The 144,179-nt window shown below is 45.1% G+C and overlaps 1 pseudogene; it reads left to right on the top strand.

Moving 5' to 3' along the window:
• Positions 1-45,594: 45,594 nt before the first annotated feature.
• Positions 45,595-45,712, top strand: LOC126238346 (5S ribosomal RNA; annotated as a pseudogene).
• Positions 45,713-144,179: the final 98,467 nt, after the last annotated feature.

The following is a 144,179-nucleotide window of genomic DNA, read 5'->3' as shown; positions in this document are numbered from 1 at the left end:
TTGACCACCTCTTGTTCGCACTGACGGCACTTTGGACAGTGGACGTTACATTTCAGATGTGTTACGACCCGTGGCTCTACCCTTCATTCGATCCCTGCGAAACCCTACATTTCAGCAGGATAATGCACGACCGCTTGTTGCAGGTCCTGTACCGGCCTTTGTGGATACATAGAATGTTCGACTGCTGCTCTGGCCAGCACATACTCCTCTCACCAATTGAAAACGTCTGGTCAATGGTGGCCGAGCAACTGGCTCGTCATAATTCGCCAGTCACTACCCTTGGTGAACTGTGGTATCGTGTTGAAGTTTCATGGACAGCTGTACCTGTACACGCCATCCAAGCTCTGTTTGACTCAATGCCCAGGCGTATCAAGGCCGTCGTTACGGCCAGAGGTGGTTGCTCTGGGTACTGGTTTCTCAGGTCTATGCACCCAAATTGCATGAAAATGTAATCACATGTCAGTTCTAGTATAATATATTTGTCCCATGAATACCCGGTTATCACGTGCATTTCTTCTTGGTATAGCGATTTTAATGGCCAGTGGTGTAGATGTACTCATTAGTCACTGAAATCCTGTCAGCACTGGAATGTGAAGTGTGTGTGTGTGCGAGACGAAGGGGAAACGTCTTTTTTTGTCGAAAGCGTTTAATTATATAGCTCAGTTAAATTTTTAGTGACCCTCACTCAACCTCCGAACTCTAGAGAAGAGTGGCTGGATGTGGCGCGAGATTTTGAATTGTGTAATTTTCACCTATATTTCAATTCTGTGGACGGCAAACATTTGGCTCTGCAGTGTCCATACAACAGTGGAAGCACTGTTTTAATATAAGTATCACTTTAGGGCTCTTTTTGCTCTGGCTGAAGCCAACTATTTAAGAATCAGAGAGTCTCGTAGAGGAACCAGCAGACCTTGTGTACATCAAGGGGCCCATAATCAATCTTCTTCAATATGTATTCGTCGCAAGTAGGAACGAATGTTTCTTGTTTTGTTCAGGTTTGCTATTGTTGTTTGCAGGCTGTATTTATTTTTGAAAAACTATAGATACTAATGTAATCAGCCGAATTCACCAACCACAGGAAAGAAATTGCACGCTAATGATCTTCATATGTCATAAAGACTCCATAAAATAAAAGCCCGGGATAAGTCCATTTACTTAAGAAATGAGTTTATTCCATGTTCTGATGGCCAGTCGTCGATACTAGAAGACAGTTAAAATGACTTTCAAATAATGTAGTAAATCATCGAGATACGACGGGTTTTACTTTTAGTGGTAACAGAAAGATGAAGCTAAGTCGTTCTTCTCACAGAAAGAATGGAACAGGTCTAAGGTTTTATTCCACTGTTAACATCACACCTGTTACGTCAGTTGGTTGGAAAAGCTATCAAAATGACCTACCATTACGCAATATCAGCGCTAATGATGTTTGTTAAAAGCATCAATTACTGCTTTACTCTTTCAACATTCATCGAATGTCCACCAGCGATGCAATACTTTACACTTGTACTGAATATGTAGGGAATAAAGGAGCGAATGTATTTTGAAAAAGTCTTACAAACCGAACTGTTGTTTAAAGGCACTACTGCTCAGGAAAGCTCTGGTTGTAAAGGAAGATATACTGTCCAGATAAGGGTTACTTACGATGGAGCCTGAACGCCAGTAGGTTTGGAACGTTCTGATGGTCTGCAAGTAGATGCCGTGCCTGAGAATTAACCTCAGGGACCTCACGAATTCTTAAGGCCTCGTTGAGCAAATAATGGTAAGTGTTTCGTAATATGAAACTTTTCGTGAGGTAAATCCACATTGTTTTGCAAATAACTGTTTCTCGGGGCATATTTGCAGAGCTCCTGCAGTATCTAACGAAAAATGTGTAGATCTTTAAGAGATTAACGTTTTGCGGTCAGGCGCAAGAAATTTCTAAATTCAAAATTGGTTCAAATGGCTCTGAGCACTATGGGACTTAACATCTGAGGCCATCAGTCCCCTAGAACTTAGAACTACTTAAACCTAACTAACCTAAGGACATCACACACATCCATGCCCAAGGCAGAAATTTCTATTCCAGCCTAGCACGTAACGAACCAAAACCCAAGACCAGCAAAAAGAAACTTGCATAGCTACACAGCACAAAGAAGGGACGAAAGCCTGCCGAACGTGATGGAGTTACCACGGTCTTTTCGTGGCAAATATGTACTTTCTTCGTCTTTTTTATTTCTGCTATTTTTTCTAACGTGTTACCTCTAAAATCATTAATTTTGGCGCCATAATTGCGTTGTTTACACTCGACTGAAGTGTTTAAAGTATTTTTCTTTGATCTTAAAAGTTTAAATTTCCTCTCCTGAAAAACGAACAAAATATGGCTTACCCCGTTTTTTCCGTGGGCTCTTCCTCCATGTGTTTCTCGTTATAAAACTCGACGAACGCAAAGGCAAATTTGAAAACGTGAGAAAAACTGCACCTTTGAACAGAGAGGCGCTGTAAAACGAAGCACCGAATACAGAGAACCGCGGACAAGCGCTTGACTCGTGGACATTTCGTCCCGTCTGGAGTGGGGGACTCTTGCGTCTGCTCAGAGGTACGCGTGCCTTTGTACAGTTGCAAGCGAACTCTTGCTTCTTCGTGCAACGGCCGCATGTACCTAGTGCGCACGAAAGTTGCACAGGTGTAAACCCACCGTCGCTTCTACTGATGGAAACACCGCCTAAGCGACGACAGAAAACCACATAATGGGAATAAATACTCAACGCTGAGTATCAAACGACTAATGCAATATTCTATTTACACGGACCGTCGTGTACTGAAGTAGGTCGTCTGAGAGATGCTGGAAATAGTGCAGTACAAGTCAGTACTCTATGGCGGAATAGTTGAGAATCCCTGAAGTCCTTAGTTCGATTTACAGTGGAGTTTTCAGATCTTTCTGTTCTAGGAGAGTTTGGAATTGCAGGTATTCGTCATTACATGACACAGTTGGAAAACTGCCAACATATCCTGCCGAAATGTAGGGTTTCGCAGGGATCGAATTAAGGGTAGAGCCACGGGTCGTAACACATCTGAAATGTAGCGTTCACTGTTCAAAGTGCCGTCAATGCGAACAAGAGGTGACCGAGACGTGTAACCAATGGCACCCCATACCATCACGCTGGGTGCTACGCCAGTATGGCGATGACGAATACACGCTTCCCATGTGCGTTCACCGCGATGTCGCCAAACACGGATGCGACCATCGTGATGCTGTAAACAGAACCTGGATTCATCAGAAAACATGACGTTTCGCCATTCGTGCACCCAGGTTCGTGGTTGAGTGCACCATCGGAGGCACTCCTGTCTGTGATGCAGCGTCAAGGGTAACGGCAGCCATGGTCTCCGAGCTGATAGTCTATGCTGCTGCAAACGTCGTCGAACTGTACGTGCAGAGGGTTGTTGTCTTGCGAACGTCCCCATCTGTTGACCCAGGGATCGAGACGTGGCTCTACGATCCGTTACAGCCATGCGGATAAGATGCTTGGCCGGCCACTGTGTCCGAGCGGTTCTAGGAGCTACAGTCTGGAACCGCGCGACGGCTACGGTCGCAGGTTCGAATCCTGCCTCGGACATGGATGTGTGTGATGTCCTTAGGTTAGTTAGGTTTAAGTAGTTCTAAGTTCTAGGGGACCGATGACCTCAGATGTTGAGTCCTATAGTGCTCAGAGCCATAAGATGCCTGTCATCTCGACTGCTAGTGATACGAGGCCGTTGGGATCCAGCACGGCGTTACGTATTACCCTCCTGAACCCACCGATTGCATATTATGCTAACAGTCATTGGATCTTGGCCAACGCGAGCAGCAATGTCGCGATACGATAAACCGCAGTCGCGATAGGCTACAATCCGACCTTTATCAAAGTCGGAAACGTGATGGTACGCATTTCTCTTCCTTACACGAGGTATCACAACGACGTTTCACCAGGCAACGCCGGTCAACTGCTGTTTGTGTATGAGAAATCGGTTGCAAACGTTCCTCATGTCAACACGTTGTAGGTGTCGCCACCGGCGCCCACCTTGTGTGAATGCTCTGAAAAGCCAATCATTTGCGTATCACAGCATCTTCTTCGTGTCGGTTAAATTTCGCGTCTGTAGCACGTCGTATTCGTGGTGTAGCAATCTTAATGGCCAGTAGTGTATATGATTCATCTAGAAGTATACTTCGCAAGACATGTTTGGTGTGTAGCCAAGTGCACTGTCATTTACCGCCTTCCCGACTCCAATAGTGAATAGTCCACGAGAAGAATGATTGTTGGTAAGCCCCTGCGTGCGTTCGGATCCCCGTAATTTTACCTTTATGATCTTATCAGGAGTATACGTAGGAATGAGCAATATATTGGCTGACTCCTCCAGTAACGTACGCTCTCGGAATTTTAACAGTTGAAAGTTACCTTTTGGATTTGATAACTTCCAATTTCTTATGTTTTTCGCGTCTGCTAAGTGGTAATCAGTGTCCAGTAGTCGATATTTCTTATGTAGTCAGTTGTTGTTCAGTTGTGATGGTTCGTTTTAACGATGCTCTTTGGAGAACAACATAAACATGGTCTGTGTGTGAATGGGGGACAAAAGATTCTGTTCTACTCTGTTCTGTGGTGTGTTCGATGCAAGGTGGAAGTATGACTGCTCTGAGAGACACAGAGTGCTTACAATTTGGGTTTGTGCCCGAAATTTTATAATGAGAATTGCAATTGGTCATGAGATTTCGAGTGACAAGGTAATATATACTGTAATGCGCTGCTTGGCATGCCGTATTGATTCACATTTGCACTGAAACTTCTGCAATGTTACCGTGGGACATCCAGTTTCGATTAATGCGGACCAGAATTCCTTTTCTTTATGCTCTGCAGTTTATTCATAGGCGAGCTATGTAAATCCCTTTTCCATTCATCTAGTGTTTCTTCGTATTTTCGTATAATTGATGAGTACTTTGTGAGCGAAGTCAACGTCACGCAGTGTTACAGATGTCACGTACTTCAGGTAGCGTCATTCTACAATTTCTCCAGGCGTATTTTATGACGAAATAAATCTCTAAACAGCCTGGTATGAGTGTGAATAGGACACAATATTTCGGCAATCGACCACGTTGCCATCATCAGGTGCGCTGATGTGCTGACAGGCGGTGGGCCGGCGCCAGGTATATATAGGACAATCCGCCTCCCTCTCCTCCATCAGGCGCTTCCTATGAGTCGGTGCGGTCCGCGCCCTCTCGCGGTCCAGGTACAGCGTCCGTTCTCCCACCGTATGGCCTCTGCGTCCTAGGTCTTCTCGTTCAGGAGGGTCTGCCGGCACAGCTCTCGTTATTCTTCCCTCCTCCCCCGAAGTCGGAACACTCCGGCAAATATCCTTTTTCTTCTCAATCTGGGTGATCGCGGGTTCCCACGCCTTGCAAAGGATGTAACCGCTGTCACGATTTAGTTGTGGCTCCTTTACTCTAATCTCTATGGCTTCTTTGATGTCACAGTCCCAGTATTTAGAAGGAAGGGCAAATTCGGAAGGCTCTACATCCCACACCTGCAGCACCGGCGGAAACTGAGGATGAACATCAGGAGGAGGCGGCCTTGGCTATTATTCCGTTTTGTGGGGCCTTATCCGGAAAAATTGGACGCATTTTACGTAAACACCAAGTGAATACCATCTTCCGTCCTCTAAGCAAAACCAACAGCCTTCTTGGTAGTGTCAAGGACAACCTTGGTCTACGTAAATCAGGGGTTTATCAGATGCCTTGCCAATGCGGGAGTGTATACATAGGTCAGACCATTCGTACCATTGAGGACCGATGCCGAGAACATCAACGGCACACTAGACTGCAACAGCCCAGTAAGTCGGCAACCGCTGAGCATTGCCTGTCGGAACTCCATAGCATGGATTATGACCAAACCAAAGTCCTGACACAGACTTCCAAATACTGGGACTGAGTCATCAAAGAAGCTATAGAGATTAAAGTAAGGGAGCCACAACTAAATCGTGACCGACCCTCCTGAACGAGAAGACCTAGGACGCAGTGCCCAGACGGCGGGAGAACGGACGCTGTACCTGGACCGCACCGACTCATAGGAAGCGCCTGAGGGAGGAGGGGGATTGTCCTATATATACTTGGCGCCGGCCCACCGCCGGTCAGTCCAACCTTCCGCGCCGCAACGGAGGAAGGCGACGTTATCGAGCCGATAACGGAGGAGGAAGTTGCTGTGCAGCTTCGCTCGCTGAACCCGAAGAAGGCTAGAGGCAGCGATGGCGTCAGAAACCTCCTGCTGAAGAACCTTCCGCCGGGCTTACACCGGCAACTTCCGGAACCGCGGGACTGCTACGGTCGCAGGTTCGAATCCTGCCTCGGGCATGGGTGTGTGTGATGTCCTTAGGTTAGTTAGGTTTAAGTAGTTCTAAGTTCTAGGGGACTTATGACCTAAGATGTTGAGTCCCATAGTGCTGAGAGCCATTTGAACCATTTTTGAACACCGGCAACTTGCCGATGTTTTCAACGAGATTCTCCGATCAGATGTCTACCCCTCTGCGTGGAAACACACGGAGGTCGTGGCCAGTCTGAAATCCGGCAAGGACCCACGCCTGGCATCAAGCTACCGACCCATCAGCCTGTCCCGTCCCCACCAGCTCCTGCGGGTGGTAGAACCGACGATGAGGGCACTGGAAACAAGGGGAATACTTTGGGGCTGTGTTCCTCGACGTCTCCCGAGCGTTTGGCTCGGTGTGGCACGACGGTCTCGAGTTCAAACGCTTTGAACAAGGGATACCGACGGCCCACATGACGCTGCTGCGGTACTTCGCCATCGCTTGTCACGGTAATGATGCATGATACCTATACTAACAAATCCAACCTTGCATGAGCTATCGCAGCTAGTAAGCCACTACTGCTCTTACTACCCATCCCACTGTCGCAGAGGTTTTTTTCCTACGGCACGAGCCATGGCACTTTTTTCCCTCTGCTCTTCAAATCGCTACCCTCACTCGCGTTTCGTCCACTATCTATCACCTGATGGACCGTGTTAATGCGTAGCCTTACCCAGACGCACGGACAACATCACAGCCCAGCATCCTGTGATCCACTTACTAGATAACTAACATGTTTACGGAGGTGACAGTAGAACTTTTGGTTTGGTCACCACGTTGGTGCGGGCGTGGAGGGGCCCCATCTCTATTTAAACTACCTGTCTGAACGAACCTTCCACATGAGGGCTGAAGACGGTACGTCCACAGACCGGCAGATACGTGCAGGGGTGCCGCAGGCGTCGGTTCTCGGCCCCTCGCTGTACTCCCTGTACACTGCCGACGCACCGAAAGTGGCAGGAGTCGAACTGGCGCTGTAAGCTGATGACGGTACGTCCACAGACCGGCAGATACGTGCAGGGGTGCCGCAGGCGTCGGTTCTCGGCCCCTCGCTGTACTCCCTGTACACTGCCGACGCACCGAAAGTGGCAGCAGGCGACGCCTTGGGCTCATGGGCAACAAAGTGACGGCTGAAATTCAACGCCACAAAGAGCCAGGCAGTCGTCTTCACCCGAAGACTTCTGCCGCCAGGGCTTACGCCAGTCGAAACCCTGGGAGAATCTACGCCATGGAGTGGGACGGCGAAATACCTAGGGGTTACCCTAGACCGCAGGCTCACCTGGAAGCATCACATCCGTGATGTGAAAGGGAGATCAATAGCACGCCTTCGCGCCTTGTATCCACTGCTAAACCCGCAGTCGTCTTTGCCACCGCAACACTGCATCACGCTTTACCTAACATTGGTCCGCCCACTGTTAGAGTATGCGGCCGTGGTCTGGGGGAAAGCCGCAGATGCTCACATTGTGACTCTGCAGCGGATACAGAACCGCGCCCTGAAGACCGCTATGCATCTTCCTAGGCGCTTCTCGACGCGCCAACTCCACGAGGACACCGGTATCCCGCCTCTCCGAGACAGGTTTCGCGCCATCGCCCGGAAGTTCTACGAGAAGACAGGACGCGCCCGCAACCAGCTCATCCGTGGACTGGGCCAACAACCTCATCACAGGCCAACCCGCGTCGGCCTGACCTGCTAAGTTTTACTAATCCCTCACCAGAGTGTGTCTTTCTATTTTTCATGTTACACCAGCTAGGACCAATCAACAAGAGTGGTAATATATCTTTCTCTCTTTTACAGGAACCGCAGGGATGACAAATTGTTATCTGAACTGCACCACCTCGAGCCAAGAATAGGCTCGTCTTTTCAGCGTCAGTACATCAGCGCACCTGATGATGGCAGCACCGTGGTCGATTGCCGAAATATTGTGTCCCATGCACACTCATACCAGGCTGTTCACCCGAGATTTATTTCGTCTTACTGCAGGTAGCTTTGACTATGTTCCTCATGTAAAATGATCATTTCTATGCTCCACAATACACTGGGGTGTCAAAACCGATGGGACGCCCCATTTTGTCCAGCGTAGAGCAGCTACTCGATGTGGCATGAAGTCAACAAGTCGTTGTAAGTCCCCTACAGAAATATTGAGCCATGCTGCCTCCATAGTCGTCTATAATTGTGAATGTGTTGCCGGTACAGGATGTTGTGCACGAACTGACCTCCCGATTATGTCTCATAAATGTTCGATGAGGTTCATGTGGCGCGATCACCATGGTGAAATCATTCGCTCTAGTTGTCCAGAATATTCCTCAAACCAGTCGCGAACAACTGTCGCCCAGTGATATGGTACATTGTCATCCATAAAAATTCCATCGTTATTTGGGTCCATGATGTCCATGAATGGCCGAACACAACCATTTGCAGCCAATGATCGTTTCAGCTGGACCAGAGCACCCAATCCATTCCTTGTAGACACAGACCACAGCACTATGGAGCCACCACCAGCTTGCACAGTGCCTTGTGGACAACTTCGTGGGGTCTGCGCTACACTCGAAACCTACCATCAGCTAACACCAACTGAAATCGGAACTCATCTGCTAAATGGAATTGTGGCTCATTAAACAATAACGTTCTCACTTGTAATACCTCAATTATAGAACCCACAATGGACAACCTTTTGTTGCAAAAGGTAATAGAAAAATCAGTCATCCTGACAGTGATGACAGCTATTGAGAACAAAATTTACACTCTTGACAGTTTGATTAACAAGAATGTTTTGTAAATACTAATGCTTATCATAATGAAAGGACTGAAAAAAGAATACCATATGATACGAAACAGAAGCGTTAAAGAAAGAATTCAAAAAATTATTATTTACGAAGGTTAAAGCCCAGACCATAAACTGACCAAAGATAACATTCATCCTAGAAGAGAGTTGTAGCCGCATCGAGCTGGGCAATGGAGATGTTAACTTCACTTCTCTCTTGTACTCTTGCAATGGTAGTACGCATGTTAAGCGCTACTAGATTGTTTTAAAAACCGATCTGAAGTTTAAAAGTTTTACGGTAGGAAGTAATAGTCAGAAGTCGAACTGAAGCAAAATCATCTCTACCGTTTAGACATATAACGGGATAGTTTATATATGTGACACAAAAATAGCTGATTGCTGATTTGTGACGAGACAGCCTTCGTGATACTTAATTGTCACGAACATCAAAGGACACAGAAAGAGACTGATCGCCGACATAAACTCAATTATTAGACTTGAGTTGGCAACAGATAAACGCAACCACTTAGAACTTACAATTGCGCCGTGTTGTCAGAAGCTATCGTCAAAGTCAGAATTGCTGATGCTAACAGACGCAATTCCCTGAATGAACAATCGGTGTGTGTGCCCAGAGTAGGGACAAATAACTACGAAGAACAATAAACTTTAATTCAGCTTTAATTATTCGTGTATTTGTGGATAACATAAAAGTGAAAAGTGATTTAGTGAAAATTTAACTGTAAACAGCAATAAGATTACACCGAAATACGACGCATTCTCAACATTTCTCAAGGGTATGTTATCTCTGGAATTACGACGTGTAGTTGTTGAATACGCGACGTAGCTGCGCCTTGACGACGGTATAATAATTAACAACTCAATATCCTTGCAAAAATCATGATGTGACATCGGCTTGGGTGGTGGACTGATGATTCAAGACATTTTATTTTCAACGTTTCAATACCCATTCTTAAACCGGGCGTAAGAACTAAAGTCAGCTACTTTGCGTAAACTGTAAAGTCTGTCGCGAACACACAAAGGACTTTCGGTTATCATTTCAAATCAACGGAGCCATCGCGTTATCGAGTGGTGCACTCGCCACATTTATAAGTGGAGAAGATCAATAGACATGAAACACCATTACTTTAATTACAAGCAAGGGCGGTGCACACACTCCGGCGTCCTGCTCCATCGCCGGCCGTGGTGGCCGAGCGGTTCTAGGCGCTACAGTCTGGCACCGCGCGACCGCTACGGTCGCAGGTTCGAATTCTGCCTCGGGCATGGATGTGTGTGATGTCCTTAGGGTAGTTAGGTTTAAGTAGTTCTAAGTTCTAGGGGACTGATGACCTTAGAAGTTAAGTCCCATAGTGCTCAGAGCCATTTTTTTTTGCTGCTCCATCGAGACGTTGATATCAGTTTTGAGAGACAGTATCTGAAAAATAACCGAACCGCGCGAGGAGTTTGTTTTTATAATAGTTACAGATTGGCGTTGTGATCGACGGACGCCGTTCCACGTCATCTCGACTGGGACAACCATCACCATCGTGCCGAGACAAAACGAGACGTCACACTCTTCACGGTTTCTTCAAAAAATAAAGATGCAATAATGCTCCGTCTGGATGCTACTACCAACGCGCCAATTTTCATCAATGGCGTTTCAAGCACAGCACGATGATTCACAGTTGACTATAATCGTGTTTATGAGTGTTAACATGACCAGACAGTTGGAATCAGGCCTCGTCTATGTAGAAGGTGACATCAAGAATATCAATAGTTTTTCTCTGAATAAAAGATGTAAACCATTTGCAGTAGCAGATTCCTTTGCAGTAACAGATTCTCTTTCCATGATCCCCATCTTTCAGTTCTCGCAATGCTGTAGTTTCATGCGGGAACAATTTCAATGTTTGCCTTTTATTTTCTTGTATCAGTTTGTGCAATGATATATCTGCTCCCTGCTACATAGAGTCAGAAATGTCCAGCAAGTGTTATTTCTTTAGTCTAGATGATCTTTCAGTTCATTCGTCATCTAGCTCTGAGCCTTTCTCTCGAAATTTGCGACTAAGTTGACGAACCGCATTACGATGGTGTACAGTTGTTTCCGGGAATTTTTCAGCAGATGCCTTCTCCACTAAATACGTGTATTAATCGCCTTGTCCAAACACATGTTCAACGAAAAAAATAACTTCCTCAGTTGAAAGCAGCGTAATTGAATATATAAACACAACACATTGCATACAATAGCTATCATCAACCGAACCATATTGTTAAATGTCATGGAACAATAGAACTAATTGCCGGCCGCTGTGGCCGAGCGTTTCTAGGCGCTTCATTCCGGAACAGCGCTGCTGCTACGGTCGCAGATTCGAATTCTGCCTCGGGCACGGATGTGTGTGATGACCCTAGGTTAATTAGGTTTAAGTAGTTCTAAGTCTAGGGGACTGATGACCTCAGATGTTAAGTCCCACAGTGCTTAGAGCCATTTTAACCATTTGAAGTAGGACTAACTAAAAGACCATCACGTATCTAAGAAATAACTGTTCTGCCAACTTTATTTGGAACTTCCAACGTGATTTACAATTTTAGTCCATACTCTAGTGCACATCGACTTCTGAATGCACCGTACAACAACGAACGATGAAATATTGAGTGGATATCCTCCTCGAAATGTGAGCGAGACTGAAATCCATTTATAAAAACCATTCAACAACCATGATCCCGTGAAAATTTACTTTATTTAAGACAACAAGTTTCGAAATACTAAGATGTCATCTTTGGGTCTTAATATCTTTTGTTGTAAAACATTTTCATTTTACGCTGATCTCATGCACAAGATGTCAAGCGGATAAAAATAGCATTTTTTATAAAAGGATAGTCATCGCTAAAATGTTTAAAACATAAAGCACATTGTATGTGGACATAGAATGTTACACAAGATGCTTTATGTTGTAAATATTTTAGCGATGAGTAACCTTTTATAATGTGCTTCTTTTATCCACTTGACATCTTGTGTGTCAGGTCAGCGTAAAATGAACATGTTTGACAACAAAAGATTTTAAGACCTGAAGATGACAGCTTAGTCTGTTGAAACCAGTGTCTGAAATAAAGAAATGTTTCATGCAGTCTTGGCTGTTGAATTTTTTTTAAGAATTAAACAGGTCATATATGGAAGGAAATGTCTCAAATTTTTTAATTTTTTTAAAATGTTGATTCGCTATCTGTCAGACTTTTAATGCTATTTGGCATTATTATATGTAAAGGAATAGTTTCCTAGCCTATTGCAAGTGCTTGCTTAACTCTGGTGTGTGTGAGGTTTCGTGGCTCGCTTGGTAAGTACTGCTTTGCTATTTTGAAGATCTGAGAGTCAATCCCACGCTAATGCTTTCAATTTGTTTTTTCGTTTTTTGTGTCTCTGAAGGACTGAGTTCCCATTGCCTTGCAAAATGTAAAGTTACACCAGCGCACAGATTCAACGCTAAGCTAGAGAAGCCAGTTCTAATGCAAGATTAGCATACGTTCTTAGTCCTATTTGGAACGGGTCTCACATGCTTGAGAACTGTTCCCAGATTCTAGAGTGTTTTGTAAGCAGTCTCCTTTGTAGACGTCATTTTTGTTCATGGAGCATGCCGTTTTATAAGCCTAGAGTTAATTTCCTTTTCAGATTGAGTGTCCCTTTTTGTCGATGGTACACTACCTAATCTCAAAAGTATCTGTCTCCATAGGGATCCCCTGTTACTAGCAATGTTATGAAGTCTCTTTCAAATTTAATTTCCTTCCGGGAACTGGGCACACAAACTGTTTCACAGGCGTTTGTCTTTCTCATGCACCGAAATACATGACGCCTCAAATCAAACGCTTCACAGAAACTTTTACGAGAAACGAAGTTCTAGTGGGAGCTAGAAGTTTCGTGGACCCTTTAATATGCGACGCTCTTGTTTGCAATTTTGATGAACTCTTTCAACACTTCACTACGGAATTCATTTTGAATATTACTGCTTCGAATGGACATAGTACCGTGAGCAAGCTGCAAATACTGCACAGAGCTCGGTCGGTCCGTACTAAACCACCAATCTGCCTTTCTCATGACATCATGAAATTTAGTCAGTCAGCAGACACAATGCCTTTCGCTCTTGAACGGCAGGTGGACTACCGACAAACTCGCCCGCATTTTTGAAATTTCCTCGTGTATAAGAACTTTTGGTAAGTAATGAAATTAGTTAAAATATCGGTCACGTTTCAACATGTATACTCGTTTAGTGCAATACTCTACAGATAGCAATAAAATTTACTATAGGCCCTATACATCATGAAACTTCCTAGTAGATTTAATCTGTGACTCGAACCTGGTGGAACGGCACGGTCGGAGCCATTTCATAGTTGAGAACGGCGCTTTGAAACGGTACAGTAGTTTCCGCTCCATAAGCAGCAGGTTTCGCTGCTCCCTCGCACCGGGAAATACAAACGGAGGCGGCTCCGCTGCCAATTTTATTGCACGACGTGACCGGCCGCGGGTGCAACAGAACCCATGTGGACGGGTGGAAAGAAATGTGTCAGGCTTCATAATACATATTTTTATGTGTCGTGTATTATGCATTTCTTGTACGTGAATGTGAACCTGCACATGAACTTTCCTATTCCTCCTCAAACCTTTCCATAAAGCGTGGCCAAATCTTAGTTGGGAAGCAGTTCTGTAGTATAGTAGTGCCAACCTTACTCATGGGTAGGGGATCAGAGATACAGCATAGGCAGGTAAAAGTCAAAGACGTTCCAGTGTCACAAGATTTGGGGTAGAGAGGTTGGTCACGGCCTAGTGGTTCGACCATCCCCTCCACTGGGGCCCGCGATATTCGGGGTGTGTTACAGAAGACGGCTAAGTGAGCAGACATGCCCTCAGTGTGTCTGTCTCGATGTTCACGCGTGGAAGAGAGGTATTTGAATATTTTCACTAATTCTTTCATTTCCAGCTTCGGATTGTGTAATGAAATTAATGTCCTCGTTTAATTTCGGAAATTTGACCCCAGTTCGCCCGTTATCCTCCTCACATAGTGGATGTCCCATGTAAATTATTGGGAGACTTTGGTGGTATACATTTGGCCAAGGCAATTCCGTCTTGCCCCCGTAGAAATGTGCTTGCAGATTAGTATATAATATACCCGAGCTATAAGTTGTAAAACTGTAATATCTGTAAACTGGAACAATTACAGCAATCGCTGTAAAGTCGAGTGATAATGTTTAAAATAAATAGGTAATCAATTGTCATCAATCCTTAACATACCCCAAAAATCGACATAGGAGACAAGTTAAAGGAAATCATTTAAAATAAAAGCTATAGAATGCAGGGACCCACACATCAGTGTGTGAACCCTCCTGCCCATTGCCTAGTATGAAACAAAAAGGGCACGCTCTCTAGGTAGCGTTCTCAAGCTCCCCTCCCCAGTTATCCGTTGCGCAGTTTTCATTCAGGGCTTGACGACATCAACTTTCATCTGGCGTCCCTAGACAAGGAGGTTTGACGGTAATCTTTCAACTTAAATGCCTGTTTGTGCTGTATACACAGATTTCCTTGTTGTTGTGGCTGTAAATTCAGTTTAGAAAGTGGTTTATTGCCTGTACTCTGGAATTTCAACCCTGTCAGATCACCATGGGAGGTATATCAACATGCCTGTGGAACAAATTGGTTCAATATGTTTCCAATCTGTACCAACTTAACTTCAGTCTGGCTAAGGGAAAGAATAGGAGCAGGAGGGTCAAGCCAAAGCTGAAATAAAAGGTAATGGCTTAGTGTGCAAAAGCTGGACATGGGTATTGGCTAAATTTCCCCCAGCAATCGTGCTGCACGGATAGAATCCTCTGGATCTGCCATCTCTGACAGTGTTTCAAAAGAATATCGGACGTTCACTCAGAAAGCCTGTGTCGAATGATCGGGAAAAATATATTGAAATAGTTTATTTAGTGGCTAAGTTTAATTATTTCTCCCCTTAACAGGTTTATTATATCTGATGAACTGGGACAGATATCGTAATTTTATCAGGTTTTTTAATTAGGGACTTTTCAACTGGAGCGGTGTGGCTTCGCTTACACGAGACCATGTGGTGTTCAAATGTTTGTTCTCTGTAAATTCAGCCTATTGTGTCTTCTTTTGATTATATCACGTGTAATTCATGATAGTTATCGTGTCCCGAATTTCGCAGATTTTATGAACTTTTATTTATGTACAACGTGACTTGCTTTATGCGATTCAGTGTGAGTGTACTTGTGCTCCACACGCTTACACCTAACTTCACTACAGACAGTAGATGCGTAATAAATTCGGTCGCGTGATTTAAGCCGCCTCACGGTAAATATCTGTCCGAAATTTTCGTGCGTTTCAGTGTTTGTGTGACTGTGCTGTATCCAGTCCACATGGCGGGAATCAGACGCATAAAGCGGCTGGTCCTGGCGGAGGTTCGAGTCCTCCCTCGGGCATGGGTGTGTATGTTTGTCCTTCGGATAATTTAGGTTAAGTAGTGTGCAAGCTTAGGGACTGATGACCTTAGCAGTTAAGTCCCATAAGATATCACACACATAACATAACATAACAGACGCATAAAGGACAAGGATTCCGCGTTTGGGTTCAGTACAGGGTTACTGCAAATTGTCATTATTAATTTCTTGTAGTATCTCATCACTTTAATGAACATTATCGTTTTATTGAACATTATTGTGTACCTTCGGTTTGATTAATGTGCGTGTATAACTTGAGCCTCATCCACACGTATATCGTCTCGCAACCCTTCGAACTGTTAACGGTTTGGAGTGGCTTAACTCCCTCGCGTGTGACAGAACACGAAAACGGAAGCCGTAGTCAAATCCATTTGAAGCGCATCACGCATACAGCCACAACCGCTGTGTTATGTTCGTTGCCTGAACTATCTGTTTTTTCCAGTCTAATTGTTTCTAGATGAAGTATTCGGCCTTGTTCCCAATTCGTAGCGCATGTATATGAACATTTGTAAATCAGAGCATACAGACCCATTCTGTCCCCAATTTTCTTCTCTTTTCCTCACCCAATGTCGTGCAGAGAAAGTGTTTAAATGTTGTGAATTGTAATAGCGTAAAATACTCGGGTATATCCTAAACCGCTAGAAAATGCTGATTATTCATGATGTCCCGTGTCTATTTCCAAGTTAAATAAATTACGTTGTCATTTAAAATCACTTCAATTTGTCTCATGCAGGTATTTCAACGTCACTGTGCCTGAAAGAAAATCCTTGAATAATCATTTAAAGAATTCAAAGTATAGATATCAGTAGGCTAAGCAAGCATCAGAACATGCACTTCCTGAGTACTGTACAAGGCAAAATACCAAACACTATTTCAATTAAATTATCACGCCCCTGTCTCTTATGATCCCACTGTGTTTTTGCTTTATCCGTCGTGTTTTGAAAACATCTGTCAGTAACTTACTTCTGGTATTAACTATTAAATTCAGTCGGCTGTAGACTGATATATATATATATATATATATATATATATATATATATATATATATTTGTGGGCCTATTTTTTCCACTGAAACTGTAGGGGCTACCAGATCAGATGTAAGTGCATCTGTTATGAGGATGCGTGCCTACGATCTCTCAGAGGCGGTTCAAAAAAGATTTTAAAGAGAAATAAAATAAACGTAACACAACCCAAATAATTGAAAAGGTGGATAAGTTTTGCTGCCTTGGAAGCATGATTACACCATATGACAGTGCAACAGAGGACATTAACAGCCGCACCAACAAAGCAAGAAGAGCTTTTACAACTCTACGCTCTATCTGGAGATCGAAGGAAATATCACTGAGGACCAAATTGCGGATATTTGAAAGTAATGTAAAATCTGTGCTCCTTTATGGACGTGAAACACGGAAAATGACAAAACAGTTAATCCACAAGCTGCAGACATTCAACAACAGATGCCTGAGGAACATCCTGGGGGTTAGGTGGCCAAATGTCATCTCTAACTAAACCCTTCGGGAAAGAACAGACCAGAAGGCAATTGAGCTGCAAATCAGAAGCGAGAATTGGAGATGGTTAGGACATACTCTTAAAAGACCAAATGAACATATTGCGAGAGAAGCACTTGACTGGATCCCGCAAGGACGACAAAGACGAGGCAGGCCCAAAATGACATGGAGACTGTCGGTTGAAGCAGAAGGCCAGTAGCAAGGAATAGGATGGGAAGTAATGAAGATACTAGCGGAAGACAGAACAAGATGGCGATTCTTTGTTGCAGCCTTATGCTCCACACAAGAAGTTAAAGGAATTAATAGTAAATAAAACACAACCCACTAACCCGCCATCAGAAGTAAGAGGAGTGTGACACTGGGACCTTTGCCTTCTGTGGGCAAGTACTCCACCAAATGTGCCAGGAAGTTTCATATCGGCACACACTCCGCTGCAGAGTCAAAATGGCGTCCTGGAAAGCAATGGCTCCGAATTTTTAATGTCAAAACTGGTACAGCGTTTTTTTTTTAAATATTGACATTCTCCATCTTTATTTTTGCGCCCGCCGTAACGTGCAGCATCAGCCCCGAGTGATCAACAGTCGAACTAGGACCCTTCTGGTCACTGACCCACTTGGAGGCTATCATCGCCAGGTGCCGGCAGCCAGATGCCAGGTTCCAGAGTCCGCTGCCTGGATGACAATCGCCTCGCTGCAAGCTACCTCTGGAAAGGCCAGAGACGTCACACGGCCGTCGCTAGACCGTGAGACAGGACAACATGTCCAGCACTGTGTGACTAGATTTGTTCTGCCTAGAGAACCCACGCGCCTGGGGTAAGGGAGGTCATGCTTACCTCCATGACAAGTCTACTTCTGATCCCTCCACCCTCTAGAAGCGGTCAACGTTACCCTGCACTATCGACACCTTACAGGAGTTTGGTAATGAACTAAAGATTCCTTTACAGACGGTCTGCAGAACATTTTCAGTTTCTCTTTTAGGACTGGGGTTTTGAAAGTCACCTCTCCGATCCGAGTCAATTGTCTTAACCACTGCACGATCTTGTTCATGAGTTCACATAGAGAAGATATTATTCTTAGTAAGTTAACTCATAGGAAACCAGTACAATTCTGAAAGAGGTTTTGCATAGCTTGCATCACCCGCTGCGCTACGATGCGCACACAAATTGTCATTGTGCATCACACCCCATTTCCTGAGATAAAATCGAGTAAGGAAAGGCAAACCTACGTTTCTAGTATTTGTAAAGAAAGCTTTTGATAATGTTGACTGGAATACTCTCTTTCAAATTCTGAAGGTGGCAGGGGTAAAATACAGGGAGCGAGGGGCTATTTACAACTTGTACGGAAACCAGATGGCAGTTATAAGACTTGAGGGACATGAAAGGGAAGCAGTGGTTGGGAAGGGAGTGAGACAGGGTTGTAGCCTCTCCCCAATGGTATTCAATCTGTATATTGAGCAAACAGTGAAGGAAACAAAAGAAAAATTCGGAGTAGGTATTAAAATCCATGGGGAAGAAATAAAAACTTTGAGGTTCGCCAATGACATTGTAATTCTGTCAGAGTCACCAAAAGACTTGGAGGAGCAGTTGAACGGAATGGATAGTGCCTTGAAAGGAGGATATAAGATGAACATCAACAAAAGCAAAACGAGAATAATGGAATGTAGTCGAATTAAATCGGGCGATGCTGAGGGAATTAGATTAGGAAATGAGACACTTAAAGTAGTAAAGGAGTTTTGCTATTTGGGGAGCAAAATAACTGATGACGGTCGAAGTAGAAAGGATATAAAATGTAGACTGGCAATGGCAAGGAAAGCGTTTCGGAAGAAGAGAAATTTGTTAACATCGAGTATAGATTTAAACGTCAGGAAGTCGTTTCTGAAAGTATTTGTATGGAGTGTAGCCATGTATGGAAGTGAAACATGGACGATAACTAGTGTGGACAAGAAGAGAATAGAGGCTTTCGAAATGTGGTGCTACAGAAGAATGCTGAAGATTAGATGGGTAGATCATATAACTAATGAGGAGGTATTGAATAGGATTGGGGAGAAGAGAAGTTTGTGGCACAGCTTGCTTTACTAGAAGAAGGGATCGGTTGGCAGGACATGTTCTGAGGCATCAAGGGGTCACCAATTTGGTACTGGAGGGCAGCGTGGAGGGTAAAAATCATAGAGGGAGACCGAGAGATGAATACACTGAACAGATACAGAAGGATGTAAATTGCAGTAGGTACTGGGAGATGAAGAAGCTTGCACAGGATAGAGTAGCATGGAGAGCTGCATCAAACCAGTCTCAGGACTGAAGACCACAACAACAACAAACTTATCCATTACGGATCAATTAAAGTCTGTTCTTGTCAGAATTTATTTATTTATTTTATTTTGGGCTTCCATGTTTAATAAAAGTTTCGATTAAAGGATTTGCCTATACACCGACTTTAATACATGCAAACAAGAACAAATAATATCTCTGAGCAAAGTGTGTGAAGATCATTGTAACAAGTGACAGTTGTTTACCACGCGCTGGATGTGTATATGCATACATATTCATCAAAGTGGGCGATGTGGTGCCAAGTGACCACCACAAGAGAAACAGACAGACGGACATCAACAACAAAAGCCGTCCGTAGTGTCGCAGTAAGTACAAAACTAACTTTTGGATCCAAATTGGCAGATAAGGAATACTAATGGCGAAGCTGGTTCAAATGGTTCAAATGGCTCTGAGCACTATAGGACTTCTGAGGTCATCAGTCCCCTAGACTTAGAACTACTTGAACGTAACTAACCTAACGACATCACACACATGCATGCCCGAGGCAGGATTCGAACCTGCGACCGTAGCAGCAGCGCGGTTCCGGACTGAAGCGCCTAGACCCGCTCTGCCACAGCGGCCAGTCATGGCGAAGCATTAAAGAATGTTCCATCTGATTGTCACAGAGCCAACACCCCGCATTATTCTTGAAATAGCTATGTAACTTTCTGTACTCGAATACGATGTGGACATGAGCCTGAAAAGGTTCGAAAACGTGACTGGTTGCAGTTTTATGTATCTACATAAAATCGAGTATAGTGGCGCTGTGGTAAGACACATGAATCACATTCGGGAGGAGGACGGTTCAAATTCATGTCCGCCCATTCAGTTTTAGGTTTTCGAGCGTTTGTCCTGTCTCTGATGACTTTGTCGTCGACGAACCGCTAAACCCTAATCTTCTTTCCTTCCTTCTTCCTGAAATAAAGTCTCGTTTCGACTGTAATGATTTCAGTTTAAAATGTTCTTCTGACAGTGTGCAAAGTCTACATGAGAGTCTCCCAAGCATGTTCCGCAGAACACTGGTGTTCCGCGGGAAGTGAGTAAGTGCTCCGTGGAAATCTGTTAGTAAAATCGCGTTCCTTTCGACAATAATAAATATTTTTAGCGTTTTATTTTAGTTTCTGTGTAATTAGTTATGATTTAAAACTGAAGTAACCACTGAATGACACAGATTTTTCTCATTTTTTTTTAAATTTTATTTACCTTCAAAATAAACAAGGTCTTCCACCAAAGTTCTAGAATTTTCAGAGTGTTCCATCAGAGGAAACGTTTTGGAACCCCTGGTCCAGAGTAAGGAACACTAGAGACACATGTTGTAAATGCCTGCCGTGCGCAATAGTTTTGTGCCCCTGTTATAACGCAGGTACACTAGAGACACATGTTGTAAATGCCTGCCGTGCGCAATAGTTTTGTGCCCCTGTTATAACGCAGTTATCGCTGGCAGACCCTCTCCGTGACCCCTGACACTTTGGCACGGCGTATTTCAATATCGCGTCTCGTATCGACGTTTGCCTTAATGGCACTGCGAGCTGGTCCCATTACGCACCGGTTGTTTAATGCGGCCGATATTGGGTGCCGCGTATCATCAGAGAGGTTATGCCGTGTCGTCCCTGACGTGTGACGTTTTGCCCACCACAGGGTGCCGCATAGCTGGAGACTGTGGAGGGAGGCCTGGATAGGGCGTTGCCTATAAGATATCTCTGGAAGTAGTTTGAACTGCTGCAGCAGGACGGTTTAAGGTGTCGTGTTTCCTGCGATTTTCAAGTATGAAACCAATGTCAGCAGGGCTACCGCTTCTGAGAATGCGAACTTAGAAATGAAATAATATTGAATTGAAGTCATCGTTTCACCCTTATTTATTATTTAGACATAAAAGCGTTTTCCGTCTTCATAGATCTCCTGCATATTTCTACGTTTTTAGAGGTATTCCAGTGCTTCTTCTGTCTGTTGATCAATACTACTGTATTTCACATTCCTCCTCCCATTTTCTCTGACTTTGTGCATCTTTTTAGATCTTGCCGTATGGTTCTACATCAACACAGATACTCCGCAAGCCACCATGCAGTGGTTGGCGAAGGGGACCCTGTGTCACCTCTAGTCATTTCCTTTCCTGTTCGAAATATATCTATTCGTTTTTTAGGTTATCCTTGATTATCGATATTTCCAGAACTTCAAATAAGTGACAACTTCTCTGTGGATGAAGAGCCATGACATACCGCTACCACGGCAACGGGCGCCGTGGTCAGGGCAAAGATAACACCATACGAACACACCAGCTGTTACCATGATGACGGCGTCCTGGCTACACAGACTAGAGGGCGCCTGACATACGCTTTATAATCCATGGCAACGGCGTCCTCACCACAAGGCGTAGAGGGCTTTGTAGTCCTTCCATATTAGCCGTTTTAGTAAATTGACACAAACGTTTTCTACGTAAATGTACGTTCAAATGGTTCAAATGGCTCTGAGCACTATGGGACTTAACATCTGTGGTCATCAGTCTCCTAAAACTTAGAACTACTTAAACCTAACTAACCTAAGGACATCACACACATCCATGCCCGAGGCAGGATTCGAACCTGCGACCGTAGCGGTCACGCGGTTCCAGATTGAAGCGCCTAGAACCGCACGGCCAAAACGGCCGGCGTAAATTTACGAATAGATATATTATAATACAAGACGACACCAGTTTTTGTGTGTCACAAATTGTTTTACTTTATATTATGGCACATAATGTAATATACTTTTACGAATTTTACGAGTTGACGGAACATTTGTTATTATTTTATAATTAACGCTATAATTGTAACTCTTTTTAAGTGGAATGGTTCCTTTTTCTGTTATTTACTGTCACCTTAAGTTTATGTTAAACAAAGGTAACTATTAATTACATATAATAAACTGTATTACATGCCGCTTATCGCCGCTGGCGGTGTTACCGTCTATTCACGTGATCTCAGCACGCTATTTAAGCCCATACGAACGGTTAGTCTCGCATAGTTTCCTGCCGTTATGTAGACACCACCACCAATTGACCACTGGGTAACATATTTTAAATTTATATAATTTTAGCTGTTGTATAATGTGGTCTTTCTGACGGGTATCTACAATTTCTCAGTGTAAAAGCCCAAAACATGACCCCTACGTCTGGTTGAAACCGGTTGGCGGTACAGTAATGCTCCTTTTTTTTTTTTTGGTCATCAGTCTACTGACTGGTTTGATGCGGCCCGCCACGAATTCCTTTCCTGTGCTAACCTCTTCATCTCAGAGTAGCACTTGCAACCTACGTCCTCAATTATTTGCTTGACGTATTCCAATTTCTGTCTTCCTCTACAGTTTTTGCCCTCTACAGCTCCCTCTAGTACCATGGAAGTCATTCCCTCATGTCTTAGCAGATGTCCTATCATCCTGTCCCTTCTCCTTATCAGTGTTATCCACATATTCCCTTCCTCTCCGATTCTGCGTAGAACCTCCTCATTCCTTACCTTATCAGTCCACCTAATTTTCAACATTCGTCTATAGCACCACATCTCAAATGCTTCGATTCTCTTCTGTTCCGGTTTTCCCACAGTCCATGTTTCACTACCATACAATGCTGTACTCCAGACGTACATACTCAGAAATTTCTTCCTCAAATTAAGGCCGGCATATGGTATTAGTAGACTTCTCTTGGCCCGAAATGCCTTTTTTGCCATAGCGAGTCTGCTTTTGATGTCCTCCTTGCTCTGTCCGTCATTGGTTATTTTACTGCCTAGGTAACAGAATTCCTTAACTTCATTGACTTCGTGACCATCAATCCTGATGTTAAGTTTCTCGCTGTTCTCATTTCTACTACATCTCATTACCTTCGTCTTTCTCCGATTTACTCTCAAACCATACTGTGTACTCATTAGACTGTTCATTCCGTTCAGCAGATCATTTAATTCTTCTTCACTTTCACTCAGGATAGCAATGTCATCAGCGAATCGTATCATTGATATCCTTTCACCTTGTATTTTAATTCCACTCCTGAACCTTTCTTTTATTTCCATCATTGCTTCCTCGATGTACAGATTGAAGAGTAGGGGCGAAAGGCTACAGCCTTGTCTTACACCCTTCTTAATACGAGCACTTCGTTCTTGATCGTCCACTCTCATTATTCCCTCTTGGTTGTTGTACATATTGTATATGACCCGTCTCTCCCTATAGCTTACCCCTACTTTTTTCAGAATCTCGAACACCTTGCACCATTTTATATTGTCGAACGCTTTTTCCAGGTCGACAAATCCTATGAAAGTGTCTTGATTTTTCTTTAGCCTTACTTCCATTATTAGCCGTAACGTCAGAATTGCCTCTCTCGTCCCTTTACTTTTCCTAAAGCCAAACTGATCGTCACCTAGCGCATTCTCAATTTTCTTATCCATTCTTCTGTATATTATTCTTGTAAGCAGCTTCGAAGCATGAGCTGTTAAGCTGATTGTGCGATAATTCTCGCACTTGTCAGCTCTTGCCGTCTTCGGAATTGTGTGGATGTTGCTTTTCCGAAAGTCAGATGGTATGTCGCCAGACTCATATATTCTACACACCAACGTGAATAGTCGTTTTGTTGCCACTTCCCCCAATGATTTTAAAAATTCTGATGGAATGTTATCTATCACTTCTGCCTTATTTGACCGTAAGTCCTCCAAAGCTCTTTTAAATTCCGATTCTAAAACTGGATCCCCTATCTCTTCTAAATCGACTCCTGTTTCTTCTTCTATCACATCAGACAAATCTTCACCCTCATAGAGGCTTTCAATGTATTCTTTCCACCTATCTGCTCTCTCCTCTGCATTTAACAGTGGAATTCCCGTTGCACTCTTAATGTTACCACCGTTGCTTTTAATGTCACCAAAGGTTGCTTTGACCTTCCTGTATGCTGAGTCTGTCCTTCCGACAATCATATCTTTTTCGATGTCTTCACATTTTTCCTGCAGCCATTTCGTCTTAGCTTCCCTGCACTTCCTATTTATTTCATTCCTCAGCGACTTGTATTTCTGTATTCCTGATTTTCCCGGAACATGTTTGTACTTCCTCCTTTCATCAATCAACTGAAGTATTTCTTCTGTTACCCATGGTTTCTTCGCAGCTACCTTCTTTGTACCTATGTTTTCCTTCCCAACTTCTGTGATGGCCCTTTTTAGAGATGTCCATTCCTCTTCAACTGTACTGCCTACTGCGCTATTCCTTATTGCTGTATCTATAGCGTTAGTGAACTTCAAACGTATCTCGTCATTCCTTAGTACTTTCGTATCCCACTTCTTTGCGTATTGATTCTTCCTGACTAATGTCTTGAACTTCAGCCTACTCTTCATCACTACTATATTGTGATCTGAGTCTATATCTGCTCCTGGGTACGCCTTACAGTCCAGTATCTGATTTCGGAATCTCTGTCTGACCATGATGTAATCTAATTGAAATCTTCCCGTATCTCCCGGCCTTTTCCAAGTATACCTTCTCCTCTTGTGAATCTTGAACAGGGTATTTGCTATTACTAGCTGAAACTTGTTACAGAACTCAATTAGTCTTTCTCCTCTTTCATTCCTTGTCCCAAGCCCATATTCTCCTGTAACCTTTTCTTCTACTCCTTCCCCTACAACTGCATTCCAGTCGCCCATGACTATTAGATTTTCGTCCCCCTTTACATACTGCATTACCCTTTCAATGTCCTCATACACTTTCTCTATCTGTTCCTCTTCAGCTTGCGACGTCGGCATGTATACCTGAACTATCGTTGTCGGTGTTGGTCTGCTGTCGATTCTGATTAGAACAACCCGGTAACTGAACTGTTCACAGTAACACACCCTCTGCCCTACCTTCCTATTCATAACGAATCCTACACCTGTTATATCATTTTCTGCTGCTGTTGATTTTACCCGATACTCATCTGACCAGAACTCCTTGTCTTCCTTCCACTACTGGTCATTAAAATTGCTACACCACGAAGATGACGTGCTAGAGACGCGAAATTTAACCAACAGGAAGAAGATGCTGGGATATGCAAACGATAGGCTTTTCAGAGCATTCACACAAGGTTGGCACCGGTAGCGACACCTACAATGTGCTGACATGAGGAAAGTTTCCAACCGATTTCTCATACATAAACAGCAGTTTAGCGGCGTTGCCTGGTAGAACGTTGTTGTGATGCGTCGTGTAAGGAGCAGAAATGCGTACCATCACGTTTCCGACTTTGATAAAGGTTGTATTCTAGCCTATCGCGATTGCGGTTTATTGTATCGCGACATTGCTGCTCGCGGTGGTCGAGATCCAATGACTGTTAGCAGAATATGGAATCGGTGGGTTCAGGAGGGTAAAACTGAACGCCGTGCTGGATCCCAATGGCCTCGTATCACTAGCAGTCGAGATGACAGGCATCTTATCCGCATGGCTGTAATGGATCGTGCAGCCACGTCTCGATCTCTGAGTCAACAGATGGGGACGTTTGCAAGACTACAACCATCTGCACGAACAGTACCATGATGTTTGCAGCAGCATGGACTATCAGATCGGAGACCATGGCTGCGGTTACCCTTGACGCTGCATCACAGACAGGAGCACCTGCGGTGGTGTACTCAACGACGAACCTGGGTGCAAGAATGGCAAAAGGTCATTTTTTTGGATGAATCCAGGTTCTGTTTACAGCATCATGATGGTCGCATCCGTGTTTAGCGACATCGCGGTGAACGCATATTGGAAGCGTGTATTCGTCATTGCCATACTGGTGTATAACCGGGCGTGACGGTATGGGGTGCCATTGGTTACACGTCTCTGACCCCTCTTGTTCTCATTGACGGCACTTTGAACAGTGGACGTTACTTTTCAGGTACGACCCGTGGCTCTAGCCTTCATTCGATCCCTGCGAAACCCTACATTTCAGCACGATAATGCACGACCGCTTGGTGCAGGTCCTGTACGGGCCTTTCCGGATACAGAAAATGTTCGACTGCTGCCCTGGCCAGCAGATTCTCCAGATCTCTCACCAACTGAAAAGTCTGGTCAATGGTGGACGAGCAACAGGCTCGTCACAATGCGCCAGTCATTACTCTTGATGAACTGTGGTATCGTGTTGAAGCTGCATGGGCAGCTGTACCTGTACACGCCATCCAAGCTCTGTCTGACTCAATGCCCAGGCGTATCAAGGCCGTTATTACGGCCATAGATGGTTGTTCTGGGTACTGATGTCTCAGGATCTATGCACCCAAACTGCGTGAAAATGTATTCACATGTCAGTTCTAGTATAATATATTTGTCCAATGAATACCCGTTATCATCTGCATTTCTTCTTGGTATAGCAATTTTAATGGCCAGTAGTGTGTATCAATTTCTCTATGAAGCACAAAACTGTTTTACGTATAAATATGATCTCTGGGTACCTTAAAACTGAACGGAGTAAAAAGCTTGTCAAGTCTAAATAATTAGAAGTGTGACTAGGGCCTCCCGTCGGCTAGACCGTTCGCCGGGTGCAAGTCTTTCGATTTGACGTCACTTCGGCGACTTGTGCGTCGATGGGGATGAAATATTGATGATTAGGACGACACAACATCCGGTCCCTAAGCGGAGAAAATCTCAGACTCAGCCGGGAATCGAACCGGGGTCCCTACTGACATTCTATCGCGCTGACCACTTTTTTTTTTTTCGATGCGTTTCGTCTGGGCGGACGTCACAATACAACCGTCCAAGTTGATCGTTGATTCCTTGACTCATTTTTTTTATTACAGAAGGTGAGCAGCCCTCTGACCGAACACGTTGAGCTACTGTGCCGGCACCACTCAGCTACCGGTGGCGGACACTAAGAAATATTTCACAGTAACATCGGCTCGTGGGATTTCTTTGAAATTACGAAATGAATAATCACTGTGTTGCATGAAGAAAAAAATGTCGGACAGCTTTAATGTAATATGGAAGCGATGCAGATCCCGTTTTGCAGATAAAATTGACTCACTGGCTGTCTGTGAAGCTGAACAAAAATTCCTCCCCCGTAAGCTACAATTGTTACATTGCTGAAAGCCACTTTTACTAATTATTTGAAAATGAAACATGACTCAGGATATTTAATTAAGCAGAGGACTCTCAGAAATACTGTGCTTTGAAATTATATTTCCAGCTTGAATACATTACCGTGAATGAGCAACGAACCATAAGAGTAGCAGTCTCAGTAGGAATCGCAAGAGGCACGAATGATTTTACATTGTTTCGTCACATTTATACTTTTACGAAAGAAAAAAATTAACCGTGTTACGACATAATCTGCGTCATGTCTCCGGTTAACTAACAGTTTTTGTTCTGTTGCTTTACTATCTCAGACACTTCGTCACTTTGTTAATACTAATTTCTTACACGTTAGAGTGGAAACATGAATAAAAAAACGAAAAATAACTTAAATATAGAAAAGAGGCGCCACAAAGTACACAAGGACAACTGTATCTTGAACGTTTGATAGTTACACAGAACAATTTTTTTCAGATATTTTACTGTTATACCTTAAGGGTAAGCGTATGTCACTATAGTATCTGAGCCACGTTATTTATATTATTAATATGTATATGAGTATAGGCATCCTTCGAAAGCATCCATGAAATCGATCAGTAGAACCAATTCTTAAGAGCCTAGGACTGAACCAGAATAGTCTTCGCGACTATGGTTTGGCATATCATTGTGTAGCCAAGGCCAATGAACTACAGAACTCAAAACTCAATGGCTGGGTGTTCCGTTGTGTTGCACTCCGTGTAGTTCAAGAATTGGATACGTAGTTTAAGAAGGTCCAAACAATTTTTCGACCTTTATGTATCATCACTTTCTCCGCTTTTCCAGCGCAGGAGTTGGTACTACTTCTGTATTTGCGTCCACACGTACAGTATGCCTGCAGCATAACATGACCGTTCTCTTCATACTCGACTAGAATCGCTCCACCACGTAAAAATGAACAAGCATTTATGGGTCAAATGCAAACTAACTGTTGAGATTAAAGTGCGCACAGGCGAACGGGCTGTTTCGACAATGCCGTCTGAAGATTCATATCTCCATAGATTGCAAAACCGAAACCTCGACACTAACAGAGGTATGGTTCAAATGGCTCTGAGCACTGTGGGACTTAACATCTGAGGTCATCAGTCCCCTAGAACTTAGAACTACTTAAACCTAACTAACCTAAGGACATCACACACATCCATACCCGAGGCAGGATTCGAACCTGCGACCGTAGCGGTCGCGCGGTTCCAGACTGTAGCGCCTAGAACCGTTCGGCCACCCCGGCCGGCAACAGAGGTATGATTTCCAGTAAACAACCTCACAACCAGACAGTGTAGAATTTACTAAAGCTTCAGAGTTTTCCCTTACGTTCGGTTGCTCTAGTGGTATTATAGGACACTGTGGCGCCAGTATTTCAATGTCTACCTGCATTGAAGGTATTTACCTCCAAACAAACAAAATCAGATACATAACTTATATTTTTCGCAGAGCTAATTGTAACTTTATGATTACCCTCACACAGAATATCCGCCAGGATTAGCACAGTTCTTTATCTAAGTTTGTGACTTGAAGTAGTTTGGAGTCCAGTGAAGGAATTGTATTAGCAACCATCTTTTAAGGTCATCTAGAAATCGACCTCTTGCCCTTCCTTATTTTCTCTTCTCCTTCTACTTGTCTTTCAAGAGTAGTTCTTATTTTCCCTAGGATTTTTTCAGTACAGATTGTTTTACGAAGGTCGGCCGCAGTGGCCGAGCTGTTCTAGGCGCATCAGTCCGGAACCGCGCTGCTACTACGGTCGCAGGTTCGAATCCTGCCTCGGCCATGGATGTGATGTCCTTAGGTTAGTTAGGTTTAAGCAGTTCTAAGTGTAGGGGACTGATGACCTCAGAAGTTAAGTCCTATAGTGCTCAGAGTCATTTGAACCATTTTTTAGAACAAAATAGCCTTAGTCAAGACTTACAGAGAAAAACATGGCTACGAACTTTTGTTATACATCCAAAATAACTTGGTACTGTAAGTGGGCTGCTTCTGTGTTGGCAGCGCTGTGTAACGCTTTGCATTGGATCTCTGAATGCGCTTTCTTTGTAAGAGACTCTGTGGCTGTTTGGACTCGTTGGAAGTTAATCGCTAGTAGTGTTGGGCAGTTGGAAGTTAGTTGCCAACAGTGATGGAACTATTGTTGGGCAGTTGGAGGTGAACAGACAGCAGTGATGGATGTCAGATGTGAGAAGTTTGCATTGATGGAGGGTAGAGGTCTGAAGTGTTAGAGAAGGCTAACGACCTGTACATGTTCGACTTGGAGATTAAATATTATTCATGATTATATACGTTTGTACTAGATGTCAGTGGCGATTTATACCTGTGTCTGACCTGGATGTCACATTATAAAGGTAAAAAAATACATTATTTGGTTTGCAACAAAAACCTTTCCTTTGCTATCGACATGGATTTTGTAGTCAGAATCTTTTATTTAGCTGGCAGTATTGACGCTCGCTGTATTGCAGTAGTTCGCGTAATGGAGATTTTTGTCAGGTAAGTGCTTAATGAAATGTATCGGTTATTATTAAGATTTCTTTTTAGTCAGGGCCATTCTTTTGAATTAATTATTTGAAGTCAGGTAACCCTTTTTTTTTTTTGAGCAGTCAGATTGCGTTGCGCTAGAATATTGTGGGTCAGTGTTGACATGATCGGAGAAAGTAAAGAGTAAGTAGGTTCAGTACCTTCAGTTTTACTCAGCTGTTTCAGAAATATATAACGTAGACGTTTCATCTTCTCAGTCATTCTGCAATTTAAGTACAGACACACTCATTTAAATAAAGAAGATTCAGTACTTGTTCACAATAATTTAGAACTACGATAGCCAATTAGGCAAAATCGTCGTGAGCAATGAGGCCATCATTCCACCGACGCACCAGATGGAGGAGACCAGTTTGGTAAAATACCGTGAAGAAGTCCTAACTGCTGGCTGCACGTCCTCCTCTGACAGGACCTTTCAAAGCCTGCTTCAAGGGGCCGGAGGCCAGGTAACCGCGTGGGGACAGCTCAGGATTGTAGGGTGGGTGGTCGAATGTCTCCCATTTGTGTTAGCGTTCCTTCTGCGTTGCGACATTTGCAATACGGAGACGTGAGTTATCACGAAGCAGCATTACTCCTAGGCGCACCATTCGACAATGGTGGTTTTCGGCAGACGTACCGCCCCATACATATTCTTCGTTCTCTGATCGATGTCTGCCATTGTTTGTCCTTTGGCAGGCAAGGGAAGGATAACAGCACGTTGGTCCTCTTTGGATGCATTTGGTAATAGCACCGTCGCAGTTCATGTCTCCGCATTTACGTCAGGAAGACACGAATTCCTCACTAATCCCTTGTTTACATGTCGGTGCTTATACACCCGCATCGGAGTCGCGATAATTGCATGCACGATAAGGGAACGCCCTCAGGCGGAAACTTTTTGATCACCCTTTATAAGAGTAAAGAGTACTAAGGAAAATGAAGATTAAATATACCCATATGTCAATAAACACAATGCACCACTTTCGTTCTCCACTGCGGCAACTACTAACCCATGACACTGACAAGAGGAAAAGCATGAGGAGAGTACATAAAACATCATGTTCTAGTTCTTCTGTCCATTGTGTAGGAGCAGCAGTTTTCAAACACCATTAAAAAGCACATGAACATGTCCAGAGTAAATCACCTTGTAAAATCAATCTACTATACTCGAAGTGCATTGTTAACGACATACGAATCATTCTAATAGTGCTAAACATTAAGCCGAGTGGTAAGAACTAGAGACGGACAAAACCAACAACTTCAAGGAAACGACAGCTTTGTTCTTGAGAAGTGAAAGGAATCGAATACATATCCGAGAACATCGTCAAGTACAGCAGGCCACTTGTTTTCCCCATTTTTCAGTAATCAACTTCCCCTTCGCGTAGTTAAAAGTAGAATCTGTATCTTCATCTTCCAATATGCTGTAGTGCTACAGCTTGCAGTAATAAGTCTCAGTTGTTTTCAGTATGTTTTAAAATTAAAACTACTGTCAATAGCAATGCGTCTTTCACACTCAAAATTGTTTATTTGGATTTCGATTACGCTAGCTTCACCATCAAAGCTGTGAATGAACTGTTGGTGAATGGCACCTCATTTTCTGTAAGCACTCTCACGCAATAAATAGAAGAGACAATCCTAGACAAGCTGAAGATAATGTTCGAAGCATTCGTATGGAACTTGGTTCAAGATGATAAAAGTTATACTCGCTTATGTTTGCATATGTATAGGAACATAAATGATTTCTCAGTACGTAATTGGGTGAAAAAGTGTCGTACATTTCAGTTACCTGTATAAAATTCTAAAGAGTTCGGTTAGTTTCTAAGTATTTACATAATATTGTAATCCAGTAAACTAAAAGAGATACGTCTTCACGAATTTTATCACTCAGCACAGCAATCCTGAGACTTGTGTATTTGACGCTAACGATAATTTTCGATACCTGAGATCCTCTTCTTACTGCCACCCTCCCTCAAGTGTTCCATCTTATCCTCATAGGAGTTTTGTTCAGAATAGTAAATACTAGTGAGGTTAATAGTTCTCCGAGTCTTCCAGACATATGCGGAATGTATGTACATAAATTCGTTTGGATCTGATGATCACTGCGAAATTATGCATCACACGTTAGGTGTTATTTCCATCAGAATTTATAAGGAGCGATCAAAAAGTTTCCATTCGAAGGCCGATATGTCAATCAAGCAATTTTGCCGTGAACATTGAGGCAATCATACCAACTACGCAAAATCATATGGCTCTAAGCGCTATGGGACTTAACATCTGAGGGTATCAGTCCCGTAGACTTAGAACTACTTAAACCTATCTAACCTCAGGACATCACACACATCCATGCCCGAGGCAGGATTCGAACCTGCGACTGTAGCAGCAGCGCGGTTCCGGACTGAAGCACCTAGAACCGCTCGGCCACAACGGCCGCTCACCCACGCCTCAGGCTAAAGACATCCGCTTGTTGAAACGCCGTGCCATGCTGCGTGAAGAGTTTCGTAACTCCCTGCTGCACATGCTCGTCCAACTGGAGTCGTCCAGCGCTTCAGGGCCTTTTTTAAGGGACCAAAAGCGTGACAATCGCACGGGGAGAGGTCAGGGTTATAAGACAGGTGCACGAACGTCTCCCCCCTGAGTTGGCGTAGCTTCTGCGTTACAACTTTTCCGGTGTAGGGACGTTTGTTACCATGAAGCAGCTGCACCCCTGGACGCAGTTGCTTTTCGGCAGAGATGTTCCTCCATACGAATTCTTCGGTCTACCGGTGTTTGTCTTTGGCAGGCAAGAATAACAGCACGTTGGTCCTATTTGGATGCATTTGGTAATAACGTCGCCACATTTCACGTTTCCGCATTTATCTCACGCAAGTCAGAAAGAGACAAATGTCACACTAATCCCTTGCGTCCAGATGCTTATGTACCCACAGCGGAGTCGCGTTCATGCTGCAGCAACGCCTTCGAACAGAAACATTGTGATCGCCCTCCGTATTTTGTCATAGAAACAAAACACCGAATTTAAGTCTGACACTGGTTGCTTCTGTCGGTATGAACCACACAGCAATAGGGCTGGTTCACGGGCCAAGCGACGTAAGCCACCGCTTGGGACACAAAATTTACAGAGACGCCAGAAGCCCCACAGCCGTAAAATTTCTATTGAGGACTTGTCGCGATTAGTAGCGCCCGATTTGGGTGGCAAGCTGAGAGAGATATCTGTGGTCCTTTTTTTTTCTTTATTGTGATTCTAATACCCGTATAACAGGTAGGCTGGCAGCAGCACAATACGCCGCTCTTCAGCCAAAGATAGTACAATGATAAAACAGAGAAGACACATGAGTTGGAACAAAACGGCGGGGAAAAAATAGTAGACACATGAACATAAAAAAAACATGAAGCCATTCACACTCGATGACAATCCACACTACAAACTGTTGACACGAAGCAAAAACACTGAAGATGTCGATGGCACTGGTGAACGATGGAGTGTGAAGGTGAACACTGAACACGAAACACGACGGCACACACGAGACACTGACGGCGATGATCTCCAGCGCGCGAATGTTCACTTAGCGTGTGCGAGTCCGGGGACCTGCCAAGAGGGGAAGAAGGGTGAGGTGGGGGAGAGGGGAGAACAAGGATGCCAATGGCTGAGGAGATGGGGGGAGGAGGAGAGGGACAGGGGAGGGGAAGCCCGGGAGAGGAGTGGGGAGAAATGGAGGAGGGAGGGAAAGGGGAGAGAAGGGAGGGAGGCTGCCCAAAGGAGCAAACACAGGAAGAGGGAAGGAGGATCAAAATTGGTAGGAGGGGTAGATGGAGGGGAGGAGGGCATCATCAGGGAGAGGGAGAGGGTGGAGAGATGGAGACCGGGTGGGATGTGGGAATAGAGGCGCGGCAGCGGGCGGGGGCGGGAGAGGATGTGCGAGACAAGCGGGTGAGGAGGATCGAGTTTGCGGGAGGTGTACAGGATCTGTATCCTTTCATGGAAAAGGAGGAGGTGGGGGAACGGAATGAGATCATACTGGATCCGAGTGGGGGAGGCGAGACAGATGTGATAGGTGAGGCGGAGAGCATGGCGTTCAAGGATTTGAAGGGATTTATAATAGAGGGGGCGGAGATCCAGGCAGGATGGGCGTAACAAAGGATAGGGTGGATGAGGGATTTATAGGTGTGGAGTATGGTGGAGGGGTCCAGACCCCACATACGGCCGGAAAGGAGCTTGAGGAGACGGAGTCGGGAGCATGCCTTGGCTTGGATTGTCTGGAGATGGGGGGTCCAGGGCAGTCGACGGTCGAGGGTGACGCCAAGGTACTTAAGGGTGGGGGGAGGGCGATAGGATGGCCACAGATGGTGAGATAGAAATCAAGGAAGCGGAAGGAGGGGGTGGTTTTGCCTACAATGATCGCCTGAGTTTTGGAGGGATTGACCTTGAGCAACCACTGGTTGCACCAAGCAGTGAACCGGTCAAGATGGGAATGGAGAAGGTGTTGGGAGCGCTGCAGGGTTGGGGCAAGGGCAAGGAAGGCGGTGTCATCGACAAACTGGAGAAGGTGGACGGGGTGTGACGGCGGCGGCACGTCCGCCGTATATAAAAGGTACAGAAGGAGGGAGAGGACAGAGCCTTGGGGCACACCGGCGGAGAGAAAAAAGGTGTAGGAATCCGTGTTGTGGATGGTGACGTAGGAAGGACGGTGGGAGAGAAAGGAGCCAATCAGACGGACATAGTTAATGGGAAGGGCGAAGGTTTGGAGCTTGAAGAGAAGACCGGAATGCCATACGCGGTCATAAGCACGTTTGAGGTTCAGGGAGAGGAAGATTGCGGAGCGACGGGAATTAAGCTGTTCGGAAAGGAGATGAGTGAGATGAAGGAGAAGGTTGTCAGAAGAGAAGGACGGCCGAAAGCCACACTGGGTAACGGGAAGGAGGCGGTGCTGGTGGAGATGCTGGTGGATGAGGCGGGTGAGGATACATTCCAGGACCTTGCTGAAGACCGAGGTAAGGCTGATGGGATGGTAGGAGGACATGGCGGACAGCGGTTTACCAAGTTTAAGGAACATCAGGATACGGGAGGTTTTCCACAGGTCGGGGTAGTAACCGGTGGACAGGACTACGTTGTAGAGCCTGGCCAGGGTGGAGAGGAAAGAGACAGGAGCTTCACAAAGGTGACGGTAGGTGACACGATCGTGACCAGGAGCGGTGTTGCGTTTCGTGCGGAGTGTAACAATGAGGTCCTGTGTAGTGATAGGGACATTGAGTTCCGTGTGTGCAATGTTATCCAAGTACTGGAAACCAGGTGTGAGGGGAGGGACAGAGGTGTCAGTTCGATCGTGGACATCCGGGAAGAGGGAGTAATCGAACTGGGGATCATCGAGGATGGAAAAGACATTGGAGAGGTAAGAGGCAAAGTGATTGACCTTACTAAGGGTGTCAGGGAAGGGGTGATCATCATGGAGAAGAGGATAGTAGGGGGAGGTTTTAGTTCCGGTAAGGCGACGGAAGGCTGACCAGAACTTGGACGAGTTTGTAGGTAGGGTAGCATTTAAACGGGTGCATGTCTGTCGCCAGTCCAGGCGTTTCTTAGCCGCGAGCAAATTTCAAATGTGTCGCTGGAGTTGCCGGTGGCATTGGAGTGTGTCCGGGTCACGCGTGTGGAGGAAGGCACGGTAGAGATGGCGGGATTCACGGAGGAGGAGGACAGCCTGTGGGGGTAAGGTAGGATGGTGGGGGTGGATGGCGACAGTGGGGATGTGGGCCTCCACAGCCTCAGACAAGGTCTGCTGGAGAAAGGAAGCGGCATGGGTTACATCGTCAGGGTGGTTGTAGGTGAAGGGTGGCTATCGACCTGGGTGGAGGGCGAATCCCAGTAGGCATACCTGTTGGCACGGGAATAGTCATGGACGTACTTTGGGGGAAGGTCATTAGGAGGGTCAGGGTGGGGGCGACGACCGCCTGAAATGGTGAGGAGGACAGGGAGATGTTCGCTACCAATAGGCTCCAGGACATCCACCGTTATGCGGCCAAGGAGGTTAGAGGAAGAAAGGATAACATCGAGAGTGGAGTTGGATTCGGGACGGGTGTGCTCGGGGATGGGGATGAGGTCGCCTTGAAGGGAGGAGGGGAACCGATGCCACCACCGTAACTGGGCGGCGGAACGACTATGGATGTTGAGGTCGGCGGCAATCACGTAGGAGGAGAAGGTACGGTCAATGTGGGAGAGGAAGTCGAAGGGAATAGGGGCGTTAGTGCGGACATAGATGGTGGCGCAGTTGACGGTAAGGCCGGGGAAGAAGAGACTAAGGATCAGGTGTTCGGTGGGGTTGGGAACGAGAGGTTGGAGCCGAACTGGGATCTGGCGGTGGTGACCAATGGCAACTCTGCCACGCGCAATCGAGAGGGGATTATCGGAGTGTTGAAGGAGGTAGGGCGACGTGTGGACGGTGTGGTGAGGTTGGAGGAAGGTTTCATTGAGGAGGAAGGTATCCACGCGGTGGATGGCAAGGGTGTGCAGGAAGAGGTTCTTGTTGGCAGGAAGGGAGCAGATGTTGTTGAAAAGGATACGGTGCTGTCGCACCATAACAGGGATTTAGACAAGGGTGTCAAGACGGGAGAAGGTGAAATGGGCCTGGTTGTGGGAGTAGGTGGCATACATTTTGAGGTGAAATGGGCGGCGAGGGAGACCTGTTGGAGGGTGTGAGGGCGCTGGAAAGGGTGGACGTTTTGTAGGACAATGGTGAGGAACCTGATGATGTCCTCAGCGGTTGGGGGGGGGGGGACGAAGGGAATTGGCAGGAGGGGTGAGGGCGTCCAGAGGACGGACAGGGACGGTGAGTTCAGGAGGGGTGGAGTGGGTCGGGCTTTGCACTTTTGGGAGTAGGTGGGATGGGGGAGATTGCAGGTATTACAGGAGGGAGGGGATTGAAGGTTAGGGCACTGCCATAGGAAGTGCGCTTGCCTACAATGCGGGCAGGTTGGGGCCTCGTGGCACTCGGCTGTTGGGTGTGCGTTATAGTGCAGACACCTCTGGCAGTGCAGGGATTGAGGATTGCGAGGGGTCGACCTTATAGCGCTGGTTGAAGAGGAGGGCACACTCCTTCAGGAGACGGTCAATGGAGGGGGCGTCCTTGGAGAAAACCCGCATAAGGCGGGTGGGGCCGGCCAAGTTGAAAATGCGGCGGACCGCCTGCACCTCCAGCATGGGATGTGCCTCAAGCTCTGCCAACACCTCCTCCTCCGTGATCGTCGGTCTGAGCCGAGTGATCACGGTGGTGAGGGTCGGCAGGTGACACGGGGGTTGGGGTTGGCGGGTAGGAGATGGAGAAGGAGCAGGGGTGAGGGAGGTGTTGGGGCCAAAACGGGTGATGGGGAGGTTGGAGAGGATGTCAGTATGGAGGGTGGGGCTGGGGGAGGAGATGAGAACTGAATCCCATCTGGGAGTGAGGAGTGAGATGGGGGCACCAGGGAAGTGTTGGCAGAGGAGGAGGGAGAGATTCCGGGCCTCGAGAAGAGAATGATCGGGACGGGAGAGGAGGTATTTGTATAAAGAGGGGGGGGAGGAGGAGGAGGAGGAGGAGGAGGCGGAGGCTGTAGGGCCAGGCGGGGAGACATCCATGGCATCCTAGGGGGGGGGGGGGAAGGAGGACGGGGCGGGACCTTTTCGGGAGTGGAGGAGGTGGTGGTGCCACTAGGGCGTTTAACGGCGGCAGAAGGGTGGGTAGTGACATGAAGGACGGGAGCTATAGGGAGGTGGCGGGAAGGAGCAGGTTCTGGCGTGGACGCAGCAGTCGGCGCCGGAGATGGTGACGGTGAAGGCGACGGCGACGGTGGTGGCGGTGATGGCGAAGGCGATGGGGAGAGTTGGGCATGGGCAGTGGCCCGACAGGCCACCACCCTAGCTGGAGCTGCAGTGACAGGCTGGGGGAGTGGGGGAAAGGATCAGAGGGAGAGGAGCGGGAGGAAGAACCTGGAGAGGGGGCGACAAAGAGCGAGGGCGAAGGGACAGGGAGAAGAGGAGGGATGGAAAGAGGGGGGGGGTGACTGGGCACACCATGTAATGGTGGTGGTGGCAGCGGAGGGCGACGTGTACACAACGGCAGTGGTGGTAGTAGTGGCAGTGGTGGTGGTGGTGGTGGGGGCTGACATGACGACAGGGATAAACAAAAAAGCACAGGACGAAAAGGAGACGAAAAAACTGGGGACGGACGAAGACGGACGAAGACCAGAGTCACACGCCGCTGGTGCTGGCGCTGACGACGGCTGGCAGGAACGCCGCAGCAGCTGCTGCTGCTGCCGCGGACGGGGCCGGGGCCGCCGCTGCTGCTGCTGCTGCTGCTGCTGCTGCTCGGCTGGATCGCTGCTGCTCGGCTGGCTGGCTGGCTGGCTGGCTGGCTGGCTGGCTGGCTGGCTGGCTGGCACCTGAATCCCTAGCGCTTCGATTAGTGCTGGAATGGCACAATCGAAGGGCGGTAGCCTTTCGGAGTACCGCCGGAGATGATTGTCTGTGGTACCTTAGTGCAAGACTTGTATACAGTTCGTGTCCGAATCTGTAGCGAGAACAAACCCTTGGGAAAGCGTACGAGGGAAATAAGCAGATGGTGTGTGGGGCAAATGATAACTCGCTTGTGCGGAAGTTTTCTCTGACCGACCCCTTTCAACAGAGGAGAACGTTAAATTCGCTACCCACACAGGACTTACACCGGCGACCTCTGATATGCTGCAGCTAGACATCATGTTACTTATCTTTTTGAGGTGCAGTTTCACCTTCGATGCTCGCTACTTCCTCTCCTTAACTCTTCTTTGAGCCCATTTTGGTTCTCTGCTGCTTCTGGCGCGTAGAGGGCCTCATTGCTGATAGTCTACCAATACAAGCGCTTTCTCCCTTAGCGGCCTGTCATGCGAATTTGAAACTACAATCACGTGGCCGCGTCTTCTTACCATGTACATCACGGCATTACTGATTTCCAGGTGTTGTGCATACTAGACTTGGCCACTGTTTCTATGTTTCGATACAGTGTGCCGATACGTGGAACTGTTTCAGTGTTTCGGAACGGCTGTGACTCACTGTTTCGAAACAGTGGTGTTTCATTCCGCCCTTGTCTCGAACAACCGGACCAGATTCGATCTCGAGCCAGACACAGAAACTGTATCGTTGTTACAAAACAAGGCTGTTTCAGTCCACCTATGCTTGGAACGGACTAATTGTGTCAAAACAGTGATGTTTCATTCCTCTCCTTGTCGGACGAGATTCGATCTCGGCACAGGTACTGAAACACAACATACCACTTCATGAAACACTTTCAAGAGTGTCGGAATCTTTTTGACAAGCAATAGCATGAAGCTTAAGATATCCGAAAATAAAGCTTCGTTTCTAGCTGACTGTCCTATTCCGAAATGGCGTAACATCTGCTTTATAAACACTAACCAAACAATAAAACAGCGTCTAATATTCACATTCAAAATAATAAATACCTGAAAATCATTCAGTTAAATTACACTTTTTTTATAACATACGCTTCTCTGTTCATGTACAGTAATCATATTAAGAAACGCAAGTAAGCCTACAACATTTTGAATTAAAAAAGGCGTAGAGTGACAGTAATTAGACACACACATAAATTTGATGTAGGTATAATTGCAAGCAATCTGTTTGACATATCACTGACAGTTTAATGGTGAACGGGAAGGGCTCGGAAGCATAGTGAATTTATAGTAACGGTTCGAAACACCTTGAAAGACAAAAAAAATTTTCTGTTATATTCTGTTATTTATTCGAATTATTTGTGAGTCAATAGTCACTGTGCCTATTATCCACAATGATTCCCTTTGTGTGCATGGAAATTAGCAGGATGGGTATATTACCCATACTAACGGAATGTGGGAATCCCAGTAGCATATCCGTTGTTTCTGCAGTTTGCTCCCACCTCCAGTTCCGTTCGCGGTGGTTCTTCTGTCTTCAGCTATGGCTGTCCTCAGCCAATTAAAACTATGAAAGTCACACGACACGAAAGCAGCGCATTTGCTGCATGAAATACGAAACTGCCAAGATGGCTAAGTGATAGTTTCATACTTTCTGCGACATGATTAGCGCTCTCGCACCTCATTTGTGTTTATATGGACGTACTTACACAGTAGAGATTCAAGATGATAAAATGTGTAGGTTTATTAGATTACAAAACACAAACTGTTTCACTTTTTGGAAACAGCGTATCGAAACATTACATTGTACTGTTTCATTTGTTTCGAAACAGTTACGTGTTTCAGTTTGTCCATCTCTAGTGCATACTCGTACTGCTAACACAGCGAGTTGAAGCGACCTCCGCTTGTAAGCGCTGCAGTCGCCGAACGGTTGTGGTGTTGCGAAAATACCTCATTTTTGACGAAGAAATTTTAAGCCGTAATTTTTCGATCATCTAACATTATACAACAAATTCGCGTTGAATATGATTTATTATTGAGGTATGCTTAAGGCCTGCTATCATCTGTGGAAGACGATACGTAACAGCGTTAGTTACATACAAAACGGTATGATGACAGCACCAACAAGATTCCTTTTCACTTCCTAATTTGCAACTTCCGTTAGAAACCGATGAAATGATAATGGTGTTTTATTACACTTGATTACAAACTTCTATTTTTTTAACAAAATTCTTCAAGGAAATGTATGTAGTCTTCATTTCCTGGTAGCAAGATTTTCCGTAGCCACACACACTACTGACTTTTTACGTTACATAAGGACTGAACAGTTTCGTAGGTTTGTTATCCAGCAGAGTTATGTATTAGTAATTTTTGAATGGCTCGGATTGTAAGTAATTCGCGCCAGTTTATCACATATCAAAAGGAGGGCTGTCATGAGCCCACAGAAGGTGGTGGATTATTTACCACATCTAGGAAGTTTGATAGTGGCCGTCGTTACCCTTTCGCGGCGCGCGCTGGCATTTTTGCCGTCTCCCATGTCTTTAATGCTTAAACAACTTCATTATGTTCATCAGAACTTGTTTTTACCTTACCTTTTGGCACTTCCACAGTCATTATTGAAAGTTAATAGAGTATTTCGTGGCATCATCATAATCATTTTCTTGGGTCTTTGTCCCACTTCAATGAAGGGTCGGCCATGTTACTATGGATTTGGTAATTTTAATGTCAGAGGCTGGCCGGATGCCCTTCCTGTCGCCAGGAATATTTCGTGTCGTAATTCTATGTATCTGTTGTATACGATCATTTCATTTCATGAGGGTATTTTTTATCCGTCGTTGCAACTACAAAAATGCGTGATTTTTTTCACCAGAGCCGGCCGAAGTGGCCGTGCGGTTAAAGGCGCTGCAGTCTGGAACCGCGAGACCGCTACGGTCGCAGGTTCGAATCCTGCCTCGGGCATGGATGTTTGTGATGTCCTTAGGTTAGTTAGGTTTAACTAGTTCTAAGTTCTAGGGGACTAATGACCTCAGCAGTTGAGTCCCATAGTGCTCAGAGCCATTTTCACCAGACGCGTTTCGCTTTTTTTAGATCGAAAAACAGTTGGTTATTTTTTAGATGTTCTGCAGCACTCAGTTTGTTTTTCTCTGTAAGACACTGATAATTTTCGTCTACTTTTTAGATGTTCTGCAGCACTCAATGTCTAACACAGAAAAACAACGATGTGCTAGCAGACGGCATTTCCCAATGTAAGTGAGAAAGCAGCCGAAAAATCACCGTAAGTGCTAACCAACGTATTCTTAACCAACTGTTTTTCGATCTAAAAAGCAAATCTAAATGTAAATAAACTTAATTACAGACCACTGATAATGCTAAACCTCAATACAGCGAAACGCGTCTGGTGAAAAAATCACGCATTATTGTAGTTGCAACGACGGATCAAAAACACCCTCATGAATCATAAAGCAACTACGGACTCTATGGCCACACAAATGAGGAATTCATTTCATTTTATTTGCAAATGTAAGACGTGGTACGTTTTTCATACATCATTCAGTGCAACGGTCTAATATAATCTGTTTAACGAGAGTACAAATCAAAGACGCCCAAATTTCTGTAGTAAGAGGCAGCACGCACAAAGCAGAAGCAAGTCGAAGAACTTGAGCCTCGTTTTAGTCGATGGAAACGAATACATATCCGAGAACTGAAATACTTTTTTTTTCTTTATTGTCATTTCATTCCCTCGCCCCATATGGGTGAGCATTGGCTATCAGCGGATGCAAGTCGCTGCCCTTCAGCCATATGAGAGCAAAAATTTTAAAACCTTTTGTGAAGCTGGACACAACGGTTGACAAAATGAACGTCTGACACAATAAAAAGACATAAATTCAGTTCTGTAATTTAAAATGTAAGAGGTGGATTTGTTGATTAATTAAAAGATTGACACAGATGAAATGGCAAATGAGTGTTTCACAAAATATAGAAGACCGAGGGGCAGTTGCATTAGTTAAAAAAGTAAAAAGCCGGTGCGTTGGCTGATTAAGATAGCTTCTTACATGAGTGAAGTTATGAGTGTGCCTAGACCGCCAGGAAGAGGGGGATCACGGGAACGTAGCAGTTGGGGTAGTGCATAAGAGGGTGTTTGTGTAGGTAGTTGTTTGGAAGAGGGATTCAGGAGAGTGAAGAGGGATTCTGTTCTGGATCGTGCGTTAGGATGTGGGTAGGGAGGGCTGGAGAGGAAGGGAGCCCTGACTTGGGGAGGTGGGATGGGTTCTGATTAGATCTGGTAGGACGGATATGTAGCAATGCGGATTTCAAGGTCGAGTAAGAGAAAGTGGAAGAGGACGTGTAGAGCATCGAGATGTAGCGTTGGTGGAATGTGGTGGTAGAGGCGCGGCAGAGTACCAGGAGCAGCGAGCTGGGGGGGGGGGGGGGGGGGGGAACCACGGGGTGAGAAATGCTGGGTTTACGGGTAACGTAGGATATTCTGGAGTGTTCGAGATGGAATTGGAGGGAGGAACATTTTATAGGTTGGTAGAGCATGAAGAGGCTCGAAACAATTAATAATCAACATTGGCGGCCGAAGGCTTCCGGCATAAGAACTCACCCTCATTATGCCAAAGAGGGTGGAAGAGCAGTCAGAAATTCAGTGCCCTCTTTTGTCCTTGGGGCGGTAAACCGCCCCTCAAGGCGGAAGAATCAGCAGTGATCAACGGCATGAGGATGCAGAGCGCAATGGAAACCACTGCATTAAATACACATAACGCGTTTCCACACGACATGTGGCCTGTGAAAAAGTGTCATGATGATCTCTCCACTGGCAAAATATTCCGGAGTAGTCCCCCATTCGGATGTCCGGGAGGGGACTGCCAAAGGGGAGGTGAGCGTGAGACAAAGACTGAATAACCAACGAAAGGACAACGTCCTACGAGTTTGGGGTTTTTATTAAGAGTTCGTCTGCTGGTAGTGCCAAGGCAGAGATGTGTTCACCCTGTAGGTCGGTTAGTGCCAACCTAAGCCAGGAGTAAAGACAGAGACGATGCACCTGTTTGCCAGGGGGTAGTCCGGGGTTGGTAACAGGTCCCCCTGCCCTCCATGTAAGGGAATGGCCGTTGAGAGCTGCCATGATAGTCACTCTTGGGGTAGCTCCTGAACGGAGTCGAGGACGATCTCCGTCTTTGCCGGCAATTTCACCGTGGGATGAGGTATTATGTCTTACACTGTTACTAATCCGCTCTTTTTCAGGATTGAAACAGTTAGCGTGTCGTTACAGCCATTGATTTTTTTTGAGAAATTTTGCCTTTACAATTAAAGTTTTCAGTTAGTGTTTCTTTTTCAGAGACGAGCATTGGGGCTCGCGTTATCCATTTATAGTGCTGCAATCACTTGGTGCCTTCATCACACGACAGCAGCAATAGCTCTATAAAGTGAATCGTATAGTTTCACTTTTAGCAGCAGCGTTTTTTGCAATGTTAAAGTAACCTGAGGCCTCACCCCGCCTAGTTAACACGTGGTCGTAACGGCTGATGAGTAATTTGGATGACGACTCCGTGCGAGACCTGGTAGGAGATGAGTGTGTGACATACTTAAGGTTCTAAGCATGTGACGTAAAATTTTTGTAGGCCATCTCATAAATTTTGTTCACGGTTCCTTTTTAACCCCCATTTGCAAACAGCACGTCCTAACTACTTTGATAAAGAATAGGTTGAGCGTGTGAATGGTTGTATAGCATGGAAAGCAAGAACGAACAGAGGGGTGAGTAAAAAGAAATTAGCTGTTGGTATTGGTCACCCACTTGGTGCCGAATCGCACTACCAGCGAGCTACCAGTTTGTTCTTGGAAATTAGTTAAGGTGAGGATGCTTACGTGTCCTGTTAATTGATTATTTGCGTGTGCCGTATTTCACAGGATGTTTTATTTTTAGGAATTTGCTTTCTTTTGTGAATATGGGAGATGTTTGTGTCTGCTTTGTTCCCCCGTTTCTCCGCCAAAGAGAATTTTTGTTATTCGGTCCTAGTAGTAATCTTGGGTGCGAATTTCGATCACTGTCCCAGCAGACGGACCACAAGGGCAGCAACGTAGTCCCATTCTCTTTCCCAGTGCTTAAGTAGAAACGAGATGCCTGTTAGTTTAAGCACTGTCAATGCGAGACAAAACTAGAAGTTATTTGACTTGACTTTGTTTGCTGCAATTATTAAATTTGTAAAGTTTTGGGGAATATAGATAATAAATGTCATATTAAGTTTGTAAAGTTTCTGTTCTATAAACGTGATGTTATGTATTTAGTGGTCACTACATACCCCAGTCCTGTGTCGAGAGCAATGTCATGAATTTAATGATCATTACAAACCCCAGTCCTGTGTAGAGAGCAATGTTACCAACAAAGTGGTGTCCTTATAGATCATGATAGAGCGTGGCCTTTACTGACGTGCCAACTTGGTTGTTTGAGCCCTCCCTCGCGTTATCAGTTGCGCAATATTAACATAATAATCATCAGATCATTTAACTAAACATCGGGCCGGTCCCCTTAAATTCAATCCTTCCGAGCCATGTATCAAGCGGGCGAGCACGTGTCAGTGAGGCGACTTGGCCACACACACGTCCGGCCCGCTCTAGCATAGATAGAAGGAAACAGAGGAAGAGAGATAGAATAAGGTAACGATGCATAACTAAACTGAAGGAACCTTTCAACATGAGGGGTGCCTTTCATGCTTTGACCTCATGTAATGTAACAGGGCCGTTTTATAGCAATTTCCATTAGGTAGTTCGAATTTTCTATGATCCGTCATGTGAATTGCAGTCTCCGTCCACCCTCTCCCCTCTTGTTATATCTTTATGTTCTCCTCATAGATTAGATGATGACAGCATAAAACTGTTAAAACCGGTCGTCTTGGAGCTGTTACGGCACACAGTAGTACGAGTGAAAGTTGAAAAATTTTTAACGGAGTTTAACAACCTCAACGTAAGATAGGCTGGTTATGCCACGATTAGCAGCGGACCAGGAAGCACGGTGATGCAAGACAGGCGGGCAGCACAGTCTGCAACTTTGCAGTAGCTGAGCGAGAGAGAGAGAACACGTGCAGCGGGAAAACGGAAAAGGACGGTGACTAAGCAAAATAACACCCACGCTCGTTCGCGCGGAGGGATGCCGCAAGATGCAATAGACACGGCTAGGGAAACACTCATAGACTAATTTAACTAGCTGCTAAGAGAGAATTAAAGTAAGGGCAGCAGAATAACGGCCAACGGCCTTACCGCAGTGGTAACACCGGTTCCCGTCAGATCACCGAAGTTAAGTGCTGTCGGGCTGGGTTAGCACTTGGATGGGTGACCATCCGGTCTGCCGAGCGTTGTTGGCAATCGGGGTGCACCCAGCCCTTGTGAGGCAAACTGAAGAGCTACTTGACTGAGAAATAGCGGCTCGGTCTCGTAAACTGATACACGTTCGGGAGGGCGGTGTGCTGACCACACGCCCCTCCTTATCCGCATCCAGAGATGCCTGTGGGCTGAGGATGACAGGGCAGTCGGTCGTTTCCTTTGGGCCTTCATGGCCTGTTCGGGAGGAGAGTTTTAGCAGAATAACGAGGCCACATGCGGTTATCGCTTGTAAACCGCACGTCACAGAACTACGGAGAGCCCCAGCTCCATGTAGGGGAGAACGGTTCTGGTCAATGGCAACGATGTAGTCCGTGTGACAACATTCCATTCCGTGACCATATTTTTTTAGTATGTCTTGTCTAAGATCAACCAGCGCAGTACCAGCCAGCTGTGGAGTGACGCAGAGCTGAACTCGACTGACAAACTTCATGCTGTGTCACCCCAACCACCACTGATCGGTGAGCTGATGAACTACCAGCAGCAGTGCAGTACCAGATGCTGTGCTCTTCGAGTGTGGGACGGAAGACGACGACCAGAGTTCCCCCGGGTGCGGGGCCTACCAGGCCGGCAGTTCTGGGTTCAACCCTGCCGCCTACACCACGGCTCGGTCCAGGGAAGAAGAGGCACGGCGTGGGATCGAGTACACTCCCCCAGCCGATAGCAGCTATCCATTCTGTACCAGTCTGAGCTAAGCATCCCTAACGACGCAAGAGAAACGACGTCTCGCTAGGACGCAGGCGGAAGGACTGAGCAGTGTCCGACACGGAGAGTCAGTCCGTCACCAGGGCAGCAGGCAACTGCGGCCCTTTGTGAAAGTTGTCAAAATAAATTTGCACCACGAGCGCTTGCAGACGATTCCCGACATGCTGCAGAGGCGTCATCCGCTCGCCCCCCTCTGTAGAACAATAAAAGTGCCTACACTCCGAATGCAGTGTACGATGTGTGTTCATTTTCTGATTAACCTTTTGCCAGTGTTTAATGTTCGCAAATTATTACTGTAAGAAACTATAACATACACAATCGACACTATTTACGGAATTAGACCTGCACCTGAGAGGCGCATTTTCAGCACACACAATTTCGTTTCCAGTCTTTTCCTTGCTTTCATCGTCTCTGCCGTTTTCATCAATCCCTCAACAACTTCATCTTTTCATTCCATTGGGATAAGGAATACTACATGAACGTACAATTGAGTTTGACTCCTTGCAGATGAAAAGTGGCAACAACACTGCGACCTGTCGAGGGTCTACTTACGCCGTCTCGACTATAAAAGTAATTTCAACCTACAATTTATAAATTCCCCACAGATAGATAAAATCTAATATCATTGCCTCATTTTGGTAATAATTTTATTGATCTGTGATTTTTCCTGCCTTTTAACATAAATAAAATGTAGCTTCTTATTCATAAAGTTGGAGGAGAACCAAAGTCGAGTGTACCCCGGAAACTCAGCACACATTTGGGCAGTATTCTCATGCAACGACAAATATTTCTGATCTAGTGTCTATGTCTCATTGTTGTAGTTATGTCTGTCTCTACATCTACATCTACATCTATACTCCGCGAGCCACCTTACGGTGTGTGGCGGAGGGTACTTATTGTACCACTATCTGATCCCCCCTTCCCTGTTCCATTCACGAATTGTGCGTGGGAAGAACGACTGCTTGTAAGTCTCCGTATTTGCTCTAATTTCTCGGATCTTTTCGTTGTGATCATTACGCGAGATATATGTGGGCGGTAGTAATATGTTGCCCATCTCTTCCCGGAATGTGCTCTCTCGTAATTTCGATAATAAACCTCTCCGTATTGCGTAACGCCTTTCTTGAAGTGTCCGCCACTGGAGCTTGTTCAGCATCTCCGTAACGCTCTCGCGCTGACTAAATGTCCCCATGACGAATCGCGCTGCTTTTCGCTGGATCATGTCTATCTCTTCTATTAATCCAACCTGGTAAGGGTCCCATACTGATGAGCAATACTCAAGAATCGGACGAACAAGCGTTTTGTAAGCTACTTCTTTCGTCGATGAGTCACATTTTCTTAGAATTCTTCCTATGAATCTCAACCTGGCGCCTCGCCACAAAATCTTCTTCCTTCTTTTACAAAACAAATTTAATAACAAATTATAATAATAATATTTCATTTAGTTAAAACTTCAAGTGAAATACATTTATCTTGTCTTTCCAGATAGAATATAAAACACTTATCACTTGGTGCGATGCCTTGTAGACTAATTCTGTTACATTAATATACACTCCTGGAAATGGAAAAAAGAACACATTCATACCGGTGTGTCAGACCCACCATACTTGCTCCGGACACTGCGAGAGGGCTGTACAAGCAATGATCACACGCACGACACAGCGGACACACCAGGAACCGCGGTGTTGGCCGTCGAATGGCGCTAGCTGCGCAGCATTTGTGCACCGCCGCCGTCAGTGTCAGCCAGTTTGCCGTGGCATACGGAGCTCCATCGCAGTCTTTAACACTGGTAGCATGCCGCGACAGCGTGGACGTGAACCGTATGTGCAGTTGACGGACTTTGAGCGAGGGCGTATAGTGGGCATGCGGGAGGCCAGGTGGACGTACCGCCGAATTGCTCAACACGTGGGGCGTGAGGTCTCCACAGTACATCGATGTTGTCGCCAGTGGTCGGCGGAAGGTGCACGTGCCCGTCGACCTGGGACCGGACCGCAGCGACGCACGGATGCACGCCAAGACCGTAGGATCCTAAGCAGTGCCGTATGGGACCGCACCGCCACTTCCCAGCAAATTAGGGACACTGTTGCTCCTGGGGTATCGGCGAGGACCATTCGCAACCGTCTCCATGAAGCTGGGCTACGGTCCCGCACACCGTTAGGCCGTCTTCCGCTCACGCCCCAACATCGTGCAGCCCGCCTCCAGTGGTGTCGCGACAGGCGTGAATGGAGGGACAAATGGAGACGTGTCGTCTTCAGCGATGAGAGTCGCTTCTGCCTTGGTGCCAATGATGGTCGTATGCGTGTTTGGCGCCGTGCAGGTGAGCGCCACAATCAGGACTGCATACGACCGAGGCACACAGGGCCAACACCCGGCATCATGGTGTGGGGAGCGATCTCCTACACTGGCCGTACACCACTGGCGATCGTCGAGGGGACACTGAATAGTGCACGGTACATCCAAACCGTCATCGAACCCATCGTTCTACCATTCCTAGACCGGCAAGGGAACTTGCTGTTCCAACAGGACAATGCACGTCCGCATGTATCCCGTGCCACCCAACGTGCTCTAGAAGGTGTAAGTCAACTACCCTGGCCAGCAAGATCTCCGGATCTGTCCCCCATTGAGCATGTTTGGGACTGGATGAAGCGTCGTCTCACGCGGTCCGCACGTCCAGCACGAACGCTGGTCCAACTGAGGCGCCAGGTGGAAATACCATGGCAAGCCGTTCCACAGGACTACATCCAGCATCTCTACGATCGTCTCCATGGGAGAATAGCAGCCTGCATTGCTGCGAAAGGTGGATATACACTGTACTAGTGCCGACATTGTGCATGCTCTGTTGCCTGTGTCTATGTGCCTGTGGTTCTGTCAGTGTGATCATGTGATGTATCTGACCCTAGGAATGTGTCAATAAAGTTTCCCCTTCCTGGGACAATGAATTCACGGTGTTCTTATTTCAATTTCCAGGAGTGTATTTACTATCTTAAGTGGGAGGGAGTGGAAGCATACCTGGTCAAAGGCCTTTAATGTTAAAGAATTACTCTTTTATTACTGATTTATCGAATACTTTCATTGTATACTAAAACTCCGGAATGGCCGCGCGGTTCAAGGCGCTTCAGTCTGGAACCGCACGACCGCTACGGTCGCAGGTTCGAATCCTCCCTCGGGCATGGATGTGTGTGATGTCCTTAGGTTAGTTAGGTTTAAGTAGTTCTAAGTTCTAGGGGACTTATGACCACAGCAGTTGAGTCCCACAGTGCTCAGAGCCATTTGAACCATTTTGTATAGTAAAACTATTTTTTTACAAAAGTCTTTATCTTTACGTACCTATATCAAGGATATGATGGTGGATGGTGCTGTCTGACTGTTGTAAGTCAGCTTTGTCTTCTATAAAATGCGAGTACATCACCTGAGAGTAGTTCTGGTAATGGCATATTTTTGAAAAATAAAAAACTTAACATTACAACATTGCCTTCCTGTATTGCAAGTGCCTGTCTGTTTTTAATGTTCATAGAAGAGAACTTGAGCGTTAATTATGTCACTTGGTTCTTGTATGTTTCGCTCCTTGCATATTAAAACATAACTAAAAAACACAATGTGAGCTGTCACTAAACACTAAGTTTCTGTTTACAACACGTTCGGGGTTTTGCTCCAACATCAGGTGTGAGTGTCGGTATTTAGGTCAGGTGCATTGCTCCTGGGGAACCAACGACGTCGAGATATCTAGACTGTTTCAAGGTTAGCAATTGTTTCTAGAATGCTTTTGGGAAATTGGTAAGAAGAAATATTTTGGAACTGACGTGGCAAACTTGACGTGCATCTTAGTGTACTTTTCTCGACAGGTTTGCTCATGAGATTCACATCCTCAAAGTTCACGAACTTTACCAGAGATATTACTGATATTTAGTGTCTCCTGGCCTACAGAGATGTTACAAGTTTGTTCGACGTTTGCAAAGATTATTTCGTAGTTGTAGCCTACACCAGTTGAAATTATTTCTAAAAATTTCTACATATTCGTTAACAGTGGCTAGTTTCTGTCACAAATTTGTCAACTGTATAATTAAAAAAAATAACTACATTATCTCATTCGAATGGCGAAAACGGGAAACCGATCACACAACACCAGTTAAAGTTTGTTTACCTAACGGAATCCATTAGCAACAAAAAATTCATTTTCTCTGTACAACAAGTTAAGTATTAAGACTGTGTATATGTCTTTAGGCAGCATAAGTCATCGGACACAAATTACTGAGGATATATATATTCAGTATTTGATAATGAGAACACTAAGCGATTTCCAACTAATTTTACATTTAATGTCAAACTCTTCACAAAATAATGAACTGAAAAATGTTAATCGTTTACTATATTTTCACTATTCATGCAGACTTAGAACTACTTAAACCTAACTAACCTAAGAACATCACACACATCTATGCCCGAGGAGAGATTCTAACCTGCGACCGTAGCAGCAGCGCGGTTCCGGACTGAAGCGCTTAGAACCGCTCGGCCACAGCGGCCGGCATGATAGTAACATAAAGTAAAGAACTCATACAGACAAACGGCGGAAATACCATTCAAACGTCCCTAAAAAAGGGTCCTGTTCATTTTTCTGTAGGACTAATAGTTTGCATATAATGAGTGAAACAGCATGAAAATTTTGCTCATGGTATTTGAAGGCGTTGTATATTGCATAAAACCTATACCCAGCGGCAGCTGAATCCCCAGATGTAACTAGGTAGATGGCAAATTTCGGGTGCGCGTCTGCATTTTGATAAGAGCGAGTGTGATTGGACACTCCTACGTTAGCCACACACCTGACAGACTGAAAGTCGTTACGAAAGTTTTGATTAGAAGCCGCGTCTGTCGTCCGCCCAGCTATTGGTTGTGGGAGAGACAACGACGCTATACGCCGTGGTTATGTGGGTGGCAGTATTTAATAATTACTATGAAACATATTTCATTTTGCGGAAACAAAGTGATTTGCCTATGTAGAATGTTGATGTTATGCACTAGGATGTTTTTGTGTTTAATTTTTGGCAATCTAAACCACTTATGTGTCTGTCAGATATTTTCTGGACGGTCGTAACAGCGCAGCGAAGTGAACTACGCATCCACACTTCAATATCTAACCTACTGCTCAGGAGCAGATAAACATTAATGGCCTGCTTGTGCCAAGCGTAATCTGAGGTACTAAGCACCCTAAAAACGTACTACTCGTGATAGCTGTAACTATTAGTCTTTAAATAAAGTAAATACTCACGTAATGTTGTAAAATATACTGTCCTCAGCCATCAGTAGAAATACATGTAAGTCCAAATACTTAAATTACAAAAACAATTCAATGCAACAATCACCCTCTTTGATGGTAGCTGTAACGCTAGATGATCGTTTGGTTAATGTTGCTGAAATACAAGTGCTCGTTTTGAAGGGAAAGCACAGACCAGAAGCGTAATCACCCATGCTTTCTTGCTGGCCCTAAACTGTCGACTTCCAATCCAATTGGTGTGAAGCTTATCTGCGTTGTCTCTCGCTGATCTTGTTATTTCGCCACTCGGAGGCGCGAGAAATAAAACAGAGAGTAGGGCACATTACGAGGCTCAAGTGGGGGTCGATAAGTTTAAAGTTAAGCGAGCGTTCCCCATTGAGCCTCTTAACTCGCTACTCGCAGGGCTTCTTCGCTTCAACACGAGTGTGCGCCAACTTCTGTGTCGGCAAGCTAGGGGCGCTATTCGTCACGTATGAAGTACTTTGTTTTGGGAAGGGTTGTGCAATCGCATTCTTGGGTTAATACGCGATTATTCAAGACAGAAACCTAAAGAGGTGGTGCTTTGTGGATCCTGGGAATTGAAGATACTGTAACTAGGAGATTCTCCATTAGCATGCAGTCATACAGTGTGCAGCAAAAAGGTGTTGTCGAACTTTCAGGAAACGTTGCTCAAACAGGGGAATAAAACCGTTATGTGGACATGAGTCAGAAAATACTGTAATTCTTATGTTCGCCAGCAGTGTTCGTTGTGAGAGCTAATTTTCTACTTCACATTAACCATGGGTACCACAGAAGAAGAACGTACGAACGTTACACGAAACGTTTTCTTTCATGAAATGTTCAGAATGCTCCCTTACTTACGTTTGATTAGGATATATCAGGCGCGGCTTGTGGTTTCTATACTGGGGAAGGCTGCGGTATTTATCGATCGGAGCCAACATAGACCTCGGGTTACGCTACAGATTAGTCTGACATAAACAACTAAGAATTCAGAGGGAGGGGGGGGGGCATATCACTCTCTACCCTTAATTTTACGTACTGTATCTTCTATAATCAGGTATTAAATATCATTAGAAGCTAACTCCGTGTTAAAATCTTTGGTTAGTGTTTCTAAACGTCATCATTACATTTTCCGACACTTTGCAACAAATCATATGAAAAGACACGTTTCGGAGAGATCTTTAATGCTATGAATGTTAACTTTGCGGCTGCTTAATAATTTAAGTGTTTTCAGTTCTAAACTTAAGGCGTTTATTGCGGTTTACCTCCAAAGCTCGAAGTTTACGAGTTCGCATGACGATACTGTGATGTTTTGGTGACGTTACAGGTCTTGTGCAAGTACAACTCACTAAAGTCTTGCAAAATACACTCCGAAAAAGAAACTTGCTAATATCACACGATATCAACAAAAGCAGTCAGCATCAGCAAGCAAGGAAAGTAAAGTAATGGGACAAATTTGGTGCGTTTTGTCCTTTAATCACTTATGAAACTCTCGCTAGATGGTAGTACTGTTATGTTACTGTAGTCTAGTGAACTCTGGCGGGATACTTGCAAACTTATTCTAAATGTGGATAAAATAGCCAATGGCAGAAACAAAACTACTATGTAAAACATTATAAAACAATAATACTAAACGTCGATTAATGACGCATCGGAGCGCAGTAGAGATGTGCAGAGACAGAGATTGGATAGCAAAGTTTCGGCCACTCTTTATTCCTTTATTACATAGATAGTGGAACGTGAAAAACGTGTGGTGGTTGGTATGACACCCTTAGGCTGCAAGCTCTGAGCCTTCGGGTCGCCCATAAAGAGCAGTACTATGTAGAAGCCACGCCCCCAAACCGCTACTACATGCAGCTTACGGACTACCAAGGCGCAGCCTAAGCACTACTAACCGTTCGTAAAACATCTATCGATACAAACAGTTCCAAAAACGTTGACCATCGTTATTTTAATCGGAATGGGAACTATGCGAAATTCGTCCTGATAATTTAAATTATGTAATACGTTCTTGCGAAATTTACTTTAACATACATTTTGGGGCGGCTCCGCCTCAGAGCCTTTAATTACGAGCCGCGCCTGGGATATACAGTAAGTTGTAATTTTTATTTTCGCCGCCGGTGTTCGTTGTTCCAATTGTACGAAAGTAGTTTTGACTTGTGACCCATTTCATTACTAGTGTTAACACGTGACTAACATAATTTGCTTTACTAGCATCAAGCACGTAACATCAAATGTTCAATGTACATCACGGACTAGGCCTACGGTACAGTGAATGGAAATGTACTCAGATGCGAAGTTGGTAGATGCCCATTTGCTAAACGGCTCAGCAAGTGGCAATGGCCATGGCGCTCAACGTTTGTTCAAAATGGTTCAAATGGCTCTGAGCACTATGGAACATAACTTCTGAGGTCATCAGTCTCCTATAACTTGGAACTACTTAAACCTAAGTAACCTAAGGACATCACACACATCCATGCCCGAGGTGGGATTCGAACCTGCGACCGTAGCGGTCACGCGGTTCCAGACTGAAGCGCCTAGAACCGCTCGGCCACTGCGGCCGGCCTCAACGTTTGTATCGGAAGAGATTTACAGAACGACAGTGCCCCGACCGGAGGAAATTAGGAACTTCGTGAAGTAGAGGACAAACCCAGTGTCATCGTAAGACAGTTGGAACTAGTAATGATGACCACATGACAGTCTGGAGACTCCTACATGAGAACCCGCTGTATCCATACCACGCAGAACGTGTGCACGCTCCACCTGAAGCTGATTTTTCTGCATGAGTACACTTCTGCGAATGCTTCATTCAAAAATGTGTCAACCCTCACTTTAGTGCAAATGTGCTGTTCACAGATGATTTTTTTGATGAGTCGTAGAAACTGCACTCTAACATGGAAATAATGCGTTTCCGGATCCATGGACACATTACATATGTTCTGCCTCTAGCTATGAGGAATGTTTCATGAAAATTTGGCCATAGCTTTCTGTTAGACCCTTTATTAATCTGGGCGTCTGACGCACATAATATTAACGGGACTCCAACATAAATGTCAATAGAATAGAGGTTGTCTCACCTTAAAATTTTAGTGTTAAACCTATAATCTGTAATGGACACTGCGTAAAACAGATTATAGTTTGTAAAAGGATTGCAAGTGTTATTTATTCAGGTTTCTGTTACAGTTGCGTACAGTTCCATGATGGTGACTAGTTTCGAACGTTAACTTTCATTCTCAACTAATTGCTTACAGAAGTTACAATATTATTACAGACAAAGAATGCAAAACATCACAACGGTGTTCAATATACAGAGTGCATAGCTCACAGTAGTGCAAATACCGAATAAGACATGCAATAAGACATGCCTGAATTTTCGGTGTTTGTGGCAGCATTATTGTACTGATACATTTACGAGACGTCTTCATAAAATAGATCTGCGTGGTAAATGTGATAAGACCATAATACAGAAGTGGTACATTCAAGAGGCTAGTTTATGCTGATGGTCAGCACTACAAATGTGTTTACAGAAACTCAGTAGATGGCATTACTTGTACATTATGTATACACGTGCACTGTCTACGTTTGTAGCCAACAGTATTTACGATGAAAAATTTAATTTGTTCATTGACTATATATAGAACAGTTCATTGCTAGATTCTGAGTAAAGACTTATCTAAATTTTATTTTTAATCCTATAAAGCTCCATTACAAAATCTTGACCTTATACAATTTTACGAACTTCCAGTGCATCACGAGGGTTGGATCCCCTCAAATTCCAAGTGGAAGAATCGCTTCCCAGGAATGCCCCCATGGACTGCATCTGCCTGTTTGGAAGTTCCAACCCTTCGCCAGCTGCCGCCCAACTGTAATCTTCTGTCGTTGCCTGCTGTTCGTCTTTCGCCGCCCGCTGTCAGTCCGTTGGTGCCTGCTGTGCTGCCTACTGCTGCCCGTCCGTCACTGCCTGCTATTCGTCCACTGTCCATCCATCGCTGCCTGCTGTCTATCCCTCGCTGCCTGCTGTCTGTGCGTCACCACATGCTGTCTGTCCATCGCTGCGTACTGTCCGTCCGTCACCATCTATGCCATGAGCCCTCCCACCTCCACTGTAAGCTGCACCTTCCCCTCCCCCACTTTAACTATCATATCCTGGACCGCCGCCTCTGGCCTCCCCCTTACACCTTGCATCCTTCCCCCACTCACCAATTCCCTCACCTCCTCACCAGCTGTCTAGCCACACATCTACACCCTTCTGCTAGCCTCTACACTTGCAATGGCTCCCACTCCTGCCCCTGCATCTGGTGCCATCTCTGCTTCCCACCTGCCTCCACCCTCCCCCCCCCCCCCCCCGTACATCTTCTTCCTCCCCTGCCTGCATCACATCACACCAGGCCACAATTGATGCCATATGCCATGGAACTGTCAGCACTTCCCGGCACCTCTACCATGCCTGAAGGATCTGCCACCTGCCACCTCCCTATCCTCCCCATTCCCCTCTCCTCCTCTCAGGTAACCCTCGCCAAAAGCTCCAGAAGCACATAAATGCCGACTCTGCTACTGCCACTTCCAACAAAAAATCACTGCCCCCTCCCTCTCCTGCCATTGTCTCCATGGATACCATCCCTCCTCCTGTCACCCATGCCCCTGCCCCCACTAGCCACACCTTTCTCTTTTCGAGTCCAGACCCCAAGTTCATCGACATCCGTACCCTCACCGTGGAAATACAAAGGTATATCCTAGGTGCTCCCAACCGATTCCCCATTGGCACTCAATCCTTATCAAATCCCCCTCCTTTCTTACGAACCTTCTCTGTAAACTCCCACATATCACGTTTGGCCCCCATGCATCCCTTACATCCTTCCCCTACTCTTCCTCTCCTTGCCAGCCCCAGCCTTCCCATTGCCTCCCCCCCCCCCCCCAACCTACACCAGCATAATCACCATGCTCGGCCCAGTGATCACAGAGGATGATGTGCTGACTGAACTAACTCTCACCCTGACCTTGAAATCGCTCTGACCACTGTATCCACAATGCCACTGGTCCCACTTACCTCATGCAGGTCTTTTTGGAGTCCACCCCCTCCATCGACCACCTCCTCACCCAGGGTGCACTGATTTTTCACCACTGCCACACAGTTGAATCCTCCAAATCCCCTCCCCAATCCTACCACTGCCAGCACTGTTTAATGTACGAGTATAATGACTGCCTGATCCATAACTGTAAAAAAAAACACCTGTCCCCATTCAAAGGCCTACCACTTCCTCAAAACCTGTCCCAACCTCGCCACTCCACCTTTCCAATACCTGGAAAGAACGCCATTCCACCTACTCCTACAAATGTCAGGCTAAATCCCCTCCTGCCACCCCCAAGCTTACTGTCCCTGTCCATCCCATCGACCCCATCCACCGCAACAATTCCCTTCATCTGCCCCCCATGGCTGAACACTTCATCCATTTCTTAACCATAGTCCTCCATAACATCCACCCTTTTCAGCACCCCACACTCTCCAACAGTTCTCCCTCACTGCTCACTCCAACTCAACGCCTTCGCCACATACTCCCACAACCAAACCCACTTCACTCACTTAGACACCCTAGTTTAAGCCGCTCCTCTCCCTTAACCCCTCTCTCTTCCAGTCATGGCGTGGCATGAGTGTAACATTCTCTTCCAGAACATCTGCTCCTTCTGCACTAACAAATACCTTCTCATGAACACTCTCTCCCAACATCAGGTCGTTATGTTCCTCCTGAATGAAACATTTCTCCAATCCCACCATACTGCCTGCACCTTCCATATATTGTCCACCAAACAGATGATACTGGTCCCTGAGTGCAAGGTGGAGTCACCATTGGCCACCTTAAGCACATCCCTGTCTGGCCACAACCCCTTCTCAATGCCCCACTAAACACCTCATCATCAGAGTCTTTTTACCCTCCCTCACTGTCACCTTTGCCACCATCTATGCCCACTCCACTACTCCTATACTCTATGAATTCATCTCTCACATTTACCCCTCATTCTCCACCTATGTGATTGCTGCTGACATCAACATCCACAGCCGCTCCCCTTCAGTGGTGGCATCAGTTCCTCCCCACAATCCAAGGTGACCTTGAAACTTCCTGGCTGTGGCTAAGCCATGTCTCCGCACTATCCTTTCTTTCAGGAGTGTTAGTTCTGCAAGGTTCGCAGGAGAGCTTCTGTAAAGTTTGGAAGGTAGGAGACGAGATACTGGCAGAAGTAAAGCTGTGAGTACCGGGCGTGAGTCGTGCTTCGGTAGCTCAGTTGGTAGAGCACTTGCCCGCGAAAGGCAAAGGTCCCGAGTTCGAGTCTCGGTCGGGCACACAGTTTTAATCTGCCAGGAAGTTTCATATCAGCGCACACTCTGCTGCAGAGTGAAAATCTCATTCAAGGTGACCTTGTTCCTCTTCCACAGCACACCCACCCCAAAAGCAACACCCATCCCAATGTTGTCATTTCCTCTGCCAACCTCCTTGAGTGTATCAACATGGACACCACTGACCCCACAGGTAGTGAGCACCTTCCCATCCTTCTCACCATCACCTCTGCTAGCCACCCACCTCTTGCTCCCCACCCTGCACCCACTACCAAAGTAGTCTATGATTATCAGGTACGCCTACTGGGAATCCATCGCCAACCAGCTCGAAAGCCACCCTCTTATCTATCACCATCCTGACATCAACACCCACACCTCGTCCTTCCTCCAGAAGACCATTTCTGACATCGTGGAGGCCCATGTTCCTACTGATACCATCCACTCCCACCACCCCACTCACTCTCCATGACCGTCCTCCTCCTCCAAGAATCCCGCCGCCTCTATCGTTCCTCCCTGCACAATTATGACCAGGATACACTCCACCGCCACCAGCAACTACAGCGACACATTCGAAATTTCATTACAGTAAAGAAACGCTGGGACTGTCGCCAGACCTGTTCATGACTCAACATCACCCTCCCTATAAACTCCTCCATGTTCTGGTCTGCCTTCCATTGCCTTACTGGTTCGCATTCCGCACCCCATTACCCCATTCTTCATAATGACTGCTCCCTTTCTGACAACCTCAATAAGGCCGACCACTTCGCTTCCCTCCTTTCCGAGGTCTTCTCCATCCCTGATGATCCCCACTTTGATTATTCCCTTTTGCCCACCATTATGAAACGTGCTGATACTTCGGTCGCTCCATTTGCTCCCAGTCTCCAGTATTCGGCGCAGTTACCTCTCTCCAACACCAACACTCCCATCACAGCACAAGACATTAAACTCACCCTCTGGTCAAAAAGCAACACAACCCCTGGTCATGACTGTGCACCTATCGCTACCTCAAAGAATGCCTCTTTCCCTTCCCAACTGTCCTTCCCACTTTATACAGTCCTCTCCACCAGCTTTTACCCTGACCTGTGAACAACTTCCTGCATCCTACTGTTCCTCAAACCCAACAAACCCCTTCCGCTGCCTCTTCCTATTGTCCCATCTGCCTCATCTCTGTCTTCAGTAAGGTCTTCGAATCCATCCTGTTGTATCCATCACCAAATTACTCAACACCATCTCCTTCTTCGCCGAAAACCAGCTCCTTAACCTTGTCCACCTTCTCTCCCTCCAACTTCCATTGCTCCGCCATTTTTTCTCCCTCGACCTCCAAAATGCTTATAACTGTGTATGATAGCCGAATCTCCTCTTTAAACTCCAAACCTATGCCCTGACTATCAATTTTGTCTATCTGGTCACTTCCTTCTTCTCACGCCGTCATTCCTATGTCACCCTCCACAATATGAACTCCTGTATCTTTTATCCCACCCCCAGCGTTCACCAAGGTTCCATCCTCTTCCCTCTCCACTATCTCCTGTACACTGCTGATATGCCCAAGCTACCCCCACCTGTCCACTTCCTCCAATATGCAGATGACACCGCCTTCCTGGCTCTCTCTCCTACCCTTCAATGGTCCCAACGAACCCTCCAAACCCACCTTGACCAGTTCCCCACTTGATGCAACCAGTGATTCCTTCATATAAACCCCTCCAAGACCCAGGCAATCAATCACCATAGAGTGCACCACCCACTCTATCCATGATTTCTACATCATCATTTATGGCCGTCCCATCCAGCACACCCCTACCCTGTGATACCCTGGCCTCACACTTGACTGTTGCCTCAACTGGACCCTTCATCTCCATCCAGCAGGAAGCCTGTACCCACCTCAACATGAAACTCCTGTCTGGACATGGGGACTGCATCCTTCCACCATCTTCCACACCTAAAAATCCCTAAATCGCACTATCCTCTGTTATGCCAGCATTGCCTGGATCTCTGCCCCCACTTTTATAACGTCATCCAAATCCTTGAATGCCACATGCTCCATCTTGCCTTCTGTATCAGCTATCCATCCCCCACACGGATACTGTATGAACGCATCCCCTTCCCCACCCTCCTCCTTTTCCTCCAACATCTCTGCAACCTTTACACTGTCAACTGGCTTCATCACCACCACCTCGTGGTCTCCTCCTTCCTTTCCACCCTTCACCTGTTGCTGCACCTCTATTACTGTATCCCACCCTCTCTCCACCTGCACAACCTCCATATTCTTCATCAGGGCAATTCCAGCACCTCCCCCACTTCGCCATGACGTTTACCCTTCTTACCAACTTTAGCCTGGCCTTGTTTTGCCCCCTCCCCTCGGCCCCCCTTTCCTATCCCCTCCTTCCCCCCCTAAGGGTTTTTCCTCCACTCCCCCTGAGTCTCAGTACTCCCTCCTTGTCTGTTTTCCTCTCCCATCCTTCCCTCTCTGGCCCCTTTCGGTGCACCACCCACCCATCCCTCATCCCTCTTCTCTATCCCCTTCTAGTACTGCCCCTTCCCTCCCTATTCCCTCTCCCAGTTTTCTTATTCATCATCGAGTGTGCTGCATCAGTGTTCATTTCGGTGCAGTTCTACAGTGTCGTCAAGTGGTGTGGTTTTTAATGGTGTGCTAGACTTTTATATGGTTTTGTTGTCTGTGGTTTGTCCATGCTGCGCCGCCCACTGCATGGCTGTTTTAATCATTGTGCGACTTGTTATGCTTCTGCCATACCTGGACATGTGTCTTTTAACTCTCATAGTGTGTGGTTATTTTTGTGTAAAATACATTTTTAGTTTTTTTATCTCCATTTTACAGTCACCCTCTTTGTTTATCTCTCTGTTCACCCACGTTTCTCGTTTTTATAATTTTAAATGTCCTCCTGTGCAATTGTACCATCTCTAGGCTCAAGAGCAGCGCCTATGCTACTGCCAGCCCACCCCGGATGGGGAATTGAAAATACAGTAAAGAAAAAAAAAACTTTCAGCTTTCTGTAATAGCGAGAGTCAGCAACTTCTGTTAATCAGTACAACGAAAAATAAGTCCAAGGTAGCAAATTTTGCTTTTTTTATTCATTCGATCATTAGTTTCGGGCCGAGTCCCATTTTCAAATCATCGGAACTCAGTCAAAAATAGTACTTCCGAAAATGTGAAAACCATGTCAAAAGTGTGCGAACGAACAGTTAACTGCACATACAGATAATGTTACAGCTGTAATGTTGTAGTATGATATGAACTGAGTAATAAAATGAAAAAAAAACTGTACTAACTGCACTAGTGGCGTTATATTATGCTACCACAAGTCGAAGGCGTTGCTGCCTTAGCTGTTTAACTAATATTTCTTATGCTAAACATAGTGAACATTCGTGTAATACATATTCGGTTAATACGAAAATAGAGCTCACATCATTGAAATACCTATATGATAGCAACAAGTGCAACCGCTACGAGTTGCTGCTTTGCACGTCACAGCATCGGAGTACTATAGGGGTCAACGGACCGCTGTACTTTTAAAAAATCAAATTATTACAGCATCTGCAACACTAATAAAATACAGTTGTAGTAGAAAGTTCTGACGAGGTTAAAACAATAAACCATAATTGTGGCCACAAATATACATATATGCAAGTATTAATTTTGCTGTCATGCAGGAAATGTTCAAATACGGTCAGTCTACGGCGAGTAGCGCGTAGATACCCAGATCATTTAGTACTAGTTGGAGGCGACTTTAGTCTACCGAATATAGGCTGGAACGTCTATGGGATCATTGCAGGAGGTACAGACACACAGACCTGCGAAATACTTTTGAACACGTTTTCCGAAAACTGTCTTGAGTAGCTAGTTCGATAGGCCACACACAGAGGAAATGTCATAGACCTTGCAGGTACAAACACGTCTGACCTTGTGGATGGCGTCAGTACAGAGTGGGGGACGTCATCAAAGCGACTGTGGTTACTAAAGTTAAAAATCAGTCATGAAGGCTAGGAGAATGTTTCATTTAGGAAGAGCAGATAAGCAGTTGTTAGCATTTCACTTTTACAATGAACCGACATCACTTAGTTCCACTATGGTGGACGAAGAGGAATTATGAGAAAAACTTAAACAGATTGTAAATCGTGGTCTGCAGAAGTACGTGTCTAGTGAGTGGATTAAGGACAGAAGAGATCCACCGTGGAAATTCGAAAAATGCTGAGGAAACAAAGGGTGTTAGACTGTGGATTCAAAAGAGAAGTCGCAAATCACGACAGGCAAAGGTTACTACAGATTCTTGCGTCTGTGAAAAAATGTATGCCCGAAGCTTACAAAACTACCACCGTCATACGTTGCCAAAAGATCTGGCAGAGAACCCGAGAAAAATCTAATGTAAAATCGTTAAGCGGGTCTAAGCTTCCATCCAGTAACTCATTGACCAGTCTGGTGTGTCAGTTGAAGATAGCAAAACGAAAGCCGAAGTTTGTGCAGCAACGTTCTGTTGTTTGCTGATGATGCTGTGTTGTACGGGAAGATGTCGAAGTTGAGTGAATGTAAGAAGATGACTTCGATAAAATTTCTAGGTTGTGTAATGAATGGCAGGTGGCTCAAAATGCAGAAAAATGTACCTGCTTCAGTAAATTGGTGAAGTGATTTCCAACAACAAAACCGTTAGAATGAGTAAACAATAAGCGGAGAAAGATATTTTAGAAGCGAATCGAAAACTTTAATTCACTCTCCCTAGCCGAATTAACGCATGTTAAAAAAAATAATAAAAATAAAAAATACACATAAGTTAACACTTGTAAGCATAGCAGATCAGAATAGGCAATAAAGATGGGCGAATCCATTCCGACCGACCGCCATGTCATCCTCTAGCAATGGCATCACTGGATGCTGTATGTAGGAGCATGTGGTCAGCACACCGCTCTCCCGGTGGTTGTCGGGTTTCCTGACCTTGGAACCGCTAGCAATCGGTCGAGTAGTTCGGCAGTTGAGCTTTCGAGACTGAGGGCAGCGCCAGGAATTGAACTCGGCTCGTTCTCATGGCAATACGCTAGTCTATGAAGGTAGACAAAATAGGGAATGATCAACAATATGTAATATAATCTTCACGTAGATCAGAGAAATATTACTTCAGGTATCACTAAAAGGAAGCGGTTGTCTCATGAAAATAGCAAAACATAGTAACAAGGAAATGCGAATCTCGCTCAAGAGAGAATGTATCAAAGTAAGTTGCTATAGCTCTGGTTAGTACTATATAAGAATGCATAACTGAAAATTAAACGAGAACGCCCACGTGGCTTCAACTAAAACATTAAATAGTAAATTGAGTTTACATTAATTCTGAGTGCCAAATAAATCACACAAAACCACGACAAATAATATTCCTAAATTACCAACAGGACTCAAACCCGATAAACAGGAGTAACTGTCGCGTAAAGAATTTTAGCAATGCAGGTTAGCATACTTTGAACACGTAAATTATTTAAAACAGTGGGCTTAACACAAACTTACAAAATTTTACACACAGAGTATACGAAACCCGACGGTATAGTGCATAGCTCCGAATAACTGCCCGTACAGTGTACGCAGTAAGGTGGGTTACCAAACATGTCCAGCCAGCACCAATGACTACGGCTCACTAATCTCACTTTAGCACCTCATTTTGGTCTCTGAGAGGCCTGTGATGCCGCAGGAGTAGACGTATGAAGGGACTCAGAAAGATTTCGGGCTAATCTGCACTTAGCTGTCGACGAGAATCGTCGGTGCTACCAATGATTGATTCTGCAGCCACTTCATCCTCCACCTACAATTTACTATGGTGAGATCAAGCCGCAACTGCGAGATGCTGCGTAGGGACATTTTATAGAATTTCATAACTTCAAGCTTCACTTTGGAGACTTGCATTCGGAGTCAATGACCGACATGGTTTTAACTGCTACTGAAAGTTCACCGAACTTCCTTTTTTAGTACACTCTGTCTTTTCTTGTAACATCACGACGGTCACGGAACAACTTGGCGTTTGTAGTCGTTTCATTTTCACGATTCTTAGAATCTTACGTCAGACCCTCTTATTAGATGTCTCACTGATATACTAGAATAATATCATCGTTGCTTTTCAAATGTTTTCTTTAACGGAGAAGCTGAATTAAGTGTGATTCTTGTTTCATTTTATTTCTAGTTCATTATTTTGGAGAGTGCTTGATTAACGTATGTAAGATACAGTGCCCAATTTCCGTACATCAGAATGTGAATGACGCGACTGTAAGCTAGCCCAATAAACCACAAGGAGAACTGCGCTTGGGTTTGGTTGTCTGAAATTTCTGACATTCCTTGACTAACTTTCGGAGGTTTGAATTAAGAGGGATCTTACCTATACATGCAAAGATATTGTGTCATGCTTTCGATATCAAGTTGAAGCACTACACGGCTCGACGTTGGCCGACTTCTACCAGGTTCAACCGGTGCTGAGTCAGAGAGCTCTCGTTCCAGTCTGTCATATATTGATGACGTAATGACTTGCACGTTGTTACGCTTAAGGCTATTTGGAACCATAAAGGGCACTCCAAGGTAGGAAAACAGAGACACAACGCAGAGAGCAGGCAAACGTAGTAGCTTCAGGTTACCCGAGATTAATAGCAACACTAGAGCTCCGCAAATTGCAGACGCTCTCGATAGCTGTCCTAGGCGACAGTTTCACTTCAGAGAATTGACTGGTAACTTCGCCGAGACGCCGTCTTAAGGTGTCACTATAGAAAGTAACGACCAAAAGACACGTCTTTACAGACAGAAAACTTGACATTTGCTCCTGAGAGCTGCAACGTCAGTGTGTCTATACAGGTTAGAGTTCTACTTCAGCAGTCCTCCTCCTCGGGAGGACGGAGGGCGAAGCGAAGTGACGTAAAACACTGGCCATAGTAGGAGCGGCAACGACGTTTAGCTTTCAGCTGAACGATGTTGATACTAAACTTGGAGTCAGTTAGCGTAACATTCAGAAGCATCTCTTCCCAGCGAGCAGGAGCAGGCGAGAAATCTAAATATGTTGTGTCTAGGAGTGCTGCATACTCGGTTTGCTACACAAACAATCAAACAACCCATATTGATGATTTTTATTACAACTAGACACGTACGAATATCTAACTCTGATTAGACAGATGTGTCGCAAGCAAAGGGCGACATACAAAATCAACTGAACTGCAATGACTGCTGATCTGTAACTGTGCTGTGCAGAGAATGCTAGTGATAGAGGCTGTTGTGTCTATTTCATACAGCATAGACACAATGAGGTAGCTAGGTGCACGCTAAACTAACGCAGACGGGCTTGAAGTTCTGGAACATGAGACTTATTAATGAATAAGAGGAAAAGTACGTAGATGCGTTTAATACTTATCTTTATTCTCTTGTTGGAATACATCTCTCTTGAATATTAGTAAGCTATAAGCACTGATACAAATGGCGCCTTGCTAGGTAGTAGCTATGGACTAAGCTGAAGGCTATTCTATCTGTCTCTCGGCAAATGAGAGGAAGACTTCGTAGGTCTAGTCGCAAGCAATGTCATCCGTACAACTGGGGCGAGGTCTAGTCCGTGTCTTGTGACCTGCCATGTGGTGGCGCTAGGATTGCGATTACACAGTGGCGACACGCGGGTCCGACATGTACTACAGGACCGCGGCCGATTTAAGTTACCACCTAGCAAGTGTGGTGTCTGGCTGTGACACCACAGAGGCTACGATGCGTCGGCTAACGAAGTGGCTCACGTTAAACCTGCTATCGAAATGGACAGCCACCAGTCGGGCGCGGCGCTTATGTCGACTTCACCTAGGGGCCGCTGCTGTCGCATTGTCGTCCTGCAAGTAGGTCGGTCAGCGTGCGATTGGATGACCTCACAGCCTTTTCTTCTCTGTCGTTCTCGACTGGCGCGCCGGCGCTGATTTTACGCCGTAACAAAATATGGTTGGACAGAGGCGCCATGGAGGTGCAGAACGACTCGCCAGATTGGCCAAAGCATTGTAAGTGCCGTTGGATTGGTGGGTCGACTATAGGAAGGGAGAAATGGTTCACCGCCACAGTTCTTTAAAAACCTATGTTTTGTTGAAATGGTTTAAATGGCTCTAAGCACTATGAAACTTACCATCAGAGGTCATCAGTCCCCTAGACACAGAACTACTTAAACCTAACTAACCTAAGGACATCACACACATCCATGCCCAAGGCAGGATTCGAACCTGCGACCGTAGCAGCAGCGCAGTTCCGGACTGAAGCGCCTAGAACCGCTCGGCCACAGCGGCCGGCCTATGTTTTGTATTCAGAGGGAGTTCTGAGTCACATCGCTGTAGCACCGACTCCTTGTCGCTGGTAGCCAGCCTCCGTAAGCTCTGACGTCTTCTTTTTCTCACTCGGAGTGCTGCTTGCTCTCTCGTCTCTAGCACCCACCGCCGTGCCTTCAGACACTGAGTTCTGCCGTGCAACCAACTGCCTCCTTTGCTTTTTCTGATGTTTAGAATTAGTCTTCAATGTAGTAGGTAATCTGATCGCAAACAAATGGTGATAATCAGACCTCATAATTCCAAGAGTCTCCTGGTGCAAGTATTCTGCCGAGTCGCAACGTCCGCATCTGTCGTAGATGTCCTGTGACAGTGTTTGGCTCTGGTCCAAGTCATCAACCTGCCTTCACTGGGAATTTGTCTTTCTGCATCTGCTCCTCACCGCTCGGAAATTGCAGACTGACCTTAAGCCCCGTGTCTTCCCTCTATCCTGTGTGAACAAGTAGTACCTCAGTAGAAGGTGTTCTTAAAGCCTAGTTTACACAACGACTCTAGGTTACAGGCAACTGTGCTACCGGCCAATGCGCATGCGCGCAGCTCGTTTGTGCATCTCGTCGGTGAAACTAAACAGTTTCGGCGTGTTCCAACTTCGGCGACACTAGATGAATGAATTTTGAGGTTATGTGTGTTCGTATAGTGTAGGAAAACTGAAATATGAAGTGGGGAACGGAGAATAATGTTCGCCTTTTGTATATCTATGCTTTGCATAGGTGTTTGTGGGATTTCAGTGATGCTGATTACAAAAATAAACAATATATTGCTGCTCCTGAGGCCTCCACGTGCAATCAGAACATAGATAATTTGACAATATCTGAGCTGCAGGGAAAATGTTTTTAATTAGGATCACATATACAACTGAATTAAGAAAAATACAAGCAAATGTAATTCTAGCTGCGGCAATGCTCTCGTCTACAAGACTAAAATCCCATCGTTCGAATTGGCCGACCCTTTTTTTAATGAGTATTGTTGACAGGAGGCAAGGCTATACAAATTCAAGAAGCTGCATTCTTTATTCAATATTCATCTATTTAAAACGTCGCAGCAGTGCTCCCCATTCACATTTGTTTGAATTTTGAAATATTGCCACTATACAGAGCTATCTTCAAGAGAGTAGTTTGCAAACGATTCTCTTTTTATCGCGGCCTGCTTCGAATAATTACCACTGTTAATGTTAATAATTATTAGTGTTAATAATTATTGGTGTTGATGGAAAAGCGTCATCACCAACTAAAGCAGCATCTTATAGCATACATGCAATGTGATATGTAATTTCAGTTCTGGCGACAGTGCTTCATGCATTGCAATATCTTTATTCCTTTCGCATAATTAACTCTATTTAGAAGAAACGTTAAGAGTTCTGGTGACAATCTAAGATAATTAAAGAACTTCTTGGGTCTTCCATTACAGTCCGGAACCGTGCGACTGCTACGGTCGCAGGTTCGAATCCTGCCTCGGGCATGGATGTGTGTGATGTCCTTAGGTTAGTTAGGTTTAAGTAGTTCTAAGTTCTAGGAGACTGATGACCACAGCAGTTGAGTCCCATAGTGCTCAGAGCCATTTGAACCATTCTTTCTTCCATTACAGCAACCGAGCTTTTCTTCATCCAGTTACGAATCGAAACACGTTTCTTATATTTTTCTCATGCAGCGATTCCACGCAACAACTTTAACTCCATCGCAACTCGTGCGACATGCACTGCCAAAACTTTCATTTCAGACACGACTCAAGAACCCACAAGACGACGAAACTGAAGTACAGGGTGTCCGAAAAGTTTTTCCCTGATTACATAAATTCATAACTCAGGCTAGAAGTAAGATACAAATATGAAGCTTGTGTCGAATTGTTTACAACTATCAAAGGTTTTTTTCTGTTTTAGGTTCGCAGTACGTAAGTAGTGGATGAGGTGCAGTGCCCAAGAAGCCATGTTAACCAGTCAGCAGAAGGCACAGTGTGTCCTGTGGTACCATGAGACACGATCACCAACCACAGTGCAGAGACAGTTCCAGACAACATTTGGAAGGAATCCACCTGATGTCAAGAGCATTAAAGCCTGGTATGAGAAGTCCAAGAACACAGGATCAGTTGCTGACCTTCCGAGGTCTGGTCGACCAAGAACCTCAGCAGACAGGGTGGAAGCTGTAAGGGAGTCTTTTCTGCGAAGTCCGAAGAAATCGGCGCGCAGGGCATCACTTGAATTACAGATGCCAAAAAGCTCTCTCCATGACATTTTACACAACCGTTTATTCAAATGGTTCAAATGGCTCTGAGCACTATGGGACTCAACTACTGAGGTCATAAGTCCCCTAGAAATTAGAACTACTTAAACCTAACTAACCTAAGGACAACACACACATCCATGCCCGAGGCAGGATTCGAACCTGCGACCGTAGCGGTCGCGCGGTTCCAGACTGTAGCGCCAGAACCGCTCGGCCACCAGCGGCCGGCAACCGTTTATTGTTTCATGCACACAAAGTGCAAATCGTTCAGGCCTTCTTGCCCAATGACAGTCCATGTCGGTATGACTTTGCCGTCGAAATGCTATCACGTATTGAGGACGATTATGGTTATCTCAGACGAACTGCCTTTTCCGACTAAGCGACCTTTTTTGTCAGTGGAGTAGTGAATCGCCATAATGTGCGCATTTGGGGTTCACAACCCCTTGGCGAGGTCATGGAGTGCACCAGAGGCAGTCCAAAGGTGAATGTTTGATGCGCGCTATTGCACGATCGAATTATCGGGCCATTCTTCTTCGCTGAGGCTACCATCACATCTGCAGTGTATCTGGACATGTTGCAACTGTATGCTGTTCCTCAGCTGCTTCAGTATCACCCCGATGTCTTGTTTCAGCAAGACGGTGCACCGCCTCATTGGGGTTTGGACGTCCGTGCCTATCTCGGTATGACCTTTCCTGGGCGATGGATTGGTCGTGATGGGCCAACGGTTTGGCCTCCACGCTCTCCTGACATAACCCCATTAGACTTCTTTTTATGGGGTTACGTCAAGGACGAGGTCTACCGAACACGTGTACCACATCTTGAAACCCTGCGGTAACGGATAACCACAGTCGTTGAATCGATGCCTCTGGTGATGTTGGCTAATGTGTGGACGGAAATTGAATATCGCCTAGATGTGCTAAGTGCTACCAAAGGTGCCCATGTGGAAGTTTACTGATGTGTGAAAAAAACTTTGATAGTTTGTAAACAATTAGACACCAGTTTCATATTTGTATCTTACTTCTAGCCTGAGTTATCAATTTATGTAATCAGGGAAAGACTTTTCGTACGCCCCGTATATACTCGTTTCGCCGTGTCAACAGTCAACTATGAAACCATTTGCGTGCAACTCATTCCACGCAACGCGTGCATCAAACCCAATGTCGTCGTGTAAAATAGGATTTAAAAAGAGTCGTGATGTGTCGGCAGAAGTGCCAACACCGTGTTGTTTGAGGAAGCCGAAATGCACGCCATAAGCTCACGCCGGATGAATGCTATAAAGAAAAGTACGTAGCTGCTGGAATACTTAACTTTAATCCACAATTGGTGAACACTGGTCTTGTTACTGTACATGCTTCATTAGATACATAGCAAAGGATAAATGGCGCCTTGCTAGGTCGTAGCAATTGACTAAGCTGAAGGCTATGCTAACTATCGTCTCGGCTAATGAGAGCGTAATTCTCAGTGAACCTTTCCTAGCAACGTCGGCTGTACAATTGGGGCGAGTGCTAGTAAGTCTCTCTAGACCTGTGTGGCGGCGCTCGGTTTGCAATTACTGACAGTGGCGACACGCGGGTCCGTCGTATACTAGCGGACCGCGGCCGATTTAAAAGGCTACCACCTAGCAAGTGTGGTGTCTTGGCGGTGACACCACAAGTCGCATAAGCGCATACTTGTGCGCAATTCGGACACTCGACTTTTCTTAGCGTACAGATGCATCATCGCAGCGCAACCAGTATTAAATGGCCATCCGCTGTGGTTCTAGGCGCTTCAGTCCGGAACCGCGCTGCTGCTACGGTCGCAGGTTCGAATCCTGCCTCGGGCATGGATGCGTGTGATGTCCTTAGGTTAGTTAGGTTTAAGTGGTTCTAAGCCTAGGGGACTGATGACGTCAGATGTTAAGTCCCACAGTGCTTAGAACCGTTTGAACTATTTGAACCACTATTAAGTGAGGCTGGGAGCTTTCTCCCTTCTTCTCACGTCCAGGTTCAGACAAGCACAGAGCGACACCTAGACGGCCGCAGCGAGGGAGCGCGTTGGCCGTGGAGCGCAGACGAAGGCGGCGGCTCCGCTTCCCACAGTGGTTCTCCTGCCCTGGCAGCGACCAGCAACGGTATGCGGCCGAGGCGCTACGCCGTGACGGCCTGAGCCGGTGTCTGCTCCAGAGGCCGTCGGCCGTGGGAAGCCCCTCCAGAGCCAGCAGGTCCACTGTGCTCTGTCCGACAGCCAACAGCCTTGCTCGTCTCATCGCCATCTGTTTCTAATACCCGCAAAATCGAGCATCTGCCAGGAGGTTTTAGGTGAAGTGCAGGTACAGAGGACGAATGTGGGCTTTAATTATCGTATGACAGCGAAACTTGGCAGATACTCTAATGCGTAAATGCGGAACCGATTTAGGCCAAAAAAAAAAAAAAAAAAAAAAAAAAAAAAATTAGTTCCTATTTCGGCCACCAGGGGCGAATCTGGCGCTGTGAATGCAAGTAAGACATATACAAATGTTTCCACATGTAATAGGAACGGAACGTGGACAGAAAACGTCAAACAGCTGAGATTAGGCATAATGTTGATTTTATTATTAACCACCACTTACACAATTTGTTCAGCAGCGGAGAATCGGCGACAGCGCCAGATCTGCACCCGGTGAGCAGAATCAGAGTTAATATTTTTTTCCAGCGTAATTAACGCATTAGCTTATCCACTAAGTTACGACAATTACAATCCACGCTGGACCTCCGTGAGCTGCTGCGCTTTAATGGAGAAGGTACCACGTAAAGGTAAACATGTCCACAATTTAAAAAAAAAAAGATACAGGATGGAACGGTATGTGTAGGATAAGCAGAACCTAAACACATTACACAATTTAAGTAAATCTGATCATGTCCCATGAAGGAACCGTGTGAAAATGCGAGTTTCAGAGCAAACACGATCCTGTCACTTTATATATTTCGTGTAAAGAAGAACTAGTCCATTACGGGCCACACGCGTGCTGATTCAAATCATGTGATTTCCATTCCAGTGACGGCCAGATGTTCCCGAGCAGAGTAGCTGTTAGCAACTGTTTGTGTCTCGTGTGTTATTTCGTGATGAAAATGAAATGAGCGTATGGCACTGTTGATTGGGAGGCAGTTCGGCCGCCGTATTTCAAGTCCTTTTTCGTTGACGCCACTTTGGCGACTTGCGGGTCAATGATGATGAAAATGATTGACACACAACACCCAGTCCCCTGCTGCCGGCCGCGGTGGTCTCGCGGTTCTAGGCGCGCAGTCCGGAACCGCGCGACTGCTGCGGTCGCAGGTTCGAATCCTGCCTCGGGCATGGATGTGTGTGATGTCCTTAGGTTAGTTAGGTTTAAGTAGTTCTAAGTTCTAGGCGACCGATGACCACAGCAGTTGAGTCCCATAGTGCTCAGAGCCATTTGAACCCAGTCCCCTGCTGGGAATCGAACCCGGCCCCCCGTCGTGATAAGCAGAAACGCTACCGCTACGCTACGGAGACGGACATTTCGTAACAATAATCCGTAGTAATAAGCAAAAGTCACTGCACTGTTATTGTGTTTTTTAAATCTGTTTATTTTAACTTTAAGACTTCGATAAAAAAATTTCTGTGATGCATGTGGAACACGAAACAAGAACTGTATCGTGCTTCATACGCTTATGTCATTTCTTAGAACAGATTATTTAGTTATTTACCTGCTGACCGCATTTTCAGTAGAGTAGAGAAACATCTGCGAAAAACGCCAACGCCAGCCGAAGTGGCCGCGCGGTTCTGGCGCTGCAGTCTGGAACCGCGAGACCGCTACGGTCGCAGGTTCGAATCCTGCTTCGGGCATGGATGTGTGTGATGTCCTTAGGTTCGTTAGGTTTAACTAGTTCTAAGTTCTAGGGGACTAATGACCTCAGCAGTTGAGTCCCATAGTGCTCAGAGCCATTTGAACCATTTGAAAAACGCCAACTGTGATAATAGAGGAATATAATGAGGCCTACTAGTCAGTGTGTGAAGTAAGAAAAGCTTGGTGAAATTTGGAGAGTGACAAAAGCGAAATACCAGTCTATAGCACTGAGCAATTTCCATAAGTGGAATGAAACGAATTTTCATATACTAGTACGAAACTACTAGAAACACCGAAGTCCATGTAGAGGCAAAGGCATTCTGCCGGTCCCAGAAAGATGTACAAGAGCAGAATTGTCTTATGAAATACAGATGAACATTAAGAACTCTTTTCTCAACCGCGCGCTGAGTACTTCTCAGCTATCCTGTCTCAGATGACAAGAAGAAAGATGGTACAGAGAAAACTATTTTCGGAAAAGACTGGCGAAATCAAGCGCACGTAAGTCAGTATACAACCATCACTGGCGATTTACCTGTATTGTTCAACAAAGACGTAGAGGAATTTGCTTGTAACTATTTAAAAGACATTGTAGTGTATATGCTTAAGTGTAACAGTTACCTCAGAGACCATCTCTAATAACAGGTAATGCCATTGTACATCACTATAATCTGTGATGGTGACTTGAAATATTTTAAATATTTGTGAAGCAACAATAAAGTCAGAACTTTTGCTGAAACACTGAAAACCAATATCGATGTTAAAGCCGTCAATTTATACACTCCTGGAAATGGAAAAAAGAACACATTGACACCGGTGTGTCAGACCCACCATACTTGCTCCGGACACTGCGAGAGGGCTGTACAAGCAATGATCACACGCACGGCACAGCGGACACACCAGGAACCGCGGTGTTGGCCATCGAATGGCGCTAGCTGCGCAGCATTTGTGCACCGCCGCCGTCAGTGTCAGCCAGTTTGCCGTGGCATACGGAGCTCCATCGCAGTCTTTAACACTGGTAGCATGCCGCGACAGCGTGGACGTGAACCGTATGTGCAGTTGACGGACTTTGAGCGAGGGCGTATAGTGGGCATGCCGGAGGCCGGGTGGACGTACCGCCGAATTGCTCAACACGTGGGGCGTGAGGTCTCCACAGTACATCGATGTTGTCGCCAGTGGTCGGCGGAAGGTGCACGTGCCCGTCGACCTGGGACCGGACCGCAGCGACGCACGGATGCACGCCAAGACCGTAGGATCCTACGCAGTGCCGTAGGGGACCGCACCGCCACTTCCCAGCAAATTAGGGACACTGTTGCTCCTGGGGTATCGGCGAGGACCATTCGCAACCGTCTCCATGAAGCTGGGCTACGGTCTCGCACACCGTTAGGCCGTCTTCCGCTCACGCCCCAACATCGTGCAGCCCGCCTCCAGTGGTGTCGCGACAGGCGTGAATGGAGGGACGAATGGAGACGTGTCGTCTTCAGCGATGAGAGTCGCTTCTGCCTTGGTGCCAATGATGGTCGTATGCGTGTTTGGCGCCGTGCAGGTGAGCGCCACAATCAGGACTGCATACGACCGAGGCACACAGGGCCAACACCCGGCATCATGGTGTGGGGAGCGATCTCCAACACTGGCCGTACACCACTGGTGATCGTCGAGGGGACACTGAATAGTGCACGGTACATCCAAACCGTCATCGAACCCATCGTTCTACCATTCCTAGACCGGCAAAGGAACTTGCTGTTCCAACAGGACAATGCACGTCCGCATGTATCCCGTGCCACCCAACGTGCTCTAGAAGGTGTAAGTCAACTACCTTGGCCAGCAAGATTTTCGGATCTGTCCCCCATTGAGCATGTTTGGGACTGGATGAAGCGTCGTCTCACGCGGTCTGCACGTCCAGCACGAACGCTGGTCCAACTGAGGCGCCAGGTGGAAATGGCATGGCAAGCCGTTCCACAGGACTACATCCAGCATCTCTACGATCGTCTCCATGGGAGAATAGCAGCCTGCATTGCTGCAAAAGGTGGATATACACTGTACTAGTGCCGACATTGTGCATGCTCTGTTGCCTGTGTCTATGTGCCTGTGGTTCTGTCAGTGTGATCATGTGATGTATCTGACCCCAGGAATGTGTCAATAAAGTTTCCCCTTCCTGGGACAATGAATTCACGGTGTTCTTATTTCAATTTCCAGGAGTGTATTTCCTCCCGTGACATATTGTACTAAATTCTTAAAAATCCGTCGTATTGTATAATATAGCGAGCATTATACAGTAACACCTAAATTATCTTGTAAAAACAAGACATTAACTTTTAAAAATCATTCAAAGCCGAACATGACCAAAATTTCATGCAGATGAGAACATGTCTACATTTAAATGTACTTTCCAAAGGAATAGTTTCATTGTAGATTAGATTGAGATACATGAACTGCCTTTTGTCACAAAGGCAAGGTGTTTTCATTGCATTGTGTTACGTTCGTTTACGATGAGGTGACAGAAATTGTGGCAATCGTTATGCCATGTATAGATGGCGCTAGTGTCGCGTGCACAAGGTGTAGAAGGGCAGTGCATTGGCAGAGTTGTCATTTGTAAGCGGGTGATTCATGGGAAAACGTTTCCGACCTGATCATGGACGCGCGACGGGAATTACCAGACTCTGAACGCGGAGATGTAGCTGGAGCTAGACGCATGGGATATTCCATCCCGGAAATCGTTAGAGTACGCAGTATTCCGAGGTCAACAGTGGAAAGTGTGTTACAAGAACACCAAATTTCAGGCATTATCTCTCACACGGACAAGGCTGTGGCCGACCGCCTTCAATTAACGACCGAGTGCAGCGTCATTTGCGTAGCGTGGTCAGTGGTAACAGACAATCAACGCTGAATAAATCAAAGTGGGACGTACGGCAAACGTATGTGTTTGGACAGTGCGGAAAAATTTGGCTTTAATGGGCGATGGCAGCAGAAGTCGGACGCAAGTGCCTTTGCTAACAGCACGACAACGCCTGCGGCTCCCCTCCTGGACTCGTGGCGATATACACTCCTGGAAATGGAAAAAAGAACACATTGACACCGGTGTGTCAGACCCACCATACTTGCTCCGGACACTGCGAGAGGGCTGTACAAGTAATGATCACACGCACGGCACAGCGGACACACCAGGAACCGCGGTGTTGGCCGTCGAATGGCGCTAGCTGCGCAGCATTTGTGCACCGCCGCCGTCAGTGTCAGCCAGTTTGCCGTGGCATACGGAGCTCCATCGCAGTCTTTAACACTGGTAGCATGCCGCGACAGCGTCGACGTGAACCGTATGTGCAGTTGACGGACTTTGAGCGAGGGCGTATAGTGGGCATGCGGGAGGCCGGGTGGACGTACCGCCGAATTGCTCAACACGTGGGGCGTGAGGTCTCCACAGTACATCGATGTTGTCGCCAGTGGTCGGCGGAAGGTGCACGTGCCCGTCGACCTGGGACCGGACCGCAGCGACGCACGGATGCACGCCAAGACCGTAGGATCCTACGCAGTGCCGTAGGGGACCGCACCGCCACTTCCCAGCAAATTAGGGACACTGTTGCTCCTGGGGTATCGGCGAGGACCATTCGCAACCGTCTGCATGAAGCTGGGCTACGGTCCCGCACACCGTTAGGCCGTCTTCCGCTCACGCCCCAACATCGTGCAGCCCGCCTCCAGTGGTGTCGCGACAGGCGTGAATGGAGGGACGAATGGAGACGTGTCGTCTTCAGCGATGAGAGTCGCTTCTGCCTTGGTGCCAATGATGGTCGTATGCGTGTTTGGCGCCGTGCAGGTGAGCGCCACAATCGGGACTGCATACGACCGAGGCACACAGGGCCAACACCCGGCATCATGGTGTGGGGAGCGATCTCCTACACTGGCCGTACACCACTGGTGATCGTCGAGGGGACACTGAATAGTGCACGGTACATCCAAACCGTCATCGAACCCATCGTTCTACCATTCCTAGACCGGCAAAGGAACTTGCTGTTCCAACAGGACAATGCACGTCCGCATGTATCCCGTGCCACCCAACGTGCTCTAGAAGGTGTAAGTCAACTACCCTGGCCAGCAAGATCTCCGGATCTGTCCCCCATTGAGCATGTTTGGGACTGGATGAAGCGTCGTCTCACGCGGTCTGCACGTCCAGCACGAACGCTGGTCCAACTGAGGCGCCAGGTGGAAATGGCATGGCAAGCCGTTCCACAGGACTACATCCAGCATCTCTACGATCGTCTCCATGGGAGAATAGCAGCCTGCATTGCTGCGAAAGGTGGATATACACTGTACTAGTGCCGACATTGTGCATGCTCTGTTGCCTGTGTCTATGTGCCTGTGGTTCTGTCAGTGTGATCATGTGATGTATCTGACCCCAGGAATGTGTCAATAAAGTTTCCCCTTCCTGGGACAATGAATTCACGGTGTTCTTATTTCAATTTCCAGGAGTGTAGGTTGGACCCTAGACGACTGGAAAACCGTGTCCTGATCAGACGAGTCCGGATTTCAGTCTCATTCACTTCATGTTTCATTATTATTGCCGTTTTTAAAGGAGATATTTCACACATACGGTACAAAGACCACAGACTATACATCTCTTTCTTCTTTTGTCAAGACAATACAGACAATGGGAGCGAAGCATCACGCGCTCAGCGAGTGAGACATAAAACAATTAGGAACTCAAAACAACAATTCAACGACGGAATACTGCAAGCCAAGCCACAATAAGATCAATCGGTCAAATCACGTATTCGATAATCTCACTCCAGGTAAAAATGACATGCCTCTGTAGTTGGGCGGTCACAGTAGCTGACTGCCATACGTGGGATCCGGGTTCAGTTTTCGGCAATTTCTTGACTTTTTTCTGGTGACAGGTCTGGTACGGCATGGACACAGCCTCGTGATGCTTTACTGCCACAAATGTATGTAAGCTTAAAGCAAAACACGGTTATCGCACCGTTCCCACCTTCAGAACTGACGGAAATAAACTCTATGGATGTCACAACTGGTTAATATTTGATTGTCCTTCTGTACTTCTTGTTATTCGTCGTACGTAGAGTAGTAGTATAAGTATTACAGTCAAGATTTTTACTGGCGAGAGTCCAAAAAGAATACTGAGTCGACTGAAAACAGCGATACGCATATGTACAGACAACGGTATTATCGCGAACATCAGGTATACGAGGTGTGGCTAGAAAAAAACCGGACTAGTACTGGTGAAACAATAAAACGAATGCAATAAGGCTGAAAGTCGCGTGGCCTGTCACGTGACTCTCGCTCCGCCTACTGCTCGAGTTTCATCTGCCTCCTGCACTCAGTCTGCCCGTGGCGTCTGTTTTAAGTAGTTGACGTTTTGTCTGTGCGTCGGAAAATGTTGAGTGTACAGCAAGAACAGCGTGTTAACATCAAATTTTGTTTCAAACTAGGAAAATCTGCAAGTGAAACGTTTGTAATGTTACAACAAGTGTACGCAAACACAAGTGTTTGAGTGGTTTAAACGATTTAAAGATGGCCGCGAAGACACCAGTGATGACACTCGCACTGGCAGACCATTGTCAGCAAAAACTGATGCAAACATTGAAAAAATCGGTAAACTTGTTCGACAATATCGCCGTTTAACAATCAGAGCAGTGTCTGAGTTAACAGGAGTTGACAAGGAAAGTGTTAGGCAGATTCTTCATGAAAGTTTCAACACGAACAAAGTGTGTTCAAAATCGGTTCCAAAGTGTCTCACAATTGAACAGAAGGAACGCCGAAGAAGGAGTTGACAAGGAAAGTGTCGAACAAGTTTACCGATTTTTTCAATGTTTGCATCAGTTTTTGCTGACAATGGTCTGCCAGTGCGAGTGTCATCACTGGTGTCTTCGCGGCCATCTTTAAATCGTTTAAACCACTCAAACACTTGTGTTCGCGATAAACAATCATCGCCGTACACTTGTTGTAACATTACAAACGTTTCACTTGCAGATTTTCCTAGTTTGAAACAAAATTTGATGGTAACACGCTGTTCTTGCTGTACACTCAACATTTTCCGACGCACAGACAAGACGTCAACTACTTAAAACAGACGCCACGGGCAGACTGAGTGCAGGAGGCAGATGAAACTCGAGCAGTAGGCGGAGCGAGAGTCACGTGACAGGCCACGCGACTTTCAGCCTTATTGCATTCGTTTTATTGTTTCACCAGTACTAGTCCGGATTTTTTCTAGCCACACCTCGTAAAAGGGCAGTGCATTGGTGGAGCTGTCGTTTGTCAGATGATTCATGTGAAAAGATTTCCCGCGTGATTGTAGCCGCACGAAGGGAATTAGCAAACTTTGAACGTGGAATGGTAGTTGGAGCTTCACTCATCGGACATTCCTTTTCGGAAATCGTTAGGGTATCCAGTATTCCGAGATCCACAGTGTCAAATTTGTAGCAAGAACACCAAATTTCAGGCATCACCTCTCACCATGGACAACGCAGTGGCCGACGGCCTCCACTTAACGACCGAGAACAGTGTCTTCTGCGTTGAGTTGTCAGTGGTAACAGACAAGCAACACTGATGATATCAAACTGGGACGTACGAAAAAAGTATCCATTAGGACAGTGTGGAAAAATTCGGTGTCAATGGCTGGACATTAGACGACCTGGTCAGGCGAGTCCCGATTTCATTTGGTAAGAGCTGATGGTAGGGTTCGAGTGTAGCTCAGATCTCACGAAGCTATAGACCCAAGTTGTCAAAAAAATGGTTCAAATGGCTCTGAGCACTATGCGACTTAACTTCTGCGGTCATGAGTCGCCTAGAACTTAGAACTAATTAAACCTAACTAACCTAAGGACATCACACACATCGATGCCCGAGGCAGGATTCGAACCTGCGACCGTAGCGGCCGCGCGGTTCCAGACTGTAGCGCCTTTAACCGCTTGGCCACCACGGCCGGCTCCCAAGTTGTCAACCAGGCTCTGTGCAAGCTTGTCGTGGCTGCATAATGGCGTGGGCTGTGTTTACATGGAATGTACTTGGTCGTTTGGTGCAACTGAATCAATTATTGACTGGAAAAGCAGAGATTGAAAATACCGCTTCAGTTGTAAAGGCAGCACACCGCGCCTGGTACACGCGGCGCTCAGGGACCACAGCACAGCTACGACACCTGAGGATGGGCTTGTAACAGTCCGAAACAGGTCGTGTGAAAAAAAAGGAAATTACAACTGAAGCGGTATTTTTCACCTCTGCTATAATGCTCAGTCCCGGATGTTCTTCCAACAGGATTGTTTGACTGGAAAAGGTTATGTTCCGCTACTTGGACACCATTTGCAACCATCAATAGATTTCATGTTCCAAAACAACGATGGAATTTTTATGGCAGACAATGTGCCATGTCACCAGGCTAGAAATGGTCGCCATTGGTTTGAAGAACATACTGGATAGTTCGAGCGAATGATTGGCCGTCATAAATCCCATAGAACATTTGTGGGACAATATCGAGAGGTTAGTTCGTGCACAAAATCCTGTGCCGGCAACACTTTTGCAATTATGGACGGCTGTAGAGGCAGCATTGGTCAATAATTCTGCAGGAGACTTCCAACGATTTGCTGAGTCCATGCCACGTCGAGTTGCTGCACTAAGCCGGGCAAAAAGGAGGTACGACACTATATTAGGAGGTGTCCCATGACTTTCATCACCTCACTGTAGTGATTCTTTGGATCGTTAATAACTTCATGTCCACGACGTGGAATTTAAAATTTTTCTTTTCTCCTTATGTTTTTGATAAAGGTGGAAAATTCATTAAACAACGTACATGACTCAAATTATCAGAGAGTCAAAGTACTATGATAACAGAAGATTTTCTATCAAACAAAATAAAATATTAGTCTTGAATAATGGTTACACATATGGCACATCGTTCTCAGTTTCTAGTTTACCTACAACCTGTCTTACATGTTGGTTGCGCAGCGCGGTTTGGACATGTTGCGGAAGTAACTATCGAATCTCGTGCATTTGGCGGTCTACAGTCCTAGATATATCAAGGGTAAGTGTGGGCTTATAAGCGGTTAGGATGCTAATAGGAGCGCAGTCCATCGAGGTGAGAATCCAGGAAGCATGCCGTAGGTTATGTATGTAAGCACATAAGCGAGATAGTGACTGCGAGATGGATTTTTCAGTCTGCAGGGACGAACCTAGATACGCAGGAAATATTTTCTTGGTCGTAAAGGGTGGTGAATCTTGAACCAATAAAGATACAGAGGAGGGAAGAGTGCCATTCGAGAGCATTGAGTGAGGTGGTTAAGAACATTTAGAGAGCTACTCTGTGGGTTTAATAGTTTGGTAATTAGAGGCACAGGAATGTGTGACTAATGGCGATGATTATAAATACTGTTGTTGTTGTTGTGGTGTTCGGTACGAAGATTGTCCTCATGCAGTTCTCCACACCCGTCTATCTTGTGCAAGCCTCTTCATATCTGTGCATATACCGCCACGTACATCCATTTCAATCTGCTCACTGAATTCCAGCCATGGCCTCCATCTACAATTCCATCTATTACGAAACTGACAGTTCCTTGTTGCATCAGGATGTGTCCTATCAACCGATCACTTACCTTATCAAGTTGTACCACAAATTAATTTTCGCCCCATTTCGTTTCAGTACCTCCTCATCAGATACTCGAAATACCCATCTAAACTTCAACATTGTTCTACCACCTTTAACTCTTAGAGTACTAAACACAAAATTTTCGATTGCAGTTGGTGCCAATTCGCGGTACACGCCGATCTGGTTTTCTTGTATAGGGTGTAAAAACAGGGCTTTTTTGTGCTTCTTTCTTATGTGACGTATCACTACAATTATAAATAACTATTACGTATACTATAAATTATGGTTTCCTCTTAAAAAATGATTCAAATGGTTCAAATGGCTCTGAGCACTATGGGAGCACATCTGAGGTCATCAGTCTCCTAGACTTAGAACTACTTAAACCTAACTAACCTAAGGACATGACACACATCCATGCCCGAGGCAGGATTCGAACTTGCGACCGTAGCAGTCGGGCGGTTCCGGACTGAGGCACCTAAAACCTGTCGACCACCGGGGCCGGCAATAAATGGTTTAGGAAAAGTTACAGTGGTTTAGTAATAATGTAACATTTTCTTCCCTTTAAGTTAGGCTTACAAAGCTTTTATTCTCTTCTTGTCTGAACAGTTTTTTGGTCACGTTTCACATCCATACACAGCTATACTCAAGGCAAATACGTTGAGAAAAGACTTCCTACCATTTAAATATGTATCAGATGTTAACAAATTCCTTACTTTCAGATATGCTTTTTTTGCTGTTGCCAATTTCCATTCTATATCCTCTCTACATCGGGTATCAACAGTTATGTTGTTGCCCAAATAGGAAAACTCGTCAACTTATTTTACTGTCTCATTTTCTAATCTACTTCCCTCAGCATCACCTGATTTAATTAAATTCCGTTATTCTTGTTTTGCTTATAATCTCTTTTCAATACACATCCGTTCAACCGCTCTTCCAAGTCGTTTGCCACCTCTGACACAATTACGTTATTATTGGCAAACCTAACTTTTTTAATTGCTTCCCCCTGAGCTCTAATTCTCTTTCTAAATTTCTCATTTGTTTCCTTTACTGCTTGCGCATTGTAGAGACTGGATAACATCGGGGATAATTTAAAGCCTCGCCAACTCCATTCTCAACTAAGGCTTTCCGTTTTAGTCTTTGACTCTTGTAACCGGAGTTCTGTTTCTGTACTAGGTGTAAATAATCTTTAGTTCCATGTATAATATTCCTACTACTTTCAAAATTTCTAAGAGTGCAGTCCAGTCAACATTGCCAAAAACTTTTTCTAAATTTACCAATGCTATAAATGTAGGTTAGTCTTACTTTGATCTACCTTCTAGGATAGTCGTACGGTCAATATTGCCTCTCATGATCCTACATGTCTCCGGAAACTAAACTGATCTACCGGATTACGTCATAGGGCATGTCGTCACAGCTCGCGCTAGCAGCATGGTGACGTTTTACATTCATTACAAGGCTATATTGAAGGCGCATACCTTCATAAAAGGCCTCTTAGCTCTTAAATTTATCGATTTATAGTCATATATATTTTTAGATTATCTTTAAGAGCATCCTAATTTAAGTATATTTTCGTAGTAAAACTAGTATTAGGTCTTCCATTTACCCAGATCACTGTGAACGGTTCATGACAGCAGTGCTCTTACGGTTCCTTCGAAACCGTTCCTCTGCAACACAGTCGGCGATTTTGTGCAGCGTATATTGCATTTGCTCGAAGTTTTATTTCGTTAACCTTCTGGTTGCTCCATACGTGGTACAAAGGCCATATCATTTCGGTACAAAAAGCAATAAAGCCGGTCGTAAATACACCCTCTGCTTACGGCTTCTCTTCTGTAGTCCAGCACCAGAAGTTTTACCGTAGCTTGTGATAAAACATTATTGGCAACGGCCTTGCCGTAGGGGTCACACCGGTTACCGTAAGATCACTGAAGTCAAGCGCTGTCGGGGTTGGCTAGCACTTGGATGGGTGACCGCCCAGGTGTGCTGAGCGTTGTTGACAAACAGGGCACACTCAGCAGTAGTGAAGCCTATTAAGAAGTTACTTTATTGAGAACCAGCGGCTCCGGTCACGAAAACTGACAACGGCAGGGAGAGCGACGTGCTGACCACATGCTCCTCCATATCCGCATTCAATGAAGTCTCTTGAATGAGGATGACTTGGCGGTCGGTCGGTACCTTTGGGCCTACCGCGGCCTGCTCAGGCAGAGTGAAGTGGATTAAACGTTATTAATAAAGAAAGTAAATCTCCTGAATGAGTCTGCAATAAATTGGAGTTTTGTGGCATCAACTCATTTGAGTTGACGTACGGCGGATTCCATTACAACTGATATGTAACATTGTTTTACAGTTCTAAATTTTGGTCTGATGCTGGCAATAGCAGTAACGTCTTTATAAATTTAAAAAAAATACTACATGACATAGAGAGCTTTATTACGAAAAAAGAACAGCGTTACATACAGGATGTAAATGTTGACAAACCAGAATAACTCGAAAAATAAGCTTCACACGAGAAAATATGAAGAATCCAAAATAGATTATTTTCGAGGGGGACATTTGCTGGTGCTAAAATTAGCCTGCCCCTGGGGGTGGGGTTGGAGGCATCTTTAAAATTTCAAATGGGAATCCCCATTTTTTATTGCAGAATGAGATTCTACATAAAAAACTACGACAATTTGGCTTAAACATTTGTTCTGATTATTAGTAGTTGGAGCTGTAATTCAAGAAAATATATGTTCTAATTTTTGCGCGGAAAATGGTTACGGATAAATTAAAAATACTTATTTACTTCGTAAATTAAGTTTCGCTAAAACTAAAACTCTCCCTCTGTCCCCATAGGATGGGCTTTGAGAGAGAGGAATTAGAGTTTTGCAAATGTTGACCCAAATATTAAGTTCTCCCGCAGATTCGGATAAGTTCTGTTTGTTTCGTGGTCAGCATTTGTAAAACTCTAATTCCTCTTTCTCAAAGGCCACCCTATGGGGACAGAGGGAGAGTTTTAGTTTTAGCGAATCTTAATTTACGAAGTAAATAAGTATTTTTAATTTATCCGTAACCATTTTTCACGCAAAAATGAGAACAAGCGTTTTCTTGAATTACAGCGCCAACTACCAAGAATCAAAACAAATGCTTGAGACAAAATGTACGTAGTTTTATATGTAGAATCTGATTCTGCAATAAGAACTGGGGGTTCCCATTTGAAATTTTAAAGTTGCCTCTCGCCCCACTCCCAGGGGGCTAGGATGGCGGGCTAATTTTAGCACCAGCAGATGTCCTCCCCCTCCCCCCCCCCTCCCCCCCGAAAATAATCAACTTTGAATTCTACACATTTTTCGTGTGAAGTTTATTTTTCGAGTTATTCTGGTTTGTCAACTTAAACTTTGCACCCTGTGTACACTGAAGAGGCAAAGAAACTGCTACACTTGCTTAATACCGTGTAGGGCTCCCGCGAGCACGCAGAAGTGCCGCAGCACGACGTGGCATGGATTCGATCAACGTCTGAAGTAGTGCTGGAGGGAACTGGCTCTATGAATCCTGGAGGACAGTCCATAAATTCGTAAGAGTACGAGAGGGTAGAGATTTCTGAACAGCACGCTTGCAAGACATCCCAGACTTGCTCAGTAATGTTTATGTCTGGGGTTTTTGGTGGCCAACGGAAATGTTTAACTTCAGTTGTGTGTTCCTGGAGCGACTCTGTAGCAATTCAGGCCGTGTAGAGTGTCGCATTGCCCTGCTGGATTTGCCCAAGTCCTTCGGAATGGCTCAAATGGTTCAAATGGCTCTGAGCACTATGGGACTTAACTACTGAGGTCATCAGTCCCCTAGAACTTAGAACTACTTAAACCTAACTAACCTAAGGACATCACACACATCCATGCCCGAGGCAGGATTCGAAGCTGCGACCGTAGCGGTCACGCGGTTCCAAACTGAAGCGCTTAGAACCGCACGGCCACACCGGCCGGCCATCGGAATGCACAATGGGCATGAATGGATACAGGTAATTAGGCAGATGCTTACGTACGTGTCACCTGTCACAGGCGTATCTAGACGTATCAGGGGTCCCATATCACTCCAATTCCAAAGGCTCCTCACCACGCCACCTCTACGGAGCCTCCACCAGCTTGAAGAGTCCCCTGCTGACATGCAGAGTCCATGGATTCGTGAGGTCGTCTCCATTACCGTACACGTCCAGCCGCTCGATACAATTTGAAACGAGACCCGTCCGACCAGGCAACGTGTCTCCGGTCATCAACAGTACAATGTCGGATTTGACGAGCCCAGGAGAGGCGTACAGCCATGTGTCGTGCTGCCGTCTAGGGTGCGCGAGTGTGCCTTCGACTCCGAAATTCCATATCGATAATGTTTCGTTGAATAGTTCGCACGCTGACACTTGCTGATGGCTCAGCATTGAAATGTGCAACAATCTGCGGAAGGGTTGCACTTCTGTCACGTTGAACGATTCTCTTCTGTCGTCGTTGATCCCGTTCTTGTAAGATCTTTTTTCCGGCCTCTGCTATGTCAGAGATTTGATGTTTTACTGGACTGCTATATTCACTGTAGACTCGTGAAATCGTCTTACGGGAAAATCCCCACTTCATCGCTACCACGGTGATGCTGGGTCCTATCGCTCATGCGCCGACTATAACACCATGTTCAAACTCATTTAAATCTTGATAACCTGCCATTGTATCAACAGTAACTGATATAACAACTGCGCCAGCCACTTGTTGTCTTATATAGGCGTTGCCGACAGCAGCACTGTATTCTGCCTGTTAACATATCTCTGTATTTGAATACGCATTCCCAAACAGTTTTTTGGCGCTTCAGTGCATATGCCGTGTGACGGGATTACTACTACGCTTGACGGTCCGCAATAAATAAGTCTTTTTAGGCCTAGTGCGTTCGACATTACGTGGCGCATCTCCATATCGATTTCGTACGTTTCCCAAGATGGAGTCGATAAAAACAAAGTTTGTGCCCACCCATAGTGTATAGCATGCCACAAACGCAGCTCATGTCTTGCATCAGGGTTATGTGATGACCGCTATAGTGGATTCCAGGTGTCTGGTCTCGGTGTTTACAAGGGCTGTCAGCTTTTGCAACTTGGTGCAATGTAAATACTGCTAACTAAACATGTCTCGAAGACTCAGAATTTATTTTACAAATAACTCACATAAGTCTCCAATGACCGACATTTCACGTGTCTAAGCACTGCTGCCATCCTACGTTTGGTAGGAATTTACAAGAATTAAACGTACTGCAGGTCTACGAGACCTACCTCAGCACAATTCATACTCAGCTAACAGTTGTTGTCCCGACAATATGTATTTAAAGACATCAACACTACAAGGGACATTATGTCACAAAAACGGAGTATAAAAGCGTATTTAAAAATAGAATAAAGCTGCCTGAATGTTTGCTCTCTTTTCATTTACATTAGTATCAATTTATTAAAAAAAGTTTTTCTGTTTCGTATTAAATTTACTTGGACGTATATAAATGTTGCAATAACCATACTTGTGTCCATTATTATTTCTGCAAGCCTGTCTTCCATCTTAACACAATATAAAGTGAAACTTTTTAAGAAATTTAAAACATACAAGAATTTAAGCACAAATGGTCTTGTCTGAAAGGACTATTTGTGCTGATTCAAAAATTGCTCTTAGATTTTCCAAGCCTGTAAAACTTGCCTAGTTAATGATGACTTAATATTCTGATTTCTTAATATTCTGATTTCTATTTTAGTAATACTAATTCAGCTGACATGACTGGAATATGGTTATATTATGTGTAAAACACAATCTTTCGGCCTACAGCATCCGGTGAGTAAATGTTAGTTTTCTAAACAATCTTTTATTTCAATTTCAATGTCACGCAGCATCTTTCTTTGTTCAAATGTTATACAGTCTAGCATATTGAGTTGTTCCACATGTTGTCGTTGTTGTGGTCTTCAGTCCTGAGACTGGTTTGATGCAGCTCTCCATGCTACTCTATCCTGTGCAAGCGTCTTCATCTCCCAGTACTTACTGCAACCTACAGCCTTCTGAATCGGTTTAGTGTATTCATCTCTTGGTCTCCCTCTACGATTTTTACCCCCCACGCTGCCCTTCAATGCTAAATTTGTGATCCCCTGATGCCTCAGAACGTGTCCTACCAACCGGTCCCTTCTTCTTGTCAAGTTGTGCCACAAATTTCTCTTCTCCCCAATTCTATTCGATACCTTCTCATTAGTTATGTGATCCACCCATCTAATCTTCAGCATTCTTCTGTAGCACCACATTTCGAAAGCTTTCATTCTCTTCTTGTCCAAACTATTTGTCGTCCATGTTTCACTTCCATACATGGCTACACTCCATACAAATCCTTTCAGAAACGACTTCCTGACACTTAAATCTATAGTCGATGTTAACTAATTTCTCTTTTTCAGAAACGCTTTCCTTGCCATTGCCAGTCTACATTTTATATCCCCTCTACTTCGACCATCATCAGTTATTTTGCTCCCCAAATAGCAAAACTCCTTTACTACTTTAAGTGTCGCATTTCCTAATCTAATTCCCTCAGCGTCACCCGACTTAACTCGACTACATTCCATTATCCTTGTTTTCCTTTTGTTGATGTTCATCTTATACCCTCCATTCAAGACACTGTCCATTCCGTTCAACTGCTCTTCCAAGCCCTTTGCTGTTTCTGACAGAATTACAATGTCATCGGCGAACCTCAAAGTTTTTATTTCTTCTCCATGGATTTTAATACCTACTCCGAACTTTTCTTTTGTTTCCTTTACTGTTTGCTCAATACAGGGCTATTACAAATGATTGAAGCGATTTCATAAATTCACTGTAGCTCCATTCATTGACATATGGTCACGACACACTACAGATACGTAGAAAAACTCATTAAGTTTTGTTCGGCTGAAGCCGCACTTCAGGTTTCTGCCGCCAGACCGCTCGAGAGCGCAGTGAGACAAAATGGCGACAGGAGCCGAGAAAGCGTATGTCGTGCTTGAAATCCACTCACATCAGTCAGTCATAACAGTGCAACGACACTTCAGAACGAAGTTCAACAAAGATCCACCAACTGCTAACTCCATTCGGCGATGGTATGCGCAGTTTAAAGCTCCTGATGCCTCTTTAAGGGGAAATCAACGGGTCGGCCTGCAGTGAGCGAAGAAACGGTTGAACGCGTGCTGGCAAGTTTCACGCGTAGCCCGCGGAAGTCGACGAATAAAGCAAGCAGGGAGCTAAACGTACCACAGCCGACGGTTTGGAAAATCTTACGTAAAAGGCTAAAGCAGATGCCTTACCGTTTACAATTGCTACAAGCCCTGGCACCCGATGACAAAGTCAAACGTTTTGAATTTTCGGCGCGGTTGCAACATCTCATGGAAGAGGATGCGTTCAGTGCGAAACTTGTTTTCAGTGATGAAGCAACATTTTTTCTTGGTGAAGTGAACAGACACAATGTGCGAATCTGGGCGGTAGAGAATCCTCACGCATTCGTGCAGCAAATTCGCAATTCACCAAAAGTTAACGTGTTTTGTGCAATCTCACGGTTTAAAGTTTACGGCCCCTTTTTCTTCTGCGAAAAAAGGACACGTGTATCTGGACATGCTGGAAAATTGGCTCATGCCACAACTGGAGACCGACAGCGCCGACTTCATCATTCAACAGGATGGTGCTCCACCGCACTTCCATCATGATGTTCGGCATTTCTTAAACAGGAGATTGGAAAACCGATGGATCGGTCGTGGTGGAGATCATGATCTGCAATTCATGTCATGGCCTCCACGCTCTCCCGACTTAACCCCATGCGATTTCTTTCTGTGGGGTTGTGTGAAAGATTCAGTGTTTAAACCTCCTCTACCAAGAAACGTGCCAGAACTGCGAGCTTGCATCAACGATGCTTTCGAACTCATTGATGGGGACATGCTGCGCCGAGTGTGGGAGGAACTTGATTATCGGCTTGATGTCTGCCGAATCACTAAAGGGGCACATATCGAACATTTGTGAATGCCTAAAAAAACTTTTTGAGTTTTTGTATGTGTGTGCAAAGCATTGTGAAAATATCTCAAATAATAAAGTTATTGTAGAGCTGTGAAATCGCTTCAATCATTTGTAATAACCCTGTATACAGACTGAATAACATCGGGGAGAGGCTACAACCCTGTCTCACTCCCTTCCCAACCACTGCTTCCCTTTCGTGCCCCTCGACTCTTATAACTGCCATCTGGTTTCTGTACAAATTGTAAATAGCCTTTCGCTCCCTGTATTTTACCCCTGCCACCTTTAGAATTTGAAAGAGAGTATTCCAGTCAACATTGTCAAAAGCTTTCTCTAAGTCTACAAATGCTAGAAACGTAGGTTTGCCTTTCCTTAATCTTTCTTCTAAGATAAGTCGTAAGGTCAGTATTGCCTCTCGTGTTCCAACATTTCTATGGAATCCAAACCGATCTTCCCCCAGGTCGGCTTCTACCAGTTTTTCTATTCGTCCGTAAAGAATTCGCGTTAGTATTTTGTAGCTGTGACTTATTAAACTGATAGCGCCCGAAAACCTCAAACCGCACGCACACACACATTAAACTGATAGTTCGGTAATTTTCACATCTGTCAACACCTGCTTTCTTTGGGATTGGAATTATTATCTTCTTCTTGAAGTCTGAGGGTATTTCGCCTGTCTCATACATCTTGCTCACCAGATAGTAGAGTTTTGTCAGGACTGGCTCTCCCAAGGCCGTCAGTAGTTCTAATGGAATGTTGTCTACTCTCGGGGCCTTGTTTCGACTCAGGTCTTTCAGTACTCTGTCAAACTCTTCCTTGTTCCACAAGGAAACCTAAATGTGGGGTAATTTACTGAAGTAGTTTCGACACTCGAAATATCAATTTCTTAGAGGAATCCTGTCCACCGCCGGTAGCTGACTGGTCAGCGCGACGGAATGTCAATCCTAAGAGCCCGGGTTCGATTCCTGGCGGCGTCGGAGATTTTCTCCGCTCATGGGACTGGGTATTGTGTTGTCCTAATCGGCATCATTTCATCCCCATCGACGTGCAAATCGCCCAAGTGGCGTCAAATCGAACGACTTGCATCTGGCGAACGGTCTACCCGACGGGAGGCCCTAGATACATGTTGTGGATTGGCAGGAGAGCCAACCCAGGAATACTAGAGGAAGCCGAAAGGCACGCGTTTTAGCTCACGCAGGCTGGCGTGAGGTCTGCAACAGGACAGGGAAATTAGACTTTAGTAAAACGGACGTAGCTGGTGGAATACTTAACTTTAATCCATTTAAGGTGAACGTCGGTCTGACGGTACATGCATCACAAGATAAATAGCAAAGGATAATAGCGCCTTGCTAGGTCGTAGCAAATGACATAGCTGAAGGCTATGCTAACTATCGTCTCGGCAAATGAGAGCGTATTTTGTTACTGAACCATCGCTAGCAAAGGCGGTTGTACAACTGGGGCGAGTACTAGGAAGTCTCTCTAGACCTGCCGTGTGGCGGCGCTCGGTCTGCAATCACTGATAGTGGCGACACGCGGGTCCGACGTATACTAACGGACCGCGGCCGATTTAAAGGCTACCACCTAGCAAGTGTGGTGCCTGGAGGTGACACCACAATACACACAGGAATTCTAAAATACTGCTATAGAACGCTTGTATGGCATCCATGAAATGAGCAAGCAATCAGCCATATTGTGTTATCATAAATACGACAGATATGTGCGAAAAATCTGAAAACATTTGCTATTAACTTTTTTGTCAACTTAAAAGAGTTCGCTGTTAGGTGGCATAATCGACTTTTCTCCGAAGTCGATGATAGATTATGTAATTATATCGCAATCCATGCACGCTTTTTAAACATGCCTAGCTACACCGCCTGGCACCAAGAGTAAATCACCAAGAAGAGACAGTCGAACATCTATGTAACTTTGAACACTTCCAGAACATCAGCTGAAGTGTAAATTATTGGTGATGCATTTCTATGTGACAGGCATACTGACCACCAGAGAGCATTAAAGTCGTTCGTAATCACCGGGCTAGGTCAGGCACATAAGGGGAATGAACAACGTCAGATGTCATATATGCGAAGGACACGGAGATGCCGGCCGGCGTGGCCGTGCGGTTCTAAGCGCTTCAGTTTGTAACCGCGTGACCGCTACGGTCGCAGGTTCGAATCCTGCCTCGGGCATGGATGCGTGTGATGTCCTTAGGTTAGTTAGGTTTAAGTAGTTCTAAAGTTCTAGGGGACTGATGACGTCAGAAGTTAAGTCCCATAGTGCTCAGAGACATTTGACACGGATATGTAGCATGCTTCTGCGAGACAAAGTTATCAGGGGCGGGAGCCTATAGTATGAACAATGTGAATCAATTTCTGAGTCGCATCGTCAATGTGACGGTGCGGGTACTACAGTAAAGTGGCAGCGGTGCCATAGTAACAAGGTACTAGAGGCGGAGTTACGTCGGCTGTGACCACGTAGTATGCAAACGTGATTTCTATGTCGCATCATTAGTGTGAGGATGTGGAAAAATCTGGTAAATTGCCAGCGGTGGATCAGTTACATGCTAATAGAGACCTGAGGGCGTTATTACTATCTTGGAGATACGTCCGCAGGGAGTCTGTAGTATCCAATCTGGATGCAATTTCTGTGTCGCATCGTTAGTGTGAGGGTGTGGAAATTTCAACATAGTGTCTGTGGTGCATCAGTTACAAGCTACTAGAGACCTAAGGACGGTATCACCCTCTTGGAGTTACGTCGGCTGGGAGCCCGTACTATGCAATCACGATGAAATTTCTGTGGGGGACCACCGTGAAACACCAGCAGGGCATCAGTTACCAGCTGCTAGAGACCTGAGGGCGGTATTCGAGTCACATCAGCAGCGAGCCTGTTGTACAGAATCGCGATGCAATTTCTGTGTAGCATGGTCAGTGTGAGGGTGCCTGGACTACAGCAAAGTGCCAGCAGTGCATCAGTTACAAGTTAGTAGAGGACTGAGAGCGGCCTTACTCTCTTGGAATTACGTCGGCAGAGAGCCTGTATAATGCAATCGCAAATCAGTTTCTGTGTCGCTTTGCCAGTGTGAGGGTGTGGGGACTACAGTAATGTGGCAGCAGTGGGTGAATCAGTTACAAGCTACTGGAGACGTGAGGGCGGTATTACTCTCTTGGAGATACGTCGGCAAAGGGCCTTTAGTATGGAACTGCGATACAATTTCTGTGTTGCATCATCAGTGTGAGGGTGCGGGCCCTACCGTAAAGTGGCAGCGGCGAATCCGTTACAAGCTACTAGAGACCTATGTGTGGTTTTAGTCTCTTCGACATAGGCTGGCACGGAGCCCATTGTGAAACATGTATGTATTCAGTACAGCGATGGCGAGGCATGACAGAATCTCTGACCAGAGAGTTATTTATCGTTGTTAGTCTGCGCTTGACCGCGCGAGTGTTCAGTGGTGAGTTGGACTCAGTCCAGTTGCGTGTAGCGAGTCGGATGTTGTGTGTAGGAGAAGTCGGCAGTAGCTGTAGCGAGTGGACGGTTGTACTGAGCGGGCGTCAACATGGGTCTCTGGTCACAGTTCTGGACGAGGTATATTGTTATCGAAGGTAATGAAGCAGCATTGCGCTCAGCTAATGACGTATGTTAATTGTAATTAATTTGTTCAAGAATTGCCCCAATAATAATTTTCTTTTAAAGTAACTGTTTTAAACAAAAAGGATTCATTTCAGGTTAAATAATATTTCCCATGCATTCCCTCCAAGAATCAAAATTAAACATGGGCCAGCATTGCACGGAGCTGTGCCGAAAAATAAGAGCAGATGTAGATGCATTAAAAATAAGAGCAGATATACACTCCTGGAAATTGAAATAAGAACACCGTGAATCATTGTCCCAGGAAGGGGAAACTTTATTGACACATTCCTGGGGTCAGATACATCACATGATCACACTGACAGAACCACAGGCACATAGACACAGGCAACAGAGCATGCACAATGTCGGCACTAGTACAGTGTATATCCACCTTTCGCACCAATGCAGGCTGCTATTCTCCCATGGAGACGATCGTAGAGATGCTGGATGTAGTCCTGTGGAACGGCTTGCCATGCCATTTGCACCTGGCGCCTCAGTTGGACCAGCGTTCGTGCTGGACGTGCAGACCGCGTGAGACGACGCTTCATCCAGTCCCAAACATGCTCAATGGGGGACAGATCCGGAGATCTTGCTGGCCAGGGTAGTTGACTTACACCTTCTAGAGCACGTTGGGTGGCACGGGATACATGGGGACGTGTATTGTCCTGTTGGAACAGCAAGTTCCCTTGCCGGTCTAGGAATGGTAGAACGATGGGTTCGATGACGGTTTGGATGTACCGTGCACTATTCAGTGTCCCCTCGACGATCACCAGTGGTGTACGGCCAGTGTAGGAGATCGCTCCCCACACCATGATGCCGGGTGTTGGCCCTGTGTGCCTCGGTCGTATGCAGTCCTGATTGTGGCGCTCACCTGCACGGCGCCAAACACGCATACGACCATCATTGGCACCAAGGCAGAAGCGACTCTCATCGCTGAAGACGACACGTCTCCATTCGTCCCTCCATTCACGCCTGTCGCGACACCACTGGAGGCGGGCTGCACGATGTTGGGGCGTGAGCGGAAGACGGCCTAACGGTGTGCGGGACCGTAGCCCAGCTTCATGGAGACGGTTGCGAATGGTCCTCGCCGATACCCCAGGAGCAACAGTGTCCCTAATTTGCTGGGAAGTGGCGGTGCGGTCCCCTACGGCACTGCGTAGGATCCTACGGTCTTGGCGTGCATCCGTGCGTCGCTGCGGTCCGGTCCCAGGTCGACGGGCACGTGCACCTTCCGCCGACCACTGGCGACAACATCGATGTACTGTGGAGACCTCACGCCCCACGTGTTGAGCAATTCGGCGGTACGTCCACCCGGCCTCCCGCATGCTCACTATACGCCCTCGCTCAAAGTCCGTCAACTGCACATACGGTTCACGTCCACGCTGTCGCGGCATGCTACCAGTGTTAAAGACTGCGATGGAGCTCCGTATGCCACGGCAAACTGGCTGACACTGACGGCGGCGGTGCACAAATGCTGCGCAGCTAGCGCCATTCGACGGCCAACACCGCGGTTCCTGGTGTGTCCGCTGTGCCGTGCGTGTGATCATTGCTTGTACAGCCCTCTCGCAGTGTCCGGAGCAAGTATGGTGGGTCTGACACACCGGTGTCAATGTGTTCTTTTTTCCATTTCCAGGAGTGTAGATGCAGTTTACCGAGGTAAGAATTTTGGTTTTTGTGTTCAGGTTTAATTATTGCACAGGGCCGAAGGTCAGCGCAGCTGCCCTTATAAAATTTATCAGGTTCATCTTAACGTTAATTTTGTGGGGACATAACATTTTTGCACATTTTATTATCATTGAATTTTATCACTGTGGGAAGCTAACATTTGGCAATATTTGCATTTACATTCAATTCTTGCCATTTAAAATTTCTTGCGGGGAGGTTACAATAGTATGCAATCGAGATTCGATTTCTGTGTCCCATGGTCAGTGTGAGGGTGCAGGGACTACAGTAAAGTGCCAGCATTGCATCAGTTACTAGCTACTAGAGACCTCAGGGCAGTATTACTCTCTTCAAGTTACGTCATCAGCTAGTCTGTAGTATGCAATCACACTGCAATTTCTGTGTCACATTTTAGTGTGAGGGTATGGGGACTACAGAAAAGTGCCAGCGGTGCATTGGTTACATTCTATTAGAGACGCGAGGGCGGTATTAGTCCCTTTCTACTTACATCAGCAGCGACACTTATGTACAGAATTGTGATGCAATTTCTGTGTGGCATGGTGTGTGTGAGGGTGCGTGGACTACAGCAAAGTGCCAGCAGTGCATCAGTTAGAAGCTGCTAGAGACCTCAAAGCAGTATTAGTCTCTTGGAGATACGCCAGCAGGAACTCTGTAGTATGCAATTAAGAATTTTCGTGTCGCATCGTCAGTGTGAAGGTGCGGGGACCACAGTAATGTTCTACCGATGCATCACTTACAAGCTAGGAGAGAGCTGAGGACGATATCACTCTCATAGAGATACGTCGGAATGGAGTCGGTAGTGTGCAGTTGCGATGTAATTTCTGTGTTGCGTCATCAGTGTGAGGGTGTGGGCACTACGGTAAAAAGCAACAGCGGTGCATCAGTTACAGGCTACTAGAGACCTGAGGTCGGTATTACTCTCTTAGAGTTACATCGTAAGTGCGAGGATGTGGGGACCACAGTAAAATGCGAGCGGTGTATCAGAAGCTATGAGCGATCAGAGGGTGGTATTCTTCTCTTGGAGGTACGTTGGCTTTGTGTCGGTAGTGTGCAATCGCGTTGCAATTTTTGTGTCGTGTCATCTGTGTGAGGGTTCGGAGACTACAGTAAAATGGCAGCGCTGCGTCAGTTACAAGCTACTAGAAACGTGAGGGCGGTATTACTCCTTTGGGGTAATGTCGGCAGTGAGGCTGTAGTATGCCATCGCGATGTAATTTCTGTGTTGCATGGTGAAACGCGTTTGTATTCATGTATTCAGTAACAGCGATGGCGAGGCATGACAGAATCTCTGACCAGAGAGTTATTTATCGTTGCTAGTCTGCGCTTGACCGCGCGAGAATTCATTGCTGTTGCGAGGCTGTAGTTGTACGTAGCGAGTCGCGAGACCATGTAGTAGCGCGCGAGAGACAGTCGCAGTTGTGTGTGAGGAGTCGGCGGGCGTCGACATGGGCCTCTGGTCAAGATTCGGGACGAGGTATATTTTTTAAATATGGTAATGAAGCAGCATTGCGCACATCTGAGAATGTAATGTATCTTAACTGTAATTAATTTGTCGAAGAAATCCCCCAATAATAATTTCATTTTCAAAGCAAATTTTTAAGAAAACAATCATTTGAATTGAAAGAAAGTTTCCCATGCATTTCCTTAAAGAAAAGTTTCACTTAAATTCAAAGTTGCACAGGGCCTAAGATCGACATTTCGGTCTATTTGCGTTTTTATTGTCACTGAGATTTCATTATCATTGAATTGTCTTACATTTTTGTGGGCAGCTTACATTTGGCTCAGATTGCTATTTCTCATTTAATTGTCATTGTCAATAAATTATTTTATTTGCTGGGAGGTTACACTAGGTTCTGTTCTCGTTAACATTTAAATATTGTCTTTTCAAATTGCTCTGGGGAGGTTACAATGGTCGCTGTGACGGTGTGGGGACTACAGTAAAGTTCCTGCTGTGCATCAGTACATTCTATTAGAGACCCAATGGCGGCGATATTAGTCTCTCGGAGATACATCGGCAGGAAGCCTGTAGTATGCATCGCGATGCAATTTCTGTATCGCATCATCAGAATGAGGTTATGGGCACTACAGTAAGGTAACAGAGGTGCATCAGTTACGACCAACTAGAGACCTGAGGGTGGTATTTGTCTCTTCGAGTTACGACGGCAGGGAGGCTGCAGTACGCAATCGCGATGTAATTTTTATGTTGCATCGTCAGTGTGAGGGTGTAAGGACTACAGTAATGTGTCAACTGTGTATCAGATACAAGATGATAGTGGGCTGAGGACAGATATGTCTGCAGTTCTACATCTACATCTACATTTATACTCCGCAAGTCACCCAACGGTGTGTGGCGGAGGGCACTTTACGTGCCACTGTCATTACCTCCCTTTCCTGTTCCAGTCGCGTATGGTTCGCGGGAAGAACGACTGTCTGAAAGCCTCCGTGCGCGCTCTAATCTCTCTAATTTTACATTCGTGATCTCCTCGGGAGGTATAAGTAGGAGGAAGCAATATATTCGATACCTCATCCAGAAACGCACCCTCTCGAAACCTGGCGAGCAAGCTACACCGCGATGCAGAGCGCCTCTCTTGCAGAGTCTGCCACTTTATTAAACATCTCCGTAACGCTATCACGGTTATCAAATAACCCTGTGATGAAACGCGCCGCTCTTCTTTGGATCTTCTCTATCTCCTCCGTCAACCCGATCTGGTACGGATCCCACACTGATGAGCAATACTCAAGTATAGGTCGAACGAGTGTTTTGCAAGCCACCTCCTTTGTTGATGGACTACATTTTCTAAGCACTCTCCCAATGAATCTCAACCTGGTACCCGCCTTACCAACAATTAATTTTATATGATCATTCCACTTCAAATCGTTGCGCACCCATACTCCCAGATATTTTACAGAAGTAACTGCTACCAGTGTTTGTTCCGCTATCATATAATCATACAAGAAAGGATCCTTCTTTCTATGTATTCGCAATACATTACATTTGTCTATGTTAAGGAACAGTTGCCACTCCCTGCACCAAGTGCCTATCCGCTGCAGATCTTCCTGCATTTCGCTACAATTTTCTAATGCTGCAACTTCTCTGTATACTACAGCATCATCCGTGAAAAGCCGCATGGAACTTCCGACACTATCTACTAGGTCATTTATATATATTGTGAAAAGCAATGGTCCCATAACACTCCCCTGTGGCACGCCAGAGGTTACTTTAACGTCTGTAGACGTCTCTCCATTGATAACAACATGCTGTGTTCTGTTTGCTAAAAACTCTTCAATCCAGCCACACAGCTGGTCTGATATTCCGTAGGCTCTTACTTTGTTTATCAGGCGACAGTGCGGAACTGTATCGAACGCCTTCCTGAAGTCAAGAAAAATAGCATCTACCTGGGAGCCTGTATCTAATATTTTCTGGGTCTCATGAACAAATAACGCGAGTTGGGTCTCACACGGTCGCTGTTTCCGGAATCCATGTTGATTCCTACATAGTAGATTCTGGGTTTCCAAAAACGACATGATACTCGAGCAAAAAACATGTTCTAAAATTCTACAACAGATCGACGTCAGAGATATAGGTCTATAGTTTTGCGCATCTGCTCGACGACCCTTCTTGAAGACTGGGACTACCTGTGCTCTTTTCCAATCATTTGGAACCCTCCGTTCCTCTAGAGACTTGCGGTACACGGCTGTTAGAAGGGGGGCAAGTTCTTTCGCGTACTCTGTGTAGAATCGAATTGGTATCCCGTCAGGTCCAGTGGACTTTCCTCTGTTGAGTGATTCCAGTTGCTTTTCTATTCCTTGGACACTTATTTCGATGTCAGCCATTTTTTCGTTTGTGCGAGGATTTAGAGAAGGAACTGCAGTGCGGTCTTCCTCTGTGAAACAGCTTTGAAAAAAGGTGTTTAGTATTTCAGTTTTACGCGTGTCATCCTCTGTTTCAATGCCATCATCATCCCGGAGTGTCTGGATATGCTGTTTCGAGCCACTTACTGATTTAACGTAAGACCAGAACTTCCTAGGATTTTCTGTCAAGTCGGTACATAGAATTTTACTTTCGAATTCACTGAACGCTTCTCGCATAGCCCTCCTTACGCTAACTTTGACATCGCTTAGATTCTGTTTGTCTGAGAGGTTTTGGCTACGTTTAAACTTGGAGTGAAGCTCTCTTTGCTTTCGCAGTAGTTTCCTAACTTCGTTGTTGTACCACGGTGGGTTTTTCCCGTCCCTCACAGTTTTACTCGGCACGTTCCTGTCTAAAACGCATTTTACGATTGCCTTGAACTTTTTCCATAGACACTCAACATTGTCAGTGTCGGAACAGAAATTTTCGTTTTGATCTGTTAGGTAGTCTGAAATCTGCCTTCTATTACTCTTGCTAAACAGATAAACCTTCCTCCCTTTTTTTTATATTCCTATTAACTTCCATATTCAGGGATGCTGCAACGGCCTCATGATCACTGATTCCCTGTTCTGCACTTACAGAGTCGAAAAGTTTGGGTCTGTTTGTTATCAGTAGGTCCAAGATGTTATCTCCACGAGTCGGTTCTCCGAGGTAATTTTCGGATAGTGCACTCAGTATAATGTCACTCGATGTACTGTCCCTACCACCCGTCCTAAACATCTGAGTGTCCCAGTCTATATCTGGTAAATTGAAATCTCCACCTAAGACTATAACATGCTGAGGAAATTTATGTGAAATGTATTCCAAATTTTCTCTCAGTTGTTCTGCCACTAACGCTGCTGAGTCGGGAGTTCGGTAAAAGGAGCCAATTATTAACCTAGCTCGGTTGTTGAGTGTAACCTCCACCCATAATGATTCACAGGAACTATCCACTTCTACTTCACTACAGGATAAATTACTGCTAACAGCGACGAACACTCCACCACCGGTTGCATGCAATCTATCCTTCCCAAACACCGTCTGTACCTTTGTAAAAATTTCGGCAGAATTTATCTCTGGCTTAAGCCAGCTTTCTGTACCTATAACGATTTCAGCTTCGGTGCTTTCTATCAGCGCTTGAAGTTCCGGTACTTTACCAACGCAGCTTCGACAGTTGACAATTACAATACCGATTGCTGCTTGGTCCCCGCATGTCCTGACTTTGCCCCGCACCCGTTGAGTCTTTTGCCCTTTCTGTACTTGCCCAAGGCCATCTAACCTAAAAAACCGCCCAGCCCACGCCACACTACCCCTGCTACCCGTGTAGCCGCTTGTTGCGTGTAGTGGACTCCTGACCTATCCAGCGGAACCCGAAACCCCACCACCCTACGGCGCAAGTCGAGGAATCTGCAGCCCACATGGTCGCAGAACCGTCTCAACCTCTGATTCAGACCCTCCACTCGGCTCTGTATCAAAGGTCCGCAGTCAGTCCTGTCGACGATGCTGCAGATGGTGAGCTCTGCTTTCATCCCGCTAGCGAGACTGGCAGTCTTCACCAAATCAGATAGCCCCGGAAGCCAGAGAGGATTTCCTCCGATCCATAGCGACACACATCATTGGTGCCGACATGAGCGACCACCTGCAGATGGGTGCACCCTGTACCCTTCATGGCATCCGGAAGGACCCTTTCCACATCTGGAATGACTCCCCCCGGTATGCACACGGAGTGCACATTGGTTTTCTTCCCCTCTCTTGCTGCCATTTCCCTAAGGGGCCCCATTACGCGCCTGACGTTGGAGCTCCCAACTACCAGTAAGCCCACCCTCTGCGACCGCCCGGATCTTGCAGACTGAGGGGCAACCTCTGGAACAGGACAAGCAGCCATGTCAGGCCGAAGATCAGTATCAGCCTGAGACAGAGCCTGAAACCGGTTCGTCAGACAAACTGGAGAGGCCTTCCGTTCAGCCCTCCGGAATGTCTTTCGCTCCCTGCCACACCTTGAGGCGACCTCCCACTCCACCACAGGTGAGGGATCAGCCTCAATGCGGGCAGTATCCCGGGCAACCACAGTCGTAGTCCGATCGGGGGATGCGTGGGACGAGCTGGCCGTCCCCGACAAACCCCCATTCAGACCCCCACAGTGATGCCCATTGGCAACAGCCTCAAGCTGTGTGACCGAAGCCAACACTGCCTGAAGCTGGGAGCGAAGGGATGCCAACTCAGCCTGCATCCGAACACAGCAGTTGCAGTCCCTATCCATGCTAAAAACTGTTTTGCAAAGAACGTCTGAACTAATCTACAGAGAGCGCAAACAAATCGACAAAATTTAAACGGTTATTAAAATACAAGATTGCCTAGTAAATGCAGTAATGCTGCTACTTGCGCACTGCTGACACACTGCTCGACAGCGGAAGGAGACTACGCGATTTTACACTATTCAGGTACTAAAACGCGATGCTACAACTCTCAAATACTATAATACGCCAGAAATTTATGAATTAAACAATGCAAGTACCAAAAACACGCAAAGAAATTAAGAATTAAACTATGTAACAAATGAGTGAGCTAGGAGTATACGACTTGCTGCTGCAGCTGCTTATCCAACGGCGGCAGGGAGCCTGTATGATGCAGTCACGATGGTATTTCTTTGTCGCATCGTCAGTATGAGGGAGCAGGGACAACAGTAAAGAGCCAGCGGTGCATCAGTTAGAAGCTACTAGGGACCTGAGGTCGGTATTACTGTCTTGGCTTTATGTCGGCAGCGAGACGGTAGTATGCAATTTCGATGAGTTTTCATTGTTGTACGGTCAGTGTGCGGGTGTGGGGACTAAAGTAAAGCGCCAGTGGAGTATCAGTTACATTCTATTAGAGACCTGAGCGTGGTATTAGTCTCTTGGAGTTACAACTGCAGCGAGCCTATTGTACGCAATCTCGATGCAATTTCAGTGTCACATCTTCAGTGTGAGTGTGCGTCAGTTACAAGCAACTAAGGAGCCTGATTTCGGCATTACTCTCTTGGAGTTACTTCGGCAGAGTGCCTGCCGTATGCAATTGCGATGCGATTTCTGTGTCATAACGTCAGTGTGAGGGTGCGGGGACTACTGTAAATTGCCAGCAATGCATCAGTTAAGTGCTGAATGCGATTTTACTCTCTTGGAGACACGTTGGCATGAAGCCTGAGATATGAAATCGTGATGCAAATTCTGTGTCGCATTGTCAGTGTGAAGCTGTGGGGACTACAGTAAAGTGCCAGCGGTGCATCAGTTCAAATGGTTCAAATGGCTCTGAGCACTATGGGACTCAACATCTGAGGTCATCAGTCCCCTAGAACTTAGAACTACTTAAACCTAACTAACCTAAGGACATCACACACATCCATGCCCGAGGCAGGATTCGAACCTGCGACCATAGCGGTCGCGCGGTTCCAGACTGAAGCGCCTAGAACCGCTCGTCCACACCGGCCGGCAGTGCATCAGTCACAGGCTGTAAGAGACCTGACGGCGTTATTAGTCTCTTGGAGATACGTGGAGAGGTGCCTGTAGTATGCAATTGCAATGCAATTTCTGAATCGCAACGTCAGTGTTTGGCGACTACAGTAAAGTGCTAGCGGTGCATCAGTTGCAAGATTCTAGACACCTGAGGGTGGTATTACTCTCTTGGAGTTACATCGGCAATGAGCCTGTAATAGGCAATTGTGATGCAAGTCCTGCATCGCATCGTCAGTGTGAATTTGTGAGCACTACAGTAAAGTGCCAACGGTGGATCAGCTACAAGCTAGTGAGACCTGAGGGCGGTGTTACTCTCTTGGAGTTACGACGGAAGCTAGGCTTTAGTATGGAATGGTTATGCAATTTCTGCGTCCTATCTACAGTGTGAGGGTGTTGGGACTACAATAAAGTGATAGCGGTGCATCATTACAAGCTACTTCAGACCTGTGCGGGGTTATACTCTTTTGTAGTAACGTCGGCAGGGAGTCTTTATTTTGCAATCAGGATGCGATTTCCTTGTTGCCCCATCAGTGTGAGGGTGCAAGGACTACAGAAAAGTGACAGCCGTGCATCAGTTACAAACTAACAGAGACCTGAGGGCTGTATTTCTCTCTTTGAGGTATGTCAACTGTGAGCCTGTACTATGCAGTCACGACGCAATTTCTGTGTCGCATTGTCAGTGTGAGGTTATGGGGACTACAGTAATGTGCCAGCGGTGCATCGGTTACAAGATGCTGCAGACCTGATGAAGGGATTAATCACTGGGAGTTACTTCCGCAGGAAGGCTGTTGTACGGAATCACGATGCAATTTTTGTGTCGCGTCGTCAAAAATGGTTCAAATGGCTCTGAGCACTATGGGATTCAACTTCTGAGGTCATCAGTCCGATAGAACTTAGAACTACTTAAACCTAACTAACCTAAGAACATCTCACACATCCATGCCCGATGCAGGATTCGAACCTGCGACCGTAGCGGTTTCGCGGTTCCAGACTGTAGCGCCTAGAACCGCACGGCCACTCCGGCCGGCTCGCATCGTCAGACTGAGGGTGTGGGGACTAGCGTAAGGTGCCATCTACTAGAGGAATGGAGGTGATATTTCTCCCTTGCAGTTTCGTCGGCAATGATCCTGTAGTATGCAATCCCAATGCAATTGCTGTGTCATATCGTTATTGTGAGGGTGCGGGACCTACCGTAAACTGCCAGCGGTGTATCAGCTACAAGTTGTAGGGGACTGATGACCTCAGATGTTAAGTCCGATAGTGCTCAGAGCCATTTGAACCATTTTTTGTATCAGCTACAAGCTGCTAGAAACCAGAAGGCGGTGTTACTCTCTTGGAGATACGTCGGCGGGGAGTCTGTAGTGTGAAATCGCGCTGCAATTTCTGTGTAGCATCGTGAGAGTGAGGGTTCGCGGAATACAGTAAGTGTGTGAGCGGCGCACCAGTTACAAACTCATACAGGCCTGAGGGCGGTATTAGTCTCTTGGATATACGTTGCCAGGCACCTTGTAGAATGAAATAGCGATGCAATTTCTTTGTCGCAATTATCACTGTGTGGATGTGGGGACTACAGTAAAGTGCCAGCCGTGCATCTGTTAGAAGGTACTAGAGACCTGAGCGCGGAATTACTCTCTTGGAGTTACGTTGGCATGGAGTCTGTAGTATTCAATCGCGTTGCAACTTCTGCTTTGAATCGTCAGTGTGAGGGTGCGGGCACCACCGTAATGTGCAACGGAGCATGAGTTTACAATCTACTAGAGACCTTAGGGCGGTATTACTCTCTTGGAGTTGCGTCGGCAGGGAACATGTAGCACACAATCACAATGCAATTTCTGAGTTTCGTCATCAGTGTGGGAGTGTGGTTACTGCAGTGAAGTGCCAGCCATGCATTAGTTACGAGCTGGTAGCGATCTGAGGTCGGTTTCATTCTCTTGGAGATACGTGCAGGGAGCCTGTAGTCTGCAAACGCAAAGCAATTTCGGTGTTGCATCGTCAGTGTCAGGGTGCGAGGACTACAGTAATGTGCAGTGGTGCACAATTTGCAATCATCGGGAGACCTGAGAGCGGTATTACTCCGTTGGAGTTACGTCGGTAGGGAGCCTGTAGTATCCAGTCACGATGCAATTTGTGTGTAGCAGCGTTAGTGTGAGGGTTTGGGCACTAGAGTAATGTGGCAACGGTCCTACTACAGACCTCAGGACGGTATTACTCTCTTGGAGTTACATCGGAAGAGAGCCTGTACCATGCAACCGCAATGCTATTTCTGTGTCGCATCACCGGTGTGAGGGTGTGGGGAGTGCAATAAAGTGTCGGCGGAGCATCCTTTACAAGTTACTAGGGACCTAACGGCAGTATTAGTCTGTTGTTTGTAGGTCGGCAGGGAGCCTGTAGTCTGCAAATCGTGATGCAATTTCTGTGTTGCTTCGTCATTGTGAGAGTGGAGGCATTACAGTTGAGTGGATATGGTGTATCAAAAATGGCTCTGAGCACTATGGGACTTTACAGCTGAGGTCATCAGTTAAACGTAACTAACCTAAGGACATCACACACATCCGTAACCGTGGCAGGATTCGAACCTGCGACCGCAGCGGTCACGCGGTTCAAGACTGAAGCGCCTAGAACCGCACGGCCACTCTGGCCGGCTATGGTGTATCAGTAACAAATTGCTAGAGACGTAAGGGTGGTATTACTCTCCTGGACTCACGTCAAATGGCTCTGAGGTCATCAGTCCCCTAGAACTTAGAACTACTTAAACCTAACTAACCTAAGGACATCACACCCATGCCCGAGGCAGATGTCGAACCTGCCACCGTAGCGGTCACGCGGTTCCAGACTGTAGCGTCTAGAACCGCTCGACCACCCCGGCCGGCGACTCACGTCAGAAATGGTTCAAATGGCTCTGAGGACTATGGGACTCAACATCTTAGGTCATAAGTCCCCTACAACTTAGAACTACTTAAACCTAAATAACCTAAGGACATCACACACACCCATGCCCGAGGCATGATTCGAACCTGCGACCGTAGCAGTCCCGCGGTTCCGGACTGCAGCGCCAGAACCGCACGGCCACCGCGGCCGGCGACTCACGTCAGCACAGAGCCTGTGGTGTACAATCGCGATGCTATTTCTGTTTCGCATCGTCAGTGTGAGGGTGTGGGAACTGCAGTAAAGTGCCACTGGTGGTATCGGTTACAAATTACTAGAGACCTCAGGGTGGCGTTACTCTCCTCGAGTCACGTCATATGCGAGCCTGTAATATGCAATCGAGATGCAATTTCTGTGTCGCATTGTCAGTGTGAGGGTGTAGGTACTACAGTAATGGCCGGCCGCGGTGGTCTTGCGGTTCTAGGCGCTCAGTCCGGAACCGCGCGACTGCTACGGTCGCAGGTTCGAATCCTGCCTCGGGCATGGATGTGTGTGATGTCCTTAGGTTAGTTAGGTTTAAGTAGTTCTAAGTTCTAGGGCACTGATGACCACAGATGTTAAGTCCCATAGTGCTCAGAGCCATTTGAACTACAGTAATGTGGCAGCGGTGCTTCAGTTACAAGCTACCGGAAACGTGAGGGCGGCATTACTCTCTTCGAATTACGTCGGCAGAGAGCCAGTACTATGCAATCGCTATACAATTTCTGTGCCGCATCGTCAGTGTGAGGGTGTGGAGACTACAGTAAACTGCCAGCAGTGCATATGTTAAAAGCTACTAGAGACGTGAGGGCTGTATTACCCTCGGCAGGGAGTCTGTAGTACGCAATCACGATGCAATTTCTGTGTCGCATTGTCAGTGTGAAGGTACGGGTACTACAGTAAAGTTCGAGCAGTGCATCAGTTAGAAGGTGCTGGAGACTTGAGGGTGCTACTAGTCTCTTGGAGATACATTGGAAGGTAGCCTGCAGTATGGAAAGCAATTTTTGTGTCGCATCGTCAGTATGAGGGTACTCCTTGTCGGTCTCTGTCGGACTGCAATCAAATCCTGTAATACTCAGATCAGCAGGTAATTAGGTGTGACAGGGCCTGATGGTAGATTGCTTGGGCAGGCAACTCATCACGGTCGATCTGTGTGTCCGCTACAGAGCAGTATTGCAGTATTGTGAACCAAGAACTTCATAACCTATTAATATATGGGCCGTTCACTTGGAGTGCAAGGCCGACATCAATCGCCACTTTACATTTTTGAATAGTCCGCCCCCGGTAGCTGAGTGTTCAGCGCGACAGACTGTCAATCCCAAGGGCGCGGGTTCGATTCCCGGCTGGGTCGGAGATTTTCTCCGCTCAGGGACTGGGTGTTGTCCTAATCATCATCATTTCATCCCCATCGACGCGCAAGTCGCCGAAGTGGCGTCAAATCGAAAGACGAAAAGGTGAACGGTCTACCCGACGGGAGGCCGTCGTCACACGACATTATTATTTTTGAATAAGTAATTAGGGCAGTAATGAGAAGTAGCAGTAATGATGTGTACTATGGTTCGGTGCACTGTACTGAGAGAGGTGGTGGCTAAGGAATGAGACTGAGAATGTACAGCACTGCGTTGAGCGCAAGTGATTTTGCCGACAGAGCTTCATGCAGGTTTTTGCTCAGGGAGCCGGTGGCTTGAAGGCAGCTGCACGTTAGCCCGAAGGTCGAATTTTACAACCTACAGGATCCCAGGAGGTGCGGCCCCACCAGGCCCGTCTTCAGTGGCAGTTCCTGACGGGCAGGTGGCGTTTCCGGCCTAACACTGCACAGCAAGCAAACTTCTCTCCAAAATGAATAACGCTGAGAGACGCTGTTCTCCCTCGGCCCCGTCAAAGGCTTCGCTGGCGCCATTGCGAGCAAGAAATGTACCTCCAAGAAACACCCACTCAATTTTTTTCCTGGAGCGTGGGAGATAGAAGTGGTATGCGTCCGTTCAGACGCTGGCGCCAAGAAAACGTCTGGAAACTTTTCCGGATGAGTGGTGTCTCCTATAGGCGACTGCGATTAGCCAAATCGGTGTGACATAAGCAGTGTTTCCCACATACAGACAGTCGGACAGCAGAGACCCTCATTGGTTAAAAAAATTGTTAAAATGTTACGACTGGACAGCCTCAGAAGCGGAGCGGCAAGCCACACTGTGATTAGAATCTGATGGAAAGAACGCGTTCTAGAATTCTGCGCTCTCATCCAGTTAAGGGGAAGTACCAGTCCGCACTTACAGGTTTTATACACTCCTGGAAATGGAAAAAAGAACACATTGACACCGGTGTGTCAGACCCACCATACTTGCTCCGGACACTGCGAGAGGGCTGTACAAGCAATGATCACACGCACGGCACAGCGGACACACCAGGAACCGCGGTGTTGGCCGTCGAATGGCGCTAGCTGCGCAGCATTTGTGCACCGCCGCCGTCAGTGTCAGCCAGTTTGCCGTGGCATACGGAGCTCCATCGCAGTCTTTAACACTGGTAGCATGCCGCGACAGCGTGGACGTGAACCGTATGTGCAGTTGACGGACTTTGAGCGAGGGCGTATAGTGGGCATGCGGGAGGCCGGGTGGACGTACCGCCGAATTGCTCAACACGTGGGGCGTGAGGTCTCCACAGTACATCGATGTTGTCGCCAGTGGTCGGCGGAAGGTACACGTGCCCGTCGACCTGGGACCGGACCGCAGCGACGCACGGATGCACGCCAAGACCGTAGGATCCTACGCAGTGCCGTAGGGGACCGCACCGCCACTTCCCAGAAAATTAGGGACACTGTTGCTTCTGGGGTATCGGCGAGGACCATTCGCAACCGTCTCCATGAAGCTGGGCTACGGTCCCGCACACCGTTAGGCCGTCTTCCGCTCACGCCCCAACATCGTGCAGCCCGCCTCCAGTGGTGTCGCGACAGGCGTGAATGGAGGGACGAATGGAGACGTGTCGTCTTCAGCGATGAGAGTCGCTTCTGCCTTGGTGCCAATGATGGTCGTATGCGTGTTTGGCGCCGTGCAGGTGAGCGCCACAATCAGGACTGCATACGACCGAGGCACACAGGGCCAACACCCGGCATCATGGTGTGGGGAGCGATCTCCTACACTGGCCGTACACCACTGGTGATCGTCGAGGGGACACTGAATAGTGCACGGTACATCCAAACCGTCATCGAACCCATCGTTCTACCATTCCTAGACCGGCAAGGGAACTTGCTGTTCCAACAGGACAATGCACGTCCGCATGTATCCCGTGCCACCCAACGTGCTCTAGAAGGTGTAAGTCAACTACCCTGGCCAGCAATATCTCCGGATCTGTCCCCCATTGAGCATGTTTGGGACTGGATGAAGCGTCGTCTCACGCGGTCTGCACGTCCAGCACGAACGCTGGTCCAACTGAGGCGCCAGGTGGAAATGGCATGGCAAGCCGTTCCACAGGACTACATCCAGCATCTCTACGATCGTCTCCATGGGAGAATAGCAGCCTGCATTGCTGCGAAAGGTGGATATACACTGTACTAGTGCCGACATTGTGCATGCTCTGTTGCCTGTGTCTATGTGCCTGTGGTTCTGTCAGTGTGATCATGTGATGTATCTGACCCCAGGAATGTGTCAATAAAGTTTCCCCTTCCTGGGACAATGAATTCACGGTGTTCTTATTTCAATTTCCAGGAGTGTAGTTGTAGGTTTGTGCTTTACGCCCATCTCTTTATTAAGATATTAATTTGTTCACACTCAAGAGGCATCACCTCGCTAATTCGATTTGTTAATATAAGTAAATTGTCAAATAGAATAAATCTGATTATCATTCCTGGTATTTCAGACTACATGTATAAACTCTACAACCTATTTTACGACCAGGTGGGGTTAACTTTATGCTCATAATTTACTTGGATAACTAATTTCTATGATACAAGCGACCTCATCCAGTCCGATTCTTCAGCAGAGGCCTGGACTGCCTGGTCACATGTCATTAAGCGCATAACAATTTATAAGAGAATTCCGAGTGCTGCAAAAACACACATCAAAAAAAGTTTTGCATCACCTCGGTTCCAAGAGTTCCAGAACCTGTACAGAAATTTGGAATAGAGATCAACATAAACATCATTTTCGCCCATATTATTTCTCATGAAAACCACACATTGCATGTTGCACCACCATGCAGCGAGACCTTCAGGGGTGGTGGTCCAAATTGCTGTACACACTGATACCTCTAATACCCAGTAGCACGTCCTCTTGCATCGATGCATTCCTGTATTTGTTGTGGCATAATATCCACAACTTCATCAAGGCACTGTTGGTCCAGAATGTCCTACCCTCAACGGAGATTCGGCGTAGATGCCTCAGAGTGGTTGGTGAATCACGTCGTTCATAAACAGCCCTTTTCAATTTATCCCAGGCATGATCAATAGGGTTCATGTCTGGAGAACATGCTGGCCGCTCTAGTCGAGTGATGCCGTTATCCTGAAAGAAGTAATTCACAAGATGTGCACGATGGGGGCACGAATTGTCGTCCATGACGACGAATGCCTCGCAATATGCTGCCGATATGAGAGCGCTATCGGTCGGAGGATGGCATTCACGTGTCTTAGAGCCGTTACGGCGCCTTCCATGATCACTACCGGCGTACGTCGGCCCCACATAATGCCACCCCAAATCAGCAGGGAACCTCCACCTTGCTGCACTCGCTGGACAGTGTGTCTAAGGCGTTCAGCCTGACCGTGTTGCCTCCAAACACGCCTCCAACGATTGTCACGTTGAAGGCATATGAAAAAAAAATGGTTGAAATGGCTGTGGGCACTATGGGGCTTAACTTCTGAGGTCATCAGTCCCCATAGACGCCACACTTGCTAGGTGGTAGCCTTTAAATCGGCCGCGGTCCGTTAGTATACGTCGGACCCGCGTGTCGCCACTATCAGTGATTGCAGACCGAGCGCCGCCACACGGCAGGTCTAGAGAGACTTCCTATCACTCGCCCCAGCTGTACAACCGACTTTGCTAGCGATGGTTCACTGACAAAATACGCTCTGATTTGCCGAGACGATAGTTAGCATAGCCTTCAGCTACGTCATTTGCTACGACCTAGCAAGTCGCCATTATCAGTTGCTATTAATATTGTGAATCATGGAACGGCAAGACCGACGTTTACCATTAATGGATTAAAGTTAAGTATTCCTCGAGCTACGTCCGTTTTTCTACATTCTAATTTCCCTGTCCTGTTCCAGACCTCACGCCAGCCTGCTTGAGCTAAACCGCGTGCCTCTCGGCTTCCTCTAGTATTCCTGGGTTGGCTCTCCGGCCAATCCACAACACTATGTAAACCTAACTAACCTAAGGACATCACACACATCCATGCCCGAGGCAGGATTCGAACCTGCGACCGTAGCTCCAGACTGTAGCACCTAGAACCGCTCAGGTAGTCAAATGCGACACTCATCAGTGAAGAGAACCTGATGCCAATCCTGAGCCGTCCATTCGGCATGTTGTTGGGCCCATCTGTACAGCGCTGCATGGTGTCGTGGTTGCAAGATGGACCTCGCCATGGACGATATGAGTGAAGTTGCGCATCATGCAGCCTATTGTCCATAGTTTTAGTCGTAACACGACGTCACGTGGCTGCACGAAAAGCATTATTCAACATGGTGGCGTTGCTGTCAAGGTTCCTCCGTAGGTAGCGGTTATCCACTGCAGTAGTAGCCCTTGGGAGGCCTGATCGAGACATGACATCGACAGTTCCTGTCTCTCTGTATCTTCTCCATGTCCGAACAATATCGCTTTGGTTCACTCCGAGATGCCTGGACACTTTCCTTGTTGAGAACCCTTCCTGGCACAAAGTAACAATGCGGACGCTATCTAACCGTGGTGTTGACCGTCTAGGCATGGTTGAACTACAGACAACATGAGCTGTTTACCTCCTTCTTGATGGAATGACTGGAACTAATCGGCTGTCGGAACCTCTCCGTCCAATAGGCGCTGCTCATGCATGGTTGTTTACATCTGTGGGTGGCTTTAGTGACATCTCTAAACAGTGAAATGGGTGTGACTGTGATACAACATCCACAGTCAACGTCTATCTTCAGAAAAAAACCTGTGGTAAGATCGTATGGGAAAAAAGTGCTGAGGTCATCAGTCCCTAAGCTTACACACTATTTAAGCTAACTTACGCTAAGGACAACAAATGCACCCATGCCTGAGGGAGGACTCGGACCTCCGACAAGGGGGAATTTCACGGACTGCGACAAGGCGTCTCGAACGGCGCGGCTACCGTGCACGGCTATCTCCACGAGTTCTGGGAACCGGGGTGATGCAAAACTTTTTTTTTATGTGTGTACTTCATTTGTGTATCGCGTCGTGGTAGCAAAGGAGAACTCAGAGGTCGCTTCCCAACGTCTGCACCTGTCATCTGATAGCAAGTAATGAACTACATGCAGTGTTGTGTGTCGTTACACACCGGTGGTCACAGACTATGAATACTTGGACTAGGGAATTACCATCTCAGGCTTAGGCTGGCAACATAAGTGGAGTGGTGCCAAGACAGGGAAGCCGAGTCTGCTGATGAACGTGTTGCATGGCATTCAGTGATGAACTACTGGCACTACCATGGACGACCACTGTCAGTGATTAAGGCATTTTCCCGGAGAGAAGTCCCATCCTTCTAATGTATTTGAGGGGCACAGCGGCGTTACATCTTGCATCATGGTGTGGGGAGCCATCGAGCATGTCTTGGTCATGGCTGATAATGATTGTGGGTACTCTGGCAGCACGACGTTATGTCACGGACGTCCTGCATCGCCATTTGTTACCTCTCATGCGACAGCATCATGGTGCCATTTTTCAACATGACAACGCACGTTTACACGTCATGAGTCTCCATGAACGTTCTGCCTCTTGTTGAAATACTCCTGTGGCCAGAAAGATTCATTGATCAGCCCCCATAGAACAAGTTTGTTCTGGATACTAAGGGCCATATACAGCACTTGTGAGCCAGATTGCCTCAGAAGAGGTTACATACAATGGCTTTACGACACACTTCACAGTCTAATCAGTGCTTGCATCCTGCTCAGAGTGGGTGCTACCTCAGACTGATAAGTCGGTTCATATAAGGTAGTTCTTTCGAAATTTGACTCGGTACTGTAAATCTCTCCAAAAACATCGAACGCTCTCTTAACGAGTGAAATTGCATTTCCTTGCTCTTCTCATTCAGGGTGCATCACGTTTTTAGTCAGGCAGTGTAGTTAGACATCCGTTCATTCATAAATGTTTCCTGGTATATCTTGTACATATAAATAACCAGAAAGAAAATACGCGCCTATCGTAGCACAAAAAAGGCGAGTACGTCCTGGCCTGAGTTACAGGTGTAAAAGAAGGGAACTAGCTTTCCGACAGCTTCGAAGACACTTAAATCACAACCTCTTGACATATTCCCGCTTTTTCACTTATTAGTGTTAGTACCAAAATCACGTAATAATGAATTGTACCAAGTAAAGTAACATGATACATGATGTCATGTCGTATAACATGATGTAACATGACCCATACCATCATGTCATCAAACATGACATTTGTCATGTCGTGCAGTATGACACAAAGCGCCTTTAAAATTTAGGAAGCATGCGTCTCCGCTCTAAATTGTAATATGCTATTGTGCGAACACCTTGCAGCTGACAGAAATCACTACACTGGGGAAGTAGGATCACCTCTTAAAAAAGTGCGAGTACGGTATGTCAAGGTATTTTGATTTAAGGAATGAAAAATCCAGGATGGAACGTAACAGTACTGTGAAACGGATAGTTCCTACTGACATATAGCAGGGGTACTGAGTCGCAGATCGCCACAACAAAAGGACTGTCAGAAAATGAGCTTATGGGCAACAAAGCCTTGGTCGGAGATAGAATATACACGCACGTACACACACACACACACACACACACACACACACACTCACACACATACACACGTCCCTAATTACTGAGGCCAGACTGACTGTGGCCTCAGCAGCCAAATACTTCGGTCATGTGCGCATAAGTTGCGTTTGCGTAAGTTTGTGTGTGTATATTCTATCTCCGACGAAGGCACTGTTGGCCGAAAGCTCATTTTCTGACAGTCCTTTTGTTGTGCCTATCTGCGACGCAGTATGTCCGCTATATGTCAGTAGCAACTATCTGTTTCATAATACTGTTTTGATTTAAATGTGTTTGAAGCTGCCACATAATTCGAAAAGCTAGTTCCCTTCTTTTACATCGCTAACTCCGCCCAGGACATGTTCGCCTTTTTTGGACTATGATACGAGCATTTTTCATTCTGGTTCTCAGCTTTTAGTCTACCATAATTTTGATATTAGACCGCCATTGCTTGGCAACCGATGTGGATTTTTGTTGATTCGAGCGACGACTGATCCGGTATAAGTTTTTTTTATTGTCTTTCGAACCATGTTGCTTATTTCGTGGCAACGGTTAAACCTTTCACAAAACAGCAGGATGGACCTTCTTACAAAATTTGAACCGATACACACAATTCTGAAACTTGTAAATGGCGAGCGTAATGAATTTGTCTTTTTCATTCGATACACTTTAAACCGTTTCCGCGAATTCAATTCACGTACTTTGTAATAGCGAATTTTACGTCCTACACTTAACGCTACTACAAATCATCGTACCTCGACAACGGATAAAGATTATTGCACGAAATAATTTCTTTTCGATTTCATCCACTGATCTACCTTCGCGCAAAGTTTGAACCTATTCGCACAAATTTACAGTACTGAATGGTTCAAATGGTTCAAAAGACTCTAAGCACTGTGGTACTTAACATCTGAGGTCATCAGTCCCATAGACTTAGAACTACTTAAACCTAAGTAACCTAAGGCCATCACACACATCCATGCCCGAAGCAGGATTCGAACCTGCGACCGTAGCAACAGCGCGGTTCCGAATTGAAGCACCTAGAACCGCTCGGCCACGTCGGCCGGCAAAGTACTGAAACTTCGCGCTTTAAAAAGCTCTCAGAAAAACGTGGTTTTTGCACGTAAAACCCAAACGAAACAAAATTTTTGAAACAGTTAAAACTTATATTACACCAAGGCCCGATACACCTGTGGATAAAATTTGAACCAGCAGCCTAGTTTCAGTCCTGAGTTTTTTATGGGTGGCTTGTTCTTGGAAATAAATTCCGAACGAAGGGACTCTTTTCGCTTGTGCACATAGAAATGGTGCCATTATCTGAGCATTAATTTCATCCCAATTAAAATCTTTTGCAAGAGGAATCACTCGATCCACACAATTTTTCTCGGCGCCAGTTCCGGTTAGTAATTGAAACCGTGCTTAATGTACTGTAACATAGCTACAGTAACAAAGATTTTGGAATGGCTTTACAAATGGGCGCTCGTCCTGGATAAACCAAAAAAAATTGTACCCTGTTTCGAATTCAGCGTGGCCTTTCCATTCACATAAGTTTCAGCGCTTCCGCACACCAACGATTTTTTTTTTTTTTTAAATATGTCCATGTCCATTTCTTGTCACAATCCGGCTATGTGAAATGACCACAGGCTACTCCGGACGTTTTCAACAGCGGGCAGTGCTACTCTGCTACTCCTGACAGGGACGTCAGAGTCTTTTGACATTCGCCACGTAGCGCAATGCGGCCGCTGTCTGGCCGCAGACGTCAATAGAACAGACGGCGCACGTCAGCCGGGCAAGCCGGCGACGTCTCTTATAGGACGGGCGGGTGCCCGTACATCAGGGTCGGAGCGTTTTAAAAATATCTGCTCGCTGGCGGCCGCGAAAGCGAGTCTTTTCCTGCGCACTGAAAGGCCAGTCGGAAAAGCTGCGTTGGCCGTCACAGGTGCGTGCGCACACGGCGAAAGGCGTTGACCCTGCGACCGGAATATGACCTCAGAACGCGCACGGGCGTGCAAAAATAGACTCTGCTGGCGCAATGCGCAAATCACGAGTTACTCAAGTAATCAAGTAAGGTCAAATCTGAAAAAAGGGTAGTCACAACAAACTTCACAGAGTCAGAATACAGCAGCCGGACTCTTTCAATACCACCCACTTAAAGACGGACGTTTGTTCGAATTATACTGTATTTCTATTGTTCACTGTTGAATCTCGACAGTCAAAAGTATTTTTTTTTTTTTGGAAACTTCAATTACGCACTTCAGCTACAATTTGATTTTTATTTCAACGCTGTAGTTACGTTACGAATATTTTGTGATGATATTTATATGAGATGCTATCCAAAATACCGGAGAATGTCACTGTAAAAGTCAGAAAACTATACTTAAGTCGTAATGTATTCCTTTACATCTACATCTACATACATACTCCGCAATCCACCATATGGTGCGTGGCGCAGGGTACCTCGTACCACAACTAGCATCTTTTCTCCCTGTTCCACTCCCAATCAGAACAAGGAAAAAGTGACTGCCTATATGCCTCTGTAGGAGCCCTAATCTCTCTTATCTTATCTTTGTGGTCTTTCCACGAAATATAAGTTGGCGGCAGTAAAATTGTACTGCAGTCAGCCTCAAATGCTGGTTCTCTAAATTTCCTCAGTAGCGATTCACGAAAAGAACGCCTCCTTTCCTCCAGAGACTCCCACCTGAGTTCCTGAAGCATTTCCAAAACACTCGCGTGATGATCAAACCTACCAGTAACAAATCTAGCAGCCCGCCTCTGAATTGCTTCTATGTCCTCCCGCAATCCGACCTGATAGGGATCCCAAACGCTCGAGCAGTACTCAAGAATAGGTCGTATTAGTAGTGTTTTATAAGCGGTCTCCTTTACAGATGAACCACATCTTCCAAATTCTACCAATGAACCGAAGACGACTATCCGCCTTCCCCACAACTGCCATTACATGCTTGTCCCACTTCATATCGCTCTGCAATGTTACGCCCAAATATTTTATCGACGTGACTGTGTCAAGCGCTACACTATTAATGGAGTTTTCAAACATTTCGGGATTCTTTTCCCTATTCATCTGCATTAATTTAAATTTATCTGTATTTAGAGATAGCTGCCATTCTTTACACCAATCACAAATCCTGTCCAAGTCATCTTGTATCCTCGTACAGTCACTCAACGACGACACCTTCCCGTACACCACAGCATCATCAACAAACAGCAGCACATAGCTATCCACCCTATCCAAAAGATCATTTATGTAGATAGAAAACAACAGCGGACCTATCACACTTCCCTGGGGCACTCCAGATGATACCCTCACCTCTGATGAACACTCACCATCGAGGGCAACGTACTGGGTTCTATTACTTAAGAAGTCTTCGAGCCACTCACATATTTGGGAACCAATCCCATATGCTCGTACCTTAGTTAGGAGTCTGCAGTGGGGCACCGAGTCAAGCGTTTTCCGGAAGTCAAGGAATATGGCATCCGTCTGATAGCCTTCATCCATGGTTCACAAGATATCATGCGAAAAAAGGGCGAGTTGCGTTTCGCAGGAGCGATGCTTTCTAAAGCCGTGCTGATGCATGGACAGCAACTTCTCTGTCTCAAGGAAATTCATTATATTCGAACTGAGAATATGTTCGAGAATCCTGCAACAAACCGATGTTAAGGATATTGGTCTGTAATTTTGAGGATCCGTCCTTCTATCCTTCTTATATACAGGCGTCACCTGCGCTTTTTTCCAGTCGCTAGGGACTTTACGTTGGGCAAGAGATTCGCGATAAATGCAAGCTAAGTAAGGAGCCAATGCAGTAGAGTAAGTAAGGAGACAATTCGGTCACTTCGGCAACGTATGCAACGACCCCTGCGTCGTTCCCATTTTTAGAAGCACTTCTGACAGTCCACAGGGTGTAGGCTGTTCAGGACTCTTTGCCGTTCCACTTGGATGTCTTCAGTCAAATGAAAACGTAACCATTTCAGAGCGGTTTTCGTCTTTGGGAACAGGTAGAGGTCGCATTGGAGTAGGTCTGGCGAGTAAGGTGAGTGGAGGACAGTTGGCATGTTGTTTTGTCCAGCGGGTGCGTTGTCATAGTGCACCAACCAGTTTTCTTTTTTCCACAACTCTGGCTGTTTGCGCCGAACATTTGCCCTCAGCCCCCAGTCGACTCAGAACTTCGCAATAAAATTGCCTGTTGACAGTTTGACCTGTTGGAACAAACTGCTTATGCACTATTGCTCGAATGTCGAAAAAAATGTTCAGCACCGCTGCAAACATGTCGAGCTTTCTTCGGCCTTGGAGAACATGGCGTTTTCCAATGTGAAGATTGTTGCTCCGTTACAGGGTCATAACCGTTCCACTTGTTATTGTGAATGCTCAGATTCCGTTGGTCGATGCTGAGTGCGGAGAATGCGAGAGACAGACTTCGCTGCAATTCGTCTCATGTTCGGCTTATCGACTAGAAGTCGTTGACGTGTTCCGTACGACAACCCAAGTCTGTTACAAACATCGTGAATTGTCTGCCTTTGGTCTTCGCAAATCACGTGAGACACTTTCATTATCATTTCTAGTATTGTGCATGTTGATGGTCGACCGGAATGATTGTCGTCTTCCACAGATTCTCCGCCTTACTCGAAACGCTTAAACCACTGAAATGTTCCCACTTGAATCAGTGCATTAATCATCAAATGCATCTGCGAGAAGGCGGTGGGTTTCAGCTGCGATTTTCTTCAAGCTGAAACAGATTATGATGAAAATTCGTTGCACCTTCACGTTATTCATTTCACTGATGTGTCGGCAGAAGTGCCAACACCGTGTTGTTTGAGGAAGCCGAAATGCACGCTATAAGCTCACGCAGGATGGCGTGAGGTCTGAAACAGGATACTTAATGAATGCTATAAAGAAAAGTACGTAGCTGCTGGAATACTTAACTTTAATCCACAATTGGTGAACATTGGTCTTGTTACTGTACATGCTTCATTAGATACATAGCAAAGGATAAATGGCGCCTTGCTAGGTCGTAGCAATTGACTTAGCTGAAGGCTATGCTAACTATCGTCTCGGCAAATGAGAGCGTAATTATCAGTGAACCTTTCCTAGCAACGTCGGCTGTACAACTGGGGCGAGTGCTAGTAAGTCTCTCTAGACCTGCCGTGTGGTGGCGCTCGGTCTGCGATCATTGACAGTGGCGACACGCGGGTCCAACATGTACTAACGGACCGCGGCCGATTTAAAGCTACCACCTAGCAAGTGTGGTGTCTGGCAGTGACACCACATTCACAATTCGGAAAAGCACTGAAACACAAACTTACAACAACCACTACAACTCCCAACTCCATGCGCCAAAGATGACGCAACTTTGTGCTAAGATGTGTACCTCGAGACATCTAGTGGCGGAATGTTGTACTGCTGCTGGTTTTATCGGTACAATGAAATTCTCGGATATTGTCGCTGGTACCTCGTATATGTTAAAAACAAAATTTCGCACGTATTTTACTCACAACGCTGTAAAACTTTCGGCAGAATACACATTCTTTGTGTCCGTCTCGGGGTCACTGGTTTGCTTGTTAGGGTCACCTGTCGACGTCAGAGGCCTTTTTATAGCCTGCCATTAAGTTTTAGGTCACCGAGTTTTATTGTCTCGCGGGCCGGTTTATCAGATAAGATTTACTGCCGAAACCAATCAAACCTAAAACGAGATTTCTGCAGCAACGGCGTTTATGGCGTGTGGCAAGAAATAAAGATAAGTTTTTACGACGTTGTCGCCTGCTGGATCTAGACAGAAGCGAAGAAGCCTGTAACTGCTAAACACTCAAGCAACGCCGAATGCATTGCACATTGTGTATGTGAGGAAGAGAGCCCCACTCAGGCTGAAACACAGGGTGCTTTCTGTACTTTATTGATGATACTATATAACGGAAGAATGCTTTTGCTTGCAATGAAATATAATAAATATTTTTCGTGTTTATATATCAGATGCTAAGTAGGTGCTATAGCGTTAATATTTAATTATACCGAATCCTGCGACAGATCGGGAATGGATGAATGAATGCCGTACAATTTAGAAAAAGACAACGTATCTACGTGTGGAAAGTCGAGAGACATTAGAGCAGATTTTAGAGAATCGGCAGCTGTTTCCTGGCGTACACAGATAAGGTACATATGACTTCATACAGAACATCAATAATAGAAACGATGAATGTAGTACAACATAGCCAGTTTTACTTTAAAATAGAAATAAACAGAATTAAGTACATTATTTTTAAAGGAGCAACACACTGTTGATGGATGTTTGCAACAGCGGCGTTGGTTGGTAGAAGCATAACATTACGGACTTGATCTCCTGGCATGTCATGTGTAGAAAATATTTGTTTTTCGTGGAATGTTTTTCAAATGAAGAAAAAGAAATTATTAAATTATTTCATGTTAAAAACGAAAATGACGACCACTTTATTGTATTTGGCATACAGTGGCATACAGTTGTTTTCTGTTCCACCCTGTCTGATAGCAATTGCTCATTTGGACCAAGAATGAAAGATTGAAAGGTGGCTACACTGAGCCACAGCGCCAGAGATTGCGCCAAAGAGTATTATTCAGCCACCTCCACTGGCAGTGATTATTGAGAAGTAGCGCAGTGCAGTGCTTGCTGAGATGTCGTAGTGAAGAGTGCTTGTCGAGAAGTCGTAGTAGTGAGTGCTTGTTCCATGTTTTATGCAGTTGTTTGATGGGCTAGACAGCAGATGTTGTTCTAATGGAGATATTGTAACGATTAGAGTGCTTTTCATCAATATATAGGAAGGTAACAAAACTCGCTTTATTTCTCATTATTTCAAGGTCTTGAATAATGCGTCATTACAGGTTCAGTCAACAAAGCATCTGGCTTGTGTTCTTGGATTAGAGTGTAATTCTGGTTTTTCTTGCGTAATTATAGTATTTCTATTTTCTTTTAATTACTTCAGTATAAATGATATTTAAAATTTCTTGTCTTATTGAAGAAGAACCGTGCCAGATGTGTACGTTGAATCACACTTCCACACACAGAACAGCTACACTTGTGCATTGTTGGCTTCGTAGGTTTTATAGTTGCTGGGGACTTAATTAATTGATTGTATTAACGAAAATTTTCATTTCATTCTTTGTTGTTGTTCTATGCAGTCAGATTGCGTACAAAAACTAGTCAGGGCCAACCGTTTACGAAACTTCGTAACCGAACAGACAGCTGCTAAATCAAAAATTAAAAGTATTTGCATTCATTTTTAAATAATTAAGCCCTCATGCACGCTACGGCACATATTCACTTAGTGTAGTGAATCCCCTGAGGACATTAATAGCTGCACATAAATTTCAGTTTGTGACTTAGTGGCAAATTTGGCGGAAGTGCGTACGCAAATTGATCTAACCATTCACATGGATGTATGTCATTCTTAGAATTGCGGAAGATCTTAAATTTCCGAACAGTCAAAAAGTGTTCATAGTCAAAGTTTTCGCCTCGTGGCGACAAAGACCTACCGCGTCTGTCCCAGTCCGAATGTCGATTATTGTCAAGTTCGCGCGCCTGGCGCTCTCTTGTTGCATCCCGTAAATGAAACAAATTATTTTCTTCAAACCCCTCTGCTAATTGTGATTCTAAATTTCTTTTGCTGTCTTTTCCTACAATTTCGCTTTCAGTTTGTTTTACTTGCTTTTGTAATGCCTCAAATTCCCTTTTCACGCGTTCATTAAATTTTCCCTGATTTTCAACATGCTTACGTATGTTCTGGTACTCTTCGGTTTCTGCAAATGGCAATGGTGCTGTATCATCTGAATCTCTGTCCCCATTTAAACTAAGACTTGTCAGTTTATCTGAAACCTCCTCAACTCTTTCCGATGAGTCACCTATTTTTTCTTTCTGTTTATTTACGTCTTCCGTAAGTGTCGCGACTCGGGTTTCAGTATTAATACATTTGGTAGTTAACTGTTCATATTGTTGTGTTAGATTATTTATTCTGTCATTTGGTACGGATTCCTCGATTCTCTCAAATATTTCTTCCTTATCGTGTGCACATTGTAAATTTAACTCTGAAAATTTTTGTACTATCATGCGATCTCTTTCTTCCTGTTCTCTATCCTGTTCCCTTTGTCTAATCTCTACTGCAATTAATCTATTATTGTGAGAATTCAAAATCGGTTGTACTTCTTCTCTGATTTCTTTCTTTAATTCATCTTTCATATTTTTGAAACATGTCCCTATTCGTGAGTCTAACCGTGTTTCCATTGTTCCCATCTCAGTTTTAATTGTTCCTATCTCAGTTTTAATTGTTCCTATTTGTGAGTCTAACTGTGTTTCCATTGTTTTTAATTCAGATCCTAACTGTGATCCCAGTGAGTCTAACCGTGTTTCCATTGTTCCCATTTGTGAGTCTAACCGTGTTTTTAATTCAGATCCCAAATTTAATATTACACCCATCAACTGCTCCGTGTAAACTTGTTCGAAATTCTTTTCGCCCCTAACATTTCCCATAAAACTAACTTCCTTCGACATAGCCGTAAAGCTATCTGTGTTCGATACTATTCCAGAATCTTCTGTTCGCGTAATCATTTACAAAACATACAAAACTCGTCACTGTACGAAAATTACACACAATGACTCTTTATCTCCAACAATACCATTCACACGAAATGTTTCCTTCAAACACGATTAATCGAACAATTGAAATAATTGCACTAAATTGTCAAATCCATAGACAAGACAACAGAAATTAAATTTTGCAAAATACTATTAGAAGAATCCCAATTACCAAATCTACACATGCAATATAGACTACAATTACTTAACTACAAATTACTACTACAATACTACTGTCTACTATTTTTACAATCAGAATAATTCCAAGGGACGATCCGAAGCAGCGGTCGCCACGTGCATGAGGGCTTAATTATTTAAAAATGAATGCAAATACTTTTAATTTTTGATTTAGCAGCTGTCTGTTCGGTTACGAAGTTTCGTAAACGGTTGGCCCTGACTAGTTTTTGTACGCAATCTGACTGCATAGAACAACAACAAAGAATGAAATGAAAATTTTCGTTAATACAATCAATTAATTAAGTCCCCAGCAACTATAAAACCTACGAAGCCAACAATGCACAAGTGTAGCTGTTCTGTGTGTGGAAGTGTGATTCAACGTACACATCTGGCACGGTTCTTCTTCAATAAGAAAGAAATTTTAAATATCATTTATACTGAAGTAATTAAAAGAAAATAGAAATACTATAATTACGCAAGAAAAACCAGAATTACACTCTAATCCAAGAACACAAGCCAGATGCTTTGTTGACTGAACCTGTAATGACGCATTATTCAAGACCTTGAAATAATGAGAAATAAAGCGAGTTTTGTTACCTTCCTATATATTGATGAAAAGCACTCTAATCATTACAATATCTCCATTAGAACAACATCTGCTGTCTAGCCCATCAAACAACTGCATAAAACATGGAACAAGCACTCACTACTACGACTTCTCGACAAGCACTCTTCACTACGACATCTCAGCAAGCACTGCACTGCGCTACTTCTCAATAATCACTGCCAGTGGAGGTGGCTGAATAATACTCTTTGGCGCAATCTCTGGCGCTGTGGCTCAGTGTAGCCACCTTTCAAGATGCAGAAAAAGATTATCGTAAAATGTTCATTACACATTCAGTAATAATCAACGATGTTTAGACATTAGGCTTTAACGAAACATAATTCGTATTAGCCAACAAATATGTCATTACTAATAGTGACCGAAAGTAGTTAAATGTTATTCCATGACTGTTATGAATAAATGACTTATTTTGTACTGCTAACAATTTCGCTTTTTTAAAGAATTTGATACATTTCTGTGCATTTCAAGCGTGTTTTTATCATTGACTGGCATTTTGTATTGCGTACATATTACAGTTAAAGTTACTGAAATAGTCTGAATCTGAAATTAACAAAAATGTATGATGTAATCGTGATGCAGTAGCTTTTTATGAGGAATTAGACTGGGGGAATATTTCAGTAGGGACCTGAGGAAGGGGTGGAGAGGGGGCAGAGAAGAGGGAGAGAGAGTGACGTCTACTGTCGTTTTGATGCTGTGTCTTGTTGATTGTGGAATAGCCTGTTATGGCCGCATGATGATATTTTCTCATCAGTATATTTCACTAATTACTGAACGTTCTCTCTATATTTAAGAGGTTCTGCATACGAATTCTATGTTTTATACTTCACTAGTCCCGTATTTTCTAACTACACCACTATATTGTATTGCAGAACTGCGTCACAACGTTATAAGCACTGAGGTTCAAGCAGCTTGCTGCAAAATTTCATGAAATTCATTGCAAAACTGGGTTCTGAACTGCATACAAACATACACAAGATTAGTCTGATGTTGCACCAGCGGTCTAGGGCTAGCGTCTTTGATTTGTAATGAAAACTTCATCGTCACCGGTGACAACTTCGTGACAATACTAGTTGCTAAACTGCTCACTGCGTGTAGCAAATGACCCGCAGGGCGCTTGTGTGTGTCACAGAAGCACTGTTTATGATTGTAACTCCTATCGGTCTTGAATCCACGTTGAAAGTTAGGTAGGGGAATGAATACACAATTACTGTTGCATATTATTGGATGTTAGAGGAGTAATCCTTGTCTATGGAATCAAAGGTCACGAAATTACATAGACAGGAGCAATCGCCTTAATGGGTATCAGCAGTTGTTAGACATTTATCACCTGCAATATACGGAAGCGAAACTAGAGGGCACGAAAAAACATTAATACACTGCGAACAAATTTCCGCAAGCAGCTGAAGAATGCGGAGGATAGCAGGCACCCAGGTGCTGGAGCGTCAGACATTTATACACCAAAATGCTTGACAGTCAGCGAGATGGTCTTTCGTTTTTGTACCGTATCATCATCAGTAATATGTCGTATACTTAAAGAAATCTTTCGAATCAGTGATTCAGATTTCCATCAACAGATCTACGTATCAAAAGCCATTCCTGTTCTTTAACCACTCAATAAGCCATTTCGTCTATTTCATTGTTTTCGGCTATTTGTTGTTGACAGCCAATCCTAATATAATTATGGCACCCGTTTTCTCCTGGTTCATGTTGTCTTCACGAAATCGTATCGCCAACTGAAAATGATGGCAATGTTGTTGATATGAGGGTCACTAAAATACAGGGTGCGTTAGAATCATCCGATTTGGCACGTCTATATTTCTGAAACTAATAAACATAAAGAATAAATTTTATTTTTTGATAAACGGGAAACTCGAAAAGTTTTTTTCGTACCTTTTCATAGGTATTCAATATGCTAGCCTCGAGATGCACGGAGTATGTCAATTTGGTATTCGAATTGTTCCCACACTATAGCGAGCATATTTTGAGTTACAGCTTCCAAAGCTGCTGTTATGCGACGTCTCAGTTCATTTACTGTTGTTGCTAACGGTGGCACATAAACAGAGTCTTTTATAAACCCCCACAAGAAATAACCACAGACAGTCAGGTCCAGTCTCCTTGGAGGCCAGCACTGTATGGCTGAATCATTTGGTTCAGTGCGACCGAGCCATCATTCAGAAATTCTTTGATGTAAAAATTCCCATACCTTGGAGGCCAGCACTGTATAGCTGAATCATTTGGTTCAGTGCAACCGAGCCATCGTTCAGAAATTCTTTGATGTAAAAATTCCCATACCTTGGAGGCCAGCACTGTATAGCTGAATCATTTGGTTCAGTGCGACCGAGCCATCATTCAGAAATTCTTTGATGTAAAAATTCCCATACCTTGGAGGCCAGCACTGTATAGCTGAATCATTTGGTTCAGTGCGACCGAGCCATCATTCAGAAATTCTTTGATGTAAAAATTCCCATACCTTGGAGGCCAGCACTGTATAGCTGAATCATTTGGTTCAGTGCAACCGAGCCATCGTTCAGAAATTCTTTGATGTAAAAATTCCCATACCTTGGAGGCCAGCACTGTATAGCTGAATCATTTGGTTCAGTGCGACCGAGCCATCATTCAGAAATTCTTTGATGTAAAAATTCCCATACCTTGGAGGCCAGCACTGTATAGCTGAATCATTTGGTTCAGTGCGACCGAGCCATCATTCAGAAATTCTTTGATGTAAAAATTCCCATACCTTGGAGGCCAGCACTGTATAGCTGAATCATTTGGTTCAGTGCGACCGAGCCATCATTCAGAAATTCTTTGATGTAAAAATTCCCATACCTTGGAGGCCAGCACTGTATGGCTGAATCATTTGGTTCAGTGCGACCGAGCCATCGTTCAGAAATTCTTTGATGTAAAAATTCCCATACCTTGGAGGCCAGCACTGTATAGCTGAATCATTTGGTTCAGTGCGACCGAGCCATCGTTCAGAAATTCTTTGATGTAAAAATTCCCATACCTTGGAGGCCAGCACTGTATGGCTGAATCATTTGGTTCAGTGCGACCGAGCCATCATTCAGAAATTCTTTGATGTAAAAATTCCCATACCTTGGAGGCCAGCACTGTATAGCTGAATCATTTGGTTCAGTGCGACCGAGCCATCATTCAGAAATTCTTTGATGTAAAAATTCCCATACCTTGGAGGCCAGCACTGTATAGCTGAATCATTTGGTTCAGTGCGACCGAGCCATCATTCAGAAATTCTTTGATGTAAAAATTCCCATACCTTGGAGGCCAGCACTGTATAGCTGAATCATTTGGTTCAGTGCAACCGAGCCATCGTTCAGTAATCCTTTGATGTAAAAATTCCCACACTTCCAGGTGCAAGTGTGGCGGTGCCCCATCCTGTTGGTAAATGAAGCCCTTCGAATCAGTCTCAAACTGTGAGAAAAAAAAGTTCTCAAGCATATCGAGATATGTGCATCGTGTAACAGCGCTCTCGGCAAAGAAAAAGGGACCATACAACTTTTCCCGGGAAACTGCACAAAACACATTAAATTTTGGACAGTCCCTCTCATGTTGTCCAATTTCATGTGGTTATTCCGTACCCAATATTCCCACATTATGATAGTTCACCTTGCTATTTAAATGGAATATTACCTCGTCACTAAACACTAAGCAAGGAAGAAACTGTCATCCTCCATCTTACAAAGAACGAAATTGTTTGTCACCTTCACGAAGAGCCTGCAGTTCATGGTTTCGTGTGTAAACGTCGACACAACACACGCCAGACATCGGGGGCATGTTGGGGTGTCGAGCTGCATGGCGAGCGGATTTCTGTGGACTCCTTGTGAAACTAGGGCGGACGTCTGTGTCGTACACTCGGGGATGGCCCGGTGATTTGCCTTTGCACAAACAACCTGTTTCTCGGAATTGTTCGTGTTGTCGTCGAATGCTGCGTGCTGTAGCAGGATCCACACCATATCTAGTACGAAAGTCACGCTGAACACTTTTTTTTTTTACTAGAACTGAAGTGGATACACACTGCTGCTACCTAGCGGGAACCATGTAAGACTCGAGACTTAGCTCTTTCCAACAGTGCGTTGTTCACGCGCATATCGCAAATAATATAATAGTTCCGATTTTTTAAAATCGGATGATTCTTTTTGATACACCCTATATACTGTGTTGTTGACAGTATTATTGTCAGTAAATAGTGAATGTGTGAAGGCCCCATTAGAGTGTCCTTTGCTGGTTGGTCTTATTTGGACGCTCTGCAACTGCATCGTTATGCCCAGACATGCATCTCACAGCATACTTAGACGCGCCGGCCACCTGTCGCAACAGCAGTTGTTTTTTCCCTCTTCCTGCTCGTTAACAAGATGTCGGTGTCGGCAGCTCTTCTCATACGTGGCTTTTAAATGACTCGCTAGACCCAGTGCAAACACTTTTGATAAAAATAATCATATAGGAAAGTACTGGTTCTGACTGAAACGTCCGGTATCTTCTATTAGCGATTTCTTTGTTATAGGAGAAATTAATCTGAATTATTTACGTTTTCTCTGTAGACATGTTCTGCATTGTTTTGAAGATTGTTCTATTGCAGATGTCTGATTAGGATGTTTTACGATTTTCTGTGATGTTTCTGTCATCCTGTTTAGAAAATAAGGTATTCGCTTTTACGTCGTTTAGTTTCTGCATGTTTGTGTGGAACGCCCTATCTTCAATAGTCCCCCATGTGAGACACTGTTTCTAATTTGTTTATTCGTTTATGCATTTGTTTCACCTTACATCTAACCATAAATACTTAGCTAATATTACAATATGCATAGTACATGGTGGTGGTGAGGTCGCATACTCCGAGGAGCGTAGGGGACAATGCGGGAGACCCGCACCGCCGTACTAGGCAAGGTCCTAGCGGAGGTGGTTTGCCGTTGCCTTCCTCCGACCGTAATGGGGATGAATGATGATGATGATGAAGACGATACAATAACACCCAGTCATCTCGAGGCAGGAAAAATCCCTGACCCCGCCGGGAATCGAACCCAGGACCAGGTGTTCTGGAAGCGAGAACGCTACCGGAAGACCACGAGCTGCGGACAAATTAATAATAACAGTAATAATAATAATGATGCATATAGTGATGAATATATAGAATTTAATAGAACAGTCTTATTAACAATGTGTTAAGGAATTTCCATTCTTGTCGAATGTGAGTAATGGCATTATAATAAAGGTATGACAGATCTGGAGAAGTTGGATGGCGAGTGGAAGCGTGAGAAATATTAACAATGTGTTAAGGAATTACCATTCTTGTCGAATGTGAGTAATGGCATTATAATAAAGGTATGACAGATCTGGAGAAGTTGGATGGCGAGTGGAAGCGTGAGAAACAATACGGTAAGGTTAGAAAATGAGATGGAAGGAGAAAACAGAAATGGATAGGGATGAGAAAAACATTTTTTGGTTTTGATAGGGTGATAGCGGTACTGGTCCACTGTTGGAGGAAATTAAAACAGCAGTATTATGCCAAAATACCCCGATGATAACTGATTAAGTGTTAATTTACTCTTGAATGCAGAGTGGTTTCGGGTAACCCCCAGATTGAGGGAGGTATGTCCCAGAGTTGTCTGTGTGAAACGGAGAAGCAGATGGAGAAATATTTAGTGTTATTCATAGATACAAACAAGATGCTGTACGGATCCGATCTGGTATTGTAAGTATGGAATTATGGTAGGCATTTGACATGTGAAGAGAAGAATTGCGTAGTAGACCGATGATGTAAACAGAACGTATGAAAATCGCACCGCCTATCCGTTCACATCCACCCTAACTGTGCGTAGGAAGGCTGACACTAGCGAAGAATCGAATGTCGTATACGTATGTGGTGTCTGCTTAGCTCAACGCTGTGAGATACCTATAACCCAAACCCATCTTGGCCCTTGTGTTGTCATTGGAGAACTGCTCGGATGTACGACCGCTGTTAGGACAGATGGTTGTCTAACTGCCACGTATAAGGTTGAGAGGTGGCATGAGCCCCCTCTCATATTTCTATCTTACGATTCTCCTCTCTAATTGCATGCGGTGGAAAGTTGCTATTCCTTCACACGCGGACTTCCCACGCAGCGTCTCTCGTCACCCGGGTGGTCCGGTGACAGGCGGGCTCTGTTGAACTGGAGAGGGTTAAGCCGACGGGTGCAAGGAAGTCGAGTGAATGCTTTGCAGACGCCGACATTGTCAAAAGACACGCCCGGAGGGGTTTGAAGTAGCGGCTGGGCTAGAGGTTCTGTTACTTCGCAGAATCTTAGCGAAAACACTTTCTGGCGGGCTACCAGCGAGGCGTGGGAATGACTTGTGTACCCAGGCAGTTGTGGCGGGAAAATTCCCGCGCTTTCTGCAAAATAGTAACTGTGATTGGCTTGCTCAGGGCATAGCTCCGTGACGTAGCAAAATCAGCACAGAAATTGGCGCCAAGAATCTCCATTGGTGGAATGGTAGTGCTCCGGCAATGGAGTGGAATTTTCCGCCGGTTTTCGAGTTGCTGATTGGAACGTTTAACCACGGCCACTGTCGTGGGGGCGGGAATGTTGTGTGTTCGGCCTGTACGGGTGCTTGGGGTAGTCGGCTGTCCCCTTTCGGTCGAGGACGTCGAAGCAACCAGCCATCGCCTCGTGTACGCCAGATCGTGTTCTGGCAGTTAAGAAGACAGTTTGGTAATGTATGTCCGCAGCACCGGCAGATAGGGATTTTCCTAGGTGATAATCAGAGCTCAGCAGAGCGCGCCTGTTCGTCTTTTTCTAACTTTGTTCTGTCTTGAGTAGCAGCAATTACTGTTGGGTTAGCTGTGTGTCTCTCTTGAGATTTGAGTGGCAAGGAATTGGCTCCACATACCACTTCGTCTTAAACCTCACGATCTAGTTTAGGGACAACTTCACCTTTACAGTGTTTGTATGTGTATCCAATTTGAGCCAATTTGATGTATTATAAATTAGAATTCATGTGTTTTTGTTTATTATTTTGTGTTTAGTCTTAATAAATCATATTGTTATTTTGGACAGAACTTTCATTCTGTTAATCGGTAGAGCAACCCATCATTTCTCACTATGTTAATGAAACCTTCGTTTATTTAACTTATTTATCAAATTAAATTATTGCAGGTGCCAAACTCTTTTCTACTCCACTTGCAGGGTTGATTACAGTCAGTTCGCGTATAATTTTTAATCCTTGTGCAACAGCAAAAGTCGGAGTTAGAATAGGGGGGGCTTAGAGCATCATTTACATATGTAGATTCTAGAATTTAGTGTTAAATACACTGCTGGCCCCGGCACCTCGCAAGGTATAGGTTCTTAGCTTCCTTGAACACCATAAAACGCACAGGACTGGTTGAGAGGACATTCCACCTCAGGTTATTGCGTGTTTCTGCAGTACTCCTCCCGCAAAATATCATAAACACAGGACGTTTATGACGACGTGAAACAGCCATTACGCCGAGAAGTTACTGTGAGCATCTCTATTTTAGTGCGCAGCCGCTTCTCAATTACGGTAGTAAAATCAAGACGATCCTAACCCATGTCGTCTATTCGTTCCGTACTAACTGCAGTAATTTTAGGTTTAATCTGTGTCACCTTTGAAGCCCGAAAAATGTGTGGGATTGAAGACGATGGAAAATCAAGACAGTAATATTTCTGTTAAAAAGGGACTAATAGTTGCAGTATATTGCTTATTTTGCTGTACTTATGGATCGAGGAATTAGTGAAGGTAGCGAAGAAACATTTTAATTCAAGCAAAACATGTAGCAATGAAATGTTTGCATCATCTGATTCGGCCAAACGGTAGGATTAATGTGAAAAATTTTTGACGGGAAAGAGTAACGTAATTCGAGAGCAGCTTGGTTTAAGTGCAAACAAAGCAAACAAATACGTGTTCAAGAATGGTGGGAACAAAAATATGAATGAATGTCAAATCTGAAGAATAAACAGTAGAAACAGTGAACGAAACCTGATGTCAGTATAGCAAGAAACCTTTACAAATAGGTTTGGGACTGATGAAAAAAGCCTTCTTCATCAAAAGAGCGCTAGTGGTATAAAAAAAATGAAAAGAAATTGAGGCGGAGGCTTCTGAAACTGTATATCGTTCAAATGGTTCAAATGGCTCTGAGCACTATGGGACTCAACTGCTGAGGTCATTAGTCCCCTATAACTTAGAACTAGTTAAACCTAACTAACCTAAGGACATCACAAACATCCATGCCCGAGGCAGGATTCGAACCTGCGACCGTAGCGGTCTTGCGGTGCCAGACTGCAGCGCCTTTAACCGCACGGCCACTTCGGCCGGCCTGTATGTCGTAGAGCAGTAGAAATTGGAAGCATCTGAAATGCAGTGCTATAAAAAGTTATTAGAAAGTCAAGACAAAGGAACAAAATGAAATCTAGTAGAAAACAGCGAAGGAAACAATTATATGGTTAATATTACCAAAAGAATAGACAAGTTAGGGGAATGTGTATAAGAAGCAAAAAAATTAAACGAACAATTTTGGGGATGCAATCTGGATTGATCACATAACTCATGTGTAGGTACTTCCTGTTCAAATTACAGTTTCCCCTCGGAAAAGATTGTTTACTAACGCTTGTAGTGTCTTCACTGGAATTTCGCTCAAGTGCGTGAGACCCACGTCAAATCGGGTTACCTGGGGACATCAAGTGAATGCAAACAAGGGCAACAACAGTGGTCGTAGGTGAATGTAACAGAATCTCTGAACATCTCGTTTGGAACACACTCTAAAATGGAATCTATGATCTTGAACTTACATCTATTCAGAAAATTCGGGAATGGTCCAGTAGAAGTCACAAAGATAAAATCAGTATAACATCAGGTCGCATCGAGTTTTATGGTATTCACAGTCTCTGAATGGACTGGGAATTGACATTATTACTACTACATGAAAATGTAGCGGAGATTTTCGTCCTATTTAATTACTATGTGTTAATTCTACAGTAATCTGTTTTGTTAATAGACTGTTTTCAATTCAAAGTTGGTGCGTTTTATTTTACTGGATACGTTAATTAAAGTATAAAATAGAAAATGTATATATTCCAATGTATGAGACTGTATTGTAAAATGTATTCCTTTTCCTGTACTTTCGTGTACTGTTAATATATTAGATGTTTGCGAGTCGGTACTACGCCCATTAGGCTGTAATTATTATTATTATTGGTGTTTTGCCCTTAAAGAGCGCAGGTAGACTAAACTACATGGCCAATTCCTTTTGATGCCTTCCTTGCTGCCCAAACTTCCCTCATTCGCTCGCTGTGTTTCCGTTTCCGTTTCCGGTCCTCTGTCCATGCTTTGTGTCTTCGGCTTCATCTTGGTTGCCGTTTTGGTTGCCCATATTGCTTTCATCTTCCGGCTGTAATCTTGTTTGCCTTCTCCGGTGCATTTTACGCCTGTTCGTTTGTCACAGTGTATCTCATGTTTACTTTTCTTAACGATGTTTCTGAATTTTACTGTGTCGTTTATTGTGTCTGGTGTGATGTTGAGTTGCTTGTGGTCGTTTTTTACCTCTGCCACCCATTTGTTGTTTGTAGTGGTTATCCAGTCAAAGATCTGTTTGGTCAGTGTGACGGCATTGTGTATAGGTGTCCAGAGAATTGTAGTCTACTTTTTCTAAGCTTTTCTGTGATTGTCTCCATATGTTTGTATAGTTCCTCTGTATGTTTCTTGATCCATATTCCATTGTTGTTAGTTGCGCCAAATATTTTCCTAAGTATTTTCCGTTCTACTTTTTCTAGTTATCTGATACGTGTGTGCCCTAGGATTAGTGTGGTATCTGCTGCATACAGAGCTTCGGGGACAACCACCGTGTCGTAGTGGCGCAATTTGGCTTTTTGTGATACAGACTTCTTGTTGTAATGACTCCACACTACTTTGTATGCCTTGTCCAGTTTAGTTTTTCTTTCTTCGTTTGAGTCTGTTATATCCGCTCATTTGTAGTGTTTCACCTCGGTGAAGTTTGCGTTTTATAAATCGTGCCGTGCTTTGCGTTCAGAGATGAGAGTTTCTCTGTGCTCATAAACTGTGTCTTTTCGTAAGAGATCTGTAGTGCAGTTTTGGAAGCGAATTCGTGTAGTTTTTCAGTAGCTTCTTTTGTTTCGTTTATACCTTTCGTGACAATCGCCAAATCGTCTGCAAAAGCCAGGCATTTAATCTGTACGTTTCTTAGATTATCCCCTGTTGTGATATTTCCCATTCTTTTATTACCTTATCTGACACTAGATTGAAAAGGAGAGGTGAGAGGCCATCGCCTTGTCGGACACCTGTGCGAATTTCAAAGGGCTCTGATAGTTCCTCACAGAACTATACTTTGGAGGTCATGTTGGTCAAGGTTTGCTCTATGATAGTCCGTGTATTGTTGTGTACTTTGTATGCAGCTTGAATTTTAAAGAGAGTTTTCCTGTCGATAGAGTCGTACGCCTTTTTGAAGTCGACAAAGGTAATGAATGATTAGTTTGTGTTTGTGGTGTAAAATCATTTTCAGGTTCCAAATTTGTTCCGCACAAGACCGCCCTTTCCGGAAGCCTGCTTGGTATTCCCCAATATTTGTTCGGGTCAGTCTTGTCACCTTTCTTGTGTAGTGGGTGTATCCGGGCAGTTTTCCAGTCGTGAGGAATTTTCATGGTTTCCCAGATATCTTCCAAGATCCTGTGCATGACTTTGGTGAGTTCTGGGTCTTGTAACTTACAGATTTCCGCGATGATGTCTTTAACTGAAAACTTGTGGGTAGGAGGGGTGAAAGAGGAACTTAACAGCTAATTCCGTCAATAGCAAAATCTTGTCTGTCGGCAAAGTGAAAGGTGTACGTGTACTTTGTCACTGACATGCTCTAAGGCAAATGAACGAACTTTGCAGATGAAGGAATGAATATTACGTAGACCTTTGCATACAACAGACAATCCAGAACAACTGTTACTATTTTTGAGGGATTTGTAAGTGGAAAAAAGTGCACTTCGCCTAACAAATTATCCATCTCGTGAGCGCTCATTCTTGAAAACAAACAATTGCGTTTCTACAGACTACATCATTGAAACCAATTCCGTTTTCTGTGACGCATTTAAAGTATTTACGTAGATCTCTTGTATGGAGTTGAATCTTCACTACATTAATTTGCAGTCAAATTATTAAATTTGGAAGAAAAACAAGAGATAAGCAAATCTCGGATACAAATCTCTGAAAGCATACAGACATTAAAACACTCTTTTGCAGTAAGAAAAAGAAAATAATGAAAATCAAATCAGGCTTGCAGTGGAAAACTTTATAAGTAGGATGCTGATAATTATAGCCAACCCAGCTGTATTTTATAGTATAGCAGTGGGCAAAATTGGGATGATCGTATGGCATTATTGGCATTTTTCGTATTCTCTGTGCGTGATCGCAAGATGTATTTAAGAGCGAACTACGCTCATAGTTTTCTGTGATGTGCATCTACTCTTTATGCCATGACTTTCGGAAAAGAGGAAAGAAAGAGGGCTTCTACTGTCAGATTTGATAGATATCAGACGTATGTCGAAAACTTCCTCGCTAGATTCGTTTGAGGATAGTTGTAAATGACTGAATTATTGAGCGTATTGTCGAATGGTATGTGCTTTAATGTGCACTGAAGTGTTAAGTCTAAGGGAATTCACACTCGAATTTATTCGACAGTAAAATCTCATGTGATAAGCTACAGGAAAAGGTACTTTCCCAGCTTATGTAGTTCTACACGAAATTGGACTTAGCACACGGTCCGAAGATTTGTTGGTTCATCATGAAGCGATACAGAATCTACACTCCGGAGCTCAGCTTGGAGTAAGTTTCACTAAATTAAAAACAAAATACCACCGTTGCTAACCATTGGACATCGATTTTATCGTGCATTGCTCTGAGCATGATATCGTTCCCAGCCATTGTGGCAGAAGCTCTGTAGCATTCCGCTTGCAAGTAAAGATTTGAGCTTGAACAAATACAGGAGACTTGCGGAAAGGGGTTTGGACGCCAGTAATATTTCGAAGGATACGAGAACGTAGGAAAGGAAGAACCAGATTTATATCACTGAACATAAACAATTTACTAACATCAATTTCAAGATTTCCAATGCAGAAGACAATATTTCCAGTTCCAAGGGATTAAGTAGTTTCATTCCTGAAAAAAAAAACCGCCTATATGAGAAGCATTACTAGATTTGAGCTTGAACAAATACAGGAGACTTGCGGAAATGGGTTTGGACGCCAGTAATATTTCGAAGGATACGAGAACGTAAGAAAGGAAGAACCAGATTTATATCACTGAACATCAATTTCAAGATTTCCAATTCAGAAGACAATATTTCCAGTTCCAAAGGATTAAGTAGTTTCATTCCTGCAAAAAAAAAAGGACCTATATGAGAAGCATTACTTGTTTCCAAATTAAACATTCAAGCGCAAAAATCATTTAAGTATATCTGACATTCACTTTCAGAGCAACAGGAATATTATTTAACACGAGATTTAGAACGATGTTCTTATCTCTGTCGGAGTGTCATGTGACAGTAATTAAGGCGTAGTCTAATTAACGTTAATTCAGTTTGATGTAAGACACGGATCAATAATTTAAAAGATGCGCCTTAAGCTACTCAGTTAATTGTTGTTGTTGTGGTCTGCAGTCCTGAGACTGGTTTGATGCAGCTCTCCATGACTCAGTTAATTATAACTGCTTTAATTCGTCACTGCTTACATCATGTTTTGTATGCCTTGTTGGTTTGTGTGAGCTTGAACGGGCGAATGAGTGTTCGTGGTCTGCGGAAAAGGAAGGGGCACTGCATTAACAGAGAAATTTGTTCGTCAGTGTTTGTTGAGACTGATTAGATGGACTTGAACAACGTGATAGCAATGGTTTCTGGGTGCTCAGATGAGAAGTAGTCAAGGGTACATGGAAACAAAATATTTCAAATAGTATAAACATAGCACTCAGTTCGACAGCTGTTTATATTTGCTAGGTAAAAACAGTCAGTAGTTGAAAACAAAACTGCATTAACAGAGAAATTTGTTCGTCAGTGTTTGTTGAGACGGATTAGATGGACTTGAACAACGTGATAGCGATGGTTTCTGGGTGCTCAGATCAGAAGTAGTAAAGGGTACATGGAAACAAAATATTTCAAATAGTATAAACATAGCACTCAGTTCGACAGCTGTTTATATTTGCTAGGTAAAAACAGTCAGTAGTTGAAAACAAAATCGTTTTTTAAAAACTCTCTACCACGAACATTACTTTTATGTGCCGAGCATAGATGAAGGTAATGTAGTGGTATGATATCACTAATCATATGTTTTAAATATCTTGTGGCTGCGAGCTCAGCAACCATGTTTGCAATTATATAAAATATAATGGTCACCCAACAGGTTGCGCATAATTTTTTTAAAAAAAGAAAAAACACTAACCAGATTTCGACAGTTCTAAGACTATCTTCATCAGAATGGTAAACGTTACATGAAGTCACATAACAACTTTCAAATTTCAGCAACAGTGTCCTCGTCAAATGACATGTTTGATTTATTCTTGGCTCATGGAACACAAATACGTCATTTGACGAGAGCACTGCCGCTGAAATTTTAAAGTTGTTATGTGGTTTCATGTAACTTTCACCATTCTGATGAAGATAGTCTTAGAACTATCGGAACCTAGTACATGTTTTTTTAACTGTGTGCAACCGATTGGCTGACTATTACATTTTATGTAACTGATCATAGGCATATTCCGTTGTATTACCTTTTTGTGCAGTCCTACAACGCGCCAAAAGAAAGAGCGGGTACCATCACAGTCTAGGAAAGCAAGAGTTCAGCGCCCTCTGTCAACGCTGATTTAACCAGCTGGCCATCGCTTGTTGCCACAGTTCTGTCGCAGACTTCGAAAGCATCAGTATTGAGTAACAGGTAGCAGATACTTTGCCGGCGTTCTGTGAATAGTGGATAAATGTAACTGCACGTAGAAAACAAAAGAAGTTAAGTTTCATTTCTTTCTAGAAAGAATAGATAAAGATCATTTGGACTCCTGCCACCGGCCACCGCAACTACTCTCAACCCTCGTTTGTGCCAATGCTGACTCCCATGGTAGCCGACGCAACGCCTGGCGACGAGGGTTACAGAACCAAAGCTGCCTTCCGTTGTCGCCGCTCCGTGACAGCGCGTCACGAATACACTACGCGATCAAAAGTGTCCGGACACCTGGCTGAAAATGACTTACAAGTGCGTGGCGTCCTCTATCGGCAATGCTAGAATTGAACACGGTACTGACCTACCCTTACCCTTGATCACAGCCTCCACCCTCGCTGGGATTCTTTCAATCAAGTCCTGGAAGGTTTCTTGGGGAATGACAGCCCATTCCTCACGGAGTGTTGCATTGAGGAGAGGTATCGTTGTCGGTCGGTGAGGCCTGGCACGACGTCGGCGTTCCAAAACATCCGAAAGGTGTTCTATAGGATTCAGGTCAGGACTTTGTGCAGGCCAGTCCATTACAGGGATGTTATTGTCGTGTAACCACTCCGCCACAGGCACTGCATTATGAAAATGTGCTTGATGGTGTTGAAAGACGCAGTCGCCATCCCCGGATTGCTCTTCAATAGTGGGAAGCAAGAAGGTGCTTAAAACATCAATGTAGGCCTGTGCCGTGATAGTGCCACACAAAACAACAAGGGGTGCAGGCCCCTCCATGAAAAACACGACCACACCATAACACTACCGCCTCCGAATTTTACTGTTGGCACTACACACGCTGGCAGATGACGTTCACCGAGCATTCGCCATACCCACACCCAGCCATCGTTTCGCCACGTTGTGTACCGTGATTCGTCACTCCACACAACGTTTTTCCACTGTTCAATCGTCCAATGTTTACGCTCCTTACACAAGCGAGGCGTCATTTGGCATTTAAAGGCGTTATTTGATGCTTATGAGCGGTCGCTCTAGCATGAAATCCAAGTTTTCTCACCTCCCGCCTGTCATAGTACTTGCAGTGCATCCTGATGCAGTTTGGAATTCCTGTGTGGTGGTCTGGATAGATGTCTGCCTATTACACATTACGTACCTCATCAAGTGTTAGCAGTCGCTGTCAGTCAACAGGCGAGGTCGGCCTGTACACTTTTGTGCTGCACGTGCCCCTTCACATTTCCACTTCACTATCACAACGGAAACAGTGGACCTAGGGATGTTTAGGAGCGTGGAAATCTCGTGTACAGATGTATGACATAAGTGACACCCAATCACCTGACCATGTTCGAAGTCCGTGAGTTACGCGGAGCGCCCCATTCTGCTCTCTCACCGTGTCTAACGGCGCTGATATGGAGTAGCTGCCAATAGGTGGCAGCACTATGCACCTAATATGAAAAACGTATGTATCTGGGAGTGTCTGGATACTTTTGATCACATAGTGTATTTATCTATTTTCTGTCAGAGGCGCATTGCTACTAATTGTGTTCGTTATCGTAGACTAGTCGCAACGTCGCTGTTCGTATATAATTACTTTGTTGCGGCGCTCCTTTCACTAAAACGGCCTGTAACCCGCCTCCTACACCACTTGCGCCTACGCCTCCGGTTGCTGCTAGCTTTGATCCGATGCAGTTTATTGAGTTCCAGAACCAACAAATGTTTCAGTCTATGGCGCCAGTCCAGCAGCTCATTAATGCACAACCCGCCGAGGCATCAACTCCGCCACAACAGACTGGCCCATCCAGGGCGCCTCCTCAGTACGTTACACCGTTCCGAACTTTCAATGAATGACAAGAGGAATTGAACGAGCGCTACGCTCAGTATGGTCAATGTGCTACACATCAAATGCAAGGTACTGTGAAACTTTCTTATTTCTTGTTAACGGTCGGCACAGCACATTATCGCCTAGCTCAGAAGTTTTTCCCGACTACTAGGCCGGAGTTTATGGTTCTTGAAGATTCAGTCGCCCCGGACCTACGATATTTCCGAGGCGGGGCAAAGACTTGATAGAGGCGCCCCCCCCCCCCCCCCCCCTCATGCCCATCAAGCGTTTCAGATATGACGTCAAAAATTTAAAAAAATTAATTTTCTAAAATTTTGTTCATTTTGTAGCGCACATCCTGCTGAAGAGTTTGATATATAAAACATATATCTTCGACGAAACGTAAGACATGTTATTTGGTGTCAAGTGTGCCAAAGTGCAATCACTCCTCTTCACGCATGAATCTTCTATCGCACGTCACTGTATTTCGCTCTGTGGAATTCAGACGTGTTTATTTTGTAATGGAAGCCATCAAACCTATGCTCAGGACAGTGGAAATTAAAATGTCCTGTTGTGCCTCTCCTGCTCCCAGACGGCAGTTTGACATCCTATACCCCTTAAAAGAAGCTCACAGTTAATACTGGGCTGGATTATTTGTGACCAGGAGAATAAGAAATCTTCAGAAAATTTGCGCTCTCTACTGCCTATTAGCTAATGACTTTCTCTTTTGTGTGACATAAAATTAAATGTAGGAAACAAGAAAGACAGTACACATTTCTTTAATCCTTAGGTCCCAGCGTTTTTTCTCTCTGATCTTACTACAGCTTTACACGGCGTGCTCTCCTTTATGTGAAAGAATCTATTACCGCATTAAAGTTCGTCAGACTTTTTGGTACATGAAATATCAAAATGCCGTTGTCTAATACTGAAAAAGCTGTTAATACGAATAGTACCTGGCAGTGGTATGGTTTCTCGATTTGATTACATTTTCTTTCTGACTTCTAGATAAAACAAAATAGGCCTTCCTAATATTGGAGCAATTGTAACACACGCCAAATAAGCGAAACAGTTTTTGCTCAAATGGTCCTTTTTATCGTCCTCATTTACATAAAAAACGCAACAGAATATAACTCACGAAGTACCAACATCAAATGCCTATTAGGCCCACAACAAGCAAAAATTCTATGTTAGGAAATAGCTTCACATTTCATTCATACGCTCGAGTTTCTGAAGCATGAGATCAAAAAATAGTAGTACGAAATTTTTATATAAATTTGGGATCGTCATATTCTTCCATACAATTTGTGTGATGTCCCTACTTCTTCTCCTTCCTCGTTGTAACAAACAATCTAGTCATCACTAATTCTGTAACTATTAGCGCCATTGTCAAAATTTATTCCACACTTAATTTCACTAACCCTGCCAGAATCACCAGTTTATTCTCCGGTTAGGCGTTATTACGTGTTCGTACAAAGCGTTTTCCATCCTATTCCTAGAATAGAAGCTAAACGGCTGCTAACCAGCGACTGTACAACTGGCTCTTAATAGTGTAACGATCTAACAAAAATTTTCTGTCAAAATTTCATTTTCTTTGATACACCGAGAAGATTAATATGTAATCTTTCTTACCCTTTATTACTGTTAGTCGTTTATTTCCAGTCTGGTAGTCCTTATCTATGGATAATTATAACAACACTGATCATTTGCACACCAAATGAACCACATAAGCAAACAGCGATTGGCATTCACACGTTCGGGTTTATTCGGCTCAGTTCGTATAGCCTCGATCCATTTTGTCTGCGGAAAGACTTCTTTCATTTCTAGATGCAAAGGGTATTCACATAGCAGAGTCGTCATGTACACCAAGTACACATTCAAAAATCAGCTTGTGATTCGTTCAGAGATCGACTTAGAATGTATTCAAAAACGTTTAAAAAAAATCAAATAAATAATCGATAGGTCAACGTGCGCTGCATGCTAGGCGCTTCGTGAAACAAGGTTTTTTCTTCAACAAAATGAATTTGGTGCCCCCTGAAATAGCCGCCAGAGGCAGACACCCCGGTTTGCCCCCCCCCCCCCCCCCCCCTTTCCCGCAAGATTCTGGCCTATCCTCGCTAAGAATTACGAGGATCCGGTACAGGTTGCTGCAGTTCGTTAAAAGTTTTTTCGATTATGGAAAAAGCTGAAACAGACCTACTGTCAGTACGTGACTGAACTTCGGGGTTTCACACGACAGTGTCGTTTTCAGTGTTGCTCTGGACAGTACTAAAGTGACGCAATGATTCATGATGCTGTTGCGTACTGTGCCAGACAGTACGGTTCGTGAACAAATTCTCAATCATTCTGATCCTACTTTGAAACAAATGTTACAAATTATTGAACATGACGACTCGTGTTGATAGTGCTGTGGAAAAGTTTGAGTTAGCTCCCATTTACAGTGTAACGCGAAGTGACAAACAGTTACGGCCTTGTGAACGACCACTGCGGACAAATAGGGTACTGTGCAGTGTCCAGAGTAAAAAAAAATTCAACGAGTGTGTCTGCTGTGAAATCGTGTCCCCGCTGCTTTTCACGGAACGCGACTTGCTTTGCTTGTGGGGAAACCAGGTTCAGTATGCGTGATTGCAACAGAAAAAGAACCCCACCCACGTTCTCCTTCGTAGGCGTAGAGCACCATCTGACTCAGTGAATATAGTTTCTTCTAAACCGGCTAGCGCTACTAGTAGTGGCTGAATTCGGGATATGCCTTCACCCTGCCGCCAGTCAAACAAAATGTCTGTGAACCTTGCCGCGCGCTGTTTGCGACATCAGTTAGACACTGGCGCTTCCGTTACGTTGCTTAATCGTGCCACTTATGAACCGTTGGGCTCCCCACAGTTGACAAAATCTTGCACGCAACTTCTGCGTGTAACGCCCAGGACATTCCCGTGCTAGATACTTGTAGTTTGCCCGCCACTTTCCAGTCTCACACCAGAACAGTAACATTTACAATTTTGCTTTCGCGAGACTGTGAAAATATTTTTGGGTTAGATTCATTTAATTTGTTTGGTCTTCGTATTTAGGACAATGTACTTCCTGTTTCTGTTTTCAATCCAAAAGACAATGTTACTCGTCTGATTGAGGAGTTTCCTGATTTATTTTCTGAGGGACTTGGCAGAGCAAATAATTTTGTGGCGCACGTGACAATGTGCAACCTAAGTTTTTTCGGGCGCGTCCCATCCCTCTTGAGTTTAACACAAAGTTGAATGTGAACTTAAAGAATAGCAAGACAATGGTGTTATTGCTCCTACCCAGACTAGTCGCTGCGCTTCTCCTTTAAAAATCTTACCAAAGCTCTCTAGATGACTTCGTCTTTGGGTTGACTTTAAATCCGCTGAGAATCCACAAACAATAATTGATGCTTATCTGCTGCCTTGCTCTGAGGAGGTAGGCTTGGTGCACGCCGCTATTTTTCAAAAATTGACTTACGCAATGCGTATTTCCAAATTCCGCTAGATGAGAAATCTAGAAAGTGTTTATGATCAACACACATTTAGGGTTATTCAAATTTTTGCGCTTATAGTTTCACTACTTAGAAACGCTTCCTGCAAAAGTTTCATTTTGTTCAAATTACCTGGACGATACTGTGGTGTTAGGACGTACATCGGAAAAACAAATCAGGAATCCTCGTCTGCTTTCTCAAGTGCCTTCAGCTTCAGGTTTGAAGTGTCGCTCGGATAAATTCAGACTGAATTCAGACAGTTCTTGGGCCATGTTCTTAACAGCCTAGTGGAACGTCACAGTAGGTGTCGTTACATGATTAAAATTAGTGCTAAAGCAAATATTAATGCTATGTGATATACAAAATCAGAATTAAATCGATCTTTTATACGAGGTGTGGCTAGAAAAAAAAACCGGACTAGTACTGGTGAAACAATAAAACGAATGCAAGAAGGCTGAAAGTCGCGTGGCCTGTCACGTGACTCTCGCTCCGCCTACTGCTCGAGTTTCATCTGCCTCCTGCACTCAGTCTGCCCGTGGCGTCTGTTTTAAGTAGTTGACGTTTTGTCTGTGCGCCGGAAAATGTTGAGTGTACAGAAAGAACAGCGTGTTAACATCAAATTTTGTTTCAAACTAGGAAAATCTGCAAGTGAAACGTTTGTAATGTTACAACAAGTGTACGGCGATGATTGTTTATCGCGAACACAAGTGTTTGAGTGGTTTAAACGATTTAAAGATGGCCGCGAAGACACCAGTGATGACACTCGCACTGGCAGACCATTGTCAGCAAAAACTGATGCAAACATTGAAAAAATCGGTAAACTTGTTCGACACTTTCCTTGTCAACTCCTGTTAACTCAGACACTGCTCTGATTGTTAAACGGCGATCTTGTCGAACAAGTTTACCGATTTTTTCAATGTTTGCATTTTTGCTGACAATGATCTGCCAGTGCGAGTGTCATCACTGGTGTCTTCGCGGCCATCTTTAAATCGTTTAAACCACTCAAACACTTGTGTTCGCGATAAACAATCATCGCCGTACACTTGATGTAACATTACAAACGTTTCACTTGCAGATTTTCCTAGTTTGAAACAAAATTTGAAGTTAACACGCTGTTCTTTCTGTACACTCAACATTTTCCGACGCACAGACAAAACGTCAACTACTTAAAACAGACGCCACGGGCAGACTGAGTGCAGGAGGCAGATGAAACTCGAGCAGTAGGCGGAGCGAGAGTCACGTAACAGCCACGCGACTTTCAGCCTTATTGCATACGTTTTATTGTTTCACCAGTACTAGTCCGGTTTTTTTCTAGCCACACCTCGTACAATTAATTAACTGTGAAGTAATCTCGGCCCCCAACAACCGCTTGCTTGTAGAAACAACATGGGTCGGTGTATTTTCTTTTTCATTCTTATGTGCACTTCCTGTGTCCTTATTTCCGTTTTTTTTTTTCGCCCTGCTTTGAAGTTTGAGTCATGTGTGTGTGATCTGAATGTAGTAGCAGACGAACCAGAGAAGTGGTGGGTTTCTTAACCTTCTACAAACTTAAACGGTGTCAGTGGAAGGCAGAGAGCAGGATCAATACGGTTTGGCCAAAGATGTGTAAAGCTAAACGTTTTCCTAGCAGAGGTTGGTCATCATGGGCCTCCCCCAACACCTCGGGCTGCTCGGGGAGAGCTTCCACGCGACGGTTAGTCGCGGGAGTGTGTTTGAAGACAGGTAAGCGCCCAGACGTTCCCTCAGAACACGGGATAAAAGGCATTTGAATATGTTACATATTCGTTAAACTCAACAATTCTTCTCGTAGCTATTTTTGCAATGATCATTTAGGAACCGGTTATAATTTTTAGTTCAATCAATCGGGTGCAGAATAATGTGATTTCCGTTAGCCGCGACCACGTGGTCTATAAATTCAAATCTCAACCCAAAACCTTAAAAGTTGCAGATTGCCTTCTTTTTTTTATTTTAAATTATAAAAACTGTATTGAGTGTGCATTCTGCAAGATGAGTCGATTTGTTTCCAAGCGCTTCACGCTGAAAATATGCCGCCACCAAATCCTGCCCGATGCCAGCCACTAGGTGTATCCTACTGTTCAAAAATGCTGTCGACAGTCGCTTGCCCGTGTGGTTCAAAATGGCTCTGAGCACGATGCGACTTAACTTCTGAGGTCATCAGTCCCCTAGAACTTAGAACTACTTAAATCTAACTAATCTAAGGACATCACACACATCCATGCGCGAGGCAGGATTCGAACCTGCGACCGTAGCTGTCACCCGGTTCCAGACTGTAGCGCCTAGAACCGCTCGGCCACTCTGGCCGGCTTTGCCCGTGTGCATTTAGTTCATGTGAATGTCTGTGTTTTTTTAAATAGAGCAGTGACCACGTGCTCCCCAGATCTTCCCATCCCCACAGGACTATGCAAATAAAGCCAACGTGTCTTGTAATTCTCACGTGAGAAAGACATAGGATCCCTTATAAAAATATCATGAATGTTTGTCCATATCTTAAATGGAACAATATTACTGTTAAAAATGAAAAAGATTAATCGAAAATAAAGATTTTGTCATTTGAAGCCAATTTCCGCTATCGCAAATTTATTTCTCGACATGCAGGAAGAGAGGGACACATTAGTAGCATATGATGAATACGCCCCCCAAATCCAAAGTACTTGGCACAAGATTAGTTCACGGCAATTTTATTGCGTTATCCGATGGTGAAAAGGAACACGGGGAAATAATAAATTCAATCGGTATAAAGATTGTTCTGAAAACTTAGATGGGTCTAAACGTTAATGAAATAACGCGAAAAATAATCAGAGAAGGTTACGTCGCCAAAAAATAAGAACGTACCCAAGATGTTCTATCACAGCAGGCCGGAACAGAAAGAATAAAAGAAACTCCTGCTAGCAAAAATAAGTAACCCCATCATAGCCTGGCAATTTAAATTCTATAATATTCAATACAGGTGGACTGCATAAGGTGTTCCTTCCCTTCAGTCACATTTGCTGGCCATCCGGGACCTCCCTGTTCTGCAGAACGTGACGGAATTGCAGTCAGTTCTGGGGAAGGTGAAACAT

Source organism: Schistocerca nitens, chromosome 2 (assembly GCF_023898315.1).
Source record: "Schistocerca nitens isolate TAMUIC-IGC-003100 chromosome 2, iqSchNite1.1, whole genome shotgun sequence".
NCBI classification, from domain to species: domain Eukaryota; kingdom Metazoa; phylum Arthropoda; class Insecta; order Orthoptera; family Acrididae; genus Schistocerca; species Schistocerca nitens.
This window is presented reverse-complemented; position numbering and strand designations above follow the sequence as displayed.